General features: G+C 38.5%; 3 protein-coding genes and 1 long non-coding RNA gene across 7 annotated transcripts; 2 read left to right on the forward strand and 2 right to left on the reverse strand.

Annotated features, from left to right (window-relative positions):
- Positions 1-9,690: 9,690 nt before the first annotated feature.
- LOC140013422 (uncharacterized) lies at positions 9,691-16,622 on the reverse strand. Its single transcript, XM_072062699.1, has 3 exons — positions 16,320-16,622; positions 11,284-11,807; positions 9,691-10,417 (listed from the first exon to the last, which is right to left on the reverse strand). The coding sequence occupies exons 1-3, from the start codon at positions 16,620-16,622 to the stop codon at positions 9,691-9,693; spliced, it is 1,554 nt and encodes a 517-aa protein (XP_071918800.1).
- A 7,864-nt stretch (positions 16,623-24,486) lies between these two features.
- LOC113714526 (uncharacterized) lies at positions 24,487-56,090 on the forward strand. Of its 4 annotated transcripts, none has more exons than XM_027238413.2 (14): positions 24,487-24,789; positions 29,567-29,694; positions 29,812-29,997; positions 40,643-40,711; positions 40,810-40,866; positions 52,254-52,307; positions 52,374-52,436; positions 52,540-52,602; positions 53,227-53,391; positions 53,617-53,772; positions 54,988-55,068; positions 55,210-55,271; positions 55,417-55,531; positions 55,804-56,090. In XM_027238413.2, exons 1-13 carry the CDS (start codon positions 24,627-24,629, stop codon positions 55,496-55,498), a joined length of 1,329 nt encoding a protein of 442 aa, XP_027094214.1. In that variant the 5' UTR covers positions 24,487-24,626; the 3' UTR covers positions 55,499-55,531; positions 55,804-56,090. The 4 variants fall into 4 exon arrangements, with proteins under 4 accessions (XP_027094214.1, XP_027094212.1, XP_071918420.1 ...); XM_027238411.2 differs by having other exon boundaries at positions 29,812-29,946; XM_072062319.1 differs by lacking the exon at positions 52,540-52,602.
- Positions 56,091-106,509: 50,419 nt separating this feature from the next.
- Positions 106,510-108,566, forward strand: LOC140013243 (uncharacterized). Its single transcript, XR_011820315.1, has 2 exons — positions 106,510-106,878; positions 108,292-108,566. It is a non-coding gene; the product is annotated as an uncharacterized lncRNA (long non-coding RNA).
- Positions 108,567-133,846: 25,280 nt separating this feature from the next.
- On the reverse strand, positions 133,847-137,544 carry LOC140013423 (uncharacterized). The gene is made up of 2 exons (XM_072062700.1): positions 135,894-137,544; positions 133,847-133,962 (listed from the first exon to the last, which is right to left on the reverse strand). The coding sequence occupies exons 1-2, from the start codon at positions 137,542-137,544 to the stop codon at positions 133,847-133,849; spliced, it is 1,767 nt and encodes a 588-aa protein (XP_071918801.1).
- Positions 137,545-144,179: the final 6,635 nt, after the last annotated feature.

Below are 144,179 nucleotides of genomic sequence, written 5' to 3' on the forward strand. Positions count from 1 at the left end.
AAAATCTTGTTTTTAAAGATAATCTGTGGGCATATAAGGGGGCATCATCTAGTGAACAGAGGTCTAAGAATGTACATGATCCTTCACCCATTTCACTCACTCCCATTCATCCTAGGAAGTCTACCACTAAAGCATCTTCCTCTTCCAGTAATGAAGTAATCGAGCTGCTTCATGAACTCAAACAGCATGTTCTTCTTCTAGAACATGGCCTAATGCTCACCATGTCTTCTGAGCAACAAACTGCCTTTCTTGATAAAAAGAATCTTCTTTTTCCTCCACCTGTGGTCGAGGAAGTCTCACATGATAAAGATCCTCGAACCACTGATCCAGATCCGAATCCATCAACTCCTGTGACTCCTCATGGCCCTTCCACATCAGACAAAGGCAAGGCACCAGTTGAAGAAGCTGCTGAAGATGAAGAAGAAACTAATGAGGAAGACCTCTCTCAATATCAGCTCTCTCGGAGGACTCCTGGATCCACGTAGTTCATCATTTAGGACATTTGCATTCTGTTTGTCTCTTTTATGTGTTTGTGGTATTCAACAATGAATATGTATTGTAATGGATATTTTAAGTTTCTTTTGGTATGATCTGGTGGATGTTTAAGTACTGTTTTGATGGATGTCTAAATATTTTGATGAATGATTGTCTATTCTGCTTGTGTGAATGTAATGAATTTGTGGATTGTATGATTGTCTATTGAATATGATTGTACTGTTTTGATGGATGTGTTGGATGGTGTCACCAGGATGTTGATTTGTGAACTTGTGTAAATTTGTGACTGTGTGGATGGCAAAAAGGGATGTTAAAGGGATGTTGCCCTTTTGTGATGACAAAAAGGGGAGATGGTATAATGATTGGATTGAGTGATGATTGGTGATTGATGATTAGTGATGTTAGGATATGTTGGATTGATTGTTTAAACTTGGATTGGCTGATATGCTTAATTGTTTAATGCTTAATTGTTTAACTCGGATGGGCAGCCAAGTGAGGGGGAGTTTTTCAAAATTTTTAAATTTTAGGATTCACTAAGACAGGGGGAGTTTTCATTACAATCATCAATTTCATTTCAAACTTTTGTTTTGTCATCATCAAAAAGGGGGAGAATGTTATTCTTGGTTTTGATGATCACAAAAGTTTGTTTATACAGACCAAGAAAGTGAACACTTTGATCAGGCCTGATGAAACAAAGAAAGCATATGTTTAATTGACTTCAGTCTACGATACTTTGGATGTGGCAAACAAGATTGAAATAATATGAATGAATTTAGTCATTGTTTTGTTCCAATCAAAGATACTGTCTTGTTAGTACGTCAAGTGTGTTATTCTTGGTACTTTGAAATGTTTATCTAACTTTCTTCAAATATGAGTGTTTGTGTTTAGAATCAGGTTCGAATGTGTCATGAAATGCAAAACAATCAAAAGGAGAAGCAAAAACAGGACAAACAGGTCGGACGGCCGAAAGGAAACTGTCGGACGTCCGAAAGAAGTAAGAACATCAAGAAGGAAGCTATGTCGGACGCTCATAAAGAGTCATCGGACGTCCGGAAGGTTCGGACGCACACCTCGGACGCACATCAACCGCATCGGACGTCCGAAAAATTCCAAGATAACTTGCTAGCTCTCGGCCCAAGGTCGAACGCTGTGCTGTCGGACGACAAAGAACTTATCGGACGTCCGAACCTCAACTTGGCTATCATCGGACGATTGGTTCGGACGATGATTCGATCGTCGGACGTCCGACAGCCCCAACGGCTAGTTGACTCTTCAGCTGCCTTCTATCCGTTGGAAGCATTGATGAAGCCCATTTCTGGATCCCTTTAAAATCAAACTGGTCAAAACGAAGTAGGGACTTTTGCACACTTTGTTTACGAGTTCTCAAGAGATATTTTAGCTAGAAAATAGTCTCCAAAGCAGATTTGTATTAAAGTGGTGTGAATTTCTGTTGAGCATTTCTTTTGTGGTTGAAAGGATCTTTAGTGTAGCTTTGTTGAGGGTTTTCTGAGTGATTGTAAAACTTCTTAGTTTGACTAAGTGAGACTTAGGGCAAGGAGGAAGTGCTCCCTCCATTGTACATCTAGTTGATCTTCTTTCATCAAAGGGAAGTTGCTCTTCCTAGTGTTTGGTCTTCAAGTTTGAGAATAGCTTGGTAGACACCTGGTTTGATTCCCTATTTTACTTTTCTGTTTGTTAAAATTCTCATTACTTTTCTATACTTGTTTTTCTGATCAATATTGCTCCTATCTTCTAATCTACTTGGCTAATCATTACTAGAAAAGAAGGTAAATTTCAATTAAAGGAAAAGTGCATAAATTTGGTTAGGATTTTAATCAACCCAATTCACCCCCCCTCTTGGTTGTCTTTGGGACTTACACCTCTGCCTGTAAATCTAGGTTGGTATTCACCAACTGACGATGCTCGTCGTCCAAGACTAGTACTAGGTAGTTCGGGTAGGCAAATGTCACCCTACACGAGTATCAGGGATACCTATCATAGGGCGAATAACGCAAACGAGCTCCTCCACCCAAAGCTCGATAGTAAATAAGACTAGGAGATTCTACGTGGCCATTAGAATGGTCATTTCTATTAGCTGCAGGGTTTCCACTCCCATTTTTCATCCCTGCAAAATAATCACACTTTTCGGGTTAGAAATTTAGTCACTAACTCGCTCAGATATCACTTAAAATATGACTAAGTCATCCTATCTCAAGTCTTAAAGGTAAGGTTTCTAGTACATTCCCCAAATAGATCTCTAACCTAACGCTCTGATACCAACTGTGACGCCCTCACTTCTCTCTAAGGCGAACCAAAGGATATCCGCGGGACGCCTGCCCAACTCTCACCAGGAATCGGTACAATTCCTGTTTAAACTTAATACAATAGTTTCTAGAACGACAAAACAAAGTAAAGAGGTGCAGAAAATTTCTATAAATATTATCCTTTCTTACACCACAAGTTCCAAAATACATCAAATTCCCAAAATATACAATAGCCACAAGTCTAGTCAATTACATTTGAAACTCTAATACAGAAGTACATCAAAAGGGATCCACCAAGTTTTACTTCGTCCATTCCTGTTAAGGAAAACAAATCTACGGATGAGCAATTGCTCGTGAGGTCAAGAACACACATGCAAGCACATTGTCCAAATAACAATCCCAATTAACGAGTAAACCATAATATTCAAGTAAATGACAATTCGAGTCAGAAATTAAACATAAACAATTCAAGGATATGGTAGCTCTCAGGAGCTAATTTCCACTTGCTTTTCTAGTCTCATTCGTATACCTTCCCGTGATGATACTTCGTCAACCGGGTTGGTATTTCAAATCCGTAGAACTCCACTTACTTCTCATGTCCGTCCACCGTACACCACACCGGGCCCGAACGTTATTTGTAAGGCGATACTCCATGAGTATGCCAAGTAAGATTTCTCCAATAGATCAAACTTATCATGTTTTTCTCATGACTCATTGAGATTCTCGACCGGATCCATGTCGGCTCGAGTCCCAAGGTCGGCCTATGAGTTTAGACGTCCCTCATGTTCATTGAGATTCTCGACCGGATCCATGTCGGCTCGAGTCCCAAGGTCGGCCTATGAGTTTAGACGTCCCTCATGTTCATTTGTGAGTCGAGGAAATTCACTCCAGCGACGTATGCAGCCATAGCATACCATTTCATTTCATTCAAGCATTTAACATATTTCAATCATTCAATTCATTCAATCAAGTCATTCATGATACATTCATTTCAAATGAGAACGAGCGGTAAAGTATACACTCGACTCCATTTTCAAAATCTCTAATAATTTATAACAGTTAAACATGTATCAAGTACTCATACACTTGACACTCACCAAGTAAAATAAAGGAGAAGTGTCACTCGAAAATTCAGGCGTCCACCGTGGGATCCTCTTGAAGGTCCTCTTGTGTGCCTAAGCAATTAATAATAAACTATTACTCACTATCACTTAAAACCCCTAATTATCGAAGAATATTGTACAAATGTGCCATCCAAGAAGGTATCGCGAAAATGAGCCTTAATTACTCGTGAATCAAGACTCAAAAGTGGGGTTTTAGTAATACAAGAAAATCTAATTTTCATCTTTAAGACCAAGTATAAAATGGTCCAGTGGTATCGAAGAAAAATGAAGAGTTCTAAAAACTCAATTTTCCTTAAGTTTGAAAATTTCAGATTTGACAAACAATCTTTGAAAAATTGTATCTCACTCTTTGTAGGTCCAAAATTGGAAAACTTGGTACCATTGGAAACTACTTCCAAAGTACTAAAAGTTACTGCAAAACACTTTTCCATGATTCAAAATAGAAGACATTTGAATTTCGGCTTCAAGTTGCTGTTTTGGCTATTAAGACAGTTTTGGGGTTGGTTTTTGACCAACGTTGAAAATTCAGCAAAATTTACAGAATGTGATCTGGCCTCTAAAATTTGAAATTGAATTAGAGTTTCCATCAAAGTATAAGACACAATAAGTGGAATAAGAATCGGAATTTTGAACACAAAAATATAGCGGTTCAAAGTTACTGAAATTTCCTCATTGAACAAGGATTTTTCAGATTTGAAACATGAATTTTGAAGCTTTAGTTGGGCATCAAAATGGATTCGAAATGACACCAAATTTGGTAGTATTACACTACAATATAAGGGATATTCCTATGTCAAATTTCATACAAAAATTCATTTGGAAAATTAGTTAACAAAACTATTAAACTTCTACAATTTGCTAAGGCAAATCTGCCTTGCACTTTCGTTTTTCTCTTCTCAAACATTTGGTCAATGAAAATTCCTCGAACATGATTTATTTATGAAGACAAAGTCTAGAAAACATCCCAAAATATGTTTGGTAGGTAATTAATACCAAGGATTTCGAATAACAAGTTCCAAATCAAGATTAGCTATACATCAGTCCAAAATTAGGGTTTTCTTTCACAAAAATAGCTCTGAAATCTGGCCACAACTCACTCAATTCAACTCGGAATTGAGCTTAGTCAGTGGCGTTGAAAACTACATTCATGAGGCTACAATTTCTAAGAAGGAATTGTTTCAAAATTCAGTCCACAATTAGCTCATATTTGAGCATCAAGTCACAGCTCAAAATAGCGCTTCCAGTACAATCAAGAAACAGAATAGGCAACTTTATGAGGTTGGTACGGCTCACTCAAGTGGAATCAGGACATACATTTTATACCGTTAGAAAATTGGAAATATCTAGTTTCTAATGCCTCAAATGGCACTCGATTTCAACATCGGAGCAAAGAGTTATGGCCGAAACAATATCACTGCCAGAGAGGCTCTGGTTACGTTTCCAGTTTTGCCACATTTTCGAAATCTCAACTTTTGGCCAACCAAATTAAATGATTTTTGGTGAAAACTTTCCACACAATCTATACAACATATTTACATCAAAATCAAGTCAAATGAACAATAAAAAATTGCACCAACAGGTGCGGCAAAGCAGGGACAGAATCGGCACCTCAACATGCAACCCCTTATTTGATTTCCTTTCCACTTTTAACACTTAACTCTACTAAATTAACACTTAATCAACACAATTAACATCCAATCTCATCAAATCAGATCATCAAAGCCATTGTGAGATTTCATAGTGCCCACTCACAAGATTTCTAACAATATAAAGCTACCCATATGAATCTATGAGCTCTCAAGTGCAATCTAACTTACATAAACTAAGATTTGAAGAGTGGATGATCATATACCTCCTTAGATGTTAAGTCCAGAAAATTTCGATCCTTTGATGCTCAAGAAATCCATGGAAATGTAGCTCTTCTGTGACGACCCCACCGCACCCAGAGGCGTACCAAAGGGCTTAGCGGACCGTCTGCCTAACTCGCACCAGGACTCGAAAACAAAAAAACAAATAAAACTATATGAACCAAAAGAGCACTATTCACAACATACACATTGGCTACATTGGCAAAAGAGTGCTATTTACATTCTCAAAAGTAGATATCCAGACCACTACATTATCCTACGATAATAACCAAAAGCAGGTAATAGACCCTAAGGAGGGTCCTTACACGGATCACCAAAACAAGAAGAAACATCTTAATTGTCTGACGGTTACAAACTAAACCTAACTATACTAGTGATAGTGCCAAAAAGTCTCCTGCGTCGGCCCCTGTTAAGGAAAACAAATGAAAAGGGGTAAACTATAAGGTTAGTAAGTAAGCGGGGTAAAAGCGTATATTGCACATCAAGAGAAACAACTATTTCACAAAGGTGTCGAGTCAAATGCAAAAAGTAACAATACAAGTTAAGGATACAGGTTGGCTCCAAAGCCAATTCATTTGCCATGTGTGACCTCCTGTCGACACTTCATCGACCACAAATAGGGGTCCGTAGAATTCCACTTGTACTCCCACCCGTACACCTTATCGCCCTCACTATGGTTCGAGCAAACGAAACGAAATTGAACTTGGTTCACAAACTTGGTGACTTCAAGACTAGGTCGGACTGATTTCGACCAACCCCGGCCTGCTCGAATAGTCCGTCTAGGTCTTGAGATCGGGCCCCACAAAAGTCACCCCGAACTACAAGTTCAAGGGGTTCAGCTCCAAAATAATTCATATGTACATCTCATATATAAACACAGGTGCAAATTAGGGTTTAGGTCAAGTGTGATCAAGTACACTCTCGCCTAAGTACCTTCTCATCCACATCAAAGCACATAAGCAAGTTATATATAGAAACGGCACGAATACTTACACAAAGAACAAGGATAGCAAAAGTGCAAAAAATTGCTCCACGTATAATAGTTAATAGGCCCCACTGGCTCCGTCTAACTCACCACTGTCTGTAATAGAAGATTGCGCCACAATGACTACTAAAATGCGTAAATAAAACGAAATGGCAAAATGGACACACGCGCGCTCGAAAACGGCCGGCAAGACGGAAACGGGCAGATTTGCTATCCTAAACCGTTTTGACCATAAGTTAAACTATGAATGTCGGATTAAGGTGTATGAAATACCGTTGTGAAACTAAGAAGAAGGGCTACAATTTTCATCAAGATACCTCAACCCAGATCTCAATGGGTATAGGTCAAAATTGGTACAAACTGTTCCAGAATTTCATATTTAGGCTGACGGACAGGGTATGTTTGAATGACCATAACTCCTTGCTCACAAATGCAAATCAAGAAATTCCAAAAGCAATAGACATCCAGTACATAAGGCTCCAACTTTTATGTTGTGACCAAAGTTTGAATCAGTACAGAGCATAGGGAAGAATGGTCCAAAGTTCGTGCTCAGAACTGACCAGCTTCAACGGCAATTCTGACACCTTACATTATTTTAGGCATAACTTGAGTTACACTAATCGGATTGGGGTTAAATTTTACAGGCACACCAAGGACTTAAGAAGCTACAACTTTTATGTTTAGGGTAAACCCTGAATCAATACGTAGCACAAATAAAAATGGAGCCAAAGTTCGGGTTTTGGGCGGCCCTATTTTCCAATTTGAACGGTTTCACGCGTCGCAAACTCATGATCCATTTCTATGGTTCTCATGCAAATTTTCTAAAAAATTTCATACCAAATAAAACACACATATACTAGCTCCTAATTGTTCCACAAGAGACCCGAAATTTCTTTTCCAATTTAACTCCAAAACCTAGCAAACACTAACCATAGTCTAGACTCTAACCTGACTAGCTCCAACTAGTTTCAAAACCTTAACCAACCAATCCCTAGCTCAATCAAACTAACTTCCCTTTAAACTAGGATTTCATGACTAAACTGGATTTTGCTAAGATCCAACCATACAAGTAAATATTAATACATTAAAGATTCCATTTACAAGTCAAATAACCAACCAAATCAACTTAAAGAACCATGAAGCAAGAAACCCTAATTTCTTCCTAGCCTTGACCGAATTTTATGCAGCAATATATCACCAAAATAAACCATCAAACTACACTATAATCACTATATAAATCATAAAAGTGTACAACCACAACAAGAGAATCACTTTCATGGTTTCAAGATTCATTCACCAAAAATCAACTTCTAAGTGAGATGATTACTTTCAAGTAAGTTTTGCAAGTGATGAAACTACAATAAGCAAGTGCCCAAGTTGTTGCCCTAAGTTTCAAGATCAAGATGGATGGCTAAAACTTGGATGAACTTGGAAGAAATCCTCTCTTTTCCCTTGGCTTCAATCTCAGCTCTCTCTCTCTCTCTTTCTCTCTTGAAGTTTGATTGGTTTATAACTATGTTTAGTTTGTATTTCCTTGACATAATATAAGTCAAAGACTCCAAAAGATATTTTCCACTTCAACCAATCATACAAAAGTTTGAATTTTGCTCTTTAGCCCTTACACCTTCACTTTCTCTTTCTTACACTCTTGCCCATAAATATATGAAAAACTTTCAATTAACTCCATAGATTATATACTCAATCTAGTCTAAAATCCTTAATCACACTTAATCACTTCACTAACCACCCTTCTATCTTAATCACCCATTCTTAATCATCCCTTATTCCACATAAAAGCAACTCAATAATACACTTTTTAACATGGGCAAAATCAAAGACTTTAAATCCAACTTAGAGTTTCTAATGGATTGTAACACTAGAAGTTTTAGTAATAACCCAAATTAGAGTTTTCAAATTATTTAGACAAAATAACATTTTAAAGAATTACCTCCAACCTTAAAACCAGGTTTTATAGCAAAAAAAAATTAACGCTAATATTCCTTATTTAAATAATATCAAAATTAAGGATTAACCGGGGTCTTACAATCTCCCCCTCTTAGAACAATTTCGTTGTCGAAATTAATACCTTTATTCATGAATAGAGAATGATACTTCTTTTGCATATCTTCTTCCACTTTCCAGGTGGCTTCCTCCATATTATGATTTCTTCATAAAATCTTTACCAATGGTATATGTTTATTCCTTAATTTTTTCACCTTTCAATCCAAAATCTGCACTGGTTGTTCTTCATAGGTGAGGGTTTCATCTAACTCCACATCCTCAGTATGTAGAATGTGAGTGGGATTTAGGTGGTATTTCTTGAGTAATGAAACATGAAAGACATTGTGAATTCGAAACATACTAGTTGGCAATTCCAATTGATATGCCACCATCCCAACTCGTCGTTGAATCTTATACGGCCCTACATATCGGGGTTTCAATTTCTTTCCTTTTCTAGCCACAACGGTTCCCCTTAGTGGTGTAACCTTTAGGAATACCATGTCTCCTACCTCAAACTCCAAGTCTTTCTTTCAATGATCGGCATAACTCTTCTGCCGGTTCTGAGCTGTTTGTATTTTCTGGCAAATAATGTTGACCTTTTCTATTGTTTTTTCAATCCATGGTACTGTGGTCGAATCCAATACTTTCCTCTCACCTACTTCATTTCAAAAGATCGGTAAGCGGCACTTGTGCCCGTACAAGGCTTCATACGGTACCATTTGTATGGTGGACTGATAGCTGTTGTTATAGGCAAACTCGATCAAGGTGAGGTGTTGGTTTTAGTTCCCTTCAAAATCCATAACACATGATCCGAGCATGTCCTCAAGGGTTTGTATAGTTCTCTTCGATTGTCCATATGTCTGAGAATGGTAAGCTGTACTTAAATGTAGTTCAGAGCCCATAGTTTCTTGCATCCTTTGCCAGAATCGTGACACGAAGCGGGGATTTCTGTCCTAGACAATACTCACCGGTACTCCATGTAACCGTATAATTTCATCCAGATACAACTGAACTAGTTTTTCTAGAGAGTAATTCATGTTCACGGGAAGAAAATGAGCTAATTTAGTTAAACGGTCCACAATTACCCATATGGCATCATGTCCTTTTTGTGTCCGCGATAATCCTGAAACAAAATCCATCATAATGTTTTCCCATTTCCACTCTGGCACTTCCAAGGGGTGGAGTAACCCTGAAGGTTTTTGGTGTTCAACTTTAATCTGCTGGCAGGTTAGACACATTTGTACAAACTGCGCTATTTCCTTTTTCATGCTATCCCACCAGTATAACTTTTTCAAATTTTGGTACATTTTTGTCGTACCAGGATGTACAGTATACAGTGATCGGTAAGTTTCTTCCAATATCTCTCTTTTAATGTCTTTATTTTGCGATACAACCAACCGAGTGTGATACCTCAATACCCCATCTGAATTCATATTAAAGTCGAGTATCGATCCCTTTTCAACTTTCTTCTTCCATTTCTGCACCTGACAATCATCCTTCTGAGCTTCTTTTATACAAAGTATAAGAGTAGAAGTTATCGTAACATTGCTCACAAGCACTGCTGACGACTTAAGTTGAGGATTCCCTTCCCCAACTTTCTCTAATAGTTTCCACTCTTTTGCCTGCAAACTGGACACCTGAGTTTTACGGCTAAGAGCATCAGCTACTACATTAGCCTTCCTTGGATGATACTTAATGGTGCAATCATAATCCTCTAGGAACTCCATCCACCGACGTTGCCTCAAATTCAACTCTTTTTTGCGAAAATAAATACTTAAAACTCTTGTGGTCAGTGAATACCTCAAAAGTTATCCCGTACAAATAATGACACCACTTTTGAAGAGCAAAAACTACGGCTGCTAATTCCAAGTCATGGATGGAGTAGTTTTGCTCATGAGGTTTTAACTTCCGAGATGCGTACGTTATCACCTGCCTGTTTTGCATAAGTACACAGGCTAAACCCATCCGAGATGCATCTGTATATACCACAAAGCTGTCCTTTCCGTTGGACAAAGTCAAAATTGGTGCGGAAGTTAGTCGCCCTTTCAATTCTTGAAAACTGGCATCACACTTTATAGTCTAGACGAATTATTATGAATTTTGGTCAAATCTGCTATAGGTCCAGCTATCTTGGAAAAATCCTTGATAAAGCGGCGATAATATCCTGCCAACCTTAAGAAACTCTTAACTTCCATTGGACTTTCTGGTCGTTTCCATTTAGTGACCGCTTTACCTTAGCGAGGTTCATCGTTATACCATCTTTTAAAATAATGTGTCCTAAAAAGGATATTTTCTCCAACCAAAACTCACATTTGCTAAATTTGACATATAATTGGTGTTTTTTAAGAGTTTGTAGTACTAGCCGCAAGTGTTGTTCATGGTCCTCACGAGTTTTAGAGTAGACCAAAATATCATCAATAAATACCATAACAAATTGGTCTAGATAGGGTTTAAAAACTCGATACATTAGGTCCATGAACGCGGCTGGAGCGTTAGTCAATTCGAATGGCAGTTTTGGGATAACTGTAAATTCAAAATGTCCATACCGCGAATTAAAGGCAGTTTTGGGTACATCCTTCCTTCCTATCCTCAACTGGTAATATCCCTGCCTAAAATCCAACTTAGAAAATATAACTGCACCTTGTAGTTGATCAAACAACTCATCAATAAGTGGCAGGGGATATTTATTCTTAATGGTGAGATTATTCAACCCTCGGTAATCAATGCACATTCTTAATCCTCCATCTTTTTTCTTTACAAACAATATCGGGGCTCCCCGCGGCGACTCACTTTCCTGTATAAATTTTCGATCCAGTAATTCTTGTAACTGTGTTTTCAACTCCTTAAGTTCTGCAGGAGCCATACGATAAGAAGTTTTTGATATCGGCTCTGCTCCAGGATGCAAATCAATCTTAAATTCTATTTCCCTCTCCGGAGATGTCAATTCTTCGGGGAAAATCTCAGAAAACTCACATACCACCGGTACATTTTCTACCTTCAACTGATCCACCGGAGCATGAATCAATATTGTCAAATATCCTCGAGCACCTTTGCATAATAATTTTCGAGCCTGAATCCCAGAAATAAAAGTGATAGAAGTTAACTTTTCTCGTACATTTAATTGTAGTATAGGTTCACCCGGTATATGAAAGTTAACCTTCTTAGTACGGCAATTCAACTGTGCATAATATTTGACCAATCAATCCATCCCTAAGATGATATTGTATCCCTTAAGAGCTAGTTCAATAAGATCTACCAACAATTTTCGCTCTCCTATCCATATTTCACACCCCTTGTAAACCATATTAGCCATTAAACTCTTATTGGTAATGGAGATTTTTATTTCTAAGTCATATGATAATTGTTCAATTTTAACATCTATATGAGCCATAAATGTAGGGTTTACAAAATAATGCGTGGCACCAGGGTCTATTAGAACACTTGCGATACGCTGAAAAAGAGAGAGCGTACCTTCGATGACTGCTGAAGGGTCAGTCACCTCCTGTTGACCCATGGCATATACTTTGGCCGGTATTTTGGATCAATTTCCCGCTGCATTTGTTGACCTAGTCGTGGTCCCTTTTGCCGGTGGGATATGTCCTTCTTCTGCATCTTAGGACATTGGACAATCAGATGTTTCGTACTGCCACATTTGAAGCATTTTCGTACCGAACTATTCTTCCAACAGTTATCGTCTATGTGATTGCCCCTACAGAAACCACATGTTTGCCTAATTCCCGCACTTGACACTCTACGTTGAACACCCCTCTAGAGCCCTCGCCCTGCCTGACCTCTCCCAAGATTACCCCGGTTTGGGGTCCCTGCGGGTCATGGACCACCTGTTCCTCAACCTATCTTAGAGGGTGGCTCGCTTCTTGAGCTTTACCCGGCCGCAAAATTGCTCGAACTAGCTTGTCTCCTTTTCCAGTCATGGAAGGTTTTTACTTGTCCCCTAACAGTCTCAATTCTCTGAGCCTTTTCCAGTGCCTGGCTAAAAATGTCCAACTGAGTAGCCGCTAGTACCGCCTGAATCTCCACATTCAAGCCTTGAACGAAGAGACGGATTCACTTTTGCTCCGTTAGCACCAAATCCGGAGCGAAGCGAGAGAGTTTCGTAAACTGAGTTTCGTACTCCGCCACACTGGATGCCCCTTGGCGCAAGCGGATAAAGTCATCCTCCCACCTTTCTTGTACAATAGGGGGCAAATATTTCTCATTGAATTCTCGAGTAAAGTTGACCCACGTCCAGAGAGTCTGTTCCCACTCCCACTTGGCTTTAATCACATTCCACCAAACCGGGCGGCCCCCTCAAACTAAAAAACAGTAAAAGATATTTGTCGCTCCTCTGAATACCCAACCGCGACAAATATATCCAACATGCGGTCCAACCAACCCTTCGCTAAGTCAGGGTTAGATCCACCTATAAATTTCGGGGGTGCAAACTTTTGGAACCGTTCTAAGGCACGGTCCTCTCCCTCGTGATTACCCGCATTATTTTCAGGGTTTCCGGCATTACTCCCCTGGCCCTGACCCTGTTGATTAACCATTCGTTCTAACAGGTCAGCCATTCGCTGGATAGCTGTAACTACTTGATCCGGCTCATTTTTATTTTCTCCCTCGGGGCCTCGTTCTCGCCTTCTACCTCTACCTCGACCACTGGAGTCTATTTAGGTTCAAAAGTCTATAAATCAAGACATAACATGTACTTATTATTCGAGATATGAACAAAATAAAACACACAAAGTATAGATGCATATGCACAAAAGACATGCAAAAGATAAACCCAAAATATTGTACCCAAATATTTCCATATATTTACTATGTCACATCAAAAGATATGCAAGTTATCCGACATCCGGTCGGTACAAAACCCATTAAATACATGAGCACTCCGACTCCAAAATCTAGTCAGTCACCAGAGAATAAAAGAAACTAGTCATACTGGTTATAACAAAAGCATGTCAGATGATCAAAAGAAAATCCAAACAACGGCCCTATGCGCCTCCCGTAGGGCCCCAATCCCCAACATAGCCTAGAGTGTCCACCTTATCCATCGGCTTTGGACCGATAGCTCGTGGTGGTGCTTCCGCGGTCACATCTAACAGAACTTCACAGTCCAGCATGATCCCCCCGGACCCGCTCCCTCAACTGCCTCTTCATAGCGAAGAGGTGATGGTGTGTGTCGTGAAGCTGACGACGAAAAGCGTCCGTCCTCTCCTTTTCATCTCTGAGGCCCTGCTCCAACTCTCTAATGTGCAGAGCCTGCCTGTGAGCCACCCCTCTGGCCTCCTCTAACTGTCTAACTAAACGATTGTTCGCCTTCCCCAGGCGACGTAACTAGTCGTTCACCACCAAGACGACCTCGTTTGGGTAGCCGAACTTGTGTCAGCACTCGCATGGTCGGTTCAGTTAGCCAAAAGGTGAATACAACGTGTACGACCCCCCAGACCTCCTTTGAAATCGGAGTACACGCCGGCGTAGCACTTGGTTCACCGGGCCCCCCGCACTAGGAGGTCTCGGTCCTGGTCCTGATCCAATAGGTTCTCCGGCTTCCATTCCTACAAAATATTATTCAGTCAGTTCTTCAGTATTTCAGTTTAAAATAAATCATTTATTTTAAATAAAAGCATATATTCCTAATGCCTATCACGTATGTCCCAATTGTCCAAATCCTCTAACCTAGGCACTCTGATACCACCTATGATAACCCTACCGCGCCCAGAGGCGTACCAAAGGGTTTAGCGGACCGTCTGTCTAACTCGCACCAGGACTCGAAAACAAAAAAATAAATAAAACTATATAAACCAAAAGAGCACTATTCACAACATATACATTGGCTACATTGGCAAAAGAGTGTTATTTATATCCTCAAAAGTAGATATCTAGACCACTACATTATCCTATAATAATAACCAAAAGCAGGTAGTAGACCCTAAGAAGGGTCCTTACACGGATTACCAAAGCAAGAAGAAACATCTTAATTGTCTGACTATTACAAACTAAATCTAACTATACTAGTGATAGTGCCAAAAAGTCTCCCGCGTCGGCCCCTGTCAAGGAAAATAAAGGGAAAGCGGTAAATTATAAACTTAGTAAGTAAATGGGGTAAAAGCGTATATTACACATCAAGAGAAACAAACTATTTCACAAAGATGCCGAGTCAAACGCAAAAAGTAACAATACAAGTTAAGCATACAGGTTGGCTTCAAAACCAATTTATTTGCCATGTGTGACCTCCTGTCGACACTCCATCAACCACAAATAGGGGTCCGTAGAACTCCACTTGTACTCCCACCCGTACACCTTATCGCCCTCACTGGCCAGTCACCTCACAAAATGGCTCGAACAAACGAAATGAAATTGAACTTGATTCACAAACTTGGTGACCTCAAAATTAGGTTGGACTGATTTCGACCAAACCCCGGCCGACTCGAATAATTCGTCTAGGTCTTGAGATTGGACCCTACAAAAGTCACCCCGAACTACAAGTTCAAGGGGTTCAACTCCAAAATAATTCATATATACATCTCATATATAAACACAGGTGCAAATTAGGGTTTAGGTTGAGTGTGATCAAGTACACCCTCGCCTAAATACCCTCTCATCCATATCAAAGCACATAAGCAAGTTGTAGACACCAAATTTTGAGTGTTTTTAGTTTTTTAGTTTTTATTTTATTTTATTATTTTATTTTTAAGCTTTAGCATAGAATTTCTCGGGAAAAAGAAAAAGCATTCAAAAAATATGCTTTAGTTGTTTTGATTTAAATTCCATGTTTTCTTGAAGAAAAAAAGAAAAAGGAAAAAGAGAAAAACGAGAAAAAAGATGAAAATGGAAAATGAAAAAAAGGAAAATTGGATTTGCATTTTGTTGTTTCTAATGTTAATTAAATTTTTTTTTGTTTTTAATGTTTATTATTTTCAATTTTGTTATTTAAGTTTAAAAAAAAAAAGAGAAGAATGATACGCGACTTGCAAGCTGCGTTTTTTGCAGCTTGTAAGGAAGGGCTTCGGGCAGCCCTTAGCTGCAAATATAGGAGAGATGGCTGGGGTTTTAGGGTTGAGGTCCCATATAAATAGAAAAGAAGAAGCGCAGCTTTGGGGGGGGGAGTTTTTGGCAGCGGCTAAGAGAGATTAGGAGAGCAAGAGTAAGGAATAGAAAGAGCTTACGGCAAAAGAAGAGAAGGGGGTGGACGGCCACAAATCTGAAAGGGAAAAAGAAGAAAACAGCGGCTGAGAGCTAGAGAGTGAGGAGGGAGGAACCACCGTGAAGAAGAAAGCAGGGGGCTGGTCGGCCGTTGGAGTAAGAAAACAAAGGAGAGAAGCCAGAAAAGTCGTGAGCTTGAGAGAAGGAAAAGAAAGGGAACGCCGCAATAGGAGATTGAGAGAGTTTTGGAGAAGGGAGAGGATAGAAAGTGGCGACTGGGCTTGAGGGAATAAAGGCCGAGAGAAGGGAGTTTCGTTTGGGGGGCAAAAAAAAAAAGGAAAAACAGCAAGAACCGAGAGAGGGGGTCTGAGGCAAGAGCAAAAGGGAAAATCTGGAAGCTGGGGGAGGATCTAGTGGGCGGCGAAAAGAAAGAAACCAAGTCTGAGAAACCATAGAGAGGGAACGATCTGGATTTTGGGGGAGAGTTTTGAGGGAGCCACGGTGCAAGGCCGCGAAGAAACAACGCAAGAAAAGTCTGTCCAAGCCACCACAGTCCGCATCTGCCACTGCTGCTGTCCACCGTCGCCGCATCGAGCGCAACCTCCATCGCAGCCACCAACAACCACAACCCTTCTTCTCCCGCGTAGCCAACAAGTGGCCAACGGCCTGTACAAGAACTGGAGCCGCCTCCGCCACCAGAATCAGCCGTCACCGCCAGCGAAGCTCGCTGAAAGAGCATTTTCTTTTTTGTTTTGTCCCGAAGCCAAAGTCTGCAATTGGTTTCTTTTGATTTCTGGGGAGTACGCCTCCTTGCGGGTTCCTGCTGAGATTTCAGTTCCAGAAGAAGTGAAACAGGTAATATTTGACTCTCTTTCTCGTCGTTCTAATCTTCACATAGAACTAAATCTGCTAAGCTGAAATCTGGTCCTTTAATTCCTTTGCTGGGTCCCTGCTAAACCAATATGCATCGACCTCGTGTCTGATTGGGTTGAAACTAGATGCTCAGGGTTGCTGTCTTCTTGCCGTTTCTCCTTTGTTTGGTAGCTTAGTTGAGTTTTGCCGGCTCATGTTGCTGTTTTCTTGCCATTTTCTTGCTGTTTTCTTGTCGTTCATTTTGCTGCAACTTTGGTAGCTTAGTTGAATTTCTTTTGGTCACTCTATTGATGGTTAGTGCTTGTCGACTGGCATGCTTAGTTTTCTTTCTTGCCCTATGGTTGAATGTGCAATAGATCTAAGTAGCTGAAAGTTATGAAAATGGCGGCTGCCAATTTGCAGCAGAAACTCGCAAAGCTGTAGACAAAAATCAGCGAAGAAGAATTGCATGATCCGTTCTAATTCTGATTTTTCTTTCCTTTGCTTGTTCGGGTGTTGCAGTTGTGTGTTTGGATGCAAAGGTTTTGTGTATTTGGACCTGGAGTTTGACAAACAATAGACATGTTCTTGTTGGATAAAGAACCCATAAGAGTTGCATCGGAAACTTGCCGCATGTAATTGCTGATAAAATGACATGAAGTTGTAGAAAGCTTTTTCCAAATTTGCATGCGTGGTAGAGCATAGGGATGAAGAGTTTGATATAATTTTGAGTTTGGTTTTGATTTGAGATGGATTGTGTTTGGATTTTTGATCAAAAACGATGCTTTGTTGTTCATGGCAGCAATAGCAGAAAATTTTCCAGAACTACATGCTCCCCTTCTAAAGTTTTTCTTTTCTTTCTTGGTTTGTTTGGATGTTGAATTTTGCGAGTTCGTCGTTTGGGATCGAGGCTTTGATTTTGGGTTGAGATATTAGCTGAGTTTGGATGGACAGGTTACATTAGAATGAACACGATAAGTTGCAGAAATAACAATGGCTAGAAATTGCAGAAATATAAGCTTTCCCGTAAGCTTTGCATGAACTTGCATGGAAAGAACTTTCAATAATTGCCTTTTAACCCCTTGACTCCTAACTCATGCTGCTATGACCCAATCAATTAAATAATCTCCTCAATTTGGTCCTTGATAGTTTTAATTTTACAACTTCATTGCATGATTGTTTCAATTAATTACTATGCTTTGTTTCAATTGCAATTAAGTCATGACTTTAGGGGCTTTGTGACCAAGTGAGCTTGTGTTTGCTTATTTTCTTTAGTTTTTCTAAATAAATTGGTACCTTGACCATTTCTTTTATTTTGGAGGATAAATAAGTGATTTCACTCCGTTTAAGGCATCAACTCAAGGGAGGTATAACTTCTTTTATCCATTTTTTGTCTCTCCTATGTGATCCAACGTGCTAAGTGAAAATTGCATGTCTAATTTGCTTTCCTTGCCTTTCTTTAGTTCCTTTATTTCATTTACTCTTGCTTTTTATTTAAGTTATTCTTTATGGGGTATGTGTACACCTCTTGGCTTGTAATAGATATGGCTTGGAAAGCACTTGATGAAGACCTATTGAAGACGTGTGCCTAGCTAGCAAATGTAATAGGTTTATTAGCTTGATTGCTTGCTTTTGTTGCTATGTGTTAATTTGCTTTATTAGGCTCTTGCATCTAGTTGAGCATGCTAAGTGTTATGTGCTATGTGTTTATGAGTGTTTGGCATGTCTACTTGCTTTCTATAGCCATGGATGAATGTGATGGATGAATGTACGTCACCACACTAGTCCAACGCTAGTTGTGGCTCATTTATAGAAAGGGCTAGTCCAATGCTAGACCCAATAGGCCATCCCCTTTTCATTAGTGCATACTTGCATGTTCACTACATTTCATGCATTTTTCTTAGTTTTTTTATCATTTGGCATGCTCCTCCAATCCTTTTCCCCTTATTTTAGGCTTTTTGTATCTTCATGCTAGTTATAGGGTACATTTGCTTGAGAGTCCCCTTTCGATAAGGGAAACGAGCGAGTTTGGCTACAAAATAGCCTTTGCACGCTAGTTCTTCCTTCTAATCCAAGGGAAAACCAAAGTCGTAAAGTTAGAAGTCCTTCCCGTATCCGACTTGATGCATCCCCTTAGGGTCATACACTTGCATTCTTTTTTATATCACCTCTTCACCTTTTAATCACATTTTCTCATTTTTCTTAATCCACACTTTCTCAACATCTTTTTACCACTTATTTATTTCTCACCTCACAAATGGCACTCAAAATTACACTTATATGTATCTACTATTCTATTTTTCATCTATTTACACACGAACACCTTTATTTTATCACATTTGCACACTTGCACTTACCCTTTTTTACATTTCGCATCCTTCATACATTTTCACACTTGCACATATTTGAATCTTCATTTGCATTTTCCTATGACCTCTATGAGATTCTTCCTATTGGCCATCACAAATCCATGTGATTGGGACCAAAAATCTCATAAGAGACATGTAGATTTAGGTTTGCATTTTCCTTTCCATTTCGCATTCATCTAGTCACATCCAACATGCGATACATACCTTGGGTAGAAAAAAATTAGGAAAAGTGGGGCTAAGTCACGCAACTAGCTTTGGCTAGGATGAGGGAGTGCCTTAGGCTTTGCCTTTGCCTTCTCCCTTATTAAATGTGACCCCCGATCCCTTTTTCTGGTTACGAAGACCTAAGAGTTCTTAAAAAGGGGTTTGTTTACTTTGCTTTTTCAAAAACAAAAATAATTTTTGGGTGATTTGGTACACCCTAACTCCATACCAAGTGGCGACTCCATTTTTCATACAAAAAAACACTTTTTGAACTCTATTTGGCCAAATCGTCGCATTTTTAAGTCCCACGGCCTTTTATCTTCATTTTTCACACACGTTCACATACACACTACTTTCACACACACCCTACTTTCACACACACCACCTATCAAAAAGTGGGGCGTGACACAAGTTATATATAGAAACAGCCCGAATATTTACACAAAGAACAAGGATAGTAAAAGTGCGAAAATCGCGCCACGTATAATAGTTAGTAGGCCCCACTGGCTCCGTCTAACTCACCACCGTCTGTAATAGAAGATTGCACTACATTATTCCACAAACGACCACTAAAATGCGTAAATAAAGCGAAACGGCAAAACGGACACACACGCGCTCGGAAACGGCCGGCAAAACGGAAATGGCCGGCAAGACGGAAACGGGCAGATTTGCTACCCTAAACCGTTTTGACCATAAGTTAAACTATGAATGTCGGATTAAGGTGTATGAAGTACCGTTGCGAAGTTAAGAAGAAGGGTTACAATTTTCATGAAAATACCTCAACCCAGATCTCAATGGTTACAGGTCAAAATTGGGACAAACTGTTCTAGAATTTCATATTTAGGCTGACGGACAGGGTATGTTTGAATGACCATAACTCCTTGCTCACAAATGCAAGTCAGGAAATTTCAAAAGAAATAGACATCCAGTACATAAGGCTCTAACTTTTATGTTGTGACCAAACTTTGAATCAGTACAGAGCATAGGGAAGAACGGGTCCAAAGTTCGTGCTCAGAACTGACCAGCTTCAACGGCAATTCTGACACCTTACATTGTTTTGGGCATAACTAGAGTTACACTAATCGGATTGGGCTAAACTTTTGCAGGCACAACAAAGACTTAAGAAGCTACAACTTTCATGTTTTGGGCAAACCCTGAATCAATACGTAGCACAAAGAAAAATGGAGCCAAAGTTTGGGTTCTGAGCTGCCCTGTTTTCCAGTTTGAACGGTTTCGCGTGTCGCAAACGCATGATCCGTTTCTATGGTTCTCATGCAAGTTTTCTAACCAATTTCGTACCAAATAAAACACGCATATACTAGCTCCTAATTGTTTCACAAGAGACCCGAAATTTCTTTCCCAATTTAACCCCAAAATCTAGAAACACTAACCATGGTCTAGACTCTAATCTTACTAGCTCCAACTAGCTTCAAAATCTTAACTAACTAAACCCTAACCATTTAAGCCCTAACTCAACTAAACTAACTTCCCTTTAAACTAGGGTTTCATGACTAAACTGGATTTTGCTAAGATCCAACCATACAAGTAAAAATTAATACATCAAAGATTCTATTTACAAGTCAAATAACCAAATCAACTTAAAGAACCATGAAGCAAGAAACCCTAATTTCTTCCTAACCTTGACCGAATTTTATACAGCAATATATCACCAAAATAAACCATCAAACTACACTATAATCACCATATAAACCATAAAAGTGTTCAACCACAACAAGAGAATCACTTTCATGGCTTCAAGATTCATTCACCAAAAATCAACTTCTAAGTGAGATAATTTATCTTCAAGTAAGCCTTGCAAGTGATGAAACTACAACAAGCAAGTGCCCAAGTTGTTGCCCTAAGCTCCAAGATCAAGATGGATGGCTAAAACTTGGATGAACTTGGAAGAAATCCTCTCTTTTTCCTTGGCTTCAATCTCGGCTCTCTCTTTCTCTTTCTCTCTCTTGAAGTTTGTTTGGTTTATAACTATGTTTAGCTTGTATTTCCTTGGTATAATATAAGTCAAAAACTCCAAAAGATATTTTCACTTCAACCAATCACACAAAATTTTGAATTTTGCTCTTTAGCCCTTACACCTTCACTTTTTCTTTCTTGCACTCTTACCCATAAATATATGAAAAGCTTTCAATTAACTCCATAGATTATATATTTAATCTAGTCTAAAATCTTTAATCACACTTAATCACTTCACTAACCACCCTTCTATCTTAATCACCCATTCTTAATCATCCCTTATTCCACATAAAAGCAACTCAACAACATACTTTTTAACATGGGCAAAATCAAAGGTTTTAAATCCAACTTAGGGTTTCTAATGGATTGTAACACTAGAGATTTTAGTAATATTCCAAATTAGAATTTTCAAATTATTTAAGCAAAATAACATGTTAAAGAATTACCACCAACCTTAAAACTAGGTTTTATAGCAAAAAAAAAAATAATGCTAATATTCCTTATTCAAATAATATCAAAATTAAGGACTAACCGGGGTCTTACATCTTCTCCTAGTTTAAGATGATTACTAAGTGATTTGCAAATTGTGTGTAAATTTTGGAGTGATTTGATGAAGAATTGAAGCAAGAGATTGAGGAGAGTGGGTGGAGAAAATTCTGGTCTTGCTCTTCCTTGAGAGGTTCGGCTGTTTGAGGGTGTGTGAGGGAGGAAAATCTGATGTAGTTGGCTTCTAATGGAAGCTTAAAATACGTGGCCCAAAATTACTCCAAATCCACTAAGAAAATAATGCGCGCGTGCGCGTTTCGTACTTATTTTCTCTCGAATTTGTTTTACTTGTGTCCTAAATCTTTAATGCGCTTCCATTTATACTATTATTATTCACTCTTAATAGTCTAAAAATAAGAGTCTAATATCCCTCAAATAATTGCACTCGCGAAAACGTGTACTTCCGATTTGTGCGCGATAATACGAAATTTTTAAGGAATTCTTATAACGATGGTACAACTATCTAGTACTTGGGGATTTAAAAATAAAAATAACTATTTTAAGACTAATGTATAAGTTTTCTATTTCCAAACTCATTGAACCCTTGAATCGATTATTACCTCCAAACGCGTATTCACTATTCTCACTAAATGAGTTTTTAAAAATTAATTTTGGTAACTAGTCATTTTAAAAATATATGTAAGCCATAATTCCATGTAGTTAGGTCTAAAAAGGTTGGAATAAAACATTCGAAGCAAACAAGTATTTAAATATTTAAATAAGTTAGAAATAGGGATTTAAAATAAGTAATTTTGCGAGTCCTCACAATTACACAATTAATGTGATTTGTATCAATTAGATCTTGAAATGGACATTTTGCCTCTTTCTATATTTTCTTTAAGTTTGGTTTGCATCCATATAAGAATATATCCAAATGTGATAAGTTTAAAGATTAAATTAAGAAAATTTTGACTAAATCTCGTAACTAACTTACAATATGTTGAAAGGGTGTCGTAGGTTTGAATCCATCGAACCTTTGCCTTCTCTTTTTTCAACTGTAACTCCCAAACTCAATTTCTCTCATTTTCAAAAATCTAGAGTTGTCAAAAAGGGTTTCATTTTATTTTTATTTTATTATAATTATGGTCAAAAACATTTTTGGATGACTTAGTATACCTAAATTAGATATCAAGTGACGACTTCCTTTTTTTCTAAAATTCTTTTAGATTAAGTTTTGAGTCTAAACTGTTGTATTTTTAAAATCCCATTTAGGCCTCTTTTTACTTATTTTTGTAAAATGAAAAACAAATTTTTTTGTAAAAGCCTTTTTGTTGTGAAAAATGGGGCGTGACATCGAGAAGCTTGGATTTATCGATAAATAGTGAGGGAGTGATTGTTCGCTGAGAAGGTTCATTTTGTTATTTGGCCAAATTTCAGAGACCGACTAGCAGTTTGGTCAAACACTTGGGCCAGTAAATGTAAGTGAAAATCGTCCAAAACGTCCCTCACATTTTGTAAAATAACTTTTTTCGTCTCTCACTTTTAAAAGTGTAATTTTATATCCCTTACATATTCACATCGGACAAATTTAGTCCCTAACTAGGTTTTCGATCATTTTTGGCCGAAATTCATCATGTGCAAGGCACAGGATCATTTTTTAAGGATAAATTTGTCAAATTATATTTTACATAATCTCATCTATAGTCCTCCACATTTTATAAAATAAATTTTTTCGTCCCTCACATTTTATAAAATGATTTTTTTCATCTCTTACATTTCACAAAATGAATTTCTCCATCCCTCACATTTCAAAAAATGAATTTTTCATTTCTCACTAATTATGTGTGTGAATACATTTTTTTAAACACATTAATTGATTTTGTATAATAATAATAGTATAAACACATGTATGTAATTGAGCCCAACTTGTGGGTTATCTTCTCTTTTTGTATGATTATGACTAATATTTACCAATAGAACCTTAATTTGCATATTCTTATTGCATTTTGACCTAAAATAGCTTTATTGGCTAACTTGACAATGAATGCAAGGTTATTTACTAGCTAATACAAAATGAAATCAAATGATCACGTATAATATATGATATTCGTATTGTTAAGTGAAATCAAATAAACACATACATATATTTATGCTGTTCGTATTATTAAGCAAAATCAAATAAACATATACTTGTGTTTAAACAAATTGTATTCACACACATTTTTTTTTAGGGTTTCCCTCACATACATAATTAGTGAGGGATGGAAATATTCATTTTTTGAAATGTGAGGGATGGAGAAATTCATTTTGTGAAATGTGAGGGATAAAAAAATCATTTTATAAAATGTGAGGGACGAAAAAATTTATTTTATAAAATGTGAAGGATTATAGATCAGATTATATAAAATATAATTTGACAAATTTACCCTTTAAAAATGATCACGTGCAAGGCACGTGATGAATTCCGGCAAAAAAATGATCGGAAACCTAGTTAGGGACTAAATTTGATCGATGTGAATATGTAAGGGACATAAAGTTACACTTTTAAAAGTGAGGGACGAAAAAAGTCATTTTATAAAATGTGAGGGATTTTTTGGACGATTTTCCCTAAATGTAATTAACCCTTATATTTTTTCAAATCTGGTGAGGCGACTCATGGCTCCAGTGGTAAAAGGTATTTAAGAAAATCCCAGGAAAACTGTTATTTAATGCCATTAAGACAATTATTTCCCCAACAGCCAGCTGTACTTGTATGCTAATATTATAAGATGAAAAAGGATTCCATCTGAAATTCGAGAATCAGTATTGGTGTTTTGATCGGCGAAGCCTTGGCTTTGGTCTCCTCTCCACTGTCTCAGATGGCTTCCTGCAACACCTTTTTCCTATTCTCTATTTTTCTTGCCCTAATTTTCCTTCAGAGCACTGCGGATGATGTTGGGAGTGTTGTCGATGATTTCTCCAAGGATGGCTCTGATTTGTCAGCTGAATTGGCTCTACTCAAATCCAGGATTGATGCTCTTGGTTAGTACTAAAGTTCTGGCTTAAGCTAGTGCTTTGTTTTTTCTTGTTGCTCTATATTTAGAATTTGTTTTCATTTGAGAGCTCTGGTGTGGAAAATTATCACTAATCATTGACATTTGTAGCTTGTTTCGTAGGTCTGCAGGAAAATTTGTATGTCAAGAGGGTTGACAATTATGCATTTACTGTTTTCTTTTTTTTTTTTGTGAAATTTCTAACTAAAAGGTGGGATAATGGAAAGGATGATGTTTTCTGGGCCGTCAATGTCAAACTAATAAATCCCAAAGAAGATCATAGATTTATGCTGAATAATTGAGGTTTCTCGTAGGACAAGGAATAAGTGTGAAAATCTCAGGGAGTTCTGACCATTTAGGGTCTGTTTCTTTCGACTAAAAATGTTTCCAGGAAATGTTTCATCAACTTCCTTTGTTTAGTTCGTTTTAAGCCATTGAAAATAACTTACACTGAAGAAATATTTTACATAAGTGGGTATAAAACAACTTCAGCATTAAACCTACGGAAGTTATATTCCACTCACTCACCCCATCTGGCGGCCTTTGTCTTGTTGGAAAGAGGTTGATAAGAATTGAGAAACATTATCTAGACATAGTCAAGTTCTTAAGGAAACTCCTTTCCAAAGTTCATCGGCAACATTGCAGGCAATCATTTCCTCCCCTTTTCATTGTGAGCCTTTCTTTTCATACCCACTCAATCCAACCTATCACATATCCATGCTACATCTTCATGGAAGACATGCAAAAATGAATTATACCTGTGGAAATAAGGCAGTTCTGGAGAGGAAAAGGTGGAGATTGTTGGTAGAGGAGGGAGAAGAAAACTTGGAGAATTTCTTTTTTAGAAGGGAGAAGGATTTTTGAGATTTGCCACAAAGGAGAGGAATAAATATTGCTACCAAATATGCTTTTGAAAATTTGGATTTGTGGTGAGATATTTAGATCTTTGAATAATTTTATCATCATCTTTAATTTTTTACCAATGATTATGGTTGATTTGAAAAGGAATCCTGGTTCCTCATGTGGCTGTTGCTATATATATATATATATATATTTTGTACTTGATCTGAGAACGATGGTAGGGGTGGTGTAGATGTGGTGGAGGGTGGTTGTGGTGTATGGTGTGTAGATGATACTCAGGAGAGTGGTGTGATTGAGGTGGTAGATATGGGTTTGAACAGCTCTTGAGGGTATGGAGTTAATGGATTTATGATTCATGAAAACATTGATTTTCCAACAGTAACCAAACACCTGAAAACGACCAACAAATTAAATACTTCCCTGATACTGTCTTCCACTGAAATTATTTTTCCAAGGAAAAGATTTTATCTCCAATTAAATGGACTATGGCCCTGTTAATTTTCACTGGAGGGATGGCTAAAGATGAGGTTGTTGAAGTGATAATTAATTGGGCCCTACTGAAGGCACCTTTCACAGGGTTTTTCTGAGATGCACCTAGTTGGAATGGAGTATTCAATTGGTAAATTAGAATGGAACAGATGGGCTCAGGTTACATGCACCTTAAGAAGAATGTTGGCGGTGAGGAAATAAACCATTTTGCTATAAGTACTTTAATTTATCGAAATTTTCTTCTCTCTCCGAGTGAAAATACTATCCACCTTTTAGTGCTTGAAACAACAGACTGAAGTCCTCCTTTTGCCTGTAGGAGGTTATGCTATATCGAAGGGCTCCAATAAAGTTGATCTTTTAACATTTTGGATGCATGGATGCTTAAAGTTTGTCTCAAGAAATTCCCCAATCCTATAGGGACATTATTTTGGATTTTGTTTTCTGGCTGTCAAATCAGCCGGCTTTATAGTCTTATAAGTCACCTATCCATAGGTCTCTATGGCCTACGGTTAGGAGGCTGAAAAGGAAAAACATGAGAGAAAGAATTGCTTGAAAAGGAAAACTTTGTACAGACCGTGTTCATACTGACATCATATTAAGGGTAACAATGTTTATAACTAGAGATCACTCTAAACATGAAGCTAGTAACGTTTCTAGTCATTTTCCAACAAACATGATCTTTGACTGTGGCATGTGTGAATTACATCATTCCTGGTGATATTCTTACGTCATTCCTGGTGATATTCTAACTTGTTTAGCTAATTAATATCTTTTGTTACTTTTGGCTGTGTAATTTTTCTTCTTGTTTACTGCACCAGAATTACTTTTTGAGTACAGTTTTCTATGGGAGCACTGACTTACTATATTATAGTTGAATATTTTAGCTCTTGAGTTGGGAGTAATTTCTGGGAAAAGTAAAAGCTTTGCAAAAAGTGAATTCTTTTTGTTGCTTTCATTCCCCACCCCTTTGGAATATCAATGTTAAGAGGAGAGGTGGTAAAGGATGACATGATCAGACTCCAAAAAGCCGAGTTGTGTTTTTCTCTGGAATCTCTATATTGGTGTGGTCAGACTCTGAAAAGCCAAGTTGTATTTTCCTCCTTTGGAATCTCTATATTAAGAGGAGAGGTGATAGAGGATGACGTGGTCACACTCCGAAAAGTTGAGTTGTATTTTCCTTCTTGGACTTTTTCCCCTTTTTTTTGGGCCGGGGGGGGGGGGGAGGGTTGGGATTGATGGTCTTAAAGTTAAAATTACTTACTGGAGATACTGTGATTATCAAATTCTCAGGCTGTTGCTCCTGCGTCGACACTTGAAGTTCCAAGTTATTGAAGATCAGAAATGGAAATTTAAAGTTATCCTCACATCTGATTCTATGAACTGAAACTTTTCATGGCTTATATAGTGCTTTACAAGGTTTCACGCTTTATATTTCTTGAGATGATAGTGGGTTGAGGGGGGAATATGTACCAGCCAAACCTTTTCAGAGCAGAATATAGGCTAGTCATTCACCTAGGAGGGAATATGTAATGGCCAAACAATTTCAGGGCAGAAATTAGGCTAGTCATTCACCTAGTTCTGATTAGGGCTCAAAACTTGACAGTAATAAGTACCAAAATTGCATATTAAAGTTAACTAATACTCTTTTAAATGACAGTACTATAAGAAGTCCATGGGATCCTATGATAGAGAATATAAAATACAAAATCTTCACGTCTTGCTTCAACATAAAATCAGAAAAGATCTTCTCTGTTTTCTGCAAATTAAAACCCAAAACCTACTGCTTTGCTTTATCTCTTCTCTTCCTCAATTATCTCAAAAGTTGTCAACTCTCTGCTTCCTTAACAACACACTCATATAGCAGCCACATCTCCCTCCCATTTCCATTAATTGGAAAAGTTAACTTTGTAACTTCCTCACACTACTAGTGTCATGTTTGCCTCCCTTGTAGTTTCTAGCTTTAGTTCTTTTCAGCTATAAAAGGGAATATCTATTGCTTACACCATTGGAGTTCCCTCAGGTTTATTTGTCTTAACCCATTTTGAGTAGTTAAATTATGCTGATCAGATCTTGTATTCATTTCTTTGAAATCAATTCTTCTGGTATTTCCTTCTTATCAGTGCTGATAATTATTAATGTAAATGGTTATACATGTCCTATCTTCCTAGCATCATTGGATATTTAACGGTAGTAGCTTGGATATTTGATGGTAGAGTTACTTTAATAAGTAGTTATTGAATAATTGTTTTCCAAAAGCTCCTAAGATTTGTATCTACATGCAAAGAAACCCTTACTTCAATAAAGACTAGTAATGGTAATAGTCACTTTAATGCTTATGAACTTAAATTGGTAAAAAGTAACAATTTCCACTGGTCACACTATTAATATTTCTAGCACGTAACTTTTAGGTGTTCTGCAGAATATGGGTGCTAAAGGAATAGATTCTTGATGTGTTATTGGTATTCCTGAATCTTTCAAGATATTCTGTTATCTAAGTGAAAATACAATTCCTATTTCTTCCAAGACACGATGTCTAAACATGCATCTTGCTTTGACAGTAATCTGATTTTGCTATACTATTAGGATTCTTGGTAAGCGTAATGACCTGTTCTGTGACCCCAAAAACGGAAAGAAAGATCTTGAGATATTCTCCTAATCTGAGCATTGTAGTGGATTTTATTTTCCTGTTGTCAAACCAGTTGTTTTTGTAGTTTTTGAATTCTACTGGTGTGGAGTATCCTATTCTCCATGTGAATCTAGAAGGTACTGAAGGAAAAGCTCAAGCACAAAAATTTTTGAAGCTCATAATCTTAATATGGCTTAGGCACTTATTGTTGCTGAAACGTAATAGTTGATGTGATCATGCTTAGGGAAAAAAAGATCTTGAGATATTCTCCTAATCCTAGGATTGTAGTGGATTTTAAAGATGGCTATGCTAATGATTCTAGTAACTTTTTGTGCAACTTTCCAAGAAATGTAATATTTGATGTGATGTGTGATACTCTCTATTAATGGTTTATTTATTGGTTTAATAGCATGAGATTATGTTCTTTTAAACATCCATACATGGCAAATAGTTAAGTTGATACTGCAACATGGTAATCTAAGAACTCTTAAAATCTCAGCGTAAAACTGATTATGCTTCCAGTGTTGGATATGTCCTGCAGAGTTTATGCATGTGATGCTAGTTTGTTAACTATGTCTTGCCTCCACAAAAATTTTTTTTGGGGGGAACATTGGTATTCTCAAAAATCTAAATTTTTTAAAAAGTTGATTCTGTTAGTAGCTTGACTTCTTTTCATCAATTGTTCTTTGGAGTTGAGATGTAGATTCATCTTTTTGGTTATGTGCAATATGATGGATGAAATGTTTAGTTGCTTTAGCATAGCTTGATAATTTGGCTTTTACATCTGCAGAGTTACATATCAAGGAGAAGAATGAAGAGTTGAAAGCGAAGGATGATGCAATTTCTGAGCTGGAGAAGAAGATTAAAGAGAAATCTAATAGCATTTCTTCATTGCAGAGTGAGATAGTGTCTCTGCAGGTGAATAATTGATTCCTTCTAATCTTGCATGTGTGTTTTCATTTTTTTTAAAATAAAAACTTGAAGATTTGGGAAAAATTTATTGTTGCAATAACCATGTTTCTTGTTATTGGTTAGAAAAAAGGAACTCTAGATGCTGAGGAAGTGGTCAACAAGGCTCATGCACGAGCTGCTGAACTAGAGAAAATGGTGGAGAAACTTAAAATGGAGATTGATCTGAAAAATAAGGAAAAAGAGGCATTAGAAGCTCAGGTGAATGAAAAGGAAAAGAAGGCACTTAACTTAAATTCAGAATTTGAGAATGTGAGTTTTAATTAGTTTTGTGATTGTTGCTGAAACTACTTTGCATGTTTTCATTCATGCCTTGTATGCAGAAGAAAAATCCCTTTATGGTACTGTTTCTATGATCATGCATTTTTCTGTGGTGTGTGCTGCACGTTGATAATTATCTGGAAACATCATGGGTATAGGGATGGGCGAGATATGTCTTATTCTTTAAGTACTGCAGTTTAAGACTTTTGTCGGTCTTGACTGGCGCTTACCCCCGTCTACCCTGCTCTTAATCGCACTTTGACCTTGAATCTATGGTTAAGATTCCACTTTAGTGCTAGCAAGAGCTGACTGATAGAATTTATGAAGCAGCACGAACACTTGGTAGGCACAACAGCTCTGTAGAAAAAATAGATATCGAATTTCACTCGAAGTTGAATAAGCAACTAGGAATAGGATGAGAAAATATGCTTAAAAAGACGAAAATTTGGTTAGTAGGTCTAGGAATCACCCTAGGAATCTTTAGGCATCACGCCTAAAGTTAAGATGTATCACACAATCCTAAGAAAAGACGTTGAGTTTGCAGGAAAATTTTATTGACCAAAAATCTGATTTCTCTTTGTGGAGAAATGGTTATTTATACACTAGAACAAAGCCAGCTCCAATCCCAATTAGGACTTCTAACTAGAATAGAATTCAAGTAGAAAGCTAAGTTTTTTTATTCCTCATAATAACTAAAATACTAATTACCAATAATAATTACTAAATAGAAAATTATCATAAACACAAAATTCCTACAGCTAACCAAATTACTAAAATATCCCTGTTGGTGAAAATCAGAATCCAAGCTCCATAAGATTCAAACCAACTCCCAAGTTGGTTCCTTGTCATCAAAAGCATGCTAAATCAATGCTTGGATATTCGACCCATCCTTCCCACGCCTCCTATAAACCTTGGTGGATTTTTTGCCACTTGTCTCAATCATCTCTCCCCGGCTTGAGAAGACTCGACCCCAGTGAGTTAATGGCCTGATACTTCTCAGAGAAATCTGGATCCAACTTCTGAAATTCAGTCTGCACGTGGTCGTCTCCTCCAATGAATAAGAAACTTCTGGTAGCCGCCCCATCTAGTTGACACAATTTGGTGGTCAAGAACATCTTCAATTGCTTCACGTATGCGTGTAGGAGGTGGAAGAGCAGCCTTAGAAGTCCTATCTGCTGAATCATCTAAATGACCATCATAAGCAATCAAATCTTCAATATTGAACACATTGCTAATCCCCATATCGTCGGTAACTCAAGAACATAAGCATTTGAGCTGATTTTCTTGAGAACCTTGAAAGGGCTTGCGCTTCTTGAATGTAGCTTCTTGTACACACCCTTAGGATACCTCTCTGGCCGAATATGAACAATAACTTCATCCCCTTCTTCAAATTCTGCAAATTTCTTATTCAAATCTTCATGTGCTTTGTACTTTTCATTGTTAATAGCAATCCGGCGTCGAACTTCATCATGTATATCCAAAATATGCTTAAAAAAAGCCTCAGCTTCAGCACTTGGACGACCACTAACTGGTATTGGAAGCAAATCAATTGGTTTGCGAGGATTATTTCCCGTTACAGCCTCAAAAGAACTATAACCAGTTAATCGGTTCACTGAAATATTGTAAGCAAATTTTGCCATTGGTAGAATTTGTTTCCAAGTGGAAACATGATCACTAACCAAACACCGAAGTAGATCACCAAGGCTACGGTTGACAACTTCTGTCTGACCATCCGTTTGTGGGTGGAAAGAAGAAGAAAACTTGAGTTTTGTGTGTAGCATCTTCCACAAAGTCCGCCAAAAATAACTCATAAACTTCACATCCCTATCTGAAACTATAGTCATTGGCAGTCCATGAAGTCTAACTAGCTCTTCGAAGAAAATCTTAGGAATATGGACAGCATCCGAAGTCTTGGCACATGGGAGAAAGTGAGCCATTTTCGAAAATCTGTCCACAACTACTAGTGTAGAATCATAACCTTGCAATGTTCTTGGTAGTCCAAGGACAAAATCCATGCTCAAATCCTGCCACGGTTTATGTGGAATGGGTAGTGGCATGTAAAGACTAGTGTTTTTCTTTCACCCTTCGGCCAATTGACAATCTCGGCATCTAGCAACAGTCTTGCCAACATCATGTCTTATACTTGGCCAATAGAAATGATCTTGCAACATGGCAATTGTCTTGTCACGTCCGAAGTGTCTAGCAGCACCTCCACCATGTAATTCCCAAATTAACTCCTCCCTCAGCGAAGTACTAGGAACACAAAGTAGAGTCCCCTTGAAAAGATAGCCATCATGGATGGAAAAACCAGCATATTCTGCTTGCTTACCAGCTATTAAATCCTCATATATGACCTTGAAATCTCTACGACGAGGATAATCTTGCTCAAGTGAATCAAAAACAACCACTTGAACAGCCATAGTAGTTAGAATAAGATGCACACGACTAACTGCATCAGCCACCTTATTCTCAACACCTGCCTTGTGTTTGATAACAAAATTGTATTGTTGCAGGAAAGAAACGCATTTGCCATGCCGATGACTGAACTTTTTCTAAGAATTATATATTTGAGGGCCTCATGATCAGAATATAGCACAAATTTCTTATAAGTAAGATAATGATGCTAATGGCGAATAGATTGAATAACAGCGTAGAATTCCTTGTCACAAGTAGAGTAGTTCTGCTTTGCCTCATTCAGTTTTTCACTAAAATAAGCAATAGGATGACCTTCTTGACTAAGAAATGAGAAGCATCACATGCGATACCTTAGAAAAATCTGGTAGCCTAAGCATTGGAGCTTCGGTCATTTGCTTCTTCAATTCTTCATAAGCCTTAGTTGTAGCTTTTGTCCCAGTGATGGGAGCCATAATAGAGCTAAACGCCCTCATAAATTGCTTGTTGAACGAAGCTAGCCCATGGAAGCAGTGAACCTTCTTCAAATTAGTTGCAACCGATCAATTTACTATTGCCTTCACCTTTTCTGGGTCAGCAGCTATCCTTTCATTTGAAACGACAAAACCCAAAAATACAACACTAGGAGCAATGAAAGTACACTTCTTCAAGTTGATATAGAGCTTTTCTTGATGAAGAACTCTCATTACTTGTTGAAGATGGTTAATGTGCTCCTCTTTGTTCCTACTGTAAATTAAAATATCATCGAAATAGACAACCAAAAAACGGCCAATAAAGGGCTGAAATACCTATGTCATGAATCTCATAAAGGTGTTGGGAGCACTAGAGAGGCCAAATGGCATCACTAGCCACTCGTAGAGACCATCCTTTGTCTTGAAGACTGTTTTCCACTCATCACTCAGACGAATTCTGATATGATAGTACACCTTTTGCAAATCAATTTTAGTGTAGATAGTTGAACCAGCCATCATATCAATCATATCATCAAGTCTAGGTATGGGAAACCTATACTTGATTGTTATCTTGTTGATTGCACGGCTATCTACACACATTCTCCAGATTCCGTCTTTCTTTGGAATCAATGAAACCGGCACTACACAAGGACTTATGCTGACTTGAATATGTCCTTTGTCCATGAGCTTATCCACTTGTCTCTTAAGTTCAACAGATTCACTCGGGTTCATGTGATAGGTAGGCAAGTTAGGGAGTTGCGAGTCTGGTATGAAATCTATTGCGTGCTGGATATCACGCATAGGTGGTAGTCCATGCGGCAAATCTTCTGGAGCTACATCAGCAAAATCAGAATCAAACAGTAATTTGACAATTTCTGGAGGCACTTCTTGAGAGTTGACAACTGCTGAAATTTTCACCTCTTTGAAGACTAATACCATGATAACCTTTTGCTCCTTGCTCTCCCTTTCAAATTGTTTCTTGCTCAAAATCTGAAGAGGCTTCTTCCTCGTCTCGATCACTTCATTATCCTTTGAATTCTCTTGTTTGGTTGGTTTCTTCTTGTGAAACTACTTCATAGTTTTAGCACTCATGGGCTTTAAGACAATCTGCTTGTCATTAAACTTGAATGAGTAAGTGTTCAACTTCCCATTATGATTCACATCTTGGTCATATAACCAAGGTCAACCAAGAAGTAAGTGGGAAACAGTCATTAGAATAACGTCACACCATATAGAATCACTGTAAGGACCATGTTTAATGGACACCAAGTAACATCTCGTTACCAGAATAGCTGTTGATCCAATCAACCTTGTAAGGTTCAGGATGTGGATCTGTAGGCAAATTTAACCGTTGTACAGTAGACTCTGAAACCATGTTCATGCTACTGCGACCATCAATACTGAGCTTTCTAGCCCCTTGTCCATAGCAAACTAAGTTTTGAAAGATTGAAGTTCTTCACCAGTCTTCCTTTTGTGACTTTGGTGCATTGAGGATACGCTCACAACCGAGAGATAAGACATGTCTTCTTCTTCCTCTTCCAAATCATCAACATTAAGTCGTGCCATCTCAGTCAAATAATCGGCATTTTCATCTTCCTCGACCTCTAGATTTTCCTTACATCTGAAATCGGCACCAATGTGCAAGTTTCTCTTGTTCAGGCACTCCCATGCCATGTGTCCCTTCAAACCACACTTGAAACATCCATCTTTGTTCTTGTTACTGTCATTGATTGTGGAAGCCTTAGTTTTTGTCTTTGCATGCTGGGAAGTTGCTTGAGTTGCTACTGATTTATATGGCTTTCCATTTGCAGCAAATCTTTTAGGAACTACCTCCCCACCTTGAGCATTGAACCTCTGAATTAGTGGCTACTGCCGGCTCTTTTCAAATCCAAGAGCTGCTTGGAATGCATTATCAACTGTGTAGATATCATGTCCCATCAATTCTTTGCGAATCTCAGGTCTCAAACCCAACTTAAATCTGGATAAAGCTTGTGCTGGACTTTCGGTGCCTCCGTAGTGAATTTTCAGCACTTCAAACTTATTCATATATTTAGCAACTGTCATTCCTCCTTGCCTTAAGCTATTCATATCATCAAAAAGATCAGCTTCATAATGTAGAGGCACGTACTTTCTCTTCAAATGCAGCTTCATCTCTTCCCATGTTAAGTCTAGTTATCCAGCAAGTTGAAGATCATGCTCGACTCCTGTCCACCACACTTGGGCTTGTCCAGCAAGTTTCATGATAGCAAACTTAACTTTTCTCTCATCAATCATATCATATCAATCAAAATAGTGTTCCAAAGTAGCAAGCCAATCAGAAAAAACCTTGGGTTCAATTCTTCCATTGAAATCAGGAATATCAACTCTTATCTTTTTTGTGATGTCTCCTGCAAAATGATAAGAGTCTTGTCTCCCTTGCCTTGCCAATTGAACAATCTCATCAACCATGTCAAGAAGAGAAGCTCGTGGCCTTCCAAAAGATTGATTTAATCTATTTTCACTCCTACCAGATTGATTCCCGGTTATGTCTTTAGGCTGTTCGGGATGCTCTGGTGCCTTTCCATTGATTTTGACCCATATTTGGACCCACTGTTGCCTCTAGATTCAGGAGTTTGTTGTTGCTCAGTATTAAAAGCTTTGTCTTCTAACACATCAACCCTCTTCAAGAGAAGATTAATGATGTTATCCCGTTCCTTGTCTGTGTATCGACCCCTAAAATTCAACCCACTTCTTGTTGTCATGGGAAAGCCTTGCTCTAATATCAAAACTGACATAGCACGAACACTTGGTAGGCACAACAGCTTTGTAGAAAAAGTCATATATTGAATTTCAATTGAACTTGAATTAGTAACTAGGAATAGGATGAGAAAATATGCTTAAGAAGGCGAAAATTTGGTTAGTAGGTCTAGGAATTTGTGGAGAAATGGTTATTTATAAACACTAGAACAAAGTCACTCCAATCCTAATTAGGACTCCTAACTAGAATAGAATTCTAGTAGAAAGCTAGCAAGCTAAGCTTTCTTATTCCCCATAATAACTAAAATGCTAATCACCAATAATAATTATTAAGCAGAAAATTACCATAAACAGAAAATCCTGCAGCTAACCAAATTACTAAAATACCCTTGCTAGTGAAAATCAGAAAACAAACTCGATAGGATTCAAACCAACTCCCAAGTTAGTTCCTTGTCATCACGATGATAAACCAACTTTTCTGATTTTGATTTGAATTCTATGGAGTTTATTTTCTGATTTTCACCAATAGGGGTATTTTAGTAATTTGGTTAGCTCTAGGAATTTTCTATTTATGGTAATTTCTGTTTAGTAATTATTATTGGCGATTAGTATTTTAGTTATTATGGGGAATAAGAAAGCTTAGCTTTCTAGTTTTCTACTAAAATTCTATTCTAGTTAGGAGTCCTAATTAGGATTGGAGTTGGCTTTGTTGTAGTGTCTATAAATAACTACTTCACCATGAAGAGAAGTCAGACTTTTGGTCAATAAAATTTTCTTGCAGACTCAATGTCTTTTCTTAGGGTTGTGTGATACATCCTAAAGATTCCTAGGAATGATTCTTAGACCTACTAAACAGGTTTTTTGCCTTCTTAAGCATATTCTCTTATCCTATTTCATGTTGCTACTATAAGCTCGGGTGAAATTGAATATCTGAGCTTTTCTACAAAGCTGTTGTGCCTACCAAGTTTTCGTGCTGCGTCAATTTAAGAAGATTATAATCTAGCAACTAGAAGGTGTAGGACTGTTACCTGCAAAAATTTGACAAATAATTCTTCAGAGGAGATGTTTTACACTAGAAATAGCAAAGCTGAATGATATGTTGGAAAAAATGCTCCCCGTACAATGAGCTTCATGTCTTTTCATAGCATAGTATCCATTTCATTGGTCATTCATTGACGTTACTTCATTATGAAATGATCTCCTAGGTTACATCAGATTGGCGATCAATTGATTGACCTCACATTGTTAAGTGTTTGACTACAACAGTACCATTCATACATGTAATTACAGTGGCTGACTTAGCTTGAAGAAACAAATGAGTTTCTACTTTGGGATTGGACCTAATAGTGGCATCATTCTTTGAGGTTAAAGATCTTATATCCAATATGTTTCTTGTTTTCGGAAGTTTGATTTTCGTGCATGAGTGGGTCACGGAAGTGTGGTACTGCTGGTTATATACTCTACTGTTATCCAAAGCACTAGTTCTATTGATAGGATGATATTGAATTGGATGCTGATATTGTGGTGTCCAATTAAATGGTTTTGGACATCAGTGGTAATCCTAATTATAAACTTTATGCCTTCTATATGGGGTGGACTAATTACACGGGGGAGATGAGAATGGCAAAATTGAGTGTTATAAGGTTAAAGAATTATTTATTTCTGCTAAATTGTATAGCATTATTTTATTTGGTGCCACAAGGGTACACAATAAGAAGTGGGCCCAGTCTTAGTTCATCCATGAATGGTTGCAATTCAGGTGGGGGGGAGATGGTAATTTTAAGCGTTAATATTGAATCCGCCTTCCTTTTTTAGTTAGCTTATCGCGTGCCCTTATGGCACCAAATAGAAAAAAAAGAATTATATTCACCTCTCTTACAATCATGCAAAACAACTTTAAAGTATATTTCACGTTAGCACTAAGGGCTTATTTGCTTTGCAAATTGGATAAGGGAGGATGAGTCATTTTGGGATTGGTTGTGTCCTGAGAAGACTCGTCCTAGGATTTTTCATCCTATTTAAGATAACAGTTTCCTACTCGTTAACCCATTGACTGTTGATATTATACTTGGTTGGTGTAGACTTACTGTTGTATGTACGAAAATAAGTTCAAAGGAGTGTAAAAAAGTCATTTTATATTTTAACCATGTCAAACTATTTTGTTATCCGGGATACCCTCTAGCGATTATGTTATCCCACGAATTGGCTGCTATTATTAGTTTAGTGGTATAAGTCATACCATGTGGAAAACCCGCTCAAACAGGGGGCGACATGGGAATTAGTAGGATTAGTCTGTGTCATCCTGCAAGAGCTTGTAAACCATAGCTTCAAGAACATTTTTCCTCACCTAGAATTTTGTCGTGTTTGACAGCTGTCTTACAAAGACTACATCCAGCAGTTTCTTAAACGATGCCTGCATTTTACTGCTGCATCTCATGAACTTTGAAAGAAAACTGATCAGGCATCTATTAAGTTGTATGCAGATCAGAAGAAAAGCTGTTCCCTGTCTACTATTTAGTTTGGAATTGCAAAGGCATAGGCTAAGACGCTTTACTTCTTGTGGGTGGAAATATACGATTAGTGGAACAATACCAAGAAGCTTCGGATTTTCAACATTTTAAAAAGAACTTGTATATTGTAGGTGGCTTAATTTTGTTAGAAAACAAAAGCTTTTGAAAAGCTGATATTATTGAAAAGATAAAAGAAAATAATGACTTCCTCCAAATGAATTGAAATGTACTATCTTTGGCAAACATTTTGATATTAAATTACTGCACAAAAGGGGTAAAGTTATTAGTCCTATTCCCATCAATAATCTCGAGAACCTGGAAAATAGAGCAAAGTTTAAGAAGAAGAATACTGAAACTTGGTCATCAGCAGCTCATGTCATGGTACTCTGGTGAGGGCTTCAAGAACTCCACACAATGACCTCCTCATGCATAAACTAATGTTATCTTTTTTTCCCCCCCTTTTCACCCATTTTGTATCTCTATATTTTGATACATTCTGGAACTGCAACAACAATCAACACTTAATAGCAATAGGTATTTTAGAATTCCTTTTTCTGAAAATTCATGTTTGTTACTTCTGCTGCAGTGGGAATTAACCACCTCTTTAATTTGTTTCTTCTTTTTCCTTTCATATCTGTTTTGCTTTTTTATGGTCATCTTCTTTACTTCATGTGTTAAACAGATAACCCTACACCTGGTAAATTCTACAACAGCTACCCATTATTGTCTTTGTCGTCAACCTTTGTCAATACCCTGATAATTTTTTAACTCTCAACATTGTCTGCATGACTGCATGTCAAGTTCTATTCTATTCTCATCTTTGATATTAAAATCAACCAAAGCCTGAGAGAAGAGGCCAAAATCACCACCAAAAATCTTCCCAAGCTTTGTTATATCAAATCTAGAAATTACAATGATTGTCCCCATATTACTGTAATTCATAAACAACAGCAAAAAATGGCCCTTAAGCATGAACTATTTTTGACCAATTAAACTAAAACAGAGCCCTATCTACTCATCTTTACAGACAAACTGCAAAAATTATTAGTAGTTGAATGTTAAGTTTTCATTAACTACCAAAATTTGCAACAGCATCATAGTAGAAACGAAACCGTTTCATCGAAGACCGACTCTGTCGAATTCCTTCTTTCAGACAGGGAAGATAAAGCTGACTTCCACTGCAGAAAGAGCAGCTTAACTAAGACTAAGAGATGCTAGTCCTCGATAAAGCTAACAGCTGGAGGAAAAGGTAACTTAAGACGATTATGTGCATTTGTGACAATAGGCCAAAGACCATCAAAAGGAAGAAAACCTAGCAGAGAGTCGAACAAAAAATATTGTATTAACATTGATAGTAATCCCAAGACATGCTTCCCCTATAGGCTCTATCTCTTGACTTCCTGCTTTCAAAGCTACACTAGCTCCTGGCTGTTATATGTGTTTCCTCAAAGGATTTCCCCATATTGAACACCTGGTAATTTCTTAAAAGGCTCAAGTAGACAAAGCTTTGAGGTAACTAGTTTGTCTAGGTCTTACACTTTGCGAGTGTTTCCAAATATGTTCTAATTTCTTGGTCAGAAGGAAACTCTGGTCCCTTTTTTTTTTTAAATGTAATTTTCCTTGAACATCTAGAGACTGCTGCAAATGCTAGTGAATAACTATTTCATATGGATTAGCTAAGGCTGTAAAACCTGTTATAGTTACTCTTTTCTTAAACAGTTGAAGTCAAATAGGATAGTTTTCATCTTGTGGGTCCCTTTGAATGCCTATACTATCCACTTCTTATTTTATAAACCACCACCATTTTCGCCAATAGCTAGAGTAATATATGCAAATGCCTACAATCTTGCTTAAGTTTCTTTCTATCTGATGAGCTTAGTGGTATTAGCTGATTGCATGCTTGTATGCTTTATTTCGATTGGGTCAGTTATTGCGACTTCTTGTATTGGCGATTTACCCTCCAATAGATGAATTCCAATTCTGTAATCTTCATTTTGTTCAGGTGAAGAATTTTGAGATAATTATGCTGTAGTGGATGTTGCTTAGGCATGTACCCTGATGTATGGGCTTCTTACAACTAATTTAGGCATGTTCCTTGACGTACATGTAACCTTTTACACATTCAATCTTTTGCAGGTTTATGTAGGGTAGATTGTTATACTGTTTGATTTCTTCTCTTGTTATTTGCTTCTTTTGGAAAGGGTGGGTAAAGACTAAACTACTATGTAGATTTCATAAAAATACTAAAAGAACTGTGTTATAGAGCCGGTAGAAAATCAAGAAAGGCAAATTACATCCAAAAAAATGCTTTTGAATCTTTTGCAATAGAGAACAGTAGACGGTATGCCATGCTAATGTGCACATATATATATTTATATATAAAAGTGTTATGGTTTTTAATTGTTAATTATGCAGAAGTATTAGATATCTGAGTTTGTTTTCTGAAAGATCGGGCATTTAATTATACTTCAAACAAATCTAGAGTCACAAGCTAATATTTTTGGTGTTTCTGTCTCCTTTTTGCAGCTCCAAAACATTGTTAGTCAACAGAAGGCTAGGCTACAAAAAACTGAACGTGCTCTTCAAATGGCTGAGGCATGTAACTGATGTGGTGGTTAAAGTATTTTTGTAACTCTATTCATGAGGTTCGAACAATTGACCACACGTGTTTTTCATGTTATTCTCCTGTACAGGAGGAGATGATGAAAGCAAAGTTTGAAGCCACATCAAGAAGCATTGCGCTGATTGAGGTAACCAAGCTAGTTTATTTGTTTTACTATATTTAATGAGTATCTATTCAATTCTGATGATTTCTGTTCCTTTTATGGATGCTGCTTGTTTTTTTGACCATTACTTTTTCTTTACCTTTTATGGGTGGGATATGCTAGGATTTTTCCTTCCTTTCTTATTACAGAATGGAGCCAATTTTCTCTCAATTGTTGCTTATCAAATGTTGTATTGAGTAAATGGCATACTTCACCCTTTTGGAATTGAATTGCACTTAATCTTAATTTCAATTGAATTATTTGGTTCAATATGCTGAGTGCAATTAGTTGGTCTAAACCTTGAACAAATTGGTTGGTTAGCATTTTAAGAAAAAACGTTAAGTGCAAATAAGTTCCTAATGGATTTAGGTGTAGGCTTTTCATTAGAGGAAAGGATATGTGAGAAATAACATGCACTGAAGCAAAATTTGATTTGCTTTATATCTTTGTTTGGTAAGAAAAACTTTGAAGAGTTGGTGGTTATTACTAAACAGTGTATCAAACTTAATTTTCCTATGATATGGTGGGAAACAGAATGTAGAAAAATGTTGGTAATAAAATAACTTTTTGGCAAACCAGACACAGAAAAGAAAGAGTGACTACCTTTCCTTCACTTTCTTCACGTTTAAAATATGCCTGAGTTAAGAAAACTTGGAAGTGGTGAATTGTCTTGAGCAGTCAATTGCCCCATTCTGTTCACATCCAGTTTCTATTGGAACCAGCGGCTATGGATTAAAGCAACTACCAATATTTAGCTTAAAACAACATTAAGCCACTAGTGCCAAGAGGAGTTGGAGATTTGCATCTAGATACAATTGAGTTGACGTTTCATAATAATTCAGGGTTAAAGAGTTCTCTTAGTAGTGTTTACTATGTTTCTTGACCAAAAGAGGACAGAGATATCTTGGGAGTAATCTTTTTCCATATAGAATAATAGATACAACAGCCATATATATGCAAGATTGAAATCAATCAAGATCCTAAAATCAAGCTAGTATAATTAGGCTATCTAATCACTATAATTCAGCTGCTTACTATAACTAAGGTACTCACTCTAATTGAGCTAATGTATCTAGACATATTCAACACTCCCCCTCAAGCTGGAGCATATAAATCATATGCACCATACTTGCCACACATATTTTATTCGAGGACCTCTGAGTGACTTAGTGAGAAAATCTGCAAGTTGATCATTTGAACTAAGAAGCCGTATCTTAGTAACTTTGGAAATCAACTTTTCTCTCACAAGTGACAATCAACTTCAATGTGCTTAGTCCTCTCATGAAAGACTAGATTGGAGGCAATGTTGAATGTAGCTTGATTATTGCATACCGACTTGATTGGATTAGGAGTCCCCAATGCAATTCATTGAGCAATTGTCTGAGCCATATTAGTTCACATGTAGCCATAGCCATAGCTTGATATCCAGCTTTGGCACTAGATCTAGCAACCACATCTTGTTTTTTACTTTCCCAAGATATTAGTTTTCCACCTATAAGAATACAATACCCTGTGGTAGAATGACGATCAATAGGCGATCCTGCCCAATATACATCAGTGTAACCAATTACTTGCATGTTTGCTCTATCAATATCTAACAATACTTGGCCTGTTGCTCCTTTGATATATTTAAGGATGTGAATTGCTGCATTCCAATGAGTATCACACGGGAAGTCCAAAAATTGACTGATAACTGAAACACGGAAGATATGTCAGGTTGTGTTACTTTAAGATAGTTTAATCGTCCAACAAGCCTTCGATACTTTCTAGGATTATTAAGAGGCTTCCCCAGTCCAACAAGCCTTCTAGGATATGTCAGGTTGCGTTACTTTAAGATAGTTTAATCATCCAACAAGCCTTCGATACTTTCTAGGATTATTAAGAGGCTTCCCCAGTCCTAGCAATAATTTAAAGATCCATTGGGGTATCCATAGGTGACGCAGCATGAAGACTTGGTAGGCACAACAGCTTTGTAGAAAAGCTCAGATATCGAATTTCACCGTAATTTAAAATAGCAACTTGGAAGAGTAGGATGAGAAAATATGCTTAAGAAGATGAAAATCTAATTAGTAATTCTAGAAATCACTCCTAGGAATCTTTAGGCATCACACTTAAAGTTAGGATGTATCACACAATGCTCAGAAAGACATTGAGTCTACAGGAAAATTTTATTAACGATAAAATTGGACTTCTCCATTTATAGGTACTAGAACAAAGCCAACTTCAATCCTAATTAGGACTCCTAACTAGAATAGAATTCTAGCAGAAAGCTAGAAAGCTAAACTTTCTTATTCCCATAATAACTACAATACTAATTATCAATAATAATTACTAAACAGAAAATTACCATAAACATAAAATTTCTGTAGCTAACCAAATTACTAAAATACCCTTGCTAGTGAAAACTAAATTATTAAAATACCCTTGCTGGTGACAATCAGAAAACAAACTCGATAGGATTCAAACCAACTTTCAAGTTGGTTCCTTGTCATCAAAAGCATGCCAAATCATTGCTTGGGCATGTGACGCTTCCCTCCCACAGCTTCTATAAAGTTTAGTGGATTTTTGCCACTTATCTCTATCATCTCTCCCCATTTTGAGAAAACTCGACCCTAGCGAGTTAATAGCCTGATACCTCTCATAGAAATTTGGATCTGATTTTGAAATTTAGATTCAGTAATTAATGTACAATTTGTACGTGGTCGGCCCCTCCAATGAACAAGATACTTCTGGTAGCCGCCCTCTCTAGTTGACACAATTTGGTGGTCAAGAACATCTTCAATTGCTTCATGTAAGCGTGTAGGAGGTGGAAGAGCAGCCTTTGAAGTCGTATTTGCTGAATCATCTAAATGACCATTCTAAGCAGTCAAATCTTCAATATTGAACACGTTGCTAATCCCCATATCTGCGGGTAACTCAAAAACTTAAGCATTTGAGCTGATTTTCTTGAGAACCTTGAAAGGACCTGCACTTCTTGAATGTAGCTTCTTGTAGACGCCCTTAGGATATCTCTCTGGCCAAATACGAACCATAACTTCATTCCCTTCTTCAAATTCTGCAAATTTCTTCTTCAAATTTGCATGTTCCTTGTACCTTTCATTGTTGATAGCAATCCGGCGTCGAACTTCATCATGTATATCCAAAATATGCTTAGAAAAGCCTCAACTTTAGCACTTGGATGAGCGCTAGCTGATAACGGAAGCAAATCAATTGGTTTGTGAAGATTATTTCCCGTTACAGCCTCAAAAGGACTATAACTAGTTGATCGATTCATTGAACTATTATAAGCAAATTCTGCCCTTGGTAGCATTTGATCCCAAGTGGAAACATGATCACCAACCAAACACCGAAGTAGATCACCAAGGCTGGTGTTAACAACTTCTGTCTAACCATCTATTTGTGGGTGGAAAGAAGAAAACTTGAGTTTTGTGTGCGGCATCTTTCACAAAATCCGCCAAAAATAACTCAAACTTCACATCCCTATCTGAAACTATAGTCATTGGTAGTCCGTGAAGTCTAACTACCTCTTTGAAGAAAATCTTAGCAATATGGACAGCATTCAAAGTCTTAGCACATGGGAGAAAGTGAGCCATTTTCGAAAATCTGTCCACAATTACTAGTATAGTATCATTACCTTGCAATGTTCTTGGTTGTCCAACAACAAAATCCATGCTCAAATCCTGCCACAGTTCATGTGGAATGGGTAGTGGCATATAAAGAATAGTGTTTTTCTTTCGCCCTTTGACCAATTGACAAACTCGGCATCTAGCAACAATCTTGCCAACATCATGTCTTATACTTGGCCAATATAAACGTTCTTGCACCATGGCAATTGTCTTGTCATGCCCAAAGTGTCCAGCAGCACCTCCACCGTCTAATTCCCGAATTAATTCCTCCCTTAGTGAAGCACTAGGAACACAAAGCAGAGTCTCCTTGTAAAGATAGTCATCATGGATGAAAAAATCTCTACAACAAGGCTAATCTTGCTTAAGTGAATCAAAACCAACCACTTGAATAGCCATAGCAGTAAGAATAAGATGCACACGACTAAGTGCAGCAACTGCATTATTCTCAATGCCTGCCTTGTGTTTGATAGCCAAATTGTATTGTTGCAAGAAAGATTGCTATGCCGATGATTCAACTTCTTCTGAGAATTTAGTTATTTGAGGGCCTCTTGATCAGAATATAGCACAAATTCCTTATAAAATAAGATAATGATGCCAATGGCGAATAGATTGAATAATAACGTAGAATTCCTTGTCATAAATAGAGTATTTCTGCTTTGTGTCATTCAACTTTTCACTAAAAGAAGCAATAGGATGACCTTTTTGAGTAAGAACTCCACCAATCCCAACATGAGAAGCATCGCATGCGACCTCAAACACCTTAGAAATCTATACTTTCCCAGGATATTAGTTTTCCACCTAAAAGAAAACTATACCCTGTGGTAGAATGACGATCAATAGGTGATCCTGCCTATACATCAGTGTAACCAATTACTTGCATGTTTGCTCTATCAATATCTAACAATACTTGGCCTGGTGCTCCTTTGATATATTTAAGGATGTGAATTGCTGCATTCCAATGAGTATCACATGGGGAGTCCAAAAATTGACTGATAACTGAAACATGGAAGATATGTCAGATTGCATTACTGTATGATAGTTTGATCGTCCAACAAGCCTTCGATACTTTCTAGGATTATTAAGAGGCTTCCCCAGTCCTAGCAATAATTTAACATTAGGATCCATTGGGGTATACATAGGTGACGCAGCATGAAGACTTGGTAGGCACAACAGCTTTGTAGAAAAGCTCAGATATCGAATTTCACCGTAATTTAAAATAGCAACTTGGAAGAGTAGGATGAGAAAATATGCTTAAGAAGATGAAAATCTAATTAGTAATTCTAGAAATCACTCCTAGGAATCTTTAGGCATCACACTTAAAGTTAGGATGTATCACACAATCCTAAGAAAGACATTGAGTCTGCTGGAAAATTTTATTAACGATAAAATCTAACTTCTCTTTGTGGAAAAATTGTTATTTATAGGTGCTAGAACAAAGCCAACTAAAATCGTAATTAGGATTCCTAATTAGAATAGAATTCTAGTAGAAAGTTAGAAAGCTTTTTTATTTTTCATAATAACTAAAATACTAACAACCAATAAGAATTAGTAAACAGAAAATTACCAAAAACATAAAATTCTTGCAGTCAACCAAGTTACTAAAAAACCATATTGGTGAAAATCAAAAAACAAACTCGATAGGATTCAAACTAACTCCCAAGTTGGTTCCTTGTTATCAAAAGCATGCCAAATCAATGCTTGGGCACTTGACACATCCTATCCTTGCCTCCTATAAACCTTAGTGAATTTTTGCCACTTATTTCTATCAACAGGCTTAGAATTTGAGATGCTTGCCTCCTCCAGAATATCCAAGGCATATTTTGTTGACAAATAATTACACCCATCTTTAGATTGAGCAACTTTGATGCCCAAGAAATAACAAAGCTTGTTGAAATCTTTTGTTTTGAAATGGCCAAAAGGATATTTTTTTAACTAAAGAATCCCTTCACGATCCTGTCCTTTGATAATAATGTCATTCGCATAAACAGGATAAATGCTACCTTTCGAAGTAGAATGATGATAAAATACTGATTCCACAAAGCCTGGTGGTGGTTCCATATAAACTTCCTCTTGCAATTCACCATGAAGAAATGCATTTTTTATGTCTAATTGGTGCAATGGCCAATGATGTACAGTAGCCATGGATAGTATGAGACGAACAGAGGACATCTTGGCTATTGGAGAAAAGGTGTCAGTATAATCCAGACTGCAAATTTGAGTATATCCCTTAGCCACAAGACGAGCTTTAAGACGATCAATTTTACCTTCGAGACCAACTTCAATAGTTTAAATTCAACGACAACCAATAACTGATTTACCATGTGGGAGATGAACTGACTCTTAAGTGTTATTGGAGTCAATAGCAGCCATTTCATCCTTTGTCTGATGCCACCCAGAATGGCATAAAGCCTCACCTATGGTTTTAAAAATAGATATAGGCGACAAATGATTGTAAGCACAAATTTTGTTGTCTAAAATAGAAAACAAGAAAACTTACACAAATATCAAATAAACGAAATCAAATAATAAAATGATTACATATCTCTGAAATTTCTTGAATCAAAGAAATTAATCCCCTAATTCTTCTCTTCAAAAGATTTCAATAGAAGGGCGGAAGAGGCCTGTCCTCCGATCAAGAGGGTGTTTCGTTCAATTTGGACGTAGAAAACGTATGATTTGATAATGGCATTGAATACTTGAATCTTTAGTCTTCAACACGAATGGAAGGAGGATTTGTCCGACTTGATTTGGATTTGGATTTAAGGCAAAAAGTTTTTAAGAAAATTTGATAGATTTTCTCTAGAATTTAGGGATTTCAATGTGTCTTTCGCCTTGAGGGAAGACCTATATTTATAGCCAAGAAATGTAGGCAATCTAAAATCATTACAGATTTAATGCTATGCAGGAGATTCTCTAGAATCTTCTTGTATTTGGGTGACTTGTGACTCAAAAAACCCATTTAACTGGGGCTTTTATGATAGGCTGGCCCAAATAGTCAATTGTGAATTAATCCATTTCAGTTTAAATGGACATTATAAATTTGATTTGATTTAACAACTGATATGATACTGGCCTTATTTGTCAGTCCAAAACATAAGGGACCTCTATGGTTTAATTTAACTTAATTTAATTCAATCAAGATTAACTCAATTCATTTAATCTTGACTAAATATATTAAACAAATTCTCTTGTCTACAATGACAGATAGGCATAATGGGATGAAAAAATACGATGATAACTCAAACAATTATCATTTAGAAATTAATTTCGAGTGGAACAAACATCTTTTTTGACAGCAATAAGTGGAATAATAGTAGGTGGGACCGTGGTAGGTGGAGTCAGAACAGTGGTTCAGTAGATTCTTCAACACCATCATTCAGAATTTTATTTAAGGACGATCACATCGTTGATAAGTGGCGGTGATCTGGATGGATTGATAGGTTCATTGGCTACTGACTAGCATCGATATCATGGGTAAGAGGAACGAAATAAGTAGAGACAGGAATATCCTCGGTGATTGTAGAATGATTGGACTTATTATGAGAAAAGAAATGAGCAGTCTCAAAGAACATAACGTTTGCAGAGATGGTGTATAGTTTGAGATTAGGAAAAGAACATTTGTACCATTTCTGTGTTCGAGAGTACCCAAAAATACACATTTGAGAGTAGGAGAAGATAGCTTGTCTTTCCCTGGAGTTAAGTCATGAACAAAACATGTACAACCAAATGTACAAGGGCAAATAGAAAATAGAGGTTGACTTGTATATATAAGAAAGCATAGAACTTGATTATTAAGAACAGATGATGGACATGCGATTAATCAAATAGCATGCAGTGAGAATAGCATCCCCCCAAAGACATAGTGGAACGTTCACATGACTGAGTGAAATACATGTTTTTGCCAAATATCTAGTTTTCCCCGATTTTGTTTTGAGGTATCGAGAACATGATGATTGGTAAATAATTCCGTTGGTACTAATAAATCGTTAAAAAGGAGTAGAAAAATACTCAAGAATAGATGATTATTAAGAACAGATGATGACATGCAATTAATCAAATAGCATGCAGTGAGAATAACATCCCCTAAAGACATAGTGGAACGTTCGCATGAATAAGTGAAGTACATGTTTCTGCCAAATATCTAGTTTTCCTTTTAGCAAATCCATTTTCTTGTGAGGTATTGAGAATATGATGATTGGTGAATAATTCCATCGGAACTAATAAATGGTTAAAAAGGAGTGGAAAAATATTCACGGGCATTATCACTTCACAAGGTACTTAGGGGAACACCAAATTGTGTTTGAATTTCAGAAACAAAGTTGTGAAAAACAAAAAACACTTTAGATTTACTTTTCATAAGAAACAACCAAGTACGTGAATAATCATCAATAAAAGTAACAAAATATTGTATCCTAAAGTGGAAGTAACACAACTTTGTCCCCAAACATCAGAATGGACTAAAGAAAATTGAAATTGAGCTCTATTTTTAACCCTTCTTGGGAAATGACCATGGGTGTGTTTTCCAAGTTTGACATGATTCGTACTCTAAAGAAGACATAGTAAAGGAACTTGACTGTCCCAAACGACTATGAATTAGTAAAAGATCATCTACTGCAGAACAAATTATTGGTGTTGGCAAAGAGAGATGGTAGAGACCTTGTGACACACACTATGCTAATCATTCGTCTCGTACCGCGATCCTGTACAATAATAGATTTCTCATCAAATGTAACTAAACATTTAAGGCAATGACACAAGTGACGGATAAATACTAAATTAAAAGGACAGCTAGGTAAGGACAAGCTCAAATGGCATGGAAGGAAGAGTAATGTTAGGTAGAGAAGTAGAACTACTAAGTGAAGAGAAAAGATGTGGATTACCAAAAATATGATTTGTGGCAGCAGAATCTAAAACCTATGGACCAAGAGAAGGAGTTGAGAAACATAGGTGCTAGCATTACCCATTTGTACTGCAGAGGCAGTAAGCGTGGAAGACTGTTTGGCTGCAAACCACTTCAAAATCCTCAATACTCAGGCTTCTTGTTTGAAAACCCTAAATGTCTCAAACTTTCACAATTCTCAGATTGGAAAACATTCGCTACTTGTGGTGGATGACGTCCATGCAAGTGCCAACAAAGATCTTGTGTGTCCCAACCTTTTCACAATGGTCACAATGAGGATGGTTTCTATTACCATTGTAACCACCTCGGCCGCAGCCATGACTGCGGCCTCCTCTTTGGGTAGATTGAGATGCCAAAACAGATGAGTCAACATTGTATAGTTTATGTAGATGATAGTGGTTCATTAGGAATTCGTAGAAGTCTAAAAAATGCTTGAGATAGGGCTAGCAAGGATCTGATCACAGATGGCCAAATATTTGGCCAACAAATCAAAAAGAGCCAAAAGCATAAAAAAGGTACCTCTTTGAGAGAGTTGTTCTTGTTGAGGTGTAGCAAGAGGCAGCAACTCATTGAAATATGAAAGGATAACTTGAATTCTGTCTAAGTAAGAGCTCATGGACATATCAAGTCTTCATGGGGCAGTAAGGCTCACCAGATCAGAACAAATAGTATAAACGCTGGAGATATCATTGGTGTATAATGCTTTGGTTTACTCCCGAACACTAAAGTCTTATGTGGATGAAAAATTTGCTTTAGTGAAGAATAAATAGTTTGCCAAAGCATGCTACACAATTGGGCATCAATTTTCTCCCACTTGGATCGATTAACCATAGTATCATTAGATTTTGTAGTGAGATGATCTCTGTATCCTTGTCCCAAAACCATAACTTGACATTGGAGACCCAAGGAGAGTAGTTACTGTCTTTCAATCTTTCAGTTGTGATAATTGTAGGACCAATAATAGATGGATTAACAATAAGAGGAGTTGTTGTAGTGGATTTGGATGTAGATGTTACAGATGTGTCGGATATAGACATGATGATAGATCAGAAAAAACAAACATCAGGTAAAATCACTGGGGGAGAGGATCGAAAAATAAAAATTATAAAAGTTTCTCTCTCATAGCTTTGATGCCATGAAAGACAAGTAGGGGAGATATATTTTGGGAGTAACCTTTTTCGTATAGAATAAGAAATACAACGGTATATACAAGAGTGAAAGCAATCAAGATCCTAAAATCAAGCTATTATAATTAGGCTATCTAATCACTATAATTAAGCTAATTACTACAACTAAACTATTAGCTCTAATTAAGCTAATATGTCTAGACATGTTAGCTAATGCATCTAGACATATTCAACGTTGACAATAATTATGATGGTAATATTTCTGTCCAAAGTGTAAGGGGAGACTTTGCTGTAATGTCACTTATTACATTTCTACAGGCTTTTACACAATCTAGCTCTCCTCGTACACATGAATAAATTAAAAATATCCAGTGCTTCTGTTTTACTGAATTAACTACACACCTATCCTCTGTACAAAGATGGTTTAGAAGGGAATGTAGAAAATTAGATTTCATTCAAGTAGAAGCTATTATTAACTGCTGAAGCGAGGATTGTAGCTCAAATCTATTGTTAAATGATAGCATAGGAGAAAGTTGAATCCTAATTAAATCCTAATGCTCAAAAACATGTTATGATGCTGGAAATGCCCATAGAAACTCCATTTTTGAGCTCTGTTGTATGTTCAATTCTCTTCCAGAATGCTTTACTGAGGAATCGGTTAATGATTTCTGAAAGGTAACTTTCTATACTTTTTTTTTTTTTTTTTTTTTATTTCACTTTAAGTAGTCCCTCTGGTGGTGGGGAAGATGAAGTGGGGTCTCATGACTTGATAAAAATTGTTGTTCTTTGACTTGAATTATTTTACCCTCCACTGCAAAATCGTGCCAAAAAGGGGATCTTAGATATAGAGGCAGGATATGGATAGCAAGCTTTGACTTACTGGCATTGTTCTTCTAATAGTAGATTTATTGAAGTTTGAAAAAGTAAATATACGATGCTATAGGGAACAGAAAATATACTCACTGAGAGGACTGGTCTAGAGCAAGAAGTATGTATGTCCTGATTCATGTGAGGGTCGATTAAGCACCGCTCATTTTTGGCACAAGCAGGCATAAAGCTTCAAGTCACAGGAAAGGGGACCAGAATTTGTATTTACAAGAAAGTTTTCAATGAATTGCAATTGTTGCTCTTTTGATAAATTTTGGCATTGGCAAAATTGGGGCCACTACTTTTTCCTTTAGCTAATTTTTGCAATCAAATATGTTGGTTCCGCGAGTTCTGAGATTAGTCAAAGGTAGAATATTCTATAATAGTACGGATATTTATCATTGTCCTCCATTTCTTAGAATTTTTTGCTAGTTATGGTGTTTTGTAAGTGATGTTTTTTGATCTCTGCTTGATGAAAGTTTTGCCTTTGCTGCCTTTGTAACTCTCACAAAATGCTGGCAGCCTTATCTTTTTTATTAACTTTTAAATTCTTTTTCCACAAAAGAAATTTCTAATAATTTAAGTTACACAACCGTCAGCGCAAGTGTTGATATATACCTTTTTTTCCCTGAAATGTTAGAAGGTAAAGTTTGATATATGCTACTGGTATCTACGCTGCATGTTGTTGAGGTCTTGTGGAATCTTCCCTTTTTATGTTTTAATTTGTGTACTTCCTTGAAAAACTTGGTGTTGGCAGTGCTTATAAGACAATATCACTGAATATAATATTTAAATGGACAATGATCTATCTCAGTTTCCAAGCTAATATGCTTCTTTTTTATGCAAAATCAGGTTCATGGCGCATGGCTTCCACCTTGGCTTGCAGTTCATTTAACACGTTACCAGGTATTCTGGAGCATGAGACTTGGGTTCTTCACTATACTATGTTTTGTGACTATTGATTTTTAACAGACGCTTCTGGAGAAGCACTGGGAAGAACATGGTAAACCTGCTGCTGATGCATTGTTACAGAAGGTATATTTGTTTATTTTACTCCAAATCTTTTATTTCCCTTTCTGGTGTTGGTAAGATTGCTTGAATAACAACCAATGTTTATGCTATTTGTTCATTTATTTAGGCTATAAAAGGAAAGGCAAAGGCCGAAATTTGGGCTGGGCCGCATATTGAAACCATTCACACAGTAAGAATCAAGTTTCCTTGAAGTGCTAAAGAACCCTTGTATTTGTAATGCTTTTGCCTTTGTTTCTGAGAAATTTGACACGTGTGCATTGTTCTGCTCATTCAGGTGGTTAACATTTGATGTTGATGTGCATAACTGGTTCCTTTTTACTGGGGGTTGTAAATTGGTTCCTTTGCATTGAATTTTTCTCACTGTAATATAGGTCCTTAGTAGTTCATGTAGCTTGTGTTTCTGGTTGTGTGGTTGGTTCAAATGCCAATTATATGTTTGGCATTATGATTATCAGCATTTCGTTAATTTGTGTTGTGTTGGCCTCATCTTCTTAGAGTTTGTTATTGTTGGTTACTCGGATGAAACTTGGGTAATTACAAGTTTAAGCTGAGCCTAAGTAGGCTGCCTTTACCCAGGTAATGCAAATTGATTAATATTATTTGGACAAGATCAAGTGATGTTTAATTGAGTGTAGCTTAGATCAATTTTGCTGGGCTAGTGTATTAAATTTGTAACTGCTGCTGGGAGAAGGATAAGCTTTGTAGTAATCATGAATAGAAGACTAAATTGTCTTTGGCCTAGTAATAAAATTCTTGATATACCTTTTCTTTTCTTTTGTCATGAAATTTGCAGAAATGGATCCCGGTCATAAAAGAGCAGTGGCTGATCCTAGTCACTAAAGCTGAACCACATGTGCAGTCACTAAGTACCAAAGCGCTGGAGATTTATGAATCATCTAAAATTGCAGCAATGCCACATGTTATAAAAGTTCAAGAACTCGCAGATCCTTATTTTCAGGTAAAACATCTCAACTTGGCAGGCTTAATTTACCCCATTCCTTTTGGGGAAAAAAAGACCTGCCCAATTCCTGATAGTCCCAGCTGAACCAGATTTCAAAACTATAGGAAAGCACATATAAACACCAGAAAGCTGATTGCACTGCCTTGAAAAACAAAAATCAAGAATAAATAAACAAAAGATAAAGAAAGTTGCCATGCTTTAGTATTCTGGAATATTTTGCAGGAAATTAAGAAGTACAGCAAACCATATATTGACCAAGTTGCCACTGCTGCAAGACCTCATGTTGATAATGTACGAGTTGTCCTGAAGCCTTATACTGAGCAAGCTTTTCATGTTTATGGAAAGTTTCTTGAGTCTGCCAGTACTTATCATCATCAGGTGATTATTTCTTGATTTCTGAATTTTTCTGTTTGCAATTCTGGTAGTTAGTTATTGAATTTTCAGAGTCTACTTGCATTGATGTCATTTTATATTTCGAGCATTCATTGATGTGAACTTCCATATTCTGATTGTGTTGATGTCATTTCTATTTTATGTTGCCAAGTTTAGGTTATCCTGCGACCCTATGGTTAGTTACTTGTAAGTATTTTATCAAAAAGTTCCCTTTTCTGTTTAAGCATCTTTTATCTTAATTATGTGAGCCTAGATCGTATTGATTAGTTACTTAATTGGACATGTAGGGTAGATATTGCATTCAAATATTATCCGAAATTTTGCCTTTTCAGTGTAACTTTCGTTAGTGTTTGTGAGAGTGTGTGTTTGAGGTGTGCATGTAAGTGTGAGAGAGATAGATGGTGTCATGAATATCAACCAGGGTGCAGTAACTGTTTAGCAGCATAGCAGATTTGTAAGACCGTGTGAACTGCAAATCCTTTAAGATTCCATATTAGATCGTGGTGTAGATCGAGCTATAAGAATATCTCTCAAGTTTTGTCATTTTTTACAAGGGCCTTTTGATGGTTTGCTGAAATTACAATGACCTTCCTCATCACACTTAATATTGTATAAGCATTTTATTGGTTCTGACACTTTCTTTTCTTAGTCTTTAAAGCTTAATTTCACAATTGTCAAGATGATAGGTTGGCAACTTTAAAAGGTACTGAAGGTTTATGGAATTTGATGGTGATTTGATTTCAGAATAACTGATCAGAAATCATTGAATTTGTAACTCAATTCAAATCTCTGGAGTTCTATTTTAGTCGTGTATTTGAAAGTTACATCTTTACCATATTTTTCTGTTTTTCAGCAGCCCATATCTTCCCAAAGATGCACTTATTTTTCCTTGCATCATTAGCTAGTTATGCCCTAACTTTTGAATTCCACCTCCAAAGGACAATTAAAGAAACTGGCATTGCAGTTCAAAGGCATGACCAACTTTGTTGAAGCAACTGCATCTAGTACAGGAGGTTTTACAGAGACCTCATGGAAGTTTCTTTGGGGAGGCCACCTTGAACTAACCTGATTTTCTTTGAATTTAGTGACTTCTGTCTGCAACATAAAATGAAAAGAAGGCCTTTTTCTGTATTTCTGCATATGCACATGTGCTAATGAAAATGATTTGCAATTGACAGTCTACGGCCATGTGGTTTGTAGGTTCAGGGCACTGTCCAAGAAAAGCTGCAGATGCATGATCTTACAAGACCTCTTGCCACAAAAGAGCTAGTGTGGTTTATTGTATGTTTTATTTACTTTTCTCTTTCTTTTTTCTTTTAAGCAACCTTGTCTTGCAGTTGCTATTTCTTCGTAGTTTCTAAATTTTGTTTCATTCAACTAGTATCAAATTGGATTTTAACTTGCTCAACTTTTATTGGTTAGGCTTCTGCTCTGTTGGCTTTACCCATCATAGCTGGATTTAAAATCTGTTCAGCTATTTGCTGGTTAGTCTTAGCCTACTTCTTGATTTGTCAATTTTTTATCGTTTTGTTTTTGTGGGGGAAACAAATGCCTCGATGACTCATTGTACTTCATAGTCTTTTAATTTATATTTTATTGAATTTCTTTGTTTTTACCAACATATTGCAGGAAAAAAACAAAACATTCCAATCGACATGGCCATTCAAACCATTTGCGTCGCAGGGCTAAACGGAGTCATCCAGACAAGTGATGCCTAGTGAATTTCATGCTTTATGAATTCAAGGTATGCCTCTGTACTTCAAGGGAAGCATTTCACTGCACAAATTCAAACATGTACTCCAGCATGCGCAGCTGTTTGTAATAACTGTATAGATTTTGTCTACGCCTGAGATGTTACACTACTGAAATTGCTCCCATTTAAGGATGTTACTTTTGATTGCTGCAGTTGCATGTTTAATATTAAAGGTACATATGCACCAAGTATTTTCAGCATTTACCACCACCTTTATAGCATATCCTCAGTTCCTTATGATCCAATTTCAACAATGTTTGCAGACGGGGGTTGTCAATTTGCTTCGCTTGGCTTTGGTAACTGTTTGGTCCTGTATCTTGCTTCGAAGTCTATCCTTGATTGGAAAGCTGCTATGTTTTACAATTTCTTCATTCTGCTGTGCAATAGTTGACTGGTCGACAGAAAAGTTTAATTTTGGAATATATTTTGGTAGCGTAATTAAGGTGGTCTAGAGCGTATATGTATTTTGTATTTGAATAATGATTGTCAGCCTGCCATTTCTTTGTTTTCTCGATGTAGTTTCTATGTTACAGCTTCAACGCTGTTTTAATGGGTTCTGACTCGAAATCTTTTCATATATCCCTTTGCGGTTACAGGAAGAGAAAATTATCATTTGCCTTCTTTGCTTCTGCCATCAGTCTTTGGGAGATTGCCTTTCGTGTGTTTGTGGGCCTAGAGCTTTTTTTTTTTTTTTTTTTGTTGGGAGGGGGAGGGGGGGGGGGGGGGTTGAGGAGTGTGGTTGAAGTGAAGAAACCGCCGTCTCAAAAATGGAATGTAACACGCTATGCATTTAAAGAAAATAAAATCCCTTAAACATGCATGGCATCTTGTGTTAACTAAATCAAGAATTGAAAATTTGTATAAAATTTGAACTTTAAAAATTCTAGAAGTTAAGTAAAAATTTAGCAAAAGCGTAAAATTTCTTGTCCTAGTGGGTGTAAAACTTGTCACTTGTTGCATTATAGGGAAGGTAATATAGTCCAGATAAATTTTTGATAGCATAAACATTTTGCATGTCCATTTGATCCAAAGGTCTGCTCATTCCTCACTTCAACTAATCTTAATAAGCTCGTAGCTATTTAAATCTGCAAAACAATTGGTAATGTAAGGTGAGCAAATAAAATTGCGGGTCAAGGATCCTCGACTATCCTTGTGGATTAGTATGCGTTATATTTAGTATTTTTGGTAATCATTCATTTGTCATAACATACAATATCATATATAAAAATTTACATAATGCGTCATTATTATTTTTCATATGAGTGGCAAATAATCAATTCCCGATAGATGATAAGCTAATATTTCATCCTATATGATACATGAAAACCTTTCATATCCTAGTCACAGAACTAATCCTTGTCAGTTTCTGAGCACTCAATCTAGTATATACGGCTAATCTCACAATGTCCTATAAGTCAAGATTTTGATACTTTGATTGGTCAATATGCGAGGTAAATTATAGTTCTCTGATAAGACGTGAACATAATTGAACTATTTAGAGTATAATTTCAATTCACACAATTAAGCAATTCATGCTTAGCATTTGAAAATCAATAGTCATTTCATATCCTAATCACAAGAGGAAGCCGTTATTAGTTTGTGACTACTCAACCTAATATATATATCTAACTAAGAAGGTAGCCAAGTAGACGCCCAATTTCACAATGCCCTATAAGTCAAGATTTCGATATTCTGATTGATCAATAAAAGAAAAATGGTGAACTATAATTCTCCGATAAGGTATAAACATAATGGAGCCATTTAGGTATAACTTCATATAATTTCAATTCAGACAATTAAGCAATTCATACTTAGCATTTTTTTTTATGAATGCGAGGTTGGGATGCCAGCCCCAATTTATTAAAGATCAAAAACATACAAGGAATTCAGAAATACAAAGAACATCAGACCCTTCTTCGAAAACTAGGAAACCCTAATCTATCATTTGACATTTCCACAAACCATTTTTGGCAATTCCATAAACCTATCAAATAAACTTTCTCATTCGAAGTCAGCACCAAAGTTTGCAAGCCAATTAGCTGGTTTATTTGCCTCCCTATAGCAATGCGATATCACTGGAAAAAGACGCTTAAACTTAAGCAGCTCTTCAAACTCCTTTTGTAACCTCCAAGGACATGCAAAAGACCCTTGAAGCATCTTAACTAGAATGAGCGAACAAGTACTTTGAAAGGGATAAATCGTCTCTGTATAGTTAAAGCATTCAGAAACCTGGATAAAACTTCAGCTACAACAACGAACGAAGCTGGAAAAATAGGGTCTCCCTATCTCAAACCATGTTTGGACTTAAAAAACCTTGCGGCAAGCGATTAACAATTACCGAGAGCCAGACATTCGAAATCAACCTCCAAATTATATCAATCGAAGTCTCACTAAACCCAAAATGCCAAAGCACCTGCAAGAGAAAGCACCAGGACACTCTATCATACACCTTCATTATATCCAACTTGATTGTCACATTCCCTCCACGGTTTGGTTTCTTGATGTCAGACAACAGCTCTTGAGCTAATAGAAAATTATTTGAAATTTGCCTTCCGTGAACAAAACCACTTTGTTGTGGAGAAATAATCTGAGGAAGAACCTTAGCTAATCTCTCCGATAAAATTTTAGAAAGAACATTGTTGATAAAATTACACAAACTTATCGGCTTATATTGTGTGAAATCTTGCAGGCTTTGAACTTTTGGGAGTAAGACAATTGAGGTAGCCGTAATAATGCTCCTTGGGAACTCCTCACCATAGAAAAAACTAACTACTACCATATGAACATCCTGGGCAATTACATCCCATGCAAAAGTGAAGAACTTCCTTGTAAATCCATCTAGACCCGCAACACTCTCTTATCCATTGAAAAAATTACACTCCTTACTTCTTGGAACGAAGGAATCTCTGTCAACAGCAAATTTTCTTGATCAGTAACTGGCCTAGGGATAACATGTGGAATGTCATTTGATGTAGGACCACTCTCCCCCATGAATAAGTGTTGGAAAAAGGTTAATGCATTAGTGCAATTTTGCGACTTTGCCTTTATCCAATCTCCATTAGATTTCCTAATCCGATGAATGATAGCCTTTCTCCTCCTCTCCGCTACAGCTGAATGAAAGGACTTGGTATTCCTATCACCATCAGACAGCCATTTCATTCTTACTTTCTGCTTCCAAAAACCCTTTTCAACAACCAATGAATGTTGAAGTCTTTCACGGGCTTGTTGCAGCTCAAATAGCAACTGATTCGTCAGATTATTATCATCTTGATCTCCAACACCTCTCACTCTGTATTTCAAATAGCCAAGAAAATATCACCAAAATAATTCTTGGACCATTGCTTAAGAGCCTGCTTAACACTCTGTAACTTATTTGCCAGTATGCGCAAAGGCGAGCCAGAGAATGACTGAGACTAGCTATCGTTAATGACATCCAAAACCCCTCTTTGGAAGTCCATACATTCAAAAAGTGAAATGGTTTCGGCTTGTTATCCAACCTAGTTGATGGAGATAGCAAAAGAGGAGAATGATCCGAAGGATCTCTTCCCAGATGTTGGATGAGGACACTATTAGCCATCCTCGTTGCAATGGAATTAAGAAGTAATCTATCTAAGCGCTTCCAAACTTGAGCCCTGCCCTGCCTGTTGTTGCACCATGTAAATCTTGAGCCAGAAAAACCAGCATCACAAACTTCTACCAATGACATGAAATTCAAGAATTCCAGCCCTTCAGTAGGTCTAAATGGCAAACCACCACGCTTTTCCTCTCCATTCACTATCACGTTGAAATCCCCAACCAGAAACCAGGGCATCGAACTTGGTTTATCTAGTAATAATTCAGTCCATAAGCTCTCTCGCTCCTGAGTTGTGCATTTTGCATGAACAAAGGAAAAACAAACTGATGCAGGAAAGAATTGAGAGTGTATATGTAGTGTGTTAAGTGTTGATCTGATTCTCCCACACTCTGGCACCTAAAAGGAGACTGATTAAAAATCCATACAGTACCCCACTAATTCGCTAAACAACAATCCATCCCAAATTTTAATCTAATCAAATCAATACCCACATAGAGCCATCTTTGGTTTGCAAATTGCCACCAAATGAACAGAATATAATTTAATCAACTTTCTAAGCCTTTTTAAATTAGGGGAGCGAGACACCCCTTATATTCCAAAACAGCATATTAATCATCAGACAAGATGGAGAATGAATTTTTTGAAGAAGTAGTCATCGAGCGTAAAGTTTGATATGATGGAAATTTGGTTCAGATACCTCATTGTTTAGCATTAGAAACATCTTGAAAACCTCAGCAGTTTATGCATGGTTAACAGCAACAATCACTAGATCAAGATTTAGCGCGACTAGTGAAGGTGCTTCAGCTCTATTCTGGTGTATCTTTACTCCGCCCCTAGGAGAAAGATGGCCTACACTTCCCTGCACCTCACGAATATCATCTGCAATTGAGGAGTTTTCCCCACCATTCAAGCTCCTGTCCATTTCGGGCACCACTAGCAGACCCGACGCAACCTTATTCGCATCAGGTGTAGCAGGGTTTGTCCTCTCCTCAGTTAACCTTACCATCTTAAAATTCTGTATTTCTAAAATCTCACACACCTCTTCAAAAGTAGATGTAGCAAGATCTTTAGCAACCAGACTCAAAGCAGTAGACGACTGCTTCTGCTGCTGTTCAGGTTCTGATGTCGTAGCGAGGTTTTTCTTTGAATGCCCCTACTCCACTGCATTAACAAAAGCCACAACAGGCATGTCAACAACTAAACACGTGGTTGGCTGATTTCGTCGAAGATCCTCCTCAACTACTGCAACCAATGAAACTTTCTGTGCCCCCGCAGTAGCACCAAAGGAGGTAGTGCCAGCAGTGTCAGGTTTACTAATCTCTTTGGGCCTAAACTCCATCTTCTGAGCATGCTCCACTGCTTTCTTCCCTTCCACCTTGTAGGGCCAGAGTTCAGGATTCAAAACATGGCAGCTCCCCTCTTGATGACCCTGACAAAGCAATGGGAGCAATATTTAGGGAGATTTTCAGGGACTAATTCCTGCCAAAAACCTTCATGATTTTCATTCCCAACCCAGACCCTCAAGGGGCATGGTTTAAGCAAATCTACTTCAACGCAAACCCTAGCAACAGTCGATCTCGACATAGCCAAGGTTGCATCATCAAGAAATAACAGAACTCCCAAAATAGCGACAATCTGAAAAAGCACCTCCTTATTGAATAAGTGCAAAGGAAGCTTGGGCAATTGAAACCACACTGGAACAACCGATGGTTCTCTGTCCACGTAAGACGCTGTAAACCACTTGAAGACTCTCATCGGGAAACCATAGACATACCAAATACTACAAGACCACACACGATGGAAATCAACCTGATTATGAAACTTAATTAGAACGTGCCGCACATCATGGAGACCCATAGAGGCTAGCTCTCTTAAATCCAATGAAAGGAAAAATGCTCTCAAATCCTCCATTTTTGGCTGCCCTCTAGAAAACTTACCCACCAAAGCAAATCGATATGGAGCAGACAATGTATCTAGCACATCCTGAGAGAAGATAACTGCAGGCTCCCCTTTGTGGGGTGGAAGATGCAGCCTTAATGGACAAAACAAGTTGAATCGAGTTCAGTGAAAACAAATTCTGAAAATGATTTGCACTAGAATGTAGGGGAGGAAGGATGTGGCCCCACAGCAAGAGCTTGGAGGGCAGCCATGAAGGTATAAAACCAAGGAAGCCCTAGACGACAAACCCTAGAAAACAGTAGTAAAAATAATTCATATATGGACCACTTTTGCACACCAAAATCTTCATTTGAGAAAATATACTTTTGCAAGACAATTCCTTTTGCATACATTTATAAGCCTTGAAAACATTTAGGAAATGATGCATGCATAAAGTTTAATAAATTTTACAGCTCTATACTTGGAAATGTTACTTTAAGACAACCTTAAACATGCAATAATCAGAAAAACACCCATGCCTAGCCCATCACTGAGTATAAAACATCCCTTAGGCATCTCATGCAAAATCTACATAAACCTTTAAGGGTTTTCGACCTCAAAATCATGACTTAAGATTGAAGCAAAGAAAATTATAGATAGACCTACCTTCAGTAAATTGACCATAAGTTGAGATAGAAAATCATTTGATAATCTAAAGATATTGATGGAAATTACATTAAAAATGTTAAAACATTTATAAATAAACTGTTTCAAAAATTCTTCAACCCATCATCACTAAAGTTTAGGGTTGCAATTCTTTTTGTCACCAAAACCTAGCTTACATTTTGAATTTTTTTTGAAAAATCACTAAAATTTGTACAGACATTTTTCGACCGTAAAAATTTTATAGCAAGTAGAAGCTACATTAAATTTGGATATTCTTAGAGTGAGTTATGACATTTCAAAGCTTAGATGTTCATCAGTTTATTATGGGGTTTTTTTCCCAGAAAACCATTTTTCAACAAAACATATGTGAAAATCTTTCTAGACTTTTCAATAAATCCTCAAAATATCTAGATTCAAAGCAATTTCTTCAAACTTTGAAATCATGTTTTATCTTTAGAAATGTACTTCAAAAATCATTTATTACTTTAGGAAATTACCTTGTAAACCTATCAAGATTTGGCAGCAAAAAAGAACCATCTTTCTTGTTTCTATTAACCACTAGAAAATCCTTTAAAATTGAAAAAACCACTTTCAATCCATTATTGTATGGGTTAATAAAGTACTCAAGAAGTTTGTTGAAAAATCTCATTGGTAGCTAGGTGCCCAATAATGGTCTACATATTTCTTTAAATAATGAGGATAATTATATTTTTTATGAAGAATATGATGAAAACCAAGCTTCTATAAGATATTTTGATAATGAAATAGAATTTGATGATTTGGATTGGCTTTATCCTTCTCCTTAAGATGGAAGAATGTTCAATATGTGATGCTATGTTATTCCTTATAAAAGAGTATGCCTATCAATTATAAGAATTGAAAGAAAGAATTTTATATTATGAAGGTAGAAGGATTTATGTTACTTTAAATAATTGTAACCCTTCAGGTCAGCTCGTCCGCCGATAATGGCTTCATCATTGGAGTTCTCGGTTTCTGTCTGCTGGGGGGAAACTCATCTTGATTCGTCATGTGTTGAGTTCAATGCCTCTTTACCTCTTGCAGGTTACTAAACCGCCTAAGGGGGTCTTTCTTAGATTGGGCAAGCTGTTTAACGCTTTTTTGTGGGATGGCAAGGATGGTAGGAGGATTCATTGGTCCTCTTGGGAAAAAGTATGCTTTCCAGTTGAAGAAGGGGGGTTGGGGTTTCGATCTCTATTGGATTTAGAGAGAGCTGTTGCAATGAAATTATGGTGGACAATACGTCAAAAGAGCTCTCTTTGGGCCAGATTTATGCACCGTAAGTACATTGGCGAGCAACATCCATGTTTGGTTTCGGCTGCTGTGGGGTCGGCAACATGGAAGAGGGTCTGTTTGGTTCGGGCTATCACTGAGGATAATATTCGTTGGCGGCTTGGTGAAGGATTCATCGATTTGTGGTATGATCGATGGCTTTTCAATGAACCTCTTAGCAGACAGGTTACTGGTGCGCCTCCTCACTTTTTGGTAGCTGAGTTTTATACCTCTACGGGGTGGAATACTGATTGTCTCCTCCAGATCCTTCCTCGACCTATTGTTAATATTATTTCCCAAACACTTGTTGATCTGAAACTTAAGGACGAGTTAATTTGGGCTCCTTCCGCTGATGGTACATTTTCTGTGTCGTCAGCCTGGGAACTAGTTTGACAGCGGCGTAACATGTCTTTGGTTTGCCGTGGAATTTGGTGTCCGTTGCTCCCGTTAAAAATGTCGTACTTAGCTTGGAGGGTTTTGTCTGATTTCCACCCTCTGGACGACAAGCTCCGGTCTAGAGGAATGGCCATGGTTTCCAAATGTGATTGCTGTGGTAATGCGGTGGAATCTTTGAATCATATTTTTTTACATGGCAGGTTAGCAAGTGCTGTTTGGCAACATTTCTTTCTGGCTTGCGGAATTCCGTGGCGTTCATTCTCATGTGTTTCTTCACTGCTAGTGGTGTGGTTTCAATCTTCTAGCAATGGCCGATTGGATCATGTTCGGTGCGTAATACCGGTAGTAGTGTTATGGTTTCTATGGCGTAGTAGAAATGATGCTCAGTTTGGAAATATTCACCCTGTCTATTCCAAAGTTATTTTCGACGCCAATGGGTGGTTGGTTGCTAAGGGGGCGGCATGTATGCTAAACAGAGTGCAGTTGGAGGGGGATATGGATACGTATTTTGCACGTTACTTTCGGATCAAACCAGCTAAATCCTTCTGTCTGAAGGCCATATCATGGATAAAGCCGCCTCGAGGGTCGTTCAAACTTAACACAGATGCAAGTGTGATCAATGGTTTGGCTAAAGGTGGTGGGGTGATACGTGATTCTGAAGGGAAGATGCTTGGTGCTTTTTATAAGGAATTTGGGGAATATGAGGTGGTATATGCGGAGGGCTTAGCATTGTTTACTGGGCTGCAGTGGTGTATGGGAATAGGGTTGTCAGATATTTTGGTAGAGGTGGATTCCTTAGTGTTGGTAAGGTTGGTTCAGAGTCAATCTGTTGGTAAGTGGCCGTTGTGTAGCGTCTTAGGTCAAATTCGCTTGTTACTGGGCAAGGTGAAGGGGTCCATTACACATATTCATCGTGAGGCGAATGCCGTGGCAGACAGCTTAGCAGCGTTATCTCGGGAGAGTCCATATGTTACTTTCCAATCTTGTCAGCAGCTTCCAAGTAGAGTTCGGTCGCTGATTAATTTGGATGCAATAGGTTATCCATACATTCACAGATTTACTGTGTAGGAATAGTACTCCTAGTTCTCCGGCATGTATTGAAGGTTGGGATTTTTTCCACCTTCTTGGTTCTATCCTTTACAATAAATAAATGATCGGGGGTTTTCCCCTTTTATTAAAAAAAAATAAAATAAAGTACATTATTTCAATCAATTTTTTAATTGAGGAGAGGTTAAGCCTATTACACAAGACTTTTTTTTCTTAATAAAAAAAAAAACTTGTCACCAGAGATATAAAAAATTAAAAGAATTAGAAAATGAAAGATATTTATTAAATAATAAGTATTCACAAGTAAATAAAAAATTTACAGACCACCATAGAAATGACCATTTACATGAACAATGAATAAGCCAAAAAGAATAACATATTACTAAGAATGTCAAAAATACATTAGTAGAGATTTAACAATAAAAGCCAAAATATGATACGAAGAAGCTCAATTTAAGCTATGTTTCATGCAAAACAAGAGCAAATTGGAATGTATGAGTCCAAGCCAAAAGTGGAAACATGTGAAGATGAGTTGTTCACATTGGTCGGGTTGAGAAAACTTGTGATGACCCCACCTCCCCCTAGGGCGTACCCCAAGGTTTAGCGGACCACCTGCCCAACTCTCGCCAGGACTCGTTCATTCGCTTCAGACAAAATAAGGTATAACCTCGAGAATAAGGGAATTAGCAGTTCCCAAACTTGGAACGTATACATACATACATTTCTATCTCAAACAGTAATACAATCCCAAATAAAACAAAAGTTAATACATTCCACCCTAACCAAGCACTAGCTCGAGTACAATCGCAAAATTCAAAAGAACTAGACTAGACTAGTTTGTACCAGTCTCACGCCCTCGCTCGCATCCCCTGTAAGGAAAACAAAACTAACGGAATGAGCTAAAAACCCAGTAAGGTTCCCATACACATAATCGAGCAATTAAATCTCGGACATTAATCATTTGATAGCAAATAATCCAGAAAACATTCAACATATAAAAGCAATAATAACCCACTCATTAAAAGGATAAATGCTCACGAGGAGCCATTCGTTCATTCGTTTCCCAGCCATTTTCCTTATTCCTCCAACATTAGAAAAATTTGCAAGTAAAAACTCCTCCAATGTTCTTGACATTCATTCATTTATTTCATTTCCCGCCACTAGCCAATTCTCTGGCCAGTCTCCACCAATATTCGTGGACATACTCGAGTATACCAAACATTATCCCAGGGTCACCAATCGCTCGACCGAGTCCGCTTCTGGCTCGAGTCGATTGGCAATGAAGGGCAAGGGCCCAATTCAGCCAAAAGGCTTACATTCATGCACAAGTAGCATTTAATCATTGAAAATTTCACATTCATTTAGGTCAAGTGCGATAAAGTACACTGTCGCCGAGCAAAATTCATTTTTAGCAATCACTACAAACACTTAACATATAATCAAATATTCACAACAATCCACAATGTCATTGGAAACATAGCGTACAAAGAATACTCACCCGTTCAAGCAAAGTAACGTCCAAATTTTCTTCCGGATAATACCCTCAATTATCGACAAACCCTAAGAATAACCAACATAAAATATTAAGGTTCAACCATCCAAAGTTTAGGTGAATCAAAGAAAATCCGAATAACTACTAGTACAATGTATAAAGATAATTACAATGCATAAAGATGATTTCTAGAGTGAAAAGAGCAGACTTAGACCAAAGGACATGAGTAAAATATTTGAAAAACTCATGCTCGCTCTTAAAACATTTGAAATCTCCATTTGAGTCGAAGTGACGAGGAAAACGTATTTCTATTAGTCGTTACTTTCAATTTTCCAAGGGTACAAGTTTCAGCCGAATTCTAGCTTATATACCTCTACAAAAGAGGATTTGAATAACCTAGACAATTCGAGTAAGATTCGTCCTCAAATCCTTACTCAAGTCGCGAGTATATCTACCTAGGCCTCGAGTGAAAATTTGGGTAGCACGCCCTTTGTGTTTACCTATTATCTAGCAATTTATGGCTTCATTATTTTCTCAATTCAACCTCAAAATCTTACACAAATAATCTTACCACAATAGCCTTTCAATAGGCTCAATGTCATTCAATTACAAAACAATGCTAGCAAATTGATCGGAACTAATGTATAAGACAAATAACAAAATAACAGGTTTGATGTCTCTTAGCGTTTTAGTTACAACCGAAGTTACGCTTATTGGATTGGGGTACACTTTATACTGTTTTGAAGCTAAGGCAAAGTGTTACAACTTTCATGAAGACAACTCAACCCAGTTCATAGTTGATCTAGGTCGAATTTGCAGATTACAGAATCAGAATTTCATTGTCAGTCTGGTTATCAGCAGTGGGTTTAAATGGCAATAACTCAAACTATAAAATTCCGATTGAAGTGTTTTTAGATGCGTTGGAAAGATGAAATATATGGCTAAAATTTTTGTGTTTTGGCCAAAGGCTGATTTGATACGGATCAAAGTGAAAAATGAAGCCAAAAATGTGAAATCTCAAAACTTCCCGTGGGAAAGAACATTTGGCAGTCAGGGGTATTTTGGTCATTTCACATGATACAATGCTCAGATTGAGCTGAAATTTCACAGGAAGCTATATAACACCATTTCTCACAATTTTTATGTTTTTACCTAAGCCTAATTTGAACTCTAACATGGACGAATGAAGCTGCTCAGAAGCAAGACAGAATTCTCTACTAAAGCTGGAAAATTCTTAGTTGGAAGCTAAAAGGCATATTAAAGCTAGAAATCTTCATATCAGCTCTCTCAAGTCTATAACAAAGCTGGATATAACCATCTCATGGCTGGAAAAATATGAATCAAAGCTAGAAAAGTTCCACCAACTTCACAACCCATGAAATTTTCCATAGAATCTACCACAAACAAGCATTAAATCTACTAAAATACAAGTTAAAAGTGAAGAGATGGTTTCTAAACACGATTACTTTTAAACTCTATGAAAAGAGCAACCATAAGCTTTCTTGTCTCCCCAACTTTCTCCACCAAAAGTTTTCTTCCTTCCTTAGAGTCACTTTCTATGGTTTGGATTACAAGCTTAGGATGAAATCTTGAAGATTCAAGCAAGGGTTGAAGTTGTAGTATGAAGTGCTCTTCCTTGTTTTTCCTCTCACCATTTTCGGTCAAGACAAGGAGACATCTTGGTCGGCCAAAACAAGAAGAAAATGAAGACATCTTGGTCAAATTTTTGTTTTAGGAAAGTTAAAACAAGTTGGTCAAAGTCTAACTTCCATTGGTTTCATGACACTTGGCTTTTTCTAGACTTTTCTCTTATTTCTTTAGGTCAAAAATTGTGGCTAACTTAAGAGATATTTTGGGGTTAATTAACTGAAATAAAAGAAAGGCTATTAAGGTAATGAAGTAGAGTTCAACTGGTGCACTCACTCGGTAACAAACGGTACCCGTTGGTTCCAATCGTTTTTCCTTAACTCCCACGTACTAATGTTTTCACTTATAATTCACTAACGTATTATTATGACTTCTAATCACACACTTTTTCTTATCTAAAACCTACTCTTAATCACCAAATTTAGTACACACTCTGCACGGATTACTCACACTACAAAAAGACGTAAAAACCCTAGTTTACCTTAACGATGAAAGTGGGGAAACCCTTGGTTCTATGATTAATTGTAACTATTGGGGAAGTGAATGAGTAGTAAAGCTATTGTAAAGTAATAAATTTCAAATTAAAAGGAATTTAAAAAAAATATATATATATGGGATTTTACAAGTCATCACACTCTCTCCCCCTTAAGAAAATTTAGTCCTCGAAATTTTTACCTTCCATCTGTGAGAACCCGTAAAACCCTAATATTTTTCCTAGGGTTTATTTCCCCTTAATTGCATGTTTTCTGCATTTTCTGGCTTAGAAATATTTTCTTAGTGGATTTTATGAGCAATTATAGTTTTAAGATGATTTTTCTAGCATTGGAGAAATTTTAGAAAATTAAGAGTAAATAGTGGACGTGGGACCCACTAGTGCGAAAAGTTCGGAAAAATTCGGCCGATAAGGTTAAGTTTCGGATACTGTTTAAAATTTATCGGGTGTTAAGAGATAAGTAGTGTGTGTGAAGTGATTGATGTGAGAGAGAAAAGAAAGATAAGAAGGCATTAATGGAGGTGACAAGTGTCACTTTCTTATTGGATGCCTTTTAAGAATTACTATTCACAATTTTGACTTTTTTGACCAAAGGTTAAATATCCAAAAATTGCACAAAATTCACCATTTTTCTCCTCCTTATGGCCGGCCCTCTCTAAGCAAGAAGAAAGACAAAACTCTTCAACATTCTAGCAAACTTCTAGCTCAAATCAACTAAACCACTTGCTTAACTTGGTTTTCACTCCATAAAATTCTTCCTTCTAGTGCTAGTAAGTTGTTTGGTGAACTTTGTTTGAAGGACTAAGGTGCACAACATCTTCCTCTCTCTTGGTTTTTGGTAAGTGAAGCTTGAAACATCCTACTACACCTAATGATGCTTATGTTGTGCTTATTAGTGATAAGAGTGCTGAAATTTCTGGTTTTTATCTTGGTTTGAATTGATTTGGTGAAATTTTCCATTTTATGATGATTTTTCTGGTTTAATTGGATTATGATGGTGTGGTTGTTTGTGATGATTGGCAATGGACTATAATGGCTCTAGTGGATGTGAAATGTTGATAAATGCAACCAATTTTGGATTTGGTGTGAAAATTGAAAAGCTAGGGTTCTTAAATCCCCAATTCTGTCCGGTTTTGGATCATAGGGTTAGAGGCCGAATTTGACTTTGCTCAAAACATGAAAGTTGTAGGTATTGATGTGATTGAGATGCCTGCAAAATTTCAGGTCATTTGGATTAATGTAGAATGAGTTATGACGAAATTACTGTAGCTGTTCTGCTTTGGACAGAATGCGAAAACTGCGATAGTAATTGGCCTTTTTGACTGGTATTGGTTTGGATTTTGGAGTTGGTGTCTTCTGATGAAATGTAGCAGGATGTCTTAGCTAACATATGCCTTTGGAATTTCGGCATTTGGACTTGTATAGACTAAGTTATAGTAATTACAGTTTTGTGTGATTTGCAAACCTGTTTTGGTAATTCTGGTATAGTATTTGGCATTTTCGACCTAGTTAAGCTAGGAACTGGAGTGAGTGACCTTCTACATTGTTGTAGCCCTGTTTCATAGCTTCGAAATGGTGGGTCTTACACCCCCATCCGATAACCGTAGTGAAATTGACGCCATTACCGCATAATAAGTGTAAAACAGTTTTCTATTTGGGGGCCAAGACTAAGGCCATTTTCTAATTTCTGGTTTGCTATTATGCACATTTATGCATATGAAACCCTATTGGGGTTGTGTTTAGCATTGCTATATGACTCGTTATCGAGTCTCATTGCATTTGTTGCATGATTCTAGGGCGTGACGGTAGCTCACGACGTCTTGGTGACCACGGTGTATGAAACACCACTTTCTCACTTGGTGAGTATACCACTCACTAAATTGTTACTATGTGGCTTTGTTAAATGTTATGTGATGCCTTGATGGCTTACTTGGATATTGAAATTGATTAAGGTGAGGGTGTACTTGACCGCCCTCACCTCTTTTGATATTGTCACTGATTGGTTACCGTTTTATTGCATTACTGAACTTGATATATTGGTTGGTGAATTCCATTTCATGGAAACTGAATTGGTGTCGTTTGGACGATGTCCAACGGCCTTACTGTATTACTGAGCTCAACCCCGTTTGGTAGTCAATTGGATCGAGCCGGCGAGGGCTTGGTCGTGAAGATTGAATTGCCACGGGGACTGACTGGGGAACCTTGTGGTAATGAGACCCTTGGTTCCGGTAAACTCGAGTATTACCAAAAACTACTGAAATGAAGTGCGGGCCCAGTTGGGGTATGTTAGGTGGAAGGATTGGAAGTAAAGGGTGGTCTACGGTTTGGTACTTTTAACATTGACGGAGAGTCAATGAGGTTGGATCAAGATTGCAAGCGTGGAAATGGGCTCTTGAGAGCCGACTGTATCCTTTTACCGTTTTGCTTCATTGCTTATTTGTGCACTTTAAATGAAAGTTCATTCTTATATGACTTTGATTGCTTATTAGGTGGTATACCACTGGGCTTTAGCTCATTCCGTGTTATTTGTTTTCCTTACAGGGTTATAATTACTTTTGAGAATGGATTGGATAGTCAATTGCCGAATTGAGCATGTAAATGTCTTTTGTATTACTCTTGAAGTGAAACCCTAATGTATAACGGGTTCATTTCCTTTTGATCGGCAAATCGAATGTGTACTTCCTTAGTGAATGGTTTTGGCTGGCCGTTGTGGCTTGTAAATGGTAAATTTTATGTTGTATATGTATTTCGATGCTTGGTTGGGTTTCGGACGGGTCGGTTACTATTCATGGCCGACTCTGGAGTTCGTTTCTTTTATTTTGGGATATTTTGCCCTTTTGCCTTGTTGCGCGCGTTATAAGTTTCAAAACGTGATAGATCGCTTTATACTGCACCGTTAGTCCTGGCGAGAGCTGGGCAGGCAGTCCGCTAACCTCTTTGGTTCGCCTTAGGGGAAGGTGGGGCTGTCACAGGTGGTATCAGAGCCTAGGTTTGAATTAGCCTAGGTGTAATAGAAGTGCTCGATTTGAGGATTCCATTGTTTATGTCCATTAAGTGTATTTATGTTATTTCTTCCTTTGCTATAGGATGGATGCGAGTGGAGATCCGAGTGACCGCCCGGCGGGAGATCGTCCTCGTAGCACGTTGCCGCCATTAAGTATCAACTTAGGCAAAAGGGGGCCGTGATGCGTTGGAGCCCGGCCAGCCGCGTTCGACAGTGCGAGTGCCGTAGCAACTACGCCTATCCGAACGCCCTAGTGTTGGCGGTGGCTAAGGAACGTGAGGAGTTTGCTAAGGATAACACTAAGCTTGAAGCTGTGGTTGCTACGCTGGAAGCCGAGGTGACTCAGGCTAAGGCAACCAATGAGAAGCAAGCCGCACGTATCATGGAGCTAGAGTATGACGTGCATGAGGCCGAGGATCGAGTCGAAGACCTATGTGATCAACTGAGAGATGCACGCGAACGCGAGGTTAAGCGAGCTCGCAAGGTCAGGGGTCGTGCTGAGGCGATCCTTAATCTGTGCGACGACGGACTCGAGGAGTCTAGTGATGAGGCCTCGTATGCTGGGGCCGAGGCTGGGGAGGAGTCTACCCCATCGCCTGGGTCCCAGACCCCAGCGACCGATTAGGCCTTGATCTTAGGGTATCTTTTGGATAGTGGTGGTTGTGAATGTACATAGGGATAGGGATAGAGCCTTAGCTAACCGTTTTGGATGTAGAGTTAGCTACGTGTAAATTTCTTTTGATAGGCCTATCCTCAGGTGGATCTTTTGTGTACGTACGTGCCTTGGCCGTACTTGACTGACTGCTTGTATATATATGTTTGGCTTGTATATATGTGTGTTTGTGCTCATGCTTGCGACGTATAAATATGTGATATGTGAAAGCTTATGTGATACTTACCTGCTTTATTACTGCTTTGGCTTAGTACTTTTGCCTAGACCGAGTGAACTTATGGAAGGAACACGAAGTGGTCGGGGACGCGGGCGCGGTAGGCAACCCACACCGGTTAGGGAAACGGGGGAAGCTTCTACTGGACCAAATCCTGAACCCCAAATAGACCCTAATGTGCAAATCGCTGCTGCTATGCAGCAAATGACCAACCTACTCGCACAAGTAGTGCAACAACAGGGCCAAACCCCAAACCCTAACCCTGGGAACCCTGGTAACCACGTTGAGAGCGAAGATAGAGCACTAGAACGTTTCCAAAAGTTCTCTCCGCCGAAGTTTATTGGGGGACCCGACCCTGACGTCGCCGAGAAGTGGCTTGAGAAAATGGTTGATATATTCGCGGCCCTACACTACCCAGAGGAACGGCAGGTGACATTTGCCGTGTTTCAACTCGAGGGAGCTGCCCGTTCCTGGTGGAACGTAATTAGGCAGAAATGGGAGCGGGAACAGACACCGAGAACTTGGGTGAACTTCATTCGAGAATTTAATGCTAAGTTTTTCCCTCCTCTAGTCCAGGAGAGGAAGGAGGACGAGTTTATCCGGCTCCGGCAAGGGGCTCAGACTGTGGCGGAGTACGAGAGCCAGTTTACCCGCCTGTCCAAATTCGAGCCTGAATTAATCATGACCGAGCAACGACGCGTGAGGCGCTTTATTCAGGGCTTGAACGTTGAGATCCAGAAAGACCTCGCGGCGGCTCAAATCACTACGTTTAGCGAGGCTATGGAAAAAGCCCAATGAGTTGAGAGTGCACGGCTTCAGGTCCGAAACTTCCAGGCTAAGAAGCGTGGTTTTCCTGGGAGTACGTCCGGACAAGGTGAGAAGATGTGAGGCCCCAGTCCGTTCGTAAGTTGATATTAGGGTTATTCATTATTTTGTACGGTTAAATTAAGGTTTTAGGGCTAGGGAGAAACCCTGATCTCGGCTAAGATTGAAAACACTAACTTGCTTATGATAAAACCCTAGTTTATGTATTATTCGTAAGCTCGAGCTATAGTTTATATGCGGTATTCTAGTGTGTGTTTTGGCACAAGTAAAAATAGGATTCGTTATAGTTTGCAGAGGTTTAACAAGTTTGAAAATGGTTGGCAAACTCTGGATTAGCAAACCTCTAGTGTTACAATATTAGAAAGCTTAAGTGGAGTTTTATTTATCGCCCGCCTTTTTCCGCATTTTCTTTATTAGAAAAAAATTCCCCAGATAATTTTATGAGTAAATATAGTTTTTAGATGATTTTTCTAGTATTGGTTAGATTTTGAGAAATTAAGGACGTATATCGGACGTGGGACCCACTAGTGCGAAAAGTTCGGAAAAATTCGGCCAATTAGGTTAAATTCCGGATACTGTGTAAAATTTATCGGGTGTTAAGAGATAAGTAGAGAGTGAGATATGATTGATGTGAGAGAGAAAAGAAAGGATAGGAATGCATTAATGGTGGTGACAAGTGTCACCATTTCATTGGAGAAGACTTAAGAATTACTATTCACTTTCTTGACTTTTTTGACCAAAAGATTAAATATCCAAAAATTGCTCAAAAATCACCATTTTCTTCCTTGTGTTGGCCGGCCCTTTCTCTCTCAAAGAAGAAGGAAATTCTTCAACTTTCAAGCTTCCAATTGGACCAAAATCCACCAAATCAAGAGTTTAAGTTAGTTTTACTCCATACAATCTTTCCTTTTGGTGATATTGGTTGGTTTATTGAAGCTTTTTGGAAGAGCTAAGGTGTCCATCATCTTCCTCTCTCTTGTTTTTTGGTAAGTGAAGCTTGAAACATCCTACTACACCTAATGATACTTATGTTGTGCTTATTAGTGATAAGAGTGCTGAAATTTCTGGTTTTTAGCTTGGTTTGAATTGATTTGGTGAAGTTTTCCATTTTATGATGATTTTTCTGGTTTAATTGGATTATGATGGTGTGGTTGTTTGTGATGATTGGCAATGGACTATAATGGCTCTAGTGGATGTGAAATGTGGATAAATGCAACCAATTTTGGATTTGGTGTGAAAATTGCAAAGCTAGGGTTCTTAAATCCCCAATTCTGTCCGGTTTTGGATCATAGGGTTAGAGGCCGAATTTGACTTTGCTCAAAACATGAAAGTTGTAGGTATTGAAGTGATTGAGATTCCTGCAAAATTTCAGGTCATTTAGATTAATGTAGAATGAGTTATGACGAAATTACTGTAGCTGTTCTGCTTTGGACAGAATGCGAAAACTGCGATAGTAATTGGCCATTTTGACTGGTTTTGGTTTGGATTTTGAAGTTGGTGTCTTCTGATGAAATGTATCAGGATGTCTTAGCTAACATATACCTTTGGAATTTCGGCATTTGGACTTGTATAGACTAAGTTATAGTAATTACAGTTTTGTGTGATTTGCAAACCTGTTTTGGTAATTCTGGTATAGTATTTGGCATTTTCGACCTAGTTAAGCTAGGAACTGGATTGAGTGACCTTCTACATTGTTGTAGCCCTGTTTCATAGCTTCGAAACGGTGGGTCTTACAACCCCATCCGATAACCGTAGTGAATTTGGTGCCATTACCGCATATTGAGGTCAAATACGGTTTGTGATTCTGGTACGTTTTTGGAAAGTTTATGGCTGGAACTTTGGCTTCACATTTGACTGAGTTACAAGCTGTTTGGGCTTCCGACCAAAACACCAAACTTATAGCCCTATATCAGAGCTTTCTAACGCCCTTGAAATTTCATGAATCGGATTTATAAAACCTGAGATATAGCCGAGCAAACAAGGCCTGCCCGTGAAAATGACCAGAAATCTGTTTTGGTCCTGATGACCAATTTCCGTTCCGAATTTGGATTGCCGACCTTCATGAAAGTTTTCCATTTGGAATGAACTATCTAACTGCCAATTTTCAGCTCTTTTGACCATGTGTAGCATAGAAAACTGTTAGCACTCAAAACTGACCATTTGTGCATTGGCCAGATTTCGTAAGTGATTGTGTTTGGTTCATTTGGGACTAAAGCCTCCAGTTTCAGTTCTGGATGTCTTCATAACAGTTGTTGTTCATCCTTTAAGCTTCGATATGGCGTCTCACACGCCTTAATCCGATATTCGTAGCTCAACTTATGAGTAAACTAGAAACGAGTGTCAAATCTGCCGTTTTCGTTTCCGTCTGTCATATTTACGTGCGCGCGTGTTGTTTTGCCGTTTTGCTTGTTTTGGGCATGTTAGTGGCCGTTTGTCATAAAATCTTCTATTTCAGACAGCGGTGAGCTAGGCGGAGCCGGTGGGGCCCACTACTAGCGAACGCGCGAAGCGATTTTGCTTCCGTACTACTTTTGGTATTTTGAGTAAGTATTCAGGCCGGTTTGGTGTGTTTTCTTTGCTATGTGTTTGAGATATGTGAAAAGGGCACTTAGGCGAGGGTGTACTTTATCGCACTCGACCTAAACCCTAATTTGAATGTATAATTGTACTTGGCATATGTATATGAACCTTTTGGAACCAAAACCCTTGAGCTTGTGGCTCGGGGCGACTTTCGAATAAAGTTTGTGAAGTTTGCAAAGTTTGTGATTTTGAATAATTTTGTGAAGTTTGTGAGTTTGGGGCGAACTCTTGACCTGGTTGGACTATTCGAGCCGGTTAGGGCTTGGTCGAAGGCAGTCCAACTTAGTCTGAGGTCACCAAGTTTGTAGGTTCATGTTATGAACCAATTTTGTGAATCCGGTTCACCGAGAAGGTGACCAAGTTTGTGACCCGAGCTTGTGACTCAAGCTCAAGTTTGTGATTTCGTTCGCCCGGGCAAGTTTGTGAGGTGACTGGCCAGTGAGGGTGATAAGGTGTCGGTGGGTGTACAGGTGAAGTTCTACGGACTATTATTTGCAGTCGACGGAGTGTCGGCAGGAGATCACGCATGGCACATGAGTTGGCTTTGGAGCCACCTGTATCCTTATTATGTGATGTTACTTTTCTGCTTTTGCTTTACTCTTATTGTGTAACTGTTACGTGAAATTTATGCTTTCGCCCCTGTTTACTTACTAAGCATATAGCTTACCCCATTCCTTTTGTTTTCCTTAGCAGGGGCCGACGCGGGGACTTTTGGCTCGTATACTAGTATAGTTAGATTGGCTTGTAATAGTTGAACAGTTAGGATGTTTGTTTTTGTTTTGGTGGTTTGACTCGATACTTTTGGAGAATGTAATTATAACTCTTTTGGGGTTGTATATATTGTATTTAGTGCTCTTTCGAACTTTAAGTTTTGAGTCCTGGCGCGAGCTAGGCAGGCGGCCCGCCGATACCCTTGGGTTCGCCCTTGGGAGAAGTGGGGTCGTCACAGAAGAGCACTCCCTCCAAGTTTGGACGAGGAACTGGAGGTGGTCGTCATTCTGGGTCAGGCAGAGGGACTCCGTTCCGGGGTGGCCAAGCTGGGCGAGGACAAAGGGGAAACGCTCAGGGTGGCTCGGCTTCGGCACCTCGTGGGCCCTGTGGGCACTGTGGAAAGTTGAACCACACCGAAGACAACTGCTGGAGGAAACAGGGGAAATGCCTGCGGTGTGGAAGTGCGGACCATCAGCTGGCTGCATGTCCGGTCCTGAAACAAGACGGAAAGGGGAGCCAACTACCGTCGAGGACCAATACTGGATCGGCCAAGGGAGACGGATCCAAACCAAAAGTTCCTGCTAGGGTATATTCCTTAGAGCCGCACCAGATCCCAGAGTCTTCCGAGGTGGTGGAAGGTACGATCCCTATTTTCCACCGCTTTGCCAAAGTTTTAATTGATCCTGGTGCCACTCATTCGTTTGTTAACCCTGATTTCATGTGTGGCATCGATATAAAACCTGCTAGCTTACCATATGACTTAGAGGTTAGTACACCTACGGGGAATCAACGTTTGGTGACTAGTATGGTTTATAGGGATTACGATGTATGGGTAGGTGAAAGGAGATTTCTAGGAGATCTGATTAGCTTGTCCATTAAGGGGTACGACGTGATTTTGGGTATGGACTGGTTAGCCAAATATAACTCCCAACTGGACTGTAAAACGAAAATAGTTGAATTTCGCATTCCTGGCGAGGCAACCTTAAGGTTAGATATAAGGGGTAGGTTAGCCTCATCTGCTCTCATTTCGGGCGTTCGAGCTAGGAAACTGATAAGTAAAGGGGCGCAAGGATTTTTGGCCTTTTTAATTAACACCCCTACGGATAAGTTAAAAGTAGAAGACGTGGCGATAGTGAGGGAATTTTCGGATGTTTTTCCTGATGAATTAGTGGCCTTACCTCCGGAAAGAGAGATAGAATCCCGTATAGACCTGTTGCCTGGAACCGCACCTATCTCAAAAACCCCTTACCGAATGGCGCCTGCAGAACTTAAGGAGCTTAAGTTGCAATTGCAAGACCTTTTGGAGCGGGGTTTCATTCACGAGAGTGAGAGTCCTTGGGGAGCTCCTGTTCTATTCGTGAAGAAAAAGGATGGAACGTTGAGGATGTGTATTGACTATAGGGGGTTGAACAACGTGACGATCAAGAATAAGTATCCACTGCCCCACATCGACGAGTTGTTTGACCAGCTGCAAGGAGCAGTGGTCTTCTCGAAGTTGGACCTCCGACAGGGATACTACCAGTTGTTAATAAGGAAGGAGGACATTCCAAAAACTACCTTCAACTCGAGATACGGGCATTACGAGTTCGCCGTTATGCCCTTTGGACTGACTAATGCTCCCGCCGCCTTCATGGACTTAATGCATAGGGTTTTTAAACCCTACCTAGACCGATTTGTCGTTGTGTTCATTGACGACATTTTGGTCTACTCTAAGACACGCGAGGAGCATGAGGAGCATTTGAGAGTGGTGTTGCAGACATTGAGGGAACATCAACTGTACGCCAAGTTTAGCAAATGCGAGTTCTGGTTGGAGAAAGTAGCGTTTCTAGGGCACGTGATCTCCCACGAAGGTATTTCGGTGGACCTGGCGAAGGTTGAGGCCGTGACAAATTGGAAGAGGCCAGAAAACCCCACGGAAATTCATAGCTTTCTAGGGCTGGCTGGATATTACCGACGGTTTATTAAGGATTTTTCCAAATTGGCAGGACCTTTAACTGACTTGACAAAGAAGCATGGCCAGTTTATCTGGAATGGCCGATGCGAAACGAGTTTTCAGGAATTAAAGAAAAGATTGACCATGGCTCCGGTACTGGTCTTGCCAAATGGAGTGGACGGGTTTGTGGTATATGCAGACGCGTCGCGAGAAGGATTGGGATGCGTTTTGATGCAGAACAGGAATGTGATTGCTTTTGCCTCTAGGAAATTGAAGCTTCACGAACAGAACTACCCGACTCATGATCTAGAATTAGCTGCAGTTGTGTTTGCTCTGAAAAAATGGAGGCATTACCTATATGGGGTGACTTTCGAAGTGTATTCGGATCACAAGAGTCTTAGGTACCTTTTCTCCCAGAAGGAACTGAACATGAGGCAACGAAGGTGGATGGAATTCCTGGAAGATTACGACTGTACTATCAATTACCATCCGGGAAAGGCGAATGTGGTAGCAGATGCCTTGAGTCGTAAGGTGCAAGTAGCAGGGCTAATGATTAAGGAGTGGGATTTGCTAGAATCCGTGTGCGAGTGGAAACCCTGTCTAGGGAGCCATAAGGTGATATGCGGCAATGTTAGGGTTACCTCCACTCTACTGGAACGTATAAAAGAGGCGCAAGGCAAGGATTTGATGGTACGGAAGTGGAGAGAGAAAGTGGAAAAGGGAGAAACAACGGACTTCAATTTGAGTCCTGAGGGTATTTTAAAATATCGGAACCGAATAGTAGTACCGAAAATGGAGATTCTGGAGGAAGCTCATAGGTCCAAGTATACAATCCATCCGGGCAGCAGCAAGATGTATCAAGACCTAAAAGGAACCTATTGGTGGGACAACATGAAGAGAGAAATCGCTCAATACGTGCAGAAATGTCTCATTTGCCAGCAAGTGAAGGCAGAGCATAAAAAACCATCGGCTTTGTTACAACCCTTGGAGATACCCGAGTGGAAGTGGGAAAACATCACCATGGATTTCGTTTCAGGTTTACCGAGGACGCAAAGAGGACACGATGCCGTTTGGGTGATCGTTGATCGATTAACCAAGTCGGCCCATTTCTTGCCGGTGAACATGAAGTACTCAATGGACAAATTGACTCGATTGTACATGGATGAAATTGTAAGGCTACACGGAGTGCCTGTGAGCATTGTCTCTGATCGGGATCCACGGTTCGTATCTCGGCTTTGGCAGAAATTCCAAGAAACCCTGGGGACGAAACTCAACTTGAGCACTACTTATCATCCTCAGACGGATGGCCAGTCGGAACGGACGATTCAGACGCTAGAAGACATGCTACGAACCTGTATTCTGGACTTTGGAGGCAACTGGGGTCAGCACATGACCTTAGTCGAATTTGCATATAACAATAGCTTTCATTCGTCGATCCAAATGGCTCCGTACGAAGCTCTCTACGGACGCAAGTGCCGCTCACCGATTTACTGGGACGAATTTGGCGAAAAGAAAACACTGGACCCGACAACTATTCCATGGATGGAAGAGGCTCACGAGAAGGTCAAGTTGATACGGCAACGAATCCAAACTGCCCAAAGTCGCCAAAAGAGCTACGCGGATAACCGAAGAAAAGACTTGGAGTTTGAAGTTGGGGACTACGTATTTCTCAAGATCACACCCTTACGAAGTCTTACAACGGGTAAAGGAAAGAAACTTCAACCACGGTACGTCGGACCCTACAAGATCCTTCAGAGGGTTGGAGCGGTCGCGTATCGATTGGAGCTGCCACCCAGTCTATCTCGAATCCACGATGTATTTCACGTCTCGATGTTAAAGAAGTACCATCCTGACCCATCCCATGTATTGCAACCGGAGGAGATTGAAGTGGACGAATCACTGGCCTATGAAGAGAAACCGGTTCAAGTACTCGATCGAAAAGTCAAAGAGCTCCGAAACAAACGGATTCCACTAGTGAAGGTGCTATGGAGAAACCACGGAGTGGAGGAAGCTACCTGGGAGATGCGAAAGAAATACCCAAACCTTTTCGAGAATTAAGGTGAGAAATTTCGAGGACGAAATTCTTTTAAGGGGGGGAGAGTGTGAGAACCCGTAAAACCCTAATATTTTTCCTAGGGTTTATTTCCCCTTAATTGCATGTTTTCTGCATTTTCTGGCTTAGAAATATTTTCTTAGTGGATTGTGGATTTTATGAGCAATTATAGTTTTAAGATGATTTTTCTAGCATTGGAGAAATTTTAGAAAATTAAGAGTAAATAGTGGACGTGGGACCCACTAGTGCGAAAAGTTCGGAAAAATTCGGCCGATAAGGTTAAGTTTCGGATGCTGTTTAAAATTTATCGAGTGTTAAGAGATAAGTAGTGTGTGTGAAGTGATTGATGTGAGAGAGAAAAGAAAGATAAGAAGGCATTAATGGAGGTGACAAGTGTCACTTTCTTATTGGATGCCTTTTAAGAATTACTATTCACAATTTTGACTTTTTTGACCAAAGGTTAAATATCCAAAAATTGCACAAAATTCACCATTTTTCTCCTCCTTATGGCCGGCCCTCTCTAAGCAAGAAGAAGACAAAACTCTTCAACATTCTAGCAAACTTCTAGCTCAAATCAACTAAACCACTTGCTTAACTTGGTTTTCACTCCATAAAATTCTTCCTTCTAGTGCTAGTAAGTTGTTTGGTGAACTTTGTTTGAAGGACTAAGGTGCACAACATCTTCCTCTCTCTTGGTTTTTGGTAAGTGAAGCTTGAAACATCCTACTACACCTAATGATGCTTATGTTGTGCTTATTAGTGATAAGAGTGCTGAAATTTCTGGTTTTTATCTTGGTTTGAATTGATTTGGTGAAGTTTTCCATTTTATGATGATTTTTCTGGTTTAATTGGATTATGATGGTGTGGTTGTTTGTGATGATTGGCAATGGACTATAATGGCTCTAGTGGATGTGAAATGTGGATAAATGCAACCAATTTTGGATTTGGTGTGAAAATTGAAAAGCTAGGGTTCTTAAATCCCCAATTCTGTCCGGTTTTGGATCATAGGGTTAGAGGCCGAATTTGACTTTGCTCAAAACATGAAAGTTGTAGGTATTGATGTGATTGAGATGCCTGCAAAATTTCAGGTCATTTGGATTAATGTAGAATGAGTTATGACGAAATTACTGTAGCTGTTCTGCTTTGGACAGAATGCGAAAACTGCGATAGTAATTGGCCTTTTTGACTGGTATTGGTTTGGATTTTGGAGTTGGTGTCTTCTGATGAAATGTATCAGGATGTCTTAGCTAACATATGCCTTTGGAATTTCGGCATTTGGACTTGTATAGACTAAGTTATAGTAATTACAGTTTTGTGTGATTTGCAAACCTGTTTTGGTAATTCTGGTATAGTATTTGGCATTTTCGACCGAGTTAAGCTAGGAACTGGAGTGAGTGACCTTCTACATTGTTGTATCCCTGTTTCATAGCTTCGAAACGGTGGGTCTTACACCCCCATCCGATAACCGTAGTGAAATTGACGCCATTACCGCATAATAAGTGTAAAACAGTTTTCTATTTGGGGGCCAAGACTAAGGCCATTTTCTAATTTCTGGTTTGCTATTATGCACATTTATGCATAAGAAACCCTATTGGGGTTGTGTTTAGCATTGCTATATGACTCGTTATCGAGTCTCATTGCATTTGTTGCGTGATTCTAGGGCGTGACGGTAGCTCACGACGTCTTGGTGACCACGGTGTATGAAACACCACTTTCTCACTTGGTGAGTATACCACTCACTAAATTGTTACTATATGGCTTTGTTAAATGTTATGTGATGCCTTGATGGCTTACTTGGATATTGAAATTGATTAAGGTGAGGGTGTACTTGACCGCCCTCACCTCTTTTGATATTGTCACTGATTGGTTACCGTTTTATTGCATTACTGAACTTGATATATTGGTTGGTGAATTCCATTTCATGGAAACTGAATTGGTGTCGTTTGGACGATGTCCAACGGCCTTACTGTATTACTGAGCTCAACCCCGTTTGGTAGTCAATTGGATCGAGCCGGCGAGGGCTTGGTCGTGAAGATTGAATTGCCACGGGGACTGTACTGGGGAACCTTGTGGTAATGAGACCCTTGGTTCCGGTAAACTCGAGTATTACCAAAAACTACTGAAATGAAGTGCGGGCCCGGTTGGGGTATGTTAGGTGGAAGGATTGGAAGTAAAGGGTGGTCTACGGTTTGGTACTTTTAACATTGACGGAGAGTCAATGAGGTTGGATCAAGATTGCAAGCGTGGAAATGGGCTCTTGAGAGCCGACCGTATCCTTTTACCGTTTTGCTTCATTGCTTATTTGTGCACTTTAAATGAAAGTTCATTCTTATATGACTTTGATTGCTTATTAGGTGGTATACCACTGGGCTTTAGCTCATTCCGTGTTATTTGTTTTCCTTACAGGGTTATAATTACTTTTGAGAATGGATTGGATAGTCAATTGCCGAATTGAGCATGTAAATGTCTTTTGTATTGCTCTTGAAGTGAAACCCTAATGTATAACGGGTTCATTTCCTTTTGATAGGCAATTCGAATGTGTACTTCCTTAGTGAATGGTTTTGGCTTGCCGTTGTGGCTTGTAAATTGGCTAATGTTATGTCATATATGTATTTCGATGCTTGGTTGGGTTTCGGACGAGTCGGTTACTATTCATGGCCGACTCTGGAGTTCGTTTCTTTTATTTTGGGATATTTTGCCCTTTTGCCTTGTTGCGCGCGTTATAAGTTTCAAAACGTGATAGATCGCTTTATACTGCACCGTTAGTCCTGGCGAGAGCTGGGCAGGCAGTCCGCTAACCTCTTTGGTTCGCCTTAGGGGAAGGTGGGGCTGTCACACCATCGCCTCAGATGACTCCGAAGCTTGTTGCTTGTCTAAGGCATATACCTATGCCGGTACTTTGGATCTGTTCCCTCTTTCATTAGCTTGTTTCGGTTTGGTTCCATCCACTTGTTGTGCACTATTCTCTCGTGGCTGGTTTTTTCGAACAATTGCTAATTTGATGATTGCTACTCCCACAAATCAAACACTTTCGCCCCTTCCTCCAAAAATCATTGTCAGTGTGATTTGCCTTCCTACAATACCACAGGCCAAGCGAGAAGACACTTTTTGGCCTTCTTGAAAAATTTCCTCTTGTCCTATTTGACTTCCTTTTGTAAACCTTTCATCCAGTGCTCCTAAGGTCTATGGTAGGTGAGGTAAATGGTTCACCTTTTGCACTTTGAAAGGCATTCTTTTTTCTCTAGGTTCTTCATGTATACTACAAGATGTACCTCTTTTCGTATTTGGAAAGCTTTTACCTGTGCCTTCGCATCCTCAATTCTTTGAGCTTTCTCAAGAGCTTCTGTAAAAGTATTAACTTGAACCGCCGTTAAAGCTTCCTGGATTTCCAAATTTAATCCTTGTATAAGCCGTCTCACTCTTCTCCGCTCCATAACCACCAATTCGAAAGCAAACTTTGACAGTTTAGTGAACTGCGTCTCATATTTGACCACACTCTGGGTTCTCTTACGCAACCTAATAAACTCATCCTCTCTCTTTTCTTGGACCAAAAGCAGGAGATATTTCTCATTAAACTCCTTTATAAAGTTCACCCACGTCCATGCAGTCTGTTCTCTCTCCCATTTTGTCCTAATAACATTCCGTCATGCTCGGGCCAATCCTTCAAATTGAAATATAGCAAAGTTCACCTATCTTTGAATAATCGCCTCAAGCTACTGCTCAGCTATCTCCGGATCAGGCCCTCCAAGGAATTTCAGAGGGACAAACTTTTGAAACCGCTCCAGGGCCCTATCCTTTCCTATCTCCGGGTTCTAGGGTTGATTCACTGGCATTTGTCCTTGTTGGTCTACCAATCGCGCTAAGATATTAGTCATCTGTTGTATCGCTGTCGCCACTTGGTCCCCTGTTTCAACCCTCGGTTCACGATCTTGCTCAGCTGCAGTTTCTCTTTCTCCTCTTGATTCCTGAGCTTGCCTAGCCCCACGGCCACGACTAGTTCCACGTCTCCCCTCCATACCCTTTTCTCTCTCTTTTTTTTCCCAAAAGGTAATATAGTACCTAAACAGAATAAATTGACTAAAGCGGCAAGAAAAAAACAATTTTTAAATCATAAAATCAAGAGTAAGGAAACATGCTTAGCACATTTATAACACATCAAGTTCACAAAGATACATATCAAGTTGAACAAAATCAAGTGCAGCAAGTACTATGCATGTAAGCATCGACATGTCAAAAGCGAAATACATACAGTGGCAACACAGGGGAAAAACAAGAAGAAAACACAACATGCCATTCCATACTCGGTTAAAATATTCTTCATCCGATCTTTCACTTCTCTTACTACCCAAACTAGCCGTCTTCAGGCCCTTTTCACTTCCTCTCGCAAAACATTAGCCCATTTTTATTCCACGCAATGGAGATCTCAAGTTCTTAACGTTGTCCTTAACTCTTGAGCATTCGGGTACAAGAATCCGAAATAAGATAATTCACAATTCGAGGCGGCCAGTCCCAAGAGTAAATCACCACATTTGAGATTCCTACCCGACATACCTATCTAATTTCCCCAAGTATCAAGATAAAGAGCTTATACCTATAAATTCGTGATTCATAACTTACACTCAAGAAGAGTATCTAATCCTTTACACTTTTCACGTAATCGGGACCATAATACCACTTGGCCCAAGTTCATCCCGAGCAGAGACTACGCAAAGTGGCTCTGATATCATCTGTAACGACCCCACCTCCCTCTGGGCATACCCCAGGGTTTAACGGACCACCTGCCCAACTCTCGCCAGGACTTGTTCATTTGCTTCAAACAAAATAAGATATAATCTCGAGAATAAGGGAAATAACAGTTCCCAAACTTGGAACGTATACATACATACATTTCTATCTCAAATAGTAATACAATCCCAAATAAAACAAAAGTTAATACATTCCACCCTAACCAAGCACTAGCGCGAGTACAATCGCAAAATTCAAAAGAACTAGACTAGGCTAGTCTGTACCAGTCTCATGCCCTCGCTCGCATCCCCTGTAAGGAAAACAAAGCTAACGGAATGAGCTAAAAGCCCAGTGAGGTTCCCATACACATAATCGAGCAATTAAATCTAGGACGTTAATCATTTGGTAGTAAATAATCTAGAAAACATTTAACATATAAAAGCAATAATAACCCACTCATTAAAAGGATACTTGCTCACGAGGAGCCATTCGTTCATTCGTTCCCCAACCATTTTCCTTAATCCTCCAACATTAGAAAACATTTTCAAGTGAAAACACCTCCAATGTTCTTGACATTCATTCATTCGTTTTATTTCCCACCACTAGCCAATTCCCTAGCCAGTCTCCACCAATCTTCATGAACATACTCGAGTATACCAAACATTATCCCAGGGTCACCAATCGCTCGACTGAGTCAACTTCTGGCTCGAATCGATTGGCAATGAAGGGCAAGGGCCCAATTCAGCCAAAAGGCTTAAATTCATGCACAAGTAGCATTTAATCATTTAATCATTGAAAATTTCACATTCATTTAGGTCAAGTGCGATAAAGTACACTGTCGCCGAGCAAAATTCATTTTTAGCAATCACTGCAAACACTTAACATATAATCAAACATTCACAACAATCCACAATGTCATTGGAAACATAGCGTACAAAGAATACTCACCCGTTCAAGCAAAGTAACGTCCAAATTTTCTTCCGGATAATACCCTCAATTATCGACAAACCCTAAGAATAACCAACATAAAATATTAAGGTTCAACCATCCAAAGTTTAGGTGAATCAAAGAAAATCCGAATAACTACTAGTACAATGTATAAAGATAATTACAATGCATAAAGATGATTTCTAGAGTGAAAAGAGCAGACTTAGACCAAAGGACATGAGTAAAATATTTGAAAAACTCATGCTCGCTCTTAAAACATTTGAAATCTCCATTTGAGTCGAAGTGACGAGGGAAACGTATTTCTATTAGTTGTTACTTTCATTTTTTCAAGAGTACAAGTTTCGGCCGAATTCTAGCTTATATACCTCTACAAAAGAGGATTCAAATAACCTAGACAATTTGAGTTAAATTCATCCTCAAATCCTTACTCAAGTTGCGAGTATATCTGCCTAGGCCTCGAGTGAAAATTTAGGCAGCACACCCTTTGTGTTTACCTATTATCCAGCCATTTATGGCTTCATTATTTTCTCAATTCAAATCCAAAATCTTACACAAATAATCTTACCACAATAACCTTTCAATAGACTCAATGTCTTTCAATTACAAAACAATGCTAGCAAATTGATCGGAACTAATGTATAAGACAAATAACAAAATAACAGGTTTGACGTCTCTTAGAGTTTCGGTCACCACCAAAGTTACGCTTATCAGATTGGGCTGCGCTTTATACCATTTTGAAGCTAAGCCAAAGGGTTACAACTTTCATGAAGACAACTCAACCCGGTTTACAGTTGATCCAGGTCAAATTTGCAGATTACAGAACCAAACTTTCATTGTTAGTCTAGTTATCAGTAGTGGGTTTAAATGGCAATAACTCAAACTATAAAATTCCGATTAAGACATTTTCAGATGTGTTGGAAAGCTGAAATGTAGGGCTAAAATTTGTGTTTTGGCCAAATGCTGATTTGATACGGATCAAAGTGAAAAACGAAGCCAAAAATGTGAAATCTCAAAACTGCCTGCAGAAAAGAACATTTGGCATTCAGGGGTATTTCAGTCATTTAACATGCTATAGTGCCCTGATTGAGGTGAAATTTTATAAGCAGCTATATAACATCATTTTCTAAAACTTTAATGTTTTGACCTAAGCCTGATTCGGCCTCTAACATGGACGAATGAAGATGGTCAGAAATAGGACAGAATTCTCTACTAAAGCTGGAAAATTCTTAGTTGGAAGCTAAAAGGCATATTAAAGCTAGAAATCTTCATATCAGCTCTCTCAAGTCTATAACAAAGATGGATATAACCATCTCATGGCTGGAAAAATATGAATCAAAGCTAGAAAAGTTCCACCAACTTCAAAACCCATGAAATTTTCCATAGAATCTACCACAAACAAGCATTAAATCTGCTAAAATGAAAGTTAAAAGTGAAGAGATGGTTTCTAAACACAATTACCTTTAAACTCTATGAAAAGAGCAACCATAAGCTTCCTTGTCTTCCCAACTTTCTCCACCAAAAGTTTTCTTCCTTCCTTAGAGTCACTTTCTATGAAGTCATCATACTCTCTCCCCCTTAAGAAAATTTAATACTCGAAATTTTTACCTTCCATCGCCTCAGATGACTTCGAAGCTTGTTGCTTGTCTAAGGCATATACCTGTGCTGGTACTTTGTATCGGTTCTCTCTTTCATTAGCTTGTTTCGGTTTGGTTCCATCCACTTGTTGTGCACTATTCTCTCGTGGCTGTTTTTTTCGAGCAATTGCTAATTTGATGATTGTTACTCCCACAAATCAAACACTTTCGCCCCTTCCTCCAAAAATCATTGTCAGTGTGATTTGCCTTTCCACAATACCACAGGCTAAGCGAGAAGACACTTTTTGGCCTTCTAGAAAAATTTCCTCTTGTCCTATTTGATTTCCTTTTGTAAACCTTTCATTCAATGCTCCTAAGGTCTATGGTGGGTGAGGTAAATGGTTCACCTTTTGCACTTTGAAAGGCATTATTTTTTCTCTAGGTTCTTCATGTATACTACAAGATGTACCTTTTTTTCGTGTTTGAAAAGCTTTTACCTGTGTCTTTGCATCCTCAATTCTTTGAGTTTTCTCAAGAGCTTCTGTAAAAGTATTAACTTGAACCGCCGTTAAAGCTTTCTGGATTTTCAAATTTAATCCTTGTATAAACCGTCTCACTCTTCTCCGTTCCGTAACCACCAATTCGGAAGCAAACTTAGACAGTTTAGTGAACTGCGTCTCATATTCGGCCACACTCTGGGTTCCCTTACGCAACCTAATAAACTCATCCTCTCTCTTTTCTTGGACCAAAGGCAAGAGATATTTCTCATTAAACTCCCTTATAAAGTTCACCCACGTCCATGCAGTCTGTTCTCTCTCCTACTTTGCCCTAATAATATTCCGTCATGCTCGGGCCAGTCCTTCAAATTGAAATACAGCAAAGTTCACCTGTCTTTGAATAATCGCCTCTAGCCACTGCTCAGCTATTTCCGGATCAAGCCCTCCAGGGAATTTCAGAGGGACAAACTTTTGAAACCGCTCCAGGGCCCTATCCTCTCCTATCTCAGGGTTCCAGGGTTGATTCACTGGCATTTGGCCTTGTTAGTCTACCAATCGCGCTAAGATATTAGTCATCTGTTGTATCGTTGTCGCCACTTGGTGTGACAGCCCCACCTTCCCCTAAGACATACCAAAGGGTTCGGCGGACCGCCTGCCCAACTCTCGCTGGGACTCAGAGGCAAAAGCAAATAAAAGCTATTCACACGGCAAAAGAGTACTATTCATATTATATACATCGGCAAAAGAGTTCTATTTACATCCCCAAAAACAACTATTCAGACCATTACATCCTTATTATTATAACCAAAACCAAAGAGTGGACCCTAAGAAGGGCCCTTACACGGATCACTATAATAGGGAAAAACATTTTAACTATTCGGAGATTACAAACGAAGCCTAACTATATTAGTGATGGTGCCAAAATTTCCCCACGTCGGCCCTGCTAAGGAAAACAAAAGAAAAGGGGTAAGCTAGAAGCTTAGTGACTAACCAGGGGTAAAAATGTAATTTTTACATGTCAACATTTGCATAGTGAGAGCAAAGCAAAAGCAGAAAAGTAACATCACATGGTAAGGATACGGGTGGCTCCCAAGCCAACTCATTTGTCAAGCTTGATCACTGGTTGACCCTTGAGATCCTGAGCCACACAACTTGCTTCTCTTAAAGGATCCCAGATAAAGAGACCATGAGCCTCAGCTCAAGTCACGAGCAATACATGCTTAAAATATTTTTCAAGCAATAAATGCTCTAAAATCGTAGTTCAAGCAATAAATGCTCTGGTTCAAGCAATAAATGCTTTAGTTCAAGCAATAAATGCTCTAGTTCAAGCAATAAATGCTCTCAAATTGCGTCACAAGCAATAAATGCTCCGCAAATGTTTCACAAGCAATAAATGCTCCATAACAAATCACAAAAAATCATATTTCACAGGTATCAAGAGCAACTAATGCATCTTAGATCGAGTGCGATAAAGTACACCCTCGCCTAAGTACCCATTTTTCATAGTAAACTCATTTCAGTATTGAGTTACACAGAAACCCTAATTACTCACCTAAAGAGCAAGTATAACAAGAGAAAGTACAGAAATGAATTCAAGTTGCCAGCTAGTGGGCCCCACCGGCTCCGTCTAGCCCGTCACCGCCTGTTACAGAAGGTTGAGCCATATTATCACATAAACAACTACTAAAGTGCACAAATTAAGCAAAACGGCAAAATTGACACATGCATGTTCGGAAACGGCAAACGAAAACATAAACGGCCGGCAACGGAAACGGTAGATTTGGCACCTAGAACCGTTTTGATCAAATTTCAGGCTACGGTTATCGGATCGAAGTGCATTAGGTACTGCTGTGAAGCTAAGAAGAAGGGCTATAATTTTCATGAAGACACCTTAATCTAGATCTGAATGGAAGCAGGTCGAAATTATGGAAAACATTACCAGAAATTTGCATTTTAGGGTGACGGACAGGGTTTGTTTGCTGGACCATAACTCACAGCTCACAAATCCAAATCAAGAAATTCCAAAGGCGTTGGAAATCTAAGACATAAGGCTATAACCTTTGTATTTTGATCCAAAACTGAATCAGTACGAAGCATAGGGAAAAAGGGTTCAAAGTTCCTGTTAGAACTGTCCAAATTCGAAGGCAGTTCTGACAACCGATCTTATTCTGGTCATAACTGAAGCTACGGAACTTGGATTTGAATACACTTTATACCGTTTCGAAGCTAAGACCAAGATCTACATTTATTATGAAGGGGTCAGCACCCAATTCGCACGTTATCAAAACGGACAGAGCATGGTCAGAAGCAAAATTAAAAAGCGTAACACAATCCAGTGTACAAAATAGGTGCAAGTGTTTTTGGTTATAACTCGAGGCTACACTGATCCGTTTGACCTGAAATTTTGTAGGCACATCAAGAACTTAAGAAGCTACAACTTTCATGAAGACCAATCAGTCCAGTTCTCACCCTAACTAGGTCAAATTTACCAAAACAAATCCATATTTTCCAGTTCGAAATTCACTGCAGAAATCAACTAGCAGTCCTGCTTTATTCACTCATATCTCAGCACACACAACTCCAATTCAGGTAATTCCAAAGCCATTTGAAAGCTAGGATGCAAGGCTATAAGTCTTAAGAAGACATCAACAACCAAATCAGTATTATTACTGGTCAAAACAACCAATTACAGAAGCTGATTAGCATGTTCGGATAGAAACAGGGCAGTAGGGGTATTTCGGTCTTTTCACAGGCTACGTTAATCCGATTGAGGTGAAATTTTGTAGGCACCTATAAATCATCATCCTCTACAACTTTCATGTTTTGTACTAAGCCTAATTCAGCCTCTAACATGGAGCACTAAAACCGGACAGAATAGGGCTACAATTTTCCAGAAATCTGGAATTCATGCATTCAAGTGCTAATCTTCCACAAAACAACATCTTAAACCACTAAAAACCACTAATAAGCAATTAATTGAAGTAAAGAGGATGTTCTTGGCAAAATACCTTAAAACTACAAGAAAGGTAGTAGCTTGGAGCTTGTCCCATCAAAATCACTCCACTCAATCCTTTAATCTACCTTAGTAACCAACTTTTATGGAGTGATTTGCAATTCTATCGGTTAAAACTCAAGATTGAAGTAAGAAATTGGAGTGAAAAATCAAGGTTTTTCTCTCTCTCTTTAGTTTTTGATTTGGTTTATGTCTTGTGTTCTCTTGGATGTTCTAGAATTAATACTTAGTCAAGACCATTAGTAGATATTTTCCACCAACCAATCACATAAAAGATGATTATTCACTTCCTAGTCCTTGCAACTTCCTTTTTATTTTCTCACACTCTTGCCCACAAATGTTTGGAACTCTTGCACTTAACTCCATAGGATACAACTTATTCTAATCCAACATACTTTGTCACACTTAATCATTTCACTAATCACCTTATTATCTTAACCTCCCACTTAATCATACTTTCTCCATAATAAAAACAATAAAACAACCATTATAACATTGGCGAAATTAGGGTTTTAATAAAATTCCAAATTAAGGTTTTTCGATTCTAAAAGCAAAATCACATGTAAAGAATTACCATCATCCTTAAAATCAAATTTTATAGCAAAATTTAGCACTAATAATCCTTATTCAAAATTAAGGACGAATCGGGATCTCACACTTGGTCCCCTGTTTCAACCCTCAGTTCACGATTTTTCCAAATTATGCAAAAAGAGTTTGAAATGAGTATGATGGGAGAGTTAAATTTCTTCCTTGGACTCCAAGTGGTTCAAACCCGAGAAGAAACATTCATTAATCAAGCAAAATATGCAAAATATACCAAGGAGCTACTCAAAAGGTTTGGAATGGAAGATTCAAAGCAAGTTGAAACACCTATGTGCCCATCTACCAAGCTTGACAAGGATGAAGAAGGTACAAAAGTTGATGAAAAGAAGTATAGAGGTATGATTGGTAGTTTGCTTTACTTAACTGCTAGTAGACCAGATATCATGTTTGCTGTGCGCTTGTGTGCTTATTTTCAGTCTTGCCCAAAGGGATCTCACTTGAATGCAGTAAAAAGAATTCTTAGATAGTTAAAAGGAACCTTGAACTTTGGCCTATGGTATCCTAAGTGTCATGAATTTCCTTTATGTGGACTCTTTGATGCTGATTTTGGTGGTTGTAGGATAGATGGAAAAAGTACTACGGATATATGTAACTTTTTTGGAAATTGCTTAGTATCTTGGTTTAGTAAGATGCAAAATGCTATTTTCTTGTGTACAACCGAAGTGGAATATGTTGCCGCTGGAGCTTGTTATGCAAAATTTTTGTGGATGAAAAACACATTGAATGATTTTGGACTAATATATGATTGTTTGCCCACGTATTGTGATAACACTAGTGCCATAAAATTGACCAAAAATCCCATTCAGCATTCTAGGATAAAGCACAAAAATATAAAGCATCATTTCATTCGCGATCTTGTCCATAAGGGTGAAATTTGTGTTCAATATGTCTGCTCAAAAGACCAAATTGCTGATATTCCCACAAAAGCCCTACCACTGGATCAATTTGTATCTTTGAAAACAAAATTGGGCGTTTCAGAAAAAATATTCTAAAAATTCTTTGATCACCCTTTATCGGACATCCGATATGTTAGAACGGACGTCCGACAGTGTTCATGATCATCTTCCCAGAAAGTTCTGGTTCGGACGGTTGTGTCAGACATTTTACTTCTTTCGGCCGTTCGACATCCAAAAATTGTGTCTTTTAAGGAAGTCCTCTGCTTCATTCAGTTCATTTTTACCTTTTGTCTCGGACGCAACTCTTCATATTTTCTCATTTTCAAAATTCAAATTTATCTCTCTTCGGATGAAGTTCCGAGAAATTGTTCTGACTGACACCATTACATTCCTATTGCGCGTTTATTGCTCATCATAACTTCTCCTAACTGCCAACTATATTATAAATCCCAATTCTCACCCGAAACCCTAGCCACTCAAATTCACTCTCTGTGGACGGTTCAAGCATCCATTGTAGTTCATACTGCACTTTTCATCCCTTGATACTTATTTGCATTATATTCCACAACAAAAAACACGCTGCATTGCAATCATGATAAGGATTAGAGGAGGATCTGTGAGTGCCGGACGCACTTTCAGGCTTAGAGATGAAAAGAATGAAGACGTTCAGGTTGTGGAACCTCCTACCAAATCACCCAAGAAGAGATCTAGAACTCGTGATGGAAAAATGAAGCAGTCTGCTTCCTCTTTCAGGTTGTGGAACCTTCAGGCTTAGAGATGAAAAGAATGAAGACGTTCAGGTTGTGGAACCTCCTACCAAATCACCCAAGAAGAGATCTAGAACTCATGATGGAAAAATGAAGTAGTCTGCAAAGAAGAAGCAGACTGCTCGAACTAGAGAGCCATTTGGTGAACCATCTGTTGAACAGATGGAGAAGCATCAAACTGAAGAGCATCCAGTCAGTGGCAGTGAAGAGGAACTGGAGCAGCCCACCAATGTAGATGCATCAGTCATGAAATCACCCAGGAAAGGAAAAAGGACCGCCAAAAGGAAAAGGATGGCCCAGCCTAAGGAAAGGCAAACTGCTGATCCTTCTGGGGAACAGCAAGCTGCACAGAAAAATGCTGGGGTATAGCAAACTGCTGAACCATCTACCATGAAGTCACCAAGGACAAGGTCTGGTATCCAGGATACTGTGCCAACTGCTCAAAGTAGTGGAGAGAAAAAGCGTCCTGCAAATGAGCAACCTGAGACTCAAACTGCAGAGCAACCTACCCCCTTGCCAAAGTTCATTGATGATGATGCCAGGGAGAGGTTCGAATGGATCTCGCAGAAAGATTTCATCACTCAGAGGACCATCATCCATTACGAATTCCATAAGCTTGACCTTGAATCTATTCTCAACCTTTTTGCAAAAATGGACCCATCTTCTGACTATTCCAAACACATACTATCCTGACATGCTTCATCAATTCATTGCCAACCTTAGAAAGGATCACATACTGATCTAATATCACGTGTCAATTCTGTTAACATATAGTTAAATCCTGACATTGTCTACACTATTTTGGAAACCAAAATTGAAGATGGTTTTAAAGGAAAAATTGCAAACTTCTTTTCATATGAAGAATTTCCCTCTGCATACCATCACTTTCATGTTGCAAAATTAATGACCTATTTTCAAACTCATTTTAATACTCCTGCTGAGGCAAGATTGGATGATCTCAGTCCTTAAAACTTGATTATTTTTTCCATAATTTCGAATTTGTTGGTGCCTACTGATGGTCATAGGACTGATGCCAATAAAATGGAACTTTATCTGTTCTACAGCTTTCTTGAATTGATTTTGGCTTTGTCATGTCCAAATTTTTGCTCAAAATCAACACTAATAGCCGAAGGAAACTTTCCTATGGAAAATTTCTGACTCCTATCTTTGCTCACTTTGAAATTCCCTTCACTGGAAAATCACCAAAAGAAAGTGCCTAAATTATTTTCCTCCATCCATTGTTTTGTCATCATCAAAAAGGAGGAGATTGTATATCTTAGTCCGTAACTTTTGATGATTACAAAACAAATGGATGTTACTAATATTCCCTAAATAGACCTTTTCAGAAATGGATCAAAACAGGGTCAAAGATTAAGCACAAAGTGTGAGAACCCTCACTTTAAAATATAATTTCCCTAAACTACATGCCTTGTCCTAAGATTTAAACCACTTATTATATGCCTTTGCATTGTATTTTACATGTGTTACAACAATTCCCTTGTATTGACCCTCAATTTAAAACTCAATTTTTTCTTATCTACATGCCTTATTCTAAGACTTAGACCACTTATAATATGTCCTTGCATCATATTCCCTATGTGTTATAACATTTTCCATGCATTACATTTCATTTCCTTTTATTTGAATTAAAACAATTTCCTGAGTTGGTTTTAAATATTTCACCACTTACATTTTGCCAAGTGGCTTTTATTTGTGGTAGGGACTTTATATGAGAGATTAGAGGCGTTAAATAGGTATTGGTACATTTGGAAGGGTTAAAACATCATTATCAAAGAATTAAGGGAAGTTGTGGATAAGAAAGGGCTATGTGGCAAAACCCTAACCAAGTATTTTATTTGATCAAAGGTTAGAAGACAATTTAAAGTTTAGCCTTTTCTTTCCTCATAGTGGCCGAACTCCTTGAGGCTTGTCAAGGAAGAGAGAGAACTCCATATTCTTGCATTCTAGCCCTAGTTGATCAAGAGCAAAAACCAAAAGAGAAAGATCTTGAGTTAGTGAGAATGTGACAGCCCCACCTCACCCTAAGGCAAATCAAAGGGTTCAGCGGACCGCCTGCCCAGCTTTCGCCAGGACTACGGAGTCAATTCACACAAACCTAAATATAGTACGTGTGAGAACCCGTAAATTCCTCTTAATAATTTTCCTAGGGTTTATCCCCTTTAATGGCATGTTTTCTGCATTTTCTGGCTTAGGAAAAAAATTTTCCTGGTGAATATTATGAGTAATTATGTTTTTAGATGATTTTTCTAGTATTGGAGAGTTTTTGAAAAATTAAGGATATATATCGGACATGGGACCCACTAGTGCGAAAAGTTCGGAAAAATTCGGCCAATTAGGTTAAATTTTGGATACTGGTTGAAATTTATCGGGTGTTAAGAGATAAGTAGAGGATGTGAAGTGATTGATGTGAGAGGAAAAGAAAGGGATAGGAATGCATTTAATGAAGTGACAAGTGTCACTCTTCCATTGGTTGGATTTGGTGGACAACTATTCACCTTTTGACTTTTTTTTTGACTAATTGATTAAATACCCCAAAAATCACCAAAAATTCACTCTTTTCTTCTCCTTGTTGGTCAGCTCTCTCTCTCTAGCAAAGGAAGGAAGAAAACTCTTCAAAGGTTGGCATCCATCTAGCTCAAATCATCCCAAGCAATCCCTTAAACTTGTTTCTACTCCATAAAACCTCTTCATTTGGTGTTGTTTAGTGGTTTGGTGAAGTGTTTGGAGGAGCTAAGGTGTCCTACAACTCTCCCTCTCTTGTTTACTAGGTGAGTGGTGATTGAACTTCCTCCTACACTTAATGAAGCTTAAGTTATGCCTAGTGGGAGCTAAAGTGCTGAAATTTGTGGTTTATTTCTTGGTTTGAGATGAATTGGTGAAGTTTTTAATTTATTGATGATTTTTCTGGTTTAATTTGATCATGATGTTGTGGCTGTCCATGATGGTTGGAAATGATGTTTAATAACTCTAGTAGGTGTAAATGATTGGTAATTCCAACCAATTTTGGGTTTGGAAGAAATCTGGAAAATTAGGGTTCCTTGGTTCTTCATTCTGTCCGAAATTTTAGGTCATAGATAGAGGCCGAATTGGCCTTATATCAAAACATGAAAGTTGTTGGGAATGACATTTTAGAGGTGTCTACAAAATATCAGGTCAATCCGAGTAGTGTGGAATGAGATAAGTCCAAATTACTATTGCTGTTCTGGTTTTACCCGAAATTGAGATTTGCGACTGTAATTGGGTGTTTTGGTCTGAATTGCTTCCGAATTGGTTGTTGAGGACTTCTGATGAAATTTAGCCCTGTTTCTTAGTTTTCAGCTGGTTTTAGAATTTCTGGATTTGGACTTGTAGAGCCTGAGTTATGATGTTTCCGCTAGAATGCGTTTTGGTGAATCTGTTTTACGTTTTTGATGTGGTATCTAGCATTTTTTACCTGTTTGCACTCAAAACTGGGTTGAGTGACCTTCTGTGATGTTGTAGCCCTATCTTTTAGCTTCGACATGGTGGGTCTTTTACCTTCATCCGATAATTCTAGGGCATTTGGTGCCATTACCGCAAAAAGAGGTCAAAAACTGTTTTTTTCAAGGCCAAAGCTAATTGCATTTCTGAATTTTCTGGTTTTCTCTAATGTTTGTATATGTTTATGGAACCCTATTGGGGTCATATTTGGCATTGATTTATGATTAGTTATCGAGTCCCATTGTACTTGTTTGTATGTTTTAAGGCTTACTTTTATTCCGGTCATTTCCTAGTTAACTTTTACTTTGAGCCTACTGAATGGCTTTTGGAAATGAGGTGAATTTTGTGTGAGATGTTGGGACTGATTCGAGGAAATAATGAAGCCTTAATGGCTGGAAAAGTAAGAAATTTAGGGGAAGTGCTGCCCGATTTTCTAGGCCGTTTGGTTCTTTTAAGTTGGATTTGCCTTTTGGCAGAAATAAAAGGGCTTTTGGGTTGTTGAACCTAGGTCTTTATGCTATCTTTTTGTTTCCAAAAATCATGTTTTGTACCCTTGCATTAGTAATTATTTCGCGAGACATACGACTAGTAGTCGAGCCTCATGTGCATTTTGTTTACTCGATTATGGATGTGAAACCTTCAATTGGTTTATTTTGGTTATTTTAGGGTTTCTTGGCGATTAAGGCCAATCTGAAGTGAAACTTTTTGAAGTTGAGCCTGTGAGTGTACCACTCCCTTCCATTGCTGTTTAACTTGATTTCTGCTCTGCAATTTGTTTATTTGTTTGAGACGAGGGTGTACTTTATCACACTCGTTCTTTTGTCTGTTCATATGCCAATTTACTATGCAAAATTTGAATCTGTTATCTGTGTCTGCATCTGTTCGGATTTCTATGACCTATGAGCTCAGTCCTGTGGCTAAGTTATTCGAGTCGGGCCGGCAAGGGCCTGGACGATTAGATAACGAACCACGGTAGTCTGTTCAGTGATTTTGGGTATTGAGACCCTTGATTTCGGGTATACTCGAGTATTACCATTTTGTTCGTTTGAGGTGAGCGGGCCCGGTAAAGGGGTGTTTGGTGGACGGAATTCGGTGCGAAGTGGGTCTACGGACGCGTTGGTTCTATATACGTTGACGGAGAGTCAACCGGTTTGGATCAAGTACTGTGCTGGAAATTTGGCTCCTGAGAGCCACTTGTATCCTTCCTATGTGAATCATTAGTTACTTTACTTTACATCTGGCATGTGTATCTGATTTGTTAAATGTGAAATGCCATGATTTTTCTGCTATATGTTTGGTACCTCATTGAGCGCAAGCTCACCCCTTGCTGTTCCTTTTGTTTTCCTTACAGGAAAATAAATACTTTTGGACTGGATTTGACAAATGGCTGCCAAATTGAGCTAGTTGAACATATCTTTTGTATAGCTCATGTATTAAAATCTTAAATGTACTTTTGGGAACTGTTTTCCTTTTGATTTGGCAAACCAGACATGTATCCGCTTTTGAATACTTTTGTATGCCACTTTGGCTTGTAAATGCTATGTTTCAAGATGGGAATGTTTGCTTGGTATTTGGTTGGGTTCTGACGGGTCGGTTACTATTCATAGCCGACTTCGATTTTATTTTTTATTTTTTTTTACCCGTGTTGGTAAGTTTCGGGATGTATTAGCTCATTCTATACCGAACCGTTAGTCCTGGCGAGAGCTGGGCAGGCAGTCCGCTAACCCCTCTGGTTCGCCTTAGGGGAAAGTGGGACTGTTACAGGTGGTATCAAAGCCATATGCCGACGGTTGGGACTCTACGTCCTTTTACTGGAAAAGCCCCGAGCCTCTCGTTCGTGAAGAGTCACGAAGCGAAACTCTCCGTAGGGGATGCCCGCGTGCGGGTGGCAAGCTGATAGGTACCCCGTGATGTGACCCTGAGAACTGTCACAGGTGGTATCAGAGCCATATGCCGACGGTTGGGACTCTACGTCCTTTTACTGGAAAAGCCCCGAGCCTCTCGTTCGTGAAGAGTCACGAAGCGAAACTCTCCGTAGGGGATGCCCGCGTGCGGGTGGCAAGCTGATAGGTACCCCGTGATGTGACCCTGAGAACTGTCACCGGTGGTATCAGAGCCACTTCGCGTGGTCTCTGCGCGAAGTGAGACTGGGCCAAGTGGTGTTGTGGTCCTAATTTCATGAATATGTCTAAGTGCTCGTTTGAGCATAAGTTATGAACTGGGCATGTGATAAGTGTACGAATCATTATCATGGGACTCGAGGAAGCTAGGTATGTATGTCGGGTAGGAATCTTTAATAAGGATGGTTTACTCTTGGGACCGGCCAGCTCGAGCTGTGAATTATCTTAGATGGGATTTTTGCGCCCGGATACGAAAGATATGAGGGCTTAGGTTAGCAAGGATTTGGTGAACTAGAAAGGCCATTCCTCGGTGGATCGTTTATGTTTATGTTTATGGATCGAAAGTGTCCTCTCGGGTGTACTCCTTAGAACAACATCAAGTCTTTGACCCATTAGAGGACGTGGAAGGTAATAATTTACTGAACCTAGCCAGTGAAGGGGTACAGATCTGTTAGCTAAGTATAATGCTCAATTTAATCCCGGAGTAGTCAATGATAAGGAATTTCGAGGACGAAATTCTTTTAAGGGGGAGAGAGTGTGATAACCCGTAAATTCCTCTTAATAATTTTCCTAGGGTTTATCCCCTTTAATGGCATGTTTTCTGCATTTTCTGGCTTAGGAAAAAATTTTTCCTGGTGAATATTATGAGTAATTATGTTTTTAGATGATTTTTCTAGTATTGGAGAGTTTTTGAAAAATTAAGGATATATATCGGACGTGGGACCCACTAGTGCGAAAAAGTTCGGAAAAATTCGGCCAATTAGGTTAAATTTCGGATACTGGTTGAAATTTATCGGTTGTTAAGAGATAAGTAGAGGATGTGAAGTGATTGATGTGAGAGGAAAAGAAAGGGATAGGAATGCATTTAATGAAGTGACAAGTGTCACTCTTCCATTGGTTGGACTTGGTGGACAACTATTCACCTTTTGACTTTTTTTTGACTAATTGATTAAATACCCCAAAAATCACCAAAAATTCACTCTTTTCTTCTCCTTGTTGGTCAGCTCTCTCTCTCTAGCAAAGGAAGGAAGAAAACTCTTCAAAGGTTGGCATCCATCTAGCTCAAATCATCCCAAGCAATCCCTTAAACTTGTTTCTACTCCATAAAACCTCTTCATTTGGTGTTGTTTAGTGGTTTGGTGAAGTGTTTGGAGGAGCTAAGGTGTCCTACAACTCTCCCTCTCTTGTTTACTAGGTGAGTGGTGATTGAACTTCCTCCTACACTTAATGAAGCTTAAGTTATGCCTAGTGGGAGCTAAAGTGCTGAAATTTGTGGTTTATTTCTTGGTTTGAGATGAATTGGTGAAGTTTTTAATTTATTGATGATTTTTCTGGTTTAATTTGATCATGATGTTGTGGCTGTCCATGATGGTTGGCAATGATGTTTAATAACTCTAGTAGGTGTAAATGATTGGTAATTGCAACCAATTTTGGATTTGGAAGAAATCTGGAAAATTAGGGTTCCTTGGTTCTTCATTCTGTCCGAAATTTTAGGTCATAGATAGAGGCCGAATTGGCCTTAGCTCAAAACATGAAAGTTGTAGGGAATGACATTTTAGAGGTGACTACAAAATTACAGGTCAATCGGAGTAGTGTGGAATGAGATAAGTCAAAATTACTATTGCTGTTCTGGTTTTACTCGAAATTGAGATTTGCGACTGTAATTGGGTGTTTTGGTCTGAATTGCTTCCGAATTGGTTGTTGAGGACTTCTGATGAAATTTATCCCTGTTTCTTAGCTTTCAGCTGGTTTTAGAATTTCTGGATTTGGACTTGTAGAGCCTGAGTTATGATGTTTCCGCTAGAATGCGTTTTGGTGAATCTGTTTTACGTTTTTGATGTGGTATCTAGCATTTTTGACCTGTTTGTACTCAAAACTGGGTTGAGTGACCTTCTGTGATGTTGTAGCCCTGTCTTTTAGCTTTGAAATGGTGGGTCTTTTACCTTCATCCGATAATTCTAGGGCATTTGGTGCCATTACCGCAAAAAGAGGTCAAAAACTTTTTTTTCCAAGGCCAAAGCTAATTGCATTTCCGAATTTTCTGGTTTTCTCTAATGTTTGTATATGTTTATGGAACCCTATTGGGGTCATATTTGGCATTGATTTATGATTAGTTATCGAGTCCCATTGTACTTGTTTGTATGTTTTAAGGCTTACTTTTATTCCGGTCATTTCCTAGTTAACTTTTACTTTGAGCCTACTGAATGGCTTTTGGAAATGAGGTGAATTTTGTGTGAGATGTTGGGATTGATTCGAGGAAATAATGAAGCCTTAATGGCTGGAAAAGTAAGAAATTTAGGGGAAGTGCTGCCCGATTTTCTAGGCCGTTTGGTTCTTTTAAGTTGGATTTGCCTTTTGGCAGAAATAAAAGGGCTTTTGGGTTGTTGAACCTAGGTCTTTATGCTATCTTTTTGTTTCCAAAAATCATGTTTTGTACCCTTGCATTAGTAATTATTTCGCGAGGCATACGACTAGTAGTCGAGCCTCATGTGCATTTTGTTTACTCGATTATGGATGTGAAACCTTCAATTGGTTTATTTTGGTTATTTTAGGGTTTCTTGGCGATTAAGGCCAATCTGAAGTGAAACTTTTTGAAGTTGAGCCTGTGAGTGTACCACTCCCTTCCATTGCTGTTTAACTTGATTTCTGCTCTGCAATTTGTTTATTTGTTTGAGACGAGGGTGTACTTTATCACACTCGTTCTCTTGTCTGTTCATATGCCAATTTACTATGCAAAATTTGAATCTGTTATCTGTGTCTGCATCTGTTCGGATTTCTATGACCTATGAGCTCAGTCCTGTGGCTAAGTTATTCGAGTCGGGCCGGCAAGGGCCTGGACGATTAGATAACGAACCACGGTAGTCTGTTCAGTGATTTTGGGTATTGAGACCCTTGATTTCGGGTATACTCGAGTATTACCATTTTGTTCGTTTGAGGTGAGCGGGCCCGGTAAAGGGGTGTTTGGTGGACGGAATTCGGTGCGAAGTGGGTCTACGGACGCGTTGGTTCTATATACGTTGACGGAGAGTCAACCGGTTTGGATCAAGTACTGTGCTGGAAATTTGGCTCCTGAGAGCCACCTGTATCCTTCCTATGTGAATCATTAGTTACTTTACTTTACATCTGGCATGTGTATCTGATTTGTTAAATGTGAAATGCCATGATTTTTCTGCTATATGTTTGGTACCTCATTGAGCGCAAGCTCACCCCTTTCTGTTCCTTTTGTTTTCCTTACAGGAAAATAAATACTTTTGGACTGGATTTGACAAATGGCTGCCAAATTGAGCTAGTTGAACATATCTTTTGTATAGCTCATGTATTAAAATCTTAAATGTACTTTTGGGAACTGTTTTCCTTTTGATTTGGCAAACCAGACATGTATCCACTTTTGAATACTTTTGTATGCCACTTTGGCTTGTAAATGCTAAGTTTCAAGATGGGAATGTTTGCTTGGTATTTGGTTGGGTTCTGACGGGTCGGTTACTATTCATAGCCGACTTCGATTTTATTTTTTATTTTTTATTTTTTACCCGCGTTGGTAAGTTTCGGGATGTATTAGCTCGTTCTATACCGAACCGTTAGTCCTGGCGAGAGTTGGGTAGGCAGTCCGCTAACCCTTCTGGTTCGCCTTAGGGGAAAGTGGGGCTGTTACAGTACGCGCAAAAGGATCTAAGAAACCGAACAATTGCAGGCCACCAACAGTTACAACAGAGCTTACCAAACCATACGGAAGTACGGAACGTCGGTTAAACACTTATACATTATTTTACATCGGAGTCTTGAACAAGTGAACCAAATTACAAGCCAAAGTATTCATGCTACACAAAATACAATTAGGGTTCCGGTTACAAAGGAGTTTAACAAAATAACATATACATTAGGTAAACAAAGATAACGGGAAGGGGGTGAGCTTACGCTCAATGAGGTACCAAAATAATAGCAAGTAAGAAACATGAAACTTCATATTCAATTAGTCACATATGCGAATCAAATAAAGAAATGAACAAACACCATAGATAGAAAGGATACGGGTGGCTCTCCGGAGCCAAATTCCCATTTGCTTCATCGAAGCTTGATCGAAATAATAGTTGACACTCCGTCAACGCTAAAGGAGTAACCAATACCGTAGACTCCACTTTCTCCAATTCCTTCCACCTCATATACCCCGACCGGGCCCGAACACCAATAAGTTCAGAAATGGTAATACTCGAGTATACCGGAATCAAGGGTCTCAATACCCAAAGATCCCAAAACAAACTACCGTGGTTCGTTATCTAATCGACCAGGCCCTTGCCGGCCCGACTCGAGTAACTAGGCCACAGGTGTTGAGCTCAGAGATCACAGAAAGGTAGTTGGATACAAGTTTCCAAACGACGTCCGAACAGATACAGATACAGATAACAAATATAGATAACAATTCAGATTCGCACAAAAATTGGCATATGAATAGACAGAGAACGAGTGTGATAAAGTACACCCTCGTCTCAAACAAAATAAATAGATAGTTCAGTCGTTCATATCACAGATTGCATGTACAGAAATCGAGTTAAATAACAAGTGAGGGGACTGGTACGCTCACCGGTTTAAGTATGGATACTTCAAAAGTTTTCACTTCAGACTGACTTTAATCGCCAAGAAACCCTAAAATAATCAAAGTAAAACAATTGATGGTTTCACATCCAAAATCGAGTAAACGGAATGTACAAGTGAGGCTCGACTACATGTCGTACGTCTTTCCAGGTTAAGTACTAGTACAAAAGAATAAACTATGACTTTTGAGTAAAAAGATAACAGTTGATTCTAGGGTTACAAACAACTCCCAAAACCCATCATTTTTACCAAGATCAACTCAACTTGAAAGAATCGCGTAGCCCTAAAATTTTGGCCAGCATACCCTCTGTATTTACCTATTTTCTAACCATTTATGGCTTCATTGTTTTCCTCAATCAATCCCAAAGTCACACAGAAAAATAACCTCATTGCAATAGCCGTTCAATAGGCTCCAAGTGGTACAAGTACAAATTCAAGCTAGGACAATGGTCCGGAAATGAAGTTTATGCCCTAAACCAAAAGACAGTTTTGATGTCATTTAACAGAACGAACACAACTGGAGCTACACTTATTAGATTGGGGTGTAATTTACACCATTTCGAAGCTAATACAGAGAGCTATAACTTTGATGGAGACTACTAAGTCCAGTTCTCACCCTAACTGTGAGGACTCAAAAATTTTCCTATTTTATTTTATTTTGCTGGTTTAATTAATTATTTAGTTCGACTATTTAAAATCCAATTATATGGAAAAAACGCCTCTTTTATGTTTTAAAATGTTTTGATAGAAAAGTTACTTTTCGAAAACTCGTTTAGTTCGGAACAATGAGTACACGTTTTTCAAGACTATATTTAAATTGAGAGTGTATTAATTTTGAAAAAATAAGAATGATCAATAGTAGATTAAGAAAAGTCGTGAGGACTCGTAAAATTTATTTATTTTAAACTCCTGTTACGAGCTTATTTAAATATTTAAATGCCCGTTTACCCCGACTATTATTTTGTAACCTTTTCAGACCCAATTACATGGAACTATGACTTACATGTATTTTTAAAATGACTTGTTATGGAAATTAATTTTTGGAAGTGAATACGCGTTTTCGAAACAGTGATTGATTTGGGGATACAGTGAGTTTGAAAAATTGGAGACTTATACAATGGTCTTAAAATAGGTATTTTCATGTTTAAATATTTAAGTGATAATTATTAGAACCATCGTTATAAGAATTTCTTGGAGATTTCACTTTATCGCGTTTAAATTAGAAATACGCGTATTTACGCGCGCGATTTAATTGAGACTTAAGACATTTATTTTAGACCATTAAGAGTGAATAATAATAGTATGAATACAAGTGCATTGGAGGTTTAGTGCACAAGTGAAACAAACTCGAGAGGAATCGAGCACGAAACGCGCGTGTTCGCGCGGGTAAAAGAGTTGACCTTTGAATCAATGAGAGCCACACATTTTATTTTCACATGGGAGCATCACACTAGATTAAAACTCTCCACATACTTACCTCAATTGCTGACTCTTTTGCTTCCATTCCAGCCGTGCACCTCAAGAGAGAAAAGTACCAAGTTTCTTCTTCAATTTCTTCTTCAAATCTCCACTAATCCTCCACCAAATCACCTCAAACTTTGAACACACTTTGCTAAGCACTTGGTGATCATCTTAAGCTAGAAGAAGGACATCATCTCACGATTTTTCTTGGAGTTTTTGGTGACCAAAATTTCTGGATTTAGTCATCAAGAGAGGTAATGAACGATCAACCTCTTAATTCTTGATTTATGGAAGTTAGATTACACTCATGAGCTCTTGGATTCTCATGGGTAGCTTTAATTGTTGTAAAATTGGTGAGTGGGCTCTATGAACTCCCACTTTGATGGAAAGGACTGATTTGATGATTGATGATGAAATTAATAGTTGTTTAGTGCTTAAATTAGTGGATTAATGTTGTATTGTTGGTAGAAAATCAAAAGGAGTGCTTGGAGCAAAAGTGACCGTTTTACCCCTGCCTTGTCCGACCATTTTTGTGTAAAATTTTGGGGTTATAATGACTTGATTATGTTGTTTACATATTATTGTGAGTGTGTACAAAATTTCATTGAAAAATAACATGATTTGGTTGGTCAAATGAGTTGATTTCCAAAGTTAGCAAAACTGGAAAATGAATCCCGTATTGCCCAGGCAGTCATTTTGTATCGGCCATAACTATTTACTCTGATGTCGAAATCAAGTGCCGTTTACGGAATTGGAAACTAGACATTCCCAGCTTTCCATTGGTACCAATTTCACGTTCTGGTTCCACTTGAGTGAGTCACACCATTCGATTGAAAATCACTGTCCTGTTTCGTTTCTCTCCAGGAGACAGGACAGGACTTGTATCTTGATGCTCAAAAACGAGCTGTTTGTGGATAGAATTTGAAAATGGTTTCTTCTGATAAAATTCAGATTTATGAGAGAGCTTTCCAACACCACCAACCATTCTCAATTACAAGTTTAATTGAATGAGTTGTGGCCATATTTCGAAACTGATGCAGAGACTAAAAATCCTCTTTTGACTAGTTAAATAGCCTAGCTTGATTCGGGACTTGTTGTTTTGGAAACTTTGATGTCCAACATCTACCAAACTTTATATTAGATGTTCCTTGGGCTTTGTTTCACAAATAAACCAGATTTGGGTTGGTTGCTTTGGACAAAATGTTTAAAAAGGAAAGAAGAGCTAGAAGATAGTTTTACCTTGGAAAATTTTTTGAACTTTGATGGTTTAGTTGACTACCCTCCCGTGTGAATTATTTTGATAGAAGAGTAATCCTCATATGAAGGTTTAATTGTGCAAAATTTGGTAATATTTTAAGGCCATTTTGATATGCAAATGATGTCACAAAATTCGCTCATCGAATCTGGAAAACTTTTCGTTTTCTCTTAGCCAAATGGTCAAATCTGATTTGGAGAGTTTTATTTCAAAAATTTGGATGTCAATGGTCTTTAAATTGCTCAGTGGATGTTTATGAACTCTTGATTGCAATAATGGAGAGATTTGGTGTGAGAACCCAGAAAAAAAAAAAATTTATTATTTATTTATTTATTATTTTATTCCTGTGCACCGTTTTCTTGTATTTTCTTTATTATATTACTTTTATTAGCATTTTATCAGTAAATATAGTTTTTAAATCATTTTTCTAGTATAAGGTAGTTCGTGAGAAATTTGGAACGTATTTTGGACGTGGGACCCGCTAGTGCATTTAGTGAGAGAAATTCGACCAATTCGGTTAAATTGTTCATAAAGGGATTTCATTACTAGGTGTTAGGAGATGATTAGAGGTTACCTAGATGGATTAACTCTGGAGGGACAAGAGGATAACACTAAACAAAACAAGGTGCCACGTGTCCAAATGTGGTTGGACCAAGCTTACCTAACTTTGCCTAACTTTCTTTGTCATTACATAAAAGTCCAAATTTGACCAAAACCTCTTCATTCTTCACCTCCTCATAGCCGAACCTCTCCAGCCAAGAAGGAAAAACATTCTTCAACCTTTCATCTCCAAATCCTTGCTCAATCTTGAAAATCAACCGATTGTTTCTTGAATTAGTCCGTAGAATCATCTTGCTAGGAGGGTTTGAAGACCTTGGTGGTGTTGTTTTGGAAGAAAACTCTCTAAGCTTCAACCTTTCTTGAAGAACTAAGGTATATTGCTTGGAACTCATCTTTTGTTTCTAATTTTGGCCAAGTGGTGCCTTATAGTAGCTATATACGTGATTGTACGGAAGATTTGGTGGATTGGAGTGAAGTTTCCTAATTTTCTGATTTTTCTTGGAATTTTTCTGGTTTCATATGATGGATATGATTGGGTTTGATTTGGTGGTTCCAAATGGTGTTTTATAGCTCACTTGTGCGTTAATTGTAGTTAATTGCGGAAAATTGCCGCTTATGCGGAAAATTTCAGATTTAGGGTTTCAATTGGGGCTTTGCTATGGTTGATTGTTGAGCTTCTAATTGGCTAGTATTGAGGGGTATTGTGACCCTAATGAAGTATATTGAATGCCTTATGAAGTGTTTGGGTGCTTGTGGTTGTGTTGGATGGTTTTTATTGGTGTCTTGTAGGTTGGAAAAGCTGAAATTTTAGGGGAAATGCTGTCCGAGTGTCTAGGGCATTGGATCCTTGTGAGTTGGGTTGAGATTGACTAGAAATGAATAATTTTAGGGTTGTTTCTACTTTTAACCCTAAATATTATGTATTTTTCATTTCCAAGCTATATTTGGGTTTTACCTTAATAGTTCCTATTAAAAGGTATTCGACTCGTGTTTGAGTCTTAATTGTACTTTCTTGATTATTATAGGGCGTGCCGGTGATCCGAGGCTCACGTCGGGCGAAAACTTGTGAAATTACTTTGTTTGACTTGGTGAGTGTACTACTCACATATTTGTTATTCCGTGGCTTTCTTGTACTTGAATTCTGTGTTTTGGACTAGTTGTGATGATTGTTTGGACTAGGTGAGGCGAGGGTGTACTTTACCACTCTCGTACTCTCTGGCCTACTTGTTTGGTTATGATATAACTTGAATACTCTTGACTGTGTTTGATTTGGTGTCGCTTGGATGCCGATCCTTAATGTAACTCTGGATCTGTACTGTTTACTTTGAGCTCTACCTCATTGGAAGTCAATGGACTCGAGCCAGTAAGGACTTGGTCGGGGACATTTGACAAGCCATGGGAACTGTATTTGAGAATCTTTGGGTATGAGACCCTAGATTCCGGTTTACTCGAGTAATACCAATTCTGTACTGTGTGGTGTTCGGGCCCGGTAAGGGGAAAGTGAGGTGGACGGATAATTGGAGTAAAGAGGGGTCTACGGTCATGATTACCTGGTATACATTGACGGAGAGTCAATGAGATGAGATCAAGTATGGCAAAAGAGGAAAAGGGCTCCTGAGAGCCATCCGTATCCTTTTATTCCTTACACTTGGGTGTTATTGCTTTTACTTACTTGACGAACGTATTTGGACTGAATGCTCTTGAGTTTATGTGATCTTGGTATATGTACGTGATAGTACCTCATTGGGCGAAAGCTCACTCCGTTAAATTTTGTTTTCCTTACAGGGAATTATCTTTTGGACTTTTGACTGTGATGAGTAAGTTGAGTGGAGCTAGTCGAGAGATTTTGTATAGCTCCTCAATAGTTGGAACCTTTGTTGTACTTGGATTTAAATGCTTTCTTTTGGCTTGTAACCATACAAAAGTGGTTTGTAATAGGGTGTATTCCTATCCAATGGATTGTACTTGACTTGTATATACTCTTTTCAGTGATTGTTGGAAATTTCTTGTAATCAATGGGATCTTGGCGGATTGTGACGTGGCAGCCACTATTCGCTTTACGTTTTGCCTTTTGTTCTCCCGTTTCTCATTTATTGGGTTGATTAAGCGCGCCAATATTTTCCCGAACGACTTGAGTTAGTGTTTGACCGTTTTAGTAGTCCTGGCGAGAGCTGGGCAGGCAGTCCGCTAACTCCTTTGGTACGGCTTAGGGGAAGGTGGGGCTGTCACATTTGGAACTGATTTCACGGTACAAAAAGTTTGTAAACAAAAGAAAAGTGAGAAGGTAGTTTAGCCTTGAAACTCTTCATAAACTTTGGTTGTTTTAATGACTGCCTTACCATGAGAGTTTTTGTATGAAACTTGGTAAAAATGTTGTTCACACATGGAAGATTTAGTGTACCAAGTTTTATGTATTTCCAATACCAACTCGATGACCAAATGATACTTCGAATATAGTCTTCAAACCTGGAAAATAGCCCAACAGTCTTAACTTTTTCAGCAACTTGGAGCTACTATATCTTGGTAATCGAAACTCCGTTTCTCGTTCTGCTTGTTTTGTTATACTCTTGGATTGCAACACTAATTGATTTCCAAATTTCAATGGTTAGTTCAAAACAAGTGAATTTTGGCGAATTTCCAAAGTTGGCCAAAAACCAACTTAAATCTGTCTTGGTAATTCAAGTTACCAACTTTGAGCCAAAATTTGAGTGCCTTGCACTTACATTCGTGGAAAAGTGTCTTCTAAGAACTTTTAGTACTTTCAAAGAGGTTTCCAATGGTACCAAGTTTTCCAATTTTTGACATGTAAAATGCGAGATACGATTTTTCAAAGTATCATATCAAACCTGAAAATTTTCCGAATTCCAAGGGAAGGGAGCTTTCAAATACTCCTTATTCCCTCGATATTACTTGAACATTTTATACTTGATTTCCAAAATGAAAACTCGATTGCTCATGTACTTTAAGAAACTCCTCCTGAACCTCGATTTACGAGTAATTGAGGTTCATTTTCATAAGATTTCCTTAGATTGCTCTAGCATACAATCTTCCTCGATAATTAGAGATTTGTAGTGATATTGAGTGGTAGTTGATTATTGTCTGCTCAGGCACTCGAGGGAATCTTCAAGAGGATCTCGGAGCGTACACCTAAAACGCTTGTTTGAGAACTACTCGCTTGCTTTGAATTAGGTGAGTGTTCCATATAGAAATACGTAATTGAATAAGTCTAGAACATGCTCATTTCATGGTTATTAAGTGTTAAGTACTATGTGTTAAGTATTTACCATACTCATGCCTATTTAAATAATGTATACTTGCGTTGCATATCGACATGAATCGGTTAAATGATTAACCATATCAAATGACCATATGAACTCGATACATGCTTAACTTGCTAGATTGCTTGCTTAGCCTACTCGATTTTGAAAAATGGAGTCGAGTGTGTACTTTATCGCACTCGTTCTCTTTTGAGATGAATAACTCATTGCTTGGAAACGCTCGAATAACATGATTTGGTGTGTTATGGTTGCATACGTCGTTGGAGTGAATCTCCTCGACTCTCACATGGTAAAAATGGGATAACGGCCAATGATGGCCTATTAATATGATAAATGCCTGTCAATTAACTGTCACTACTCAACCGTTAACCGTCAACCGTTAACCGTTAACCGTTTACCAACCCACATGACTACCTGATTACTTGACTAATTGCTCACATGATTTCCTATCTACATGACTACTCGTTATCCGTGAATTACATGCTCCCATGAAATCAACTTGTATTGCTTACGTGCTTACGTGCTAAGTATCCACTTGATTACTTGATTATCATGAATCACATGTTATATGAAGCTGTCCATCATTGTTAGGCGAGTGTGTACTTTACCTCACTCGACCTACTCAAATGATGAATTTTACCTTTTGTCGAATTACTTGGTTACCTGTGCATGTTGTAAGCTCTAAACTGAACTTGGGCCCTGCCCTTGGTTACTGACCTACTTGAGCCAGGACTGGGCTCGGTCGGGTAGGTTGGAACCCTGGGCCACCGTTTCGGTATACTCGAGTATTACCACTGGAGGGATAAGGTGATGGCCAGTCAAACCGAGGGGATCCGGAAGTCATAAGGTGCAGATGACCGACAGAGTTCCACTGGAACACCGTATCCTACAGTATATGTTTACCTTGTATCATGATAATTGTTTCATACTAAAATGTCAACATGAAATCCTGAGTCATGCCTGTGATATGCTCCCTACCTGTTACCTGTCAAATGTACTCATATCATGATACCTGTTTCATGTTAATGCTCCATACCTGTAACATGCTTAATTACTCGCATCTGTAATAAGCTCCAATCACCTCATGATAACACGCCATTGTGTAACCTTGAACCATGCATATGATATGCCCAACTTACTTCATTTATTTGAACAGTTAGAGTGTCCTGGAACCTCACTGGGCTGTGTAGCTCATACCACGTTGTGGATTTCTTTTACAGGGTTTGAGACCAAGGGTGCTCATGAGTAGTACTAGATTGTTTTCTTTTGAAGACTTTAAGTTATATTATAACGGATGGCTATTGTGTCCTTTTCCGTTGGGTTGTATTTAAGCTTGAAAGCTGCATAATTGTAAGTGTGAGATATTTGAAGTACTTTAATTATGTATTGAAGTTATTTAAAGTATTTCGAGCTTTTGAATGATGGATTGTAGTGAGTCCTGGCGAGAGCTGGGCAGGCGTCCCGCGGATACCCTTTGGTTCGCCTTAGGGAGAAATGGGGGCGTCAGACTAACTAGATCAAATTTACCAAAACAACTCCAGATTTTCCAGTTCGAAACTCACCACGGAAATCAACTAGCAGTCGTGTTTTATTCACTCATATCTCAGCACACACAACTCCAATTCAGGTAATTCCAAAGCCATTTGAAAGCTAAAATACAAGGCTATAATTCTTAAGCAGACATTGACAACCAAATCAGTAGTATTCCTGGTCAAAAACAACCAATTACAGAAGCTGATTAACATGTTCGGATAGAAACAGGGCAGCAGGGGTATTTTGGTCTTTTTATATGTTACATTGCTCCGATTGAGCTGAAATTTTTTAGGATACTATAAAACATCATTCTCTACAACTTTCATGTTTTGTTCTAAGGCTAAATCGGCCTCTAACTAGGTGTAACAGTACCGGACAGAATTGGAGAAAAATGAAACCCTAATCTGGAAATTTTGGTACAAAGTGGAAATTTCCGCAAATAACTACAATTTACACACAATAGCTTCATTCTAAGCTATACCAAGTCATCAACCATGGCCACACAATATTAAACATATGAAAACAGAAAAATTCAAGAATAAATATAAAAGTCACCAATCTCAACTAAAATCAAGAAATCTTTCACCAAATCACATCTTTAGCCACCACAAGTCATTAATTTGACATTATCAATACCAAGGAAAGAATTCCCTAGCTACTCACCTTGCAACCTCAAGAAAGGAAGCTACTTAGCACCAATTTCTTCCAAATCACTTCATCAAGAACCTTAATCCTACCTAGAGAAGAGTTTTTATGGAGTGATTTGAAGTTTTATCGGTTAGATTTGAAGATTGGGGCAAGTTATGGAAGGAAGATGTTGAAGGTTTTTCTCTCTTTTCTCTCCAAGAAATTCAGCCAAGAGAAGGATGAAAGTGATGAATTTTTGGTCAATTTTGGTTAATTGGTAAAGGTAATTAAGATGGTCAAAGTCAAGAATAAACCACAAGGTGACACTTGTCACCCTTATTTAATGCAATTCTATCCTTTTGTCTCTCCAATGATAATCCATCTTGGTAACTTCTAATTATCTTTTCACACCTGATAAATTAAATCCGGTATACACAACTTAACCTAATTGGCCGAATTTTATCAAACTTACCGCACTAGCGGGTCCCACGCCCGGTATCCACTTCTAAAATCTCATAAGCTAACTTATACTCGGAAAAATGATTTCAAAACCATCTTTACTCATAAAAATTATTTTCACAATTTTTTGAATAAATAAAATGTGGAAAAGCGTGCAATTAAAAGAAAATAAAACCTAGCAATTAAGAAAATTACGGGTTCTCACAGAAAAACTTTCCTCCAACCCTAGTACTTGATTCACGCTTGAAACTTTCATTTTTGGTGGATTGATTTAGTAGTAAAAGCTTCCTACAAGAGAAGCAAATATTCTTTAAATGATAGTTTTATGGTGTTTTATCATATACTTTAAGTTTTAATGGCAAACTACAAGTTGTTTGGTTGACATTTGGATTTAATCTCTTGAATTAAACAAGTAGTAGTTGAGTTAGTTAGTATGCCTACCAAGTGTTTGATGAAATGTTTGAACCTTGTTTATGGTTGTTTATGAAGTATTAACATATTTTAAACCTCTTTTGAGTTAGATTTAACACTTGATATGTTGTTAAGTGAAAATCATTGGAGGATGAAGGTTGGATGAAAATGTGAACTTGTGGACTGTTTTCTTTACCTTGGCTGACCGGTATTTGAAAGAAGGGTATCACCTTGATTTTTGTGGTTTATTTGCACCTTAATCAAGTCTAAGAAACTTGGCTAGACATTGGTTAAGCTCATGTGTGAGTTGGAATGAAATTTAAGCAAGTTAAGTGGTTGGTTAGACCACTAGTGGACTGTTTTGATTTCCCTTGATAACTAGACTGCTATGGTCATTCTTAAACATGTTTATGTGTTACATTGTGAACTCCAATGGTACTAGGTGACTTGAATCCCGGTATATGAACATTTGAGGATTGATTTGGGTAAATTTGAACCAAAACAAATGAAGATAGCACCAACAACTAATGTAGTTTTGCTTGAGGTTAGGGCTGATCCAGAGTTGAAAAATCAGCTGACTTGTCTGAGCTACTGGTACTGATAGGAGATGATCTAGATTGTGTATTTGGTACCTTGGAAATCCCTTCGAGTCTAGTTTCCAACGCCACTGACGGCACCTGATTCCGACCTTCCTACAGTGAGTTATAGCCGTTTTACCGAGACTGCGTGGGCGCGACTGTTTTATCCGTGAAGAACATTCTAAGCTTGAATGAGATTTTTCTTTTGCCCAAATTTCATGCACTTATTAAACTTGTTTTCCCATGAACTTTTACTGCATTTTGGACCTCATTTGCATGATTAATTGAATGGATTTAACCACTCACTTGGTCTCTTAATGACCTGACAATTGAGTGGGAAATGAACCTAATTTGTTAACGATTTCACTCGTTGCCCTAGGATTGGGAAACGAAGGTGGTCGTAACTGAGATACTTGACATTTGACTACTACATTGCTTGACAGGTGAGTGTTGCACTACTTGCTACCTGTTACGTGAAATATCTGAATACTTGAAATACCTGATTTGCGACTGTTTGAGCCAAACACTGTTTTGATAAAATGAAGGCGAGCGTGTACTTTATCGCACTCGACCTCCCTTGTTTCCACTGAGGCTCTATATACTGTTATTATGAGATGTGATATCTCTATGTATGACTGTGTTTGAGTTGCTTGGGTGATATCCCATCAACTATTGCTACTGTTTGGGTACCTAACCTCATAGGTGAGTCGGTTCTATCAAGCCAGCATGGGCTTGGTCGAGAAGGCCGATATACCTTGGGAACTGTTTACTAAACACTGGAAACCGGAATACTCAAGTATTACCAAACTATTGTTTATGGTGTGCGGGCCCGGTAGGGGGTTGACTAGTGGACGGAGAACGGTGAAAGTGGTGTTCTACGGACTTTATATTCTATGAAGATAAATGTTCACGGAGAGTCAATGGATGCGGTTACGATCAAGCTCAAGTGGTTTCTGGCTTTTGAAAGCCACCCGTATCCTTGAATTGAGCTGTGATTAAATTGTTATCATACTGTATGGTATCTACTTGATTATATTTTGAGCTCTACTTGATCATATTGTGCCCTTATTTGGCTATGTGCTTACTTGTTTACTTGGAATCTCACTGGAATTTAGCTCACCCCATTCCCTTGGTTTTCCTTAACAGATCGGGAATGGACTTGATCAAGTGTTTTCTTAGCTTTATTTTGCTTTGAACTTGTATTTGGAGATTTGTAACTTTTGTTTGAGAAGACTTGTAAGTTTGAATTCATAAGTTCTACTTATGCTATGTAAATTAAGTGTGGAGTGGTAAGTTGACATTTAGCTATATATACTAAGCTTTGGATAGTTGGCGTAGTGATTATGTTTCAATTAGGTTTACACTCCCTTGCTTGGGAGGTAATTCATTAATTTCATTTGAGTTGATAGTTCTTTGATCGACCAAGCCCCGGCGAGAGTTGGACAGGCTTTCCGCTGATACCCTAGAGTTCGCCCTAAGGAGAGGTGGGACTGTCACAGTTAGTATCAGAGTTTAGGTTTCAAATCTTTGTAGTGTATCCTAGACTTAAAAGTTTAGGATGCCAGCCTGTGGGATTTGGTTTGAAAGTTGAGTTACTGCTGGTAGGGATAAAAATTAGAGCCTAGACTTGAATTGGCCTAAGTGAATTAGAAATTTTCGACTTGAGGATTATATTAGACTATTTCCCCTTAAGAGTACTTAAGTTTCCTCTACACTTTTGTAGGATGGACGGGACAGATCTAGTGGCCTTAGCAATAAACCAGTTGGCGAGCCGTCTCGTGGGGACTTACCGATGATTAAGTATCAAATCTGGCCCAGAGGAGTTAGAGCCTATTAGAGCCCATCTATCCTCTACAGGCGGTGCGAGTGTCTGCATATTTATACCTATCCTAATGCAGTAGTGTTGGCCATTGTGAAGGAGTGGAAGGTGCTTGCAAGGGACAATGATAGGCTTGAAACTGAAGTGAATCAACTGAAGGAAACTATTAAAATGCAAACTGATCGGATTAAGAAGCTTGAGTATGATGTGGTCGAGGGCCGAGAAAGGGTTGATGACCTTTGTGCACAGCTTCGAGAAGCTCAGGAGCGCATGGTTAAGAGGGCCATGAAAGTGAGGAATAGAGCTAAATCGATTTTGAATATTTGTGATGACTTACTTTGAGATGTGAGCAATGAGGCTTTCTACATTGGAGGCGAGGCAGAAGCTGAACTTGCCTAGGCTGAGGGGTCAGTTAGTCCCGCGGCGGACTAAGCCTTTACTTCTAGGCTACTATTTTGGGTGATTTTGACTACTGTACATAGAGAGGATTGGGGATGCGGTGACTTGGTAGTTGTACTGCTTTCTTTTGGCCACTTACACAAGGTTTTTACTTGATATGACTGTATGGTTGTATCTATTTTTTTGAGGCTTGTACTTGATATTTTCGGTCTTGTTATTTTGTAAACAACTGCTATGAGCCTTTGAATGTATAATACTGTGACTTTGACTGTGACTGTGATTGCGACTTTGATGGTGACTGTGACTTTGATTTTAACTTTGACCTTGGTATTGACTTTGACTTTGATTTTATTTCGGCATTGGCATTTAACTACGTTGCAATTTCACTCACTTATCGTGACTCCGATTTCATTTTTATTTGACTTTCGAAAAATGAATAAGTATCTAACATGTACCAACACTTACTTACCTGTTAGTTATAATACTTGGCCCCTAGACCAGTGAGCAATAATGGAGACGAGACGACAATGTGGTTAGGGCAGATCCAGGACTAAGAGGAAGAATAAGGTCAAAAAAACGCAAGAGGTAAAAAAAAAAAAATTGCAGCTGGCCATTTCTTCTATTTTACTCATATCCGTTGTTTTTTATAAGTCTAGCTCATCACTTAAAGATCTCATTCATAAAATCTAAGGGCTCTAAAATCTTAGTAAAAACCCAACTATCATCCTAACCTTAGGTGTGAGGGTTTGGGAGAGTAGCTTCTGGTATAAAAGGGATAAGAGGAAGCCGCAAAAAAAAAAAAAAGAAGGGAGGAAAAGGGTAGAATCCAAGTTGATGGCTAGGGAGAAACCAGAAAAAAGGGGGACTTTTTCGGCGACGGCGGAGAGGAAAAGAGGATTGGGATGACGGCTGAAAGAAGGAGGAAGCGGGAGTGAGAGCTAGAGGGAAGAAAATAGAGAACAAGGAAAATAGGGGAAGGGGCTTCGGCCAAAGAAAGAAAGAGAAACCGAGAGAAAGGTGACAGAGAGTGAGAGAGAAACAGAAGCTGGGGTTCTGGGAAACTGAGAATGAAAGGGAAAATCATAAGGCAAGGGAGAAGGGAGATCGAAGGTTTCATTATTGTCTGGAGCTGTTCAAACGAAGCTTTTTCCAATTCCGTTCGTCTGTTGGAGGATACCATACATCAGGGTAAGAATTGCAACGCAAGAGTAAACTCGTTTTCCCTTGGTTAGATTACAAATATGTTCAGATTTTTGGCTTTCGTTTATCATGCTACTGTGAGGAGTCGAAAAATGAGTTCTTGCTGATTTATACTCCATTACTTGGTTCCCTTGTAGTTGGTATGGATTGTTTGCAGTGGTTCCTTTGCGTTTTACTTATAAAGATGCTTCCTTTCTTTTGTTTTTATTTTATCCTGCTTGTCTAATGGTTCTTCGCTGGTGATTTTATCTGGAATTTACCTGCTCTTCCTAAAAGCAAAGAACTTGATTGATGTGTTGGTACGTTGCTGCAAAAAAAAATGAACCATGTTTACAGGGGTCTGTTTCAAATAACCTTTCGGTTCTGCTTTGTTTCATGGCATAGCAGTAGTGATTCATACAGAAACATGAAACCCATGCTATTTTGATGATTTGTTGTGTCTAAGGAAGTGTCCATTCCCAGTGTTAGGAAAATAAAGCTTTGTTGGAATTTGTTCGTGAAATCTGCGTTTTGTTTGGTTGGAGTTAAGTGATTAAAAGCTGCTGCAACGAGTTCAAAGCCCTCGGCTTGTTACAGCAGTGTGGACAGACCTTGCTTCCTTCCTTTGTTTGTTAAAGTTTTTGCTTATTTGGAGCTGGTGAATTCTGTAATGTTCGGTTTGGTATGTGGTGTGCATATTTGCCACGAGTTTCCCTCCTTGTGCCTCTGCTGCATTTTTACATTCAGTTGCATTTTGGAGCTACTGATGTCTGTAGTATCTTCTTGATGCACGTAATCTCTAGTGTCTCCTGCTGCTTTTATGAATTGTGGGTCATCTTTATTGCCTTAATCTCGCCCATAGAATGCTCTATCATTGGATTTTGTTAAAATGAAAGTTTGGAATTCGTGGCTGAATGAGGAAAACTGCATTTCATCTTTATGTTTTGCTGTTTTCCCTGCTTCCCGCAACAGCTCACAAAACTGGTTTTAGTCATCTTTTGCTAGTTTAATCCGGTGTTGAAGAGATGAAATGGAAGGTTTGGTGTTGATGTTTGTGTGTTTGGGTTTAAGAAAAAGCTTGAAACATGTCTAAACATTGCTGGAAAATTTATTAGCCTGCCGAACCCAATGTTTCACAGTCTTAGTCTTTTGTTTGTTCTTTCTTTTCGGTTCCAAGCTGGTATTTTATTTAGACAACAATTCGATCATGTTTCTTCTTGGTTTGCTTGCATGAATATGTCTAAAATGCATAAGGAATGGCGTGAGAATAGGGGCGGAAGAAAAGAAAGTTTCTGAAGTAGTTTGCAGAAGCTTGCTTCTTCTTTTTTTCCTTTCGTGGATTGCATGCTTTGCATGAAAATGTTCCAATAATTGCATTCCAACCCCTGAATTCTTGTCTAATTCTACTACGGCCCAAGCAATTGGAAAAATTAATCAAATTGATCCCTCAAACTTTTCCTTTCTTTCAATTGGGTCCTTATTTGTGTCAATTTGATGAATATGGGTTGTTTGGTTTATTTGAATGCTTTGAATGATTCAATTTTATGTTTGTTTCCATTTTATGTGATTATTCGTTAATTAAAGTGATGCCTTGACCTTTTCTTTATTTTTGGAGGGTAAATAAGTAATTTCACTCCATTAGGGCTCCAACTCAAGGGAGGTACTCCTGATCCCTTATTTCTCACTTTATTTGACCCTATGTGTCTATGTGATTTATGTGCTTAATTGCATGCCTTTTGAATGTTTTCATTTTATTTATTTATCCACTTTATTTGTTTTAGTTTTATACAGTTATTTTCAATTTCGATCATTTGAAAGGCACTTGAATGCCAAAGTTGTAATAGTTAGGTTATTATTTCATTCCGTTTCCCCTCTTAGATTGTAGTAGGCTTCCCCCGAATGTAATAGTTAGGGCTTTATTTGCTTTGTTTGCCTTATGTGTGTTTTGCATGTCTATGTGCTATGTGTTACCGCTTTCCTAGGGTCTTGCATCTAGATATCATGCTTATGTGTTATGTGCTATATGTGATTTATGTGTTTACATGCTTGTATTAGGTCTTACATGATTTATTTGATTGTAACCGATGTGTGACGTCACCACACTAGTCCAATGCTAGTTGTGGTCAATTTCTCGAATCCACACTAGTCCAACGCTAGTTGTGGCCCTTTGTTCCGACTTTTCTCGCTAGTCCAATGCTAGTGGGACATTGTAGACATGGGCTAGTCCAACGCTAGACCCTTAGGAGCCCCTCGAGCATTAGATCATGGTTGTGTGATAAAATCACTTCATCTCATGCATGTTTTCATTTTTTAGGGTTTTACCATGTTGCATGACACTTTCTTATATATGTACATCCTTTATCCCATATTCCCTTCTACTTATATTCCCTATTCCGTATTTTCCCTTATATGTATATTCCTTGACCCCTTTGTATGAAACATGACATTAGACTTGGATTTCATCTAAACATTAGAATTAGGTTAGATCATTTGCTAGATTAGGAAAACCCCTTGGGTATGGGATATGGACGAGTTTGGCTTTTTAGCCTTAGTACGCTTGTATTCCCTCTATTAAAGGGAACATTGAAAGTCACGAGTATAAGTCCCCGCACCCATTATGATGCATTCCTTTAGGTCATACACATTTGTATATTATTATTTTCTTTACTTTTTCTTTCTTTCGAGTCTCATTCTTGCATTATTCGTGACTTCTTCAAAGAGTCTTTATTGGGCGTCATAATTAATGTGATTGGTACCAAGTAAGTTTTGAAGATACATTTGGACCCCTCAACACCCTCCTAGGTCTAGGGTATGCATTCATATAGTACATCCAAATGTGATAAATCTTACGGGTAAAATAAGAAAATCTTTGACTAAATCGCGCAACTAGCTTTGGCTAGGTTGAAAGGGTGCCTTGGATTCTTATCCTTGCCTTCCCTTTCTTCAAATGTGACTCCCGAATTTTTTTCTCTGATTTTCGTAGACTTGGAGTCGTTTAAAAAGGGTTTCTACTTTTTTCTTAAAAAATTCATTTTTTGGTGACTTGGTACACCTTAACTCTATACCAAGTGGCGACTCCATTTTTCATTCAAAAAACCCTTTTTAAACTATATTTTGGGTCAAATCGTCGCATTTTCAAGTCCCATTTAGACCTATGTTTTTCATTTTCTTTTTAAATCAAAAATTCATTTTCCAATCAAAAAATTGAATCAAAAGCCATTTTTCTAAACTTGTCTTTTATTTTTTCTTATTTCAAAAATGGGGCGCGACAGAAAAATACTCCCCAATGAAACAAAAGCAGCAATATATATGGAGATGATTAAGATACAAATGCTATGATAACAAGAGCATTTGAATTAATTCACCTTGAATTTGTAGGTGAATGAAGTTATTTTAAAGACACCAACTCAGTTAAAAAATGTGAGGACCCGAAAATTATTTTTATTTTATTTTTTAATACATTTTCTTTATTTTACTTTATTGCCTTAATTTTCTAGTATTTTTATAAGTGAGTAAAGTTTTTAAAACATTTTTCTTCTATAAGCTAGTGCATGTTAAGTTCGTAGTGCATTATGGAAGTAGGACCCAGTAGTGAAGTGTGTGCGATAAATTTTGAAGATTAGGAGGAGTTTTGTACAAAGGGATATTATTTTATAAGGTGTTAAGGGATAATTAGAGGTTGGCCAGATATTTTAGTAATAGGAAGACAATAGGATGAGAATTAACCCTTGGAAGACATTTGTCACCAAAGCCTTGGAGCTTTGAATTTGACTACAACCATTCTTAGCCTTTAATAAAACAAAATTTGACAAAAAAACCCTTTCATCTTTCTTCTTCTTTGGCCGAAACTTTGAGAGGGAAAAGAGAGAAAGAAAACTCCATTTTAAACCTTGAATCCTTGGAATTTCATCCTAAGCCTGCAATTCCATCCATAGAAAGTGATATCAAGGTAGGAAGAAAGGCTTTTGTGGAGAGATTTGTGGAGGAAGAAGCTTTTGGTTACATTTCTTCATAGGGTTTGGAGGTAACTATGTCTAGAAGCCATCTCTTTTCTTTAACTGGCATTTGAGTGGATTTAATACTTGATGATTATGGTGGATTCTATGGAAAATTTCATGATTTGTGTGGTGGTTAGAAATTTTCCAGCTTTAAGTGAGAATTTTCAACTTGGAAATGTTAATTTCAGCCTTGTTATGTCCTTGTTGTTTTGCCATGAGGTTTCTCTAGCTTTTGTAGGCACTCGTGACTTCAATATACAAATTTTCAGCTTTTGTATACAAATTTCAGCTTAGGGTTTGCATTTTTCTAGCTTTGGTATGATGATATATGAGTTGGAAATTTGTATATTTTGGCTAGCCTTATGGTCTAGAACTAGTGTGACGGCCCCACCTCCCCCTGGGGCGTACTGTGACAGCCCCACCTCTCCTAAGGGCGAACCCTAGGGTATCAGCGGACCGCCTGCCCAGCTCTCGCCAGGACTCAGTCGTTCAAAGAACTAATATCATCAATAAAACGCATAGAACATCATCCAAAACAGGGAATTAAAACCCTAATTAAAACACAATCACTATTTCGACGTTTCAGCTTAGTATATGCATCATCACTTGTCAGCTTACTACTCCATGCTCAAAATTTACATAACATAAGTCATACTCGAAAATTTAAGCTTACAAGTCTGCTTAAACAATAGTTACAACCTTAAAACACAAGTACGAGCAAAAGAAAGCTAAAAAGCTCTTGATCAAGTCTCTTCCCGATCTGCTAAGGAAAACAAAGGGAGTGGGGTGAGCTAACGCCCAACGAGGTTCCAAATAAACAAGTAAATACATAGCCATATAAGGAAACAAAATAACCAAATAAACACCGTACAGTAAAATAACAGTTTAATCACAGTTCAATTCAAGGATACATGTGGCTTCCAAAAGCCAAAAATCCACTTGAGCTTGATCATTACTGGTTCCGTTGACACTCCGTCAACGTTTACATTCATAGGATAAAAAGTCCGTAAAACACCGCTTTCACCAGTCTCCGTCCACTAGTCAACCCCCCCACCGGGCCCGTACTCCATAAACAGTAGTTTGGTAATACTCGAGTATACCGATTTCCAGTGTATAGTAAGCAGTCCTCAAGGTTTATCGGCCTTCTTGACCAAGCCCTTGCTGGCTCGATACGACCGACTCACCTATGAGGTTGGGTACCCAAACAGTAACAGTAGTTGATGGAATGTCATCCAAGCAACTTAAGCATAGTCATGTATAGCAATTTCTCATTTCATGTTAACTTATTCAGTAAGTAGAGCCTCAGTGGAAACAAGGAAGGTCGAGTGCGATAAAGTACACACTGGCCTCGATTTTAAATAAAACAGTGTTTGGCTCAAACAATAGCAAATCAACGATTCCAAGTGTGTGAGTGTTCCACTACCTGCTACTTGTTATGTGGAATTGTGACAGCCCCACCTTCCCCTAAGGCGAACCAAAGAGGTTAGCGGACTGCCTGCCCAACTCTCGCCAGGACTAACGGTGCAGTATAAAGCGATCTATCACGTTTTGAAACTTATAACGCGCGCAACAAGGCAAAAGGGCAAAATATCCCAAAATAAAAGAAACGAACTCCAGAGTCGGCCATGAATAGTAACCGACCAGTCCGAAACCCAACCAAGCATCGAAATACATATACAACATAAAATTTACCATTTACAAGCCACAACGGCCAGCCAAAACCATTCACTAAGGAAGTACACATTCGATTTGCCGATCAAAAGGAAATGAACCCGTTATACATTAGGGTTTCACTTCAAGAACAACACAAAAGACATTTACATGCTCAATTCGGCAATTGACTATCCAATCCATTCTCAAAAGTAATTATAACCCTGTAAGGAAAACAAATAACACGGAATGAGCTAAAGCCCAGTGGTATACCACCTAATAAGCAATCAAAGTCATATAAGAATGAACTTTCATTTAAAGTGCACAAATAAGCAATGAAGCAAAACGGTAAAAGGATACGGTCGGCTCTCAAGAGCCCATTTCCACGCTTGCAATCTTGATCCAACCTCATTGACTCTCCGTCAATGTTAAAAGTACCAAACCGTAGACCACCCTTTACTTCCAATCCTTCCACCTAACATACCCCAACCGGGCCCGCACTTCATTTCAGTAGTTTTTGGTAATACTCGAGTTTACCGGAACCAAGGGTCTCATTACCACAAGGTTCCCCAGTACAGTCCCCGTGGCAATTCAATCTTCACGACCAAGCCCTCGCCGGCTCGATCCAATTGACTACCAAACGGGGTTGAGCTCAGTAATACAGTAAGGCCGTTGGACATCGTCCAAACGACACCAATTCAGTTTCCATGAAATGGAATTCACCAACCAATATATCAAGTTCAGTAATGCAATAAAACGGTAACCAATCAGTGACAATATCAAAAGAGGTGAGGGCGGTCAAGTACACCCTCACCTTAATCAATTTCAATATCCAAGTAAGCCATCAAGGCATCACATAACATTTAACAAAGCCACATAGTAACAATTTAGTGAGTGGTATACTCACCAAGTGAGAAAGTGGTGTTTCATACACCGTGGTCACCAAGACGTCGTGAGCTACCGTCACGCCCTAGAATCACGCAACAAATGCAATGAGACTCGATAACGAGTCATACAGCAATGCTAAACACAACCCCAATAGGGTTTCATATGCATAAATGTGCATAATAGCAAACCAGAAATTAGAAAATGGCCTTAGTCTTGGCCCCCAAATAGAAAACTGTTTTACACTTATTATGCGGTAATGGCATCAATTTCACTACGGTTATCGGATGGGGGTGTAAGACCCACCGTTTCGAAGCTATGAAACAGGGCTACAACAATGTAGAAGGTCACTCACTCCAGTTCCTAGCTTAACTAGGTCGAAATTTCCAAATACTATACCAGAATTATCAAAACAGGTTTGCAAATCACGTAAAACTGTAATTACTATAACTTAGTCTATACAAGTCCAAATGCCGAAATTCCAAAGGCATATGTTAGCTAAGACATCCTGATACAATTCATCAGAAGACACCAACTCCAAAATCGAAACCAATACCAGTCAAAAAGGCCAATTACTATCGCAGTTTTCGCATTCTGTCCAAAGCAGAACAGCTACAGTAATTTCGTTATAACTCATTCTACATTAATCCAAATGACCTGAAATTTTGCAGGCATCTCAATCACATCAATACCTACAACTTTCATGTTTTGAGCAAAGTCAAATTCGGCCTCTAACCCTATGATCCAAAACCGGACAGAATTGGGGATTTAAGAACCCTAGCTTTTCAATTTTCACACCAAATCCAAAATTGGTTGCATTTATCCACATTTCACATCCACTAGAGCCATTATAGCCCATTGCCAATCATCACAAACAACCACACCATCATAATCCAATTAAACCAGAAAAATCATCATAAAATGGAAAACTTCACCAAATCAATTCAAACCAAGATAAAAACCAGAAATTTCAGCACTCTTATCACTAATAAGCACAACATAAGCATCATTAGGTGTAGTAAGATGTTTCAAGCTTCACTTACCAAAAACCAAGAGAGAGGAAGATTTTGTGCACCTTAGTCCTTCAAACAAAGTTCACCAAACAACTTACTAGCACTAGAAGGAAGAATTTTATGGAGTGAAAACCAAGTTAAGCAAGTGGTTTAGTTGATTTGAGCTAGAAGTTTGCTAGAATGTTGAAGAGTTTTGTCTTTCTTCTTGCTTAGAGAGGGCCGGCCATAAGGAGGAGAAAAATGGTGAATTTTGTGCAATTTTTGGATATTTAACCTTTGGTCAAAAAAGTCAAAATTGTGAATAGTAATTCTTAAAAGGCATCCAATAAGAAGGTGACACTTGTCACCTTCATAAATGCATTCTTATCTTTCTTTTCTCTCTCACATCAATCACTTCACACACACTACTTATCTCTTAACACCCGATAAATTTTAAACAGTATCCGAAACTTAACCTTATCGGCCAAATTTTTCCGAACTTTTCGCACTAGTGGGTCCCACGTCCACTATTTACTCTTAATTTTCTAAAATTGTCGCGCCCCATTTTTTTGGAAAAATAAAATGATTGTTTTTTGTGAATTTATTGATTTGGGAAAAATAAATTTTGTTGATAAAAAACAAAAATGGGTCTAAATGGGACTTTTGAAAATGCGACGATTTGACCCAAGAAAAATAGTTCAAAAAGGGTTTTTATATGAAAAATGGAGTCGCCACTTGGTATAGAGTTAGGGTGTACCAAGTCACCCAAAAAAAATGAATTTTTTAAAGAAAAAAGTAAGAAAACCCTTTTTAAACGACTCCTAGTCCACGTAAAACAAAGAAAAAGGTTCGGGAGTCACATTTGACGAAGGGAAAGGCAAGGATAAAAATCCAAGGCACCCCTTCGACCTAGCCAAGGCTAGTTGCGTGATTTAACCCTTATTTTCCTAATTTTTCTACCCAAAGTATGTATTTGCATTTTGGACAAAGACTAATGAATGAGAAATGCAATCCTAAATTCTACGATGTCTCTCGTGAGGTTTTTGGTCCCAAACCACATGAATTGTGGCGGCCAATAAAGGGAAACCTCATAGAGGTCGATTGATGCAAATGGTGACTCAAGTGCAAGTGTGCAAGTGTATGAAAATCAAAGTGTTTGTGTGTGCAAATGAATGAAGATAGAATAGTACATATATAAGTGAAACTTGAATTTCATTTGTGAAGTAAAGTAAATAAATGATAAAAATGTAGTGAAAAATATGGATTGAGAAATGTAAGAAAAATGTGATTAAAAGAGTATGGAAGTGATAAAAATGAAAGTATGACCCTAGGGGAATGCAACAAGTCGGGTACGGGGGTTGACTTCTAACTTTTTGAGATTTTAATTTTCCCTTTGATTAGAAGGAAAAACTAGCGTGCTAAGGCTATTTTGAAGCCACACTCGCTCGTTTCCCTTACCCAAGGGGGTTTTCACGCAAATGAACTCTAACTAGCATGAGATGCAAGTCCTAAAGTGAAGGGGAAGGGGTTTGAGGAACATACCAAATGATAAACTAAGGAAAAATGCGTGATATGTGGTGATCATGCACTTCGTGAAAAAGGAGAAAAAACCTATTGGGTCTAGCATTGGACTAGCCCCTCCTATGAATTCCGACTAGCGTTGGACTAGTGGAAACGATAAAAGAAACCACAACTAGCGTTAGACTAGTGTGGTGACGTACATTCATCCATTCCATTCATCTATACTTAAAAAAAACGAGTAGACATGCAAATCACTTAAATCATGTAGCACTTATCATGCTCGACTAAATGCCAGATCCTAATAAAGCATTTAACATATAACACATAGGCATGCAACCATTACATTTACTAACTAAAACAAAGGGGAAAGGGAAAATGGACCAAATTACTTGCTACGCCCTATCTATTACAAGCCAAGAGGTGTACACATACCCCATTGATAGAAATCGAAAGTAAATGAAATAAATGAAATGAAATAAGGAGTGGCTAGAAAAGCAAGTAGACATGCAAATTTCAATTAGCACATTAGTCCACATAGGAGAGAAACAAAAGATAAAAGAAAGTTATACCTCCCCTGTTCGTGAAGCTAATAAGTGGAAAAGGTTCTAATTTGAGCTAAAAACCATTAAACAAAAGATTAATGTACCAATTTAATAGTAAATCAATCAACACAAATTATTCAAAAACAAAAGTTAAGGAACCACTAATAGATACGAAATTGAACCATTGAAACCTTTCAAATAATCAAACAAATCCATATTCGTCAAATAGGGATCCAAATGAAAAATGAAAAAGACATTTGAAGGATCAAATTGATGGATATTTCAATTTCTAGAGCCATAGTGCAACAAAAAGGAACTTGAGGGGTCAAAATGCAAATCTTAAAAAATTATTTCATGCAAACTCATGCAAATGAACGTGAGATTGTTTGCAACAAGAAAACATTTCTGCAATCAAACTATCAACCGCAACTTGCATTCTCACAAGCAAATATCAACCTTAATGCCAAAACTTGATCAAAACCATTCAACCAAAAAAAACATCCAAACATACAATGCAATTTCAACATTCAACAAGACAAACCAGAGAAGGAAAATTGCGCAAAGTGCTAGAAGGTAGCTCGGCAAAAAACTGTTTCGTTCATTTTTCAAAACTGTCTGGTAATGGTTCAAGTATTCAAAACCCAAAAGTGCAAACTCAACACCACTCACCCACTTCCCCTTTAACATCGGATTAGGCTAGTAAAAGATAAAATAGAAAGATCAAAACTAGCTTGTGTGGGTTGTTGTGGGAAGAAAAAGAAAGCAGCAAATTATGAGGATGAAAACGCAGCAAAACAAAAAAAATGCAGCAAGAGTTTCTGAAAAACAAACAAGCAGGTTGCTACATTTTCCTTCTCAAACTCAGATTTCTTAATCACAGCCTTAAGCTAAGCAAGAGACTTCATGACTTCCAACCACAACAAGCAAGAAACAATAAAGGAACTGATGCAAAAGAAAATTCTGGACAAAGCATTCATGCACAAAAAGCTAGGTAGCCTGATTGAATTCTTTCCCAGCAGATACTCAAACCCAATTCAAACATTTCAGATTCAATCATGCAAACTCATCTTCCCCTGCCCCTTTTCACACAAGACATAATAACCAACTAGAAGAAAACGAAGTATGGACAAGAAACGCAGGAAAAGCAAATGCGACAACACCTATTCTGCTGCAATTTTTCTGCTGCCATTTTGCAGCTTCAGGAAAAATCTTTCCACAACCATTCTCATGCAATCTCTTCTTGCACTTAGGCATATTCATGCAAACAACCAATAAAAGGCTTGATTGAACTGTCATCTAAATAAGATACCAGCCTGGAACCGAAATGAAAGAATAAACAAAAGACTAAAACCGTAAGACATGAAGATTCGGCCAGCTATGTACATTTTCCAGCAATGTAGTAGTTTATTTATAGAGCTTTTGTCCCTAATTTTCTTCAATTCTTACTTCAACTCAACATGCAAAAGGTGATTAGCAATCTACAAACTAGTCTTAACATCCAACATAAGAATCTTAGCTAAAATTCGAAGGAAAACTAGTCAAGTGCTCAACTCCTTTCTCTCGGCCATGCTGAAAAATATTTTCCTTCCATAATTACTTCAGTTCATGGTCCAATTCACCAGCTTTTCAAGTGTTAAAAAATCAATAAGATAAACATGAAAACTAGAACAAGATGTTATAAGACATTTTACTTAGGATTATAGCCAATGATCATGGAATTTTCCAAATTAACAAGAGTGTTTCAACCTACTCTCTCTCGGCCAACAAAACAGATTTTCCAGCAAGTTATTTCGAAATTTTCAACAAGGTTTCCATCCAGAAAATTCAACATGCAATACTAGATATAGGTCATATAGGGCATACAACGGGATTTTCCAGCTTCAATCACCAAAACATCCATTAATACTCAAAAGAACCACCATCGGCTAAGCTGAAACTTTTCCAGCGGCCATGTAGTCCTCCAAACAAGAATTCCAGCAACAAAACTCAAGCTTGTCACCATAAAACTTACATGCATCACCAAATAAAGAGCAATCTATCAGGTTTGATCCAAAACCAAGTTCGAACAAACATCAAAAACACTAACCAACCAGAAATTCATTCAGTTCCTCTCGGTTGACTTGCATGCAACCAGATTTTGTTTTCCTTAAATTTTCTTGCTTTCTCACAGCTAATTAACTTCATGCAAAGCTTGATCATCCAGTTTTTAGTTAATTAACTACACAATTAAACTCAGATTATCACAAATTGGCCAATTAAGGCTGTAAATTTCCAGCTTACTCATTCAGCACTCCAATTCTTTCGAAACCAGTTTTCTTGTGACTTAATCTATCATCCAACCACATAACCACCACATGCAAGCTTATAATCAACATCATCTATCCCTAAACAACTAGTTTAGGTCCAGAAATTACCTCAGCTTGGAGTTCACACACACGGCTAGCAACAGAAATATTTTTCTTCCTCTCGACAGTCCAGAAATTGCAGCCCGCTAGCTCTCCCTCTCCCTTGCTCAAGCTTGCGACTAGGATGGAGGAAATTTGGCTCTCAATTTCTTCACTAGCTCACGGATGGAAGGAAGAATGAACAGCAAGTCTCTCTCTTCCCTCCCTAGTTTACGGACAGAAAGGAAAAGAATAAAAGGCTCGGCTCTTTCTCTCCCTCACACACTCTCGGCTCACGGCAGAAAAGAAAAAAAAATGGAAGTGCAATGTTGTGGTGGATTGGAAATCATATCCCCCCCCCGTGGAGTGTGTAGGTAGTGGAATGTATATATTGAAGTGTTTGGAGTGGAGCTAAGTCGGCACTTGGAATGGAAGGTGCTGGAATGTGAAGTGGAAATGGAACCGGCAGAAGTGGAGTTGTGATTTTTTTTGATTTTTTGATTTTTTGATTTTTTTTTTTTTTTTGAAATTAACTAAATAAAACTGATAATAAAAATAGATAACAAACAACAAAAACAACAAAAACAAAAAAAATAATAATAATTTAATTAACATTGGATAGAAACTAAATAAACTAGAATCAACAAAGCACAATTTTCCATTTTTCATCAATTTCCTCTTTTCTCTTTTCTTTTTTTTTCACAAATTTTACGTTAAAACTTAAAACTAAAACTAAAACTAAAACGTGAACAAAATTAATATGACAAATAATAACAAATAAAAGACAAATAAAAAGGTAACAACTAAAATGCAGACAATCTAAAACAAAATCATGAATTAGATGCAACATACAAATTATTTAAAAATTTGGTGTCTACAGTTTGCCCCTCTTTGTTTGAGTTTTGAAAAAACTTGAGACAAAGAAGTAGACACCAAATACTTACCTGTGTTATTCGGCTGCAAAATGATTTGAACGGACAGGAATTTTAAAAACGGGACTGACCCGAACATGAAACTAAACGGGACTGACCCAAATAAAAATTAAAAAAAAAAAACGGGACTGACCCGAACAGGAATTTAAAACGGGATTGACCCGAACAGGAAATTTAAAACGGGACTGACCCGAACAGGAAATTTAAAACGGGACTGACCCGAACAGAAATTTAAACGGGATTGACCCGAACAGGAAATTTAAAACGGGACTGACCCGAACAGGAAATTTAAAACGGGACTGACCCGAACAAGAATTTAAAACGGGACTGGCCCGAACAGGAATTTAAAACGGGACTGGCCCGAACAGAAATTTAAACGGGATTGACCCGAACAGGAAATTTAAAACGGGACTGACCCGAACAAGAATTTAAAACGGGACTGGCCCGAACAGAAATTTAAACGGGATTGACCCGAACAGGAAATTTAAAACGGGACTGACCCGAACAAGAATTTAAAACGGGACTGGCCCGAACAGAAATTTAAACGGGATTGACCCGAACAGGAAATTTAAAACGGGACTGACCCGAACAGGAAATTTAAAACGGGACTGACCCGAACAAGAATTTAAAACGGGACTGGCCCGAACAGGAATTTAAAACGGGACTTCACTGGGGAAGTTTAAACAATGAATTTTTTTTTTTTTTTTTTTTTTTTTACCTGAGAATAGTTCAACTTTTGTACCAAGAGGGAAATTTGGATTTCTGTGACTGAAACGATAGCTGATGCTGTTTCTTATGATCGAGTCTTGCAAATAACATCTATCCTTGTTTACTGGGAAGCTTTGTCTGACATCAGTTTAGGTGCCAAAAAGAGAGTGACTGCTTTTGTTTGTGAATGCAACATTCCTGCAAGAAAAGAAGAAATAATGGACTTGCCACCATTGTTTGATCCGGTTTGCCTTGAGAATCGTGTAAACATGAGTCTTGTGATGCTTTTATTTCGGCTCGGCGGCGTCTGCCTTAGTCGAACTTGAAACCTTTCAATTTCTGAGACTGATAAAATACGGATTTACCACGTCACCCAATCCAGGTGGTAGCTTTGTTGTATGTTACTCCCTGTAACTGATGATTGAATCCCCTATCTTTGCACAAACCTTAGGGTTTATCATTCATTTGAATTTAATGGTAAAAGAATGATGCATGAAAATTAGTCATATAAAAATCAATGTATATGCAAGATGATTTCCTATGTTAAGCAAAAATGAGCATGCAAAAGAATGTATACAATCATAAGCATTCATACACAAATAATTGAGAACAACCAAGAGGTTTATAAAGATACATTTTGCAAAAGAATATTTGTAAAGAATAATACAAATTTAGCCGATGAATATCATATTCAAGACTTTGGATATTTTCTCTTTGGAACCCGATATTGGCAGAAGTATCACAAATATGAGGAAAACCCTAAATGAACCAGGTCACCAGCTATTCCTTCTTGAGCTTGTCTGTTGAGAAAACCTACCTTGGCGCCCTTTCGGGTTTTCACCAAGGTTGCCCCCACCCTTTTTGTTGTTTTTCTTTTTTTCCTTTTTTCTTTTTTTTCTTTTCTTCTTTTTTTTTCTTCTTCTTTTTTTTCTTCTTTTTTTTTTTTTTCGAGGCGCCCTTTCGGGTTTTCACCTAGAGAACCATGAAATATCTCGACCATTATCGACTCAGAAATATGAATTGAAGATTTCTGGCATCAGTAGAATGCATTTCCCTTGTGAGATTAGGCGAAAGCATTATAGACATCACCTGCCAGTTGATTAACAAATTTCCTAATAGAAATACAGCGAGTGACGAAAACCAGGACTTTGGGCTTTTGTAATGAAGTCCGGTGGGGTGTTTTTCAAGAAAAGTTGAGGCTTGAAAGCAGATTTGATACGAGGGATGAAATAACTTGAGATTGCACCCTTTTGAAAACAACTCCAAAACTGAGGAAACTTTGCCCCAGTTTGACCAGATTTTTTTCTCTTTGCATTTTTCATTGTATTTTCCTCACTTTTTGCATTTTTCTTTGAAAACTAAATTTGCCCCAGTGTAGGGTTTTCTTTTTTCTTTTTCTTTCTTCTTTTTTTTTTTTTCTCAAAAATAAATTTGCCCCAGTGTGGGGTTTGCAATTCTCAAGGGTTATGGTTATCAAACGAAATTTGTCAATTCTGATGGCTCAAAGGGGACAAGTAGAGATAAAAATGTTTTTAGTGTAAAAGAAGATGGCCTGACTTGCATTTCGCCATTTGCATGAATTTCTAAAGAAAATTTGCATGATCAAATGAAAAACTTTTTGCACATATCTGAGTTGATGGGTTGAGGGAAAACCCGTCCATCCATTTCCGCCAAAATAAGAGCTCCGCCAGGTAATACCTTTTGGATAATGAACGGCCCTTGCCAATTTGGAGCGAACTTGCCTTTAGCTTCATCTTGCATTGACAAAATTCGCTTCAGTACCTTATCACCTTCTTCAAATGCCCGCCGATGGACTTTTTTATTGTAAGCTCGGGCCACACGTTTTTGATAGCATTGCCCATGACAGATAGCATTGAATCGTTTCTCATCTATCAAAGTCAATTGCTCATGGCGCTGCTTGATCCAATCGGCCTCCTCCAATTTAGCTTCCATAAGGATTCGTAGTGACGGAATTTCAACCTCAGCTGGTAATACAGCTTCCATCCCATACATAAGTGAATATGGCGTTGCCCCAGTCGATGTCCGAATAGAAGTCCGGTACGCCATCAATGCATAAGGCAACTTTTCATGCCAATCGCGATGCTTTTCTGTCATTTTGCGAATGATTTTCTTCAAATTCTTATTTGCGGCTTCTACAGCTCCATTCATCTGAGGCCTATAAATGGCAGAATTGCGGTGTTTGATTTTGAACTGCTCACATAGTCCATCTACCATGTCATTGTTCAGATTCTTGGCATTGTCCGTGATAAGCGTTTCGGGTACTCCAAAGCGACAGATGATGTGATCTCTCAGGAAATTGGCCACTACCTTCTTCGTGACATGTTTGAATGACTCTGCTTCAACCCATTTGGTAAAGTACTCGATTGCCACCAATATAAATCGATGTCCATTTGAAGCAGGAGGATCGATTGTACCAATCATGTCCATACCCCACATTGAACAAGGCCACGGGGCGGTCATGCTATGCAACTCAGTGGGTGGAGCGCGTATAATGTCACCGTGCATTTGGCATTTTATACATCTCCGGACAAAGTCTATACAATCATGCTCCATAGTAAGCCAGAAGTATCCGGTTCTCATGATTTTCTTTGCTAGCAAATGGCCATTCATGTGAGGTCCACAAACGCCACTATGCACTTCTTTCATCATATATTGAGCTTCATCTTCATCAATGCACCTTAAAAGGTTCAAATCCGAGGTTCTTTTGTACAACACTTCTCCATTTAAGAAAAATTTTGAAACCATTCTGCGCAGAAAGCTCTTGTCTTTCGAACTAGCATGCTGAGGGTAGGACCCAGTTTTGAGAAACTCTTTAAGATCATTAAACCAAGGAGTAGTATCCGAGGACTCGTCTGCAGCCCAGCAGTGGGCTGGCTTGTTTTGAAGTTGAATTTGGATTGGTTCGATCTTCAATTCATCAGGATACTGGATCATAGAAGCTAAAGTAGCCAAAGCATCGGCGAATGCATTCCTGGCTCTCGGGAGATGTCTAAACTCCAAATTTTGAAACTGCTTGGCCAAAGTGAGCAGACTACAATGGTAGGGTAGAATTTTCGAATCTTTGGTTATCCACTGTTTCAAAGTTTGATGCACGAGCAAATCTGAATCACTGAAAGCTATCAATTCTTTGATTTCTATTTCCAACGCCATTTTGAGACCAAAAATGCAAGCTTCATATTCAGCCATGTTATTCGTGCAAGCGAATTGCAATTTGGCAGCGGCAGGGTAGTGCTTCCCTTCGGGTGACACCAAAACAGCTCCAATTCCAGCTCCGAGAGAATTCGAAGCTCCATCGAAGAAAAGCCTCCATTCAGGACTTTGTTCACTTATATCATCTGTAGCGCCTACAAATAGGACCCTCTCGTCAGGGAAATAAGTACGGAGTGGTTGATAATCATCATCCCTTGGATTTTCCGCCAAATGATCAGCTATAGCTTGCCCCTTGACCGCCTTTTGTGAGGTGAAAACAATGTCGAACTCTGATAGAATTATCTGCCATTTCGCCAAACGCCCAGTCAGCATCGGCTTCTCCAAAAGATACTTCAAAGGATCAGACCGGGAAATAAGATAAGTGGTATGGCTCAACAGGTAGTGTCTCAACTTTTGGGCTGCCCAGGCCAATGCACAGCAGCTTTTTTCAATGAATGAATAATTAGCCTCGTACTGCGTGAACTTCTTGCTTAGATAGTAAATGGCTTGTTCTTTCCTTCCGGATTCATCGTGCTGACCTAGAACACACCCTACTGCTCCATCAAGTACAGATAAATACATAATCAAAGGTCGGCCCGGTTTGGGCGGCACTAAAACTGGTGGATGCAACAAATAATCTTTAATCTTGTCGAAAGCCTGTTGACACTCCTCATTCCAATACAACGGCACATTCTTTCTCAATAATTTGAACAACGGCTCGCATGTGGCAGTTAGTTGGCCGATGAACCTCCCAATAAAATTAATCTTCCCTAAGAAGCTTTTCACGTCCTTCTGAGTTTTTGGCACTGGCATATCTCGAATTGCTTTGATTTTAGCTGGATCTATCTCTATGCCCTTCTTGCTGACAATGAAACCCAACAGCTTACCCGCAGGTGCTCCGAAGGCGCATTTTGCAGGATTTAGCTTCAAATTGTACTTCCGCAATCTTTCGAACAATTTCTTCAGATCAACCAAGTGGTCCTCTGCCCTTTTAGACTTGATTATAATATCATCCACGTAGACCTCCATCTCCCGGTGAATCATATCATGAAATAGGGTTGTCATGGTCCTCTGATACGTTGCTCCAGCATTCTTTAAACCGAAAGGCATGACTCGGTAGCAAAAGGTACCCCAAGGGGTAATGAAAGCAGTTTTCTCCCTATCCTCTTCTGCCATCAAAATTTGGTGGTAGCCAGCAAAACAATCGCAAAAGGTTTCAATCTCATGTCCGGCAGTATTGTCTAAGAGAATGTGAATGTTTGGTAGAGGGAAATCATCTTTAGGACTGGCTTTATTAAGGTCTCTATAGTCAATACAAACTCTTACTTCTCCACTCTTTTTTGGAACAGGGACAGGATTTGAAAGCCAAATTGGGTAATGGGAAACAATGATAATGTTGGTTTTGAGTTGTTTTTCAATTTGCTCTTTTATTTTGAGGCTTATATCTGGTTTGAATTTTCTGGGTTTTTGTTTTACGGGTGGAAAAGAAGGGTCTGTGGGTAACCTATGCACCACCACATCAGTTGAAATACCAGTCATATCATCATAGGACCACGCAAATACATCCTGGAACATGGTCAAGAATTCAAGCATCTCCTTTTTCTGCCTTTCATTCAAATGAATACTAATTTGCACCTCCTTAACCTCATCCTCAGTGCCAATGTTAACCTTTTCTGTTTCTTCCAGGTTCGGTTTTGGTTTTTCCTCATATTGTTCAAAGTCCTTTGCAAAAGAATCGAATACCTCCTCATTATCACTCTCGCTTTGGAGCTCGGATTCACAGACCTCCAAGTCATGAGTGATATAGAGATTGCCGTTATTGAATTCCAGAATTGTGATATCCAAAGGGTCAAATAATTTTATTTTTGGCCATCTGAAAGAATTAACGAATGTGGGATAATAAGCAAATAAGCATACAACAAACAAATGGTCAAGCAATATAAATATAAACAAGCGAATAAACAACACAACATGACAAGAAAAACTTGTGCACTTTCCATAAAGCCTTTGATTGAAAGCAAATGGAAATGAAAACTTAACAATATTTACATGCGCAAATGTTAGTCAAAAGTAAAATTGTTTTCATTGGCTATTTACAGATGCAAAAGTATTTTCATGAATTCACATGAATGATAAACCCCTTTCAGTTTACCGAAACTCCTTTCGAATGGGCAGAGCCTCGGCTGTCCAGTTGGGAATTGATCCATCGAGGATGTCAGGAAATTCAGCTTCGCCTGGAACACTATCTTCAAATGTTGCCCCAACGAACAATTGGGCCAAACTTGCTTCAATTTCGTCAACTGGGTTGATTTCTGACATGATCATCTCGGCTGGTCGTGGGAAAGTATAATGCAGGGGTGGAATGTCAAGAGCCCTTTGCCTTCCTTCCTTCTCCGCTTTCTTGCGCTCCTTCATCTCTCTAATGTCCTTAGTAGTTGGTCGGAAACCCAAACCAAACGAATCATTTTTCTCCACAATCTCCACTGGCTTTAAAATTCCTTGCAGATCTCGTCCCAGCCCTTTGTCAAATTCATAGCCTCCACGGATCATCTCCTTAGCCATCATGACACTGGCCTTTGATAAAGCTCGCTCCTCGTTTGTGATCCAACTTACAGATACGATATCAGCTGTGCTATGAGGAGTCATGGTGACATTGCGGCTTCCATCTTCTTTTGACCCAGAATCGGTGATTACAAGGCAATCTTCTTCGGCAAATATAGTTATCAGCTTGTCATTTACTACAAACTTCAGCAATTGATGCAATGAAGAAGGCACCGCCCCAGACTTGTGAATCCATGGCCTGCCAAGCAAAACGTTGTAAACACTAGGAAAGTGCATGACTTGGCAGGTTATTTGAAATTGTGCGGGTCCCATCTCGATCACTAAGTCTACTTCTCCTATTGGCTCTCTTTGTGCTCCATCAAAACCTCGGACTATGGTCCCTGAAGGCCTCAGCTTGACATTTTGGAATCCTAGCTTTTCCAAAGTGCTCCAGGGACAGATATTAAGAGCGGATCCATTGTCAATCAACACCTTCGGCAGCATTTTTCCGTTGCACCTTACAACTATGTACAGGGCCTTATTATGTCCAATGCCCTCCGCCGGCAATTCCTCGTCAGAGAAAGTGATTTGCTTGGTAAATAACACATTTCCAACTACATGAGAAAAATTATTAACTGAAATGTCCTTAGGGATTTGAGCTTTGGTCAACACCTCAATCAGCGCGTCCCTATGCATGTCTGAAGAGAAGAGTAGATCCAACATGGATATCTGGGCAGGCGATTTACTCAGCTTCTCAACTACATTGTACTCACTTCTCTGAAGTCTCTTAAGGAAATCCAAGGCTTCTTTCTCGGTGATTGTTGGTTTGACGAGCGGCTCGGAGTTATTTGCTTGAATCGGAATGGTATTTTCAAATGGACTCGCAACCTTTCCTGATCTGGTGACCACTGACACTTCCTTTTTTGCAATTGACTTTTCCCCAATCTGTACGTCAGGTTCATCATAATTCCATGGCACTTGTTGCAGGCTTAAAACAGGCTCTTGCTTCGGGAATTCAATAACCACTGGCTCCAAAGCCTCACTTTCGGCTGGCGTGAGATCCAAAATAAAGGGCTTTTCGTCCTCTTCAAATGGCAATTCTATGACAAAGGGTTGGTCTGTGACCCCAAACACTTCAGCTTCCCTTGTCAATTCTTTGACCGGTTCCACATACTCCGTATCATCCAGAATAATTCCAATGATATTGGCGTGTTCCGGTAAAGGGTTCCTATTTACGTTCGGCCCTTGCGCCTCCCTTTTCCGGATTACAATCTCCCCGGCTTCAACCATATCTTGGATTTTATGCTTAAGCGCCTTGCAATCAAAGGTGGCATGTCCGGGGGCCCCAGAATGATAAGCACAGACAGCTTGTGGATTATACCACGCGGGCATGCCATATGGGTAGGTAGGAGGGGGTACTGTACCAATTTTCCCGGCGGCCTTCAACTGGTCATACAATTGGTCCAGAGGCCTGCCTAAATTGGTGAATGTACGGCTAGGTGGTCGGTTGTAAGGTTCAGGAGGTTGAGGATGGTTGTAAACAGGTCTATTTGGTAGAGGAAATCTTAGGTTATATGGAGGGCGAGGTCGGTTTTGAGGTGGATTTGGTTGGGAAATTTGAAAAGGGGCTGAAGGTGGGTTTGGATAGCTTGGGCGAGGTCGAGGGTGGTGGATGTTGGTAGTATATACAGGATGCGGATTTGAGTAGTAAGGGTAATGGGGTTGGTAGATTGGGCTGTGTTGGTATCGGGGTCTGGGTGAAAGGTTTTGGTTCCAAATAAATGTTGCATCCCCCTCTTTCTTTTTGAACGGCGGCTTTTTCACATTGCTTCCTTGACCTTGTAAAGCATCCAACTGAGATTTCAGGGCAGAGACATTGACAATCTTCCCGGCTCTCACAAAGTCATCAAACTCCTCAAGTTTATTTACAATTGCAGCAAACGAACATCCAGTCATACGGAAAATCTCTTCAAAATATGGAGGATCATGCGCCTTTATGAATGTGCGAATAATTTCATCCTCAGTCATCGGTGGCTCCACCTTCGCAGCTATCTTTCTCCATCTCTTGGCATATGTCTTATGATCTTCAGATGGTCGCCTTTTCGTTCCTTCCAGAGTAGTCCGAGTTGGCGCTAGCTCACAGTTATACTCATATTGTCTAATGAAGGCATTGGACAGATCGAGCCAGGTCTTCACTTCCTCCGACTTTAGGTTGGAATACCAGTCAAGCGCATCCCCTTCTAAGCTTTCTGGAAATAATCTCAACGGCAAATTCTCGTCATCCACTGGCTTGCCCAACTTGTTAGCAAACAAGCGCAGGTGCGTTTTAGGGTTGCTTGTTCCATCATATTTGTTGAATTTAGGGGTCTTGAACCCCACCGGCAATTGCACGTTCGGAAACAGGCACAAATCATCATAATCCAACACCCCTTGTTTGCTTAAACCTTGGCTTTTTCGGATGAATTCATCAAAACGATCCAAGCGTTTAAGTAGCTTCATATCAATCTGGGTAGACGACTCTCCCATTTCTGGCTTATTTTGAAAAGTGTGCTCCGGTATCACGGGTTCTGCGGTGGTTTGATAAAAAGCTGGTGGGTTCTGATGCATGTTTGGGTCGCTTTGAGGCTGAAATCCTTGACCATAAGGAGGGTAGAAAGGCGGATTTTGAGTAAAAGCATATTGTGGGTTAAAAGTTCCCTCACAGGTGGTTTGAAATGGAGGAATAACAAATGGTAACGTGGTCTGGCTGGGAGGAATAACAAATGGTTCAGATTGTGGTTGTGTGGCGGGCACAGGCTCAGGTTGCACTCCGCTACTAACGAGTTCGTCTATCAACCTCTTTTGAGCGGCCATTTCGGATGCCATTTCCCCAAATTTTGCGAGTAATTCAGTCAACTGAACCCCAGGACTTGCAGCTTCCGGCTGGGTAGTGGCAACGGCCTTATCGGATGATTCTGGTTGAGTACTCATGTCTACACGATTCCTTTGGGCTTTACTTCGGGATCGCGTAATAATGGGGCTTTTCCGAAAAGCTATTTTGAAATTTACCTGAAAATGCAAAAGACTTCTTTAGATAAACCAATGATTACTGAATTTCTGCAATTTAAAGAGAGAAAAAAAAAGAGAAAAGAAAGAAAAAAAAAACATGAGTTAGTAATTATTCAAACAATTCGGATGCATGTCCTATTTTGGGGGCCCTTTTTGTGCCAAGGGTAGGCCTAGCATGATGCAACACCTTCGAAATGGGACCCGTAACACAAACCTGTTTTTGACAATAATTCCAAATGAGGGCAAAAGAAAAATCATTTTCATTGATAAACTTGCCAATATTTACATCATATCACGAAGACGATTCCGTACAAGATTACCAAAACTTCTGAACCTATCTAATACAGAGTCCTTTGTTTCCCTAGCATATGGAATTCTAACACATTCAGTTTGGTCATATAATTCTGCACATTTCCTTTTCAGCTCTTGACGCCTTCCTCGTTCCTTTTCATACAATTGCTTGCTTTGCTCGGCCATCCCTTTGTATGCTTCGACAGACTTACTTAACTGCAGAATCTCCTTATCCCTTGCTTCAATAATGGCTTTTAACCTTTCCACCTCCTTGGCTGGCTCATCTTGTGTTTCTTGTATGGCGGACCTTCCTATCCAGTCTTCATATTGCGGAGTGGTTAATCCCCTTTGTTTGAGTTCCGGAATGTACTTGACGCGTTCGTCATCGGATAACGTTTCCCAGGCCTCATCAATAAGAGTCTTCATTGGAATTTCCTTCGGACATATCCCTTTGTCGAAAACGATGACAAATGGAGTCAGATCAACTGCGGGTGGTACATCTTGGACTCGCCCTAATTGTCGGAGAAACCTCCTCGGATTGTATGCCATGATACCCTGAGTACCCCATAAAGGAACAAATTCGGATGCCTTGGTATGAAGAATAGGTTTGGTACAATTGGTCCAATCCAATACCCATCTAACATTTTGATTGGTCATATTCGTCAAGAAATCCACAAATTCGGACGCATTACACGGCAAATTGCTGCTATCAATCCTCTTATGATGTGTGATTACCCAGTTATATCCGGACATTGGTAGACTCTCGGGAATAGCCGGTCGTCTCATGAAGTGTTCCATCCCCCACACATGTAAGATTAAATTTGATCCACAAAAGAACTTTCCCCCTCTCTGACAGGTAGAGCAGGCTATGAAAATATCGGCTAGAATGGTTGGAATAATAGAACAGGGCTTATTATTGATTCCTAAAAACAGGTCATACATGATTTTGGTGAGCTTGAAGGCTATCTTTTTGTCTTTCCTGGGAAAAAGATAAGTTCCCGCCATGACTAATCCATACACCCAAAGTCTCTTTCTATACCACATTTCCTTAGAAGTAAACAAGAAGTCCCCTCGATGTCTTTCGAAACCATCCCTTAACGCGAATCGGTCAAACAAGAATTTTGCCTCTATATTCTGGTCTGACTCTTGTACTACTGACTCCTTTAAACCGGTAAAACGACAAAACTCCACCCTGTCAGATGCTAATGGGAATATTACAGCGGTTCCCTGAACCGGCAAATTGAGAAATCCAGCGATCTCCTCAATTGTTATGGTCATTTCTTCTTTCCCTAGCCTAAAAGTAGAACAAATGGGATCCCATAAGTGCACCAAAGCCTCTACCAAATATCCATCGGACTTAATGTCTTTAAAATCCCCGATAGGTCCCAATCGAGTGGATACTTGATTAATCTCGCTTGGCGAAAGTAATGTGGGCCATTTTTGCACCTCAACTGGTATTGCTAACATCTGTTGGACGCGGCGAGGATTTCCCATCTAAGAACGAAAACCGATGTCAAATACCTTACCTACGGGTCCCACCCCTCTAGTTAAACATGAATTTAAACGTGCAATTCCCAAAATAGGGTTAGATACCCACGGGAAAAAAAAAATTGGCTTATCCCTAATATAGGATTCCCTATATGGCATTCCCTTTCTAGGGTTTATGCATGATGCCATTTATTAAAGCAGTAAAATATGCAATATGACCTAAAGGACCCTTGATTTGCCAGGGTAGGCCTAAAATGACATGACATTATTATTTATGCACAAAAATATACAAAAACTTCTTAAACGTGCCATATCCTATCTACACGGGTAGGATTCTTAAAAGAAGGTCATGCCAGACCTCTTATTTGCTAGGGTTGTGAATGCAAAAACAAGAAACAAGGAAAGTTAGTTCCACATATAATCACATAACACGTTGGATAATTAAATGATAAAAAACAGGAAAAGTAAATAAGGAAAAGGATGGGATCCCTCCCCTCGTGAATGGTGTCCCTAATAGGGTAAGGCAGACTCTACCCTAGGTGAACTATATGGATGCATGAGGTTGGGGTTCACTAATGCATCTAACTCGATAAGCTCAAGTCCCCAAGCCTTCAGACTTAGGGCCAAGGGTCATCAATTCCATGGCCCTTTGTCGGTGGCTCGAGCGATTCCCCAAACACCGCTACGCACACGTCGTGTCACGGCCGCATGTTTGAGTGAATCTATAAAAAACCTCAACCTTCGACTAAAAACTAAGGATATTAACCCAAAGTTTAAAGCGGAAGAGTGAGTGACCCATTGGATCGTGCTACGCACACGTCGTGTCACGATCACACGTCCAAGTGGGTCTCCTAATCCTAATAGGGTGGAGTGGCGTGACAAGCCACTAAAAAGAAAAATAAAGGGGGATGAATAGTAAAGCGTATGCGCGTATGATAGTGCACGTTTTGGAGGGGAGGGATCGAGAACCAATGCGTGGCTCTAAGGGTGACACACACCCCCCCAAGTGCAATGACAAGCGCGGTATAAACAATTAAACATTCATTCAAACATCCAATCATACATACGTGAGTGAGGGAGCTTGATACGTGAGCGAATCAAAAAGTCCTAAAAAATGAAAAATGCAACCCTAATATCCAAATGCAATTCATAAAAGGGGTAGAAAAAAGGAAAAAGAATGGTTAAATAAAAAATGCTCGGACCCACTTAGGAAGTCCCCAGTGGAGTCGCCAACTGTCGCGCCCCATTTTTTTGGAAAAATAAAATGATTGTTTTTTGTGAATTTATTGATTTGGGAAAAATAAATTTTGTTGATAAAAAACAAAAATGGGTCTAAATGGGACTTTTGAAAATGCGACGATTTGACCCAAGAAAAATAGTTCAAAAAGGGTTTTTATATGAAAAATGGAGTCGCCACTTGGTATAGAGTTAGGGTGTACCAAGTCACCCAAAAAAAATGAATTTTTTAAAGAAAAAAGTAAGAAAACCCTTTTTAAACGACTCCTAGTCCACGTAAAACAAAGAAAAAGGTTCGGGAGTCACATTTGACGAAGGGAAAGGCAAGGATAAAAATCCAAGGCACCCCTTCGACCTAGCCAAGGCTAGTTGCGTGATTTAACCCTTATTTTCCTAATTTTTCTACCCAAAGTATGTATTTGCATTTTGGACAAAGACTAATGAATGAGAAATGCAATCCTAAATTCTACGATGTCTCTCGTGAGGTTTTTGGTCCCAAACCACATGAATTGTGGCGGCCAATAAAGGGAAACCTCATAGAGGTCGATTGATGCAAATGGTGACTCAAGTGCAAGTGTGCAAGTGTATGAAAATCAAAGTGTTTGTGTGTGCAAATGAATGAAGATAGAATAGTACATATATAAGTGAAACTTGAATTTCATTTGTGAAGTAAAGTAAATAAATGATAAAAATGTAGTGAAAAATATGGATTGAGAAATGTAAGAAAAATGTGATTAAAAGAGTATGGAAGTGATAAAAATGAAAGTATGACCCTAGGGGAATGCAACAAGTCGGGTACGGGGGTTGACTTCTAACTTTTTGAGATTTTAATTTTCCCTTTGATTAGAAGGAAAAACTAGCGTGCTAAGGCTATTTTGAAGCCACACTCGCTCGTTTCCCTTACCCAAGGGGGTTTTCACGCAAATGAACTCTAACTAGCATGAGATGCAAGTCCTAAAGTGAAGGGGAAGGGGTTTGAGGAACATACCAAATGATAAACTAAGGAAAAATGCGTGATATGTGGTGATCATGCACTTCGTGAAAAAGGAGAAAAAACCTATTGGGTCTAGCATTGGACTAGCCCCTCCTATGAATTCCGACTAGCGTTGGACTAGTGGAAACGATAAAAGAAACCACAACTAGCGTTAGACTAGTGTGGTGACGTACATTCATCCATTCCATTCATCTATACTTAAAAAAAACGAGTAGACATGCAAATCACTTAAATCATGTAGCACTTATCATGCTCGACTAAATGCCAGATCCTAATAAAGCATTTAACATATAACACATAGGCATGCAACCATTACATTTACTAACTAAAACAAAGGGGAAAGGGAAAATGGACCAAATTACTTGCTACGCCCTATCTATTACAAGCCAAGAGGTGTACACATACCCCATTGATAGAAATCGAAAGTAAATGAAATAAATGAAATGAAATAAGGAGTGGCTAGAAAAGCAAGTAGACATGCAAATTTCAATTAGCACATTAGTCCACATAGGAGAGAAACAAAAGATAAAAGAAAGTTATACCTCCCCTGTTCGTGAAGCTAATAAGTGGAAAAGGTTCTAATTTGAGCTAAAAACCATTAAACAAAAGATTAATGTACCAATTTAATAGTAAATCAATCAACACAAATTATTCAAAAACAAAAGTTAAGGAACCACTAATAGATACGAAATTGAACCATTGAAGCCTTTCAAATAATCAAACAAATCCATATTCGTCAAATAGGGATCCAAATGAAAAATGAAAAAGACATTTGAAGGATCAAATTGATGGATATTTCAATTTCTAGAGCCATAGTGCAACAAAAAGGAACTTGAGGGGTCAAAATGCAAATCTTAAAAAATTATTTCATGCAAACTCATGCAAATGAACGTGAGATTGTTTGCAACAAGAAAACATTTCTGCAATCAAACTATCAACCGCAACTTGCATTCTCACAAGCAAATATCAA

The sequence above is a fragment of the Coffea arabica genome, chromosome 8c (genome assembly GCF_036785885.1).
Source record: "Coffea arabica cultivar ET-39 chromosome 8c, Coffea Arabica ET-39 HiFi, whole genome shotgun sequence".
NCBI classification, from domain to species: Eukaryota; Viridiplantae; Streptophyta; class Magnoliopsida; order Gentianales; family Rubiaceae; genus Coffea; species Coffea arabica.

Excerpts from the sequence above, each read along its gene's own strand:
- LOC113714526 (XM_027238413.2), top strand. The coding sequence starts at position 24,627 with ATGGCTTCCTGCAACACCTTTTTCCTATTCTCTATTTTTCTTGCCCTA. Across the intron at positions 40,712-40,809 it reads GTGCTCTTCAAATGGCTGAG|GAGGAGATGATGAAAGCAAA; the intron begins GCATGTAACTGA and ends TCTCCTGTACAG. Across the intron at positions 40,867-52,253 it reads GAAGCATTGCGCTGATTGAG|GTTCATGGCGCATGGCTTCC; the intron begins GTAACCAAGCTA and ends ATGCAAAATCAG.
- LOC140013423 (XM_072062700.1), bottom strand. The coding sequence starts at position 137,544 with ATGCCCGCGTGGTATAATCCACAAGCTGTCTGTGCTTATCATTCTGGG. Across the intron at positions 133,963-135,893 it reads AGTTGACGAAATTGAAGCAA|TATCTTTTGGAGAAGCCGAT; the intron begins GTTTGGCCCAAT and ends GATCCTTTGAAG.
- LOC140013422 (XM_072062699.1), bottom strand. The coding sequence starts at position 16,622 with ATGCTCTTTCAGCGAGCTTCGCTGGCGGTGACGGCTGATTCTGGTGGC. Across the intron at positions 11,808-16,319 it reads TCTATGGTTTCTCAGACTTG|GCTCGAAAATTATTATGCAA; the intron begins GTTTCTTTCTTT and ends TCTGGGATTCAG. Across the intron at positions 10,418-11,283 it reads AAAACTGCCTTTAATTCGCG|GAAGGCTAATGTAGTAGCTG; the intron begins GTATGGACATTT and ends GTATCATCCAAG.